Below are 144,179 nucleotides of genomic sequence, written 5' to 3'. Positions count from 1 at the left end.
TGAACTTTTCTGACATATTCTTCACATATTCACCTGAAAGTTCTTAGTAAGTTTGAAAAAGTATATATGAAATATATTACCCTCTCTTTTCCAATTTGTGCTTCATATTCTACCCTTGAAGGCCAACCAAACGACCCTGAAGTCTATAAAGAAAAAGATTAATAGATTTGACCGAATAAGTGAAAACCCAATTAAAAAAAAATACTTTAAAGTTGAAAGACAAATGACAAATTGGAAAAACAGCTTTTTAAAATACACAACAAACAAAACATTAGCTGGAATGTCTAGTGGTCAAGAGCAAGGACCTGAAACCAGGCTGCTCAGTTTGAACCCCAGTTCTACCTCTTCCCAACTACACAGCTACACATCCCACAAATTGCTTATTCTCTCTGTGCCTCAGGTTCTCATCTGTAAAATGGGGGTGATAACAGCATGTACCTTATAGAATTGTTGTAAGGATTAAATGAGTAAATATTGCAAGTTCTTAGAACAGTGCTTGGTAATAAAAGCACTTATATACGTGTTTGCTAATATGTTATCCTTAATATAATAAAGTGGATTTTTTTTTCAAATCAGTAGTTAAAAAGTGAATGGCCCCTTTAAAAAGAAAAAAAGTGAATGGCCCATTAAAATATAAATGAAAGATATAAACTGTCAATTCACAAAAGAAATAAAAATGGCCAATAGATGCGAAAAGGTGTTCACCCTCATTAGCAATCAAATAAATAAAAATCACAGCAATCTCCCAGGTCATCATAGGTCATCACTTAAACATGCCATGAAAAACTATGATGGTGATGTAGACCTAAATGTATCAATATAGGAAGATTATCAGGGTTATACTGTTAAGAGAGAAATAAAGTTACAAAATAACGTCTATGACATGATCCCATAAATCTTAAACAATGGTTAGCTCTGGAATTACTCATGACCTTTATTGTCTTTACACACTTCTTAGCAGTAACTGTGTATTGCTTTCATAATCAGGAAAAAAAATAAGTGTAAAAGTTATTCAGAGACGGTTAGCTGTTCCCTAGTAACCATTGTCTCCTTTTTCTGTAGTAAACAGAAACCAGGTTTTTAGGTGACAGCAGAAGTAGAGTGCCCTAGGATGTAACCAGGTGACTAAGTTCTGGCTGTTGAGATGCGAGCAGGAGCATGGGCGAGGTCTCTGGGTTCTGCCCTCCAAGGGAGGGGCTTGCTCTTGCTCTCCGCCTTTATGATTTCCAGCTACCTGCTTGAAATGGAGTGTAGTGGAAAACCACTTGGAGAGAATCCTGGTCCCCTGCTGGCAACATAGGGTGCTCTCCACTGAAGCCTGAGCTTGAAAGAGACGTGACTTATTTAAGCCCCTAAAATTTGGAGAAACTTCCATAGGAAGCTAGCTTGACCAAGTGGGCATGCTCATGCAGTGTGCTCTCATTCTACGTGTGGATTCTTAGGAGATGGAGGGCACATATTGTGGAAAGAACATACCGCTTTTGGAATAGGGCAAACATGGGTGAAAGTCCCAGCTCCTGTGTCCCAGGGGGACACCCTTGGACAGAGACAACGTGTTCAATTAAATCATAGTAGGGTGTGGTTTGGAACTGCTGAGTAATAAACAGAACCTGGTTGTCTTTACAATCATTATTTGAAAAGGTGGCAAGAGCTGCATTCGAATCCTCACTCGGGACCAAGAGGACCACCTTGCTGGCAATGCAGACCAGCCCACAGTAATCCTTAGGTTCAAATTCGAGCCTGTCCCCATACTTCACCCCAGGCCCAGCCTGGCCTCAACCTCCCTTTCCACTCCCCATGCTTGTGGGAGTTCAGTGCCCACTGCTGTTCAGGCCACCTGGAATGCTCATCCCCATCTTTGCTTGGCCAGTTCTGGTCATTCAGAGAGCACTTAAACCTCGCCTGCTCAGACAGACCACCCAGTCTAACTCCCCACCATCACTGTTTCACCACTCTATTTTTATAACACCTTCAGCATTTTAGCACTCTCTGAACCCACCTTGCTTGTTTTCTTGTTCTCCCTCCAACAGAGCAAGAACCTGTCTGAATAGTCACAGCTGTGTCCCCATCTTCTAGAACAGGGCCCTGTGCACATAGTAGGTGCCCTAATATCTCTTGAAGTGTAGAATTAAAAGCAAAGAGAATAGGGCAGTTCACAGTGGAAGCTGAGCTCAGAGGGTAAGAACTCCTGCAGCAGGAGTCCAGGTAGTGAGGGCCTCGACCAAGCCCCAAAGGACCAGAGGCCCAGCGTCCCTGAGGCCTTGCCGAGTCAGATCCTACTTCTTGTCCACACGTCTCTGCAGGCAGTCCCAGGACAGAACCCTCCCTCCACCTTTGTTTACCTGCAACAAAAACTACCCAAGTAAAGCAAACACACTCCTGCAACTCCCTCTGACCCCGCCCTCCATCACTTCCCCTCCCCAGGTGAGACTGGGGCTCTTTGTGCAGCCGCTCTCTCTGGCCCCTCACTCAGCATGCTGGGTCCAGATAATCCATTTGCCTTTTGGTCTCCCTGCTTTACACAGCAGACACCCTTATCTTTAATCTTGCCCTTAATCCTGGGGCCCTGCTTCAGTACACCCAGGTTTTAGCTCGGAGCATGAGGAGTGCGTTGATCTTGGAGGTTGATGTCTGGCCAGAGCCTCCCCAGATCTCACCCACGCTGACTGCCCGTGAGTCCAGGGGCCTCCTGCTTTCCTGTGTAAGTGCCAGGAAGTGCTGCTGCCTAAGCAGTCACAGCAGAAGGAGGGAGGCCCTAGGTTTGGCAAACATCCCAGCACCCCTGGGGTGAAGTGGGCTGTTATTACATTGTCCACCTTGGCCAGAGCTTGCAAACTGGTGATGGCCCGGGGGTCACATCTGGTTCACAGAAATGCTTTGTGATGCCCATGCAATGTTTTAAATCTATTTTTAATTAGCTGAGAGCATTCAAAAGAATCAAGATATTTAGCGTTAAAAAGTCTGGATTTCTTGTTTTTCTTAAAAAAACTGGAACACTCAGCTTACATTCCAACAGGACAATGTTTTCTTTATGCCCAGCATGGGCTCTGCTATTTGTCACAGCCCCCACCTTCCCCCCACCTCTCGCCTTCTTCAATTTTATTACAAGCCTGGCTCCCGTGGTCATCTGTGTTTGTGTCCTCACTGCCTCTGCTCTGGGGCACTGTTCCTGCCCCGCTTGGACCAAGGGATTTTGGTCTAGGCCAAGCAGAGTCCTTTCCTTGAGGATGTCTTAAACAGGCACCGGGAGAAGAGAACCCCTTAGCCCAGTCTCCAAGCTGTGATGACAGGGGAGAAGGGGGTCATTCTGCAGGAAAGAAACAAAGCAAGCATTGAGAAGCAGAGACAAAGGTGGGGGGGCGGGGACGGCAGGCTCCTGACAGCAGTTGAATCTAGGTCCTATCATCCCTGAGGCTACTCCACCCTTTCCCCAGTGCCCAGTCACGTCGAACAGTGAGTTAGAAGGAAGGAGAATGGGCTTGAGAATGATACATTTCTGCCCGCTGCTATTTTGGACAAATCGCTGATACCCCTCTCAGTTTCTTCATCTGCATAATGGGGACTCTACAGCTTACCTCCTAAGGTGGAGTGGGTTCCAACAATGTCATTTATGTGAAGCATTAAATGCAATGTTTGTGCATAACAGGTGCTACTAAGGATTCCATAAACAGTGAATTTTATGGTAGATGTTTACTAAAAACTGGTCGGCTAGAATTGAGTGAGCTCCTTCCTGAAGAATGGTAGCAGTGTTCTTTAAGGAGATATATCTAGATCAGTACCGCCTTCGGAGACTGGGGTAGGTTGGAAGAAGCTAGGCCTCCACCAGGAGGAGTTTGATTTGCATTACAATCCACCCTCTCCGTGACTGTGTCATCTTGGGCTTTTTACTTAAATTCTCTGACCCTGAGGTTCCTCCTGTAAAGTGGAGGTGAAAACTCTCATCTCTTTCAGTTATTCTGAGAATGGAATTGACTCATTAACATAACAATGCCTAGTAGTGTTTGTATCCTAAGCACTCAACAAACTGTAGTTATTGTGATGGGAAAGGAACAAAAGCCACAGTCCAGAGCTAGACGAAGGTTTCACTTCTTGGGAATCATTGCTATTGCTCTTTCTACCATCTGAGGCTCAACTGAGCTAAAAGTGCCGTAAGTCATCAGAGCACAAAGCTGTCTGTTCAGTTGTGCCAAGAGCTCACCTCCTGCACCACCCACCCTGACAGCCAAGCCAGTGGCCCCCTGGGTTCAAAGCCTCCTACATGAGCTTCAAGCAACTAGCTTTTAAAGCAGGTTTCCATTAAAAAAATAAAGAAAAGAAAAAGCTTTGGATGATCAATTAACAACACAAGACCCCAAATTAAAAGAAACCACCATGTAGAATCTTTTTTTTTTCAAGAAGCAAAATCTAGCAACCTTCGAGTTACAGCCAAAATGATAAAAGTTGCTGACATTTGGAGACCAAAATACTACGTTATACGGTTGATTCCCTAGACCCAACCTCACTTCCCTGTGCCAAGGACATGCTAGTGGAAGAAGGAGAGGAAGAATGAGATGGGTTCCCAGGAAGCTTTGCCTCTTCGTTTGGTTTTGGCACTGAGCCTGACGGTGCCTTGCACAAAATATCCTCAAGCATTTGTTAGGACAGACGGCCCTGCGTGGCACAGCCTGCCTGCCAGGCCTCTCGGAGCCCAGCTGCGCTGGCCAGCACTTGGTCAGTCTCAGGGGGGACAAAGGCAGTGATGTCTATTCCTCTAATGAGTTCTTGAAAATAGCGCCCAGATTCCCATCAAGTGTCCTTGATGGGGATCTGGGGGGACATGCTGCCCTCCATGAGTCTCACCATCTCCCTCTTGAGCCTTTTATGCTTGTGGAGAAATTGTACTGCATTAGCATGATGCTGCAGGAGCATCTTCATCTGCTGGTAAAGCTGTTGGGGGGCTTCAAGTTCCCAGGCAACCAGCTGTAACTCCTCCAACTTGGAGGAGTGCTCGCTCTCTAGCTGCCTTTTCAAGGTGGCAATCCGGCATTTGATGCCCCTAAGAAGGCTGTCTCCAATGGTGGTGATCATGGCCAGCATGTCCGCGGCACTGGTGGAGAGTTCCCGGATGAGCTTCTTTGTGTCTTGTGGAGGCAGCATGAACATTTCTTAGGAAAGACCCCCAGAGTCCAGGCCTGGGCACGTGGTTCATGGCGTTGCCTCCTCTCCTCCCTGAACCAGGAACTCCTTAGGGGTGGCGGACACTTCTGGCTGCCTGCCCAGTAGCAACTTTCCAACTCTTTTCTACCAAAGAACGCTGATTCTTCCAGCCAGCTATGTGTGGGCAGCTAAAAATACTTACTCATTTCCTGCTTCCCTGGCAGTTAGGGGTGACCAGGTGTGCAACAGAAGCAGAAGTCTGAGTTGTTGGGTGCGGCTTCTGGGAAAGCTGCCTGAAAGTGGGCAGATGCCTCTGAGACAAGGCTTGACCCTTCCCCTTTCTCCTGATGGAACTCGGGGTCAATGCCCACATGGAGCAGGCTCCTCGTGACCTTGCGCTGACAACAGCACACACTGCAGGGCTGAGAGAAGAGGGCGGAGCATCATGGGGTCACCAAGCTGGTGGCCTCGACTCCCTACCTGTGGGCATTTCATTAAGTAAAAATAAAACAGAACCCCTCATTTTTTTAAAGAGCCATTGCTCATAAGTTTCTATTACAATCAAATGTAGACCCTTACTAAAAGAATACCCAAATGGAAGGAGTTACCTGAATAATGTTTAGGGGAATGAAATCACAAACCCACCCATTGTGATATTGTTAGAAAAAGTCAAGATCTCTCACTCTGGACTCTCCATGACCTACAGTGCCCTTTCCCTGTCCGGCAGGCCTGTCCTCCAGCTCATCCTGTCAACCTCAGCTCTGCATCACCTTTGTGATCAGGTCTTCCCTCAGGCGAGGCACAAAGTGTAGGGGAAAGCACTCAGATGGTGAGGTCAGGCCAACCCTAGGTGTAATTTTGGTTCTTACAGCTGAATAGTTCTGTACCTTATCTTGTGAAAAGGGGTTAATGGGTGCTGAAAAGAACTAAATGAGATGATGGATATATAGTGCCTAGCACCGGACCAGCTCTCAATTTTGGGTGGTTGGGAAGACATCTTGGAGATGTCCGAACTCTGGATGATGGTCAAGCAATGGTCATATCTGAGGGAAAGGTTTTTCCAGGCAGAAGGGCCATGAGGACAAAGCTTGAGATGGAAACAAGGATGTCTGAGGAGCAGTCAGGAGCCTGGCTCAGAGTGGGATCAAGGAGGGTGGAGAGGCAGGTGGGGCCAGGCAATGGATTTATTCACAGTATAATGCACCCCTCACCAGCTGGGGATTTTGAACAAAAGAACGCATGATCTAAAATATTGAAGGATGATTCTGGCTACTAGTGGGGACAGAGTGGGCACGAGGAGCCCATGTGAGAACCACTAGAGAGTCCAGGCCAGTGGTGACGAGAGTGGGCAGGAGAAATGGGAGAGGAAGGCAAATTGGGGAGGTGGAATGGATTGTTAAGTGCGGGCCTGGATAGACGTCTGGGTTGGAGCAAAAACTCTGAGAGAGGTGGAAAAACATTGAGCAGGAGTTAGTGGCAGAACTTGGGACAGCCAGGAAAGGCTGGGGTCCCAGAAGTCAAGTGGCCATTTAAATTTACTCCAATCAAGAAAGTGTTACTGGCCATGGAAACAAATGTTTTCTGAGATGTTGGCTCAGGCAAGAGAGAAAGAAATGAATAAAGAGCAGGCCAATGATCTCATTTGTATCCTTCACCCACTTGGGTCTTTTAAAATTTTAAATATTTCTTTGTATTTCCTTTGAGTTTTGAACATTAGTTTGGTTGTTCTTTAGCTTCCAAGAAACTTTATACTTCCATAACATACAGGGAATATTAAAATGCTACAAACTGTGGATTGTTTTACACTTGTAAAATGATCTATTTTCTGATAGATAAATGGAAAATTATGTATTCTCTGATAAGTATTTTAGGCTTTAGTTAGAGAACAAAGCCACAAATACTGAACAAATAAATCAATAACAGATTTCAACACCTTATTCATTAGGTTGAATGAGTCATTTGAATTTTTGTCTTTATAAAAAGGAATAGGTGATGCAGTAAAATTATTTTTTGTAAAGGGACAGCAAGTCCCACAAAGTTCACAAAAGAACAAGTTTGCTTAACTCTGAATATCATTTAAAATACACTTGGATTCTCCAATCCATGGTGAGGTGGCTTTCTCAAGTGAACATAGGAGTGAGATCAGGAGGGTGTCCTGTAGCAGAGCCTTCCCACTCAGCATCTACCATGGGGGTATCTCACAAAACTATTTGTGTTCGTTCTTCAGACCATTGAACTTCAGCATAACTCAATCCTTTTCCTTTGACAGAACCTAGATACTAATGACTGACAAATCTATTCATCAAACCAAAGCATTTGTGAGCAGCAGGGGCATAAATTCATTGCACAGAGCCTCTGTTCTGCTCACCGTTTGACACCTGGTGTCTAACACCCAAATGGCACCCAAAAGAATGAATGAATGGGAAAAGTGTATGCTTTCTTTACTGATAATGCCATATGCTTACTAGCTTTCAATAAACCCAATTTTTCAAAATATCCTTTGAGTTCTTAAATCAGCTTTATTGAACATAATTAACATGGGAAAAGTATACAATTTGATAACTTTCAAGATAGTGAACTTATCCATTACCCCCAAAAGTTTCCTTGTGTCCCTTTGTAATTTCCTCCCTCATGACCATCCTTGACCTCCCCTATCCAAGCAATCGCTGACCTTCTTTCTGTAAATGTATATTAGTTTGCATTTTTCTAGAATCTTATATAAATAGAATCATACTCTTTTGGGGGGAGAGGGTTTGGCTTCTTTAACACAGCAGTTTTCAGATTCATTCATGGGTTATTGTATGTATCAATGTGTTCATCCTTTCATCTGGACATTTGGGTTGTTTCCAGTTGTTTTCTATTACAACTGTAGCTTTGTGTACAAGTTTTTGTATGCATATATATTTTCTTTTCTCTTGGGATTTGAAACCGAGGTGGAATGAATGGATCATTTATTTAACTTTTTAAAAATTACTAAACTGTTCTCCAAACTGTTTGTACCATTTACATTCTCAGCAGCAGTGTATGAGAGTTCCAGTTCCTCCACATCCTCACCAACACTTGATATGGTCTAACATTTCTAATAGGTGTGTAGTGGTATCTCATTGTGGTTTTCATTTGCATTTCCCTAATGACTAGTGGTGCTGAGAATCTTTTCATGTGCTGTTTGCCATCTGTATAGATCATCTGTAAAGAGTCTGTGAAAATACTTTGCTTATTTTTATTGTTTTTTTATTGTTGAGTTTTGAGAATTCTTTATTCTTTATCTTTTATCAGATATGTATTTACAAAGATTTTTTTTCTCCTATGTTTTCTTCTACATATTGTATAGTTTTAGGTGTTATATATAGGTCTACTATCTATGTAGGGTTAATTTTTGCACATGTTGTGAGGGATGGATGCAGTTTTCTTTCTTTTTCTTTTCCTTCCTTCCTTTCTGCCTTTTGTTGTTGTTGTTGCTGCATAAGGATTTTCAACTGTTCCAGCACCATTTGTTGAAGAGGCTATTCTTTCTCCACTGCATTGCCTTTGCAGCTTTGTCAAAGGTCAGGTATCTATGTGTATGGGTTTATTTCTGTTCCATTGTTTTATTTGTCTATCTTTATGCCAATGCCATGCTCCTTTGATTAACAAAGATTTAGAACAATTCTTGAATTCAGGTAGTGTTAACTTTGTTTTCAAACCCTAACCCTAACCCTTCCCTTTCCACATGAGCTTTAGGGTCACCTAGTCAATTAAAAAAAAAAAAGCCTGCTGGGATGTTAATTGCGATTGCAACAAATCTATAGAAATACCTGGGGAGAACTGACATCTCAACCATGATGAGACTTCCCATGCATTTATTTAGATACTTTAGATATTTCCCATTTATTTAGATACTCTTAATTTCTCTCAGCAATATTTAATAGTTGTCCATGTACAGATATCACACATCTCTGGTAAGATTTAGATATCCACAAAGCATTTTATATCTCTGATGCAATTGTAAGTGATATTTAAATTTTAAAAATTGTCAGTGGTTTGTTGCTAATATTTAGGAAAAACAATTGATTTTTGTATATTGATCTCATATCTTTCAACATTGCTAAACTCATTTATTAGTTCTGGTAGCTCGTAAAGCTCATCAGAATTTTTATAGAGACAGTGATGTCATCTATGAATAAACACAGTTTTGTTCTTCCTTTCCTATCTGGATGCTTTTACATTAGTTTCTCTTGCCTAATTGCACTGGTTAGAACCTCCATAATCTGCTCCGTTAAATACCAGTGATGAGAACGACATTTCTCGGTGTTCCTGATCTTGGAGGGAAAACATTCAGTGTTTCAGGATTAAGCATGATGTTGGTTGTAGGTTTTCATAGATGGCTTTTATTATGTTCTATTCTGTTGTATAATGGGAAATATAAGGTCTTTGTCCCTGGTTCCTGGTACAGAGCTCCTAAAACTCTTGGAATTTCCTGAGTGATAGGAGCAGCTCTTATAATTCACAATAAACCCCTTTCAAACATATCTGAGATTATGCTAGTTAGGTGACTCTTGGTGGGTCCCTAGGCAGTTTCATGATGGGGCCTAGTTGCCAGAAAGATTAAACCTTGATTAGAGGATTGGAAATTTCAGCCCCAACCTCAACCTCTGGGGAGAGGAGAGGGACTGGGGATTGAGTTCATTTGCCAATGGCCAATGAGTTGATCAATCATGCCCAAAATGATGGAACCTCAATTTTTAAAAAAACCAACCAACTAACCAAACAAACAAACAAAAAACCTTTTAAAGAGGTTCAGGGAACTTCCAGGTTGGTAAACACATTGATATGCTGGGAAGATGGGGCACCCAGAGATGTCATGGAAGCTACCCCTCTAACCAACCCCCAGCCCTTACCTTGTCCTGTGCATCTTTTCCATTTGGCTATTCCTGAGTTGTATCCTTATAATAAAGAGGTGGACATGGTAAAGTGTTTTCCTGAGGTCTTTGGGTCATTCTAGTGAATTATCAAACCTGAGGAGGGGGTTTTAGGAGCCCCCCAGTTTATAACCAGTGAGTCAGAAGTACACCTGGCAACTTCAGACTTTTGACTGGTGTCTGAAGTGGGACAGCCCTTAACCTGCAGGGTCTGCACTAACTAGAGATAGTGTCAGAATTGAATTAAGTTTATGGACACCCAGTGAGTGTCTGAGAACCAGAGAATCTGAGATATTACTAGATTGGTGAGTTTTATAAAATCGATGTTAAATTTTTTTCAAAATTTTTTTCTCTGTCTATTAAGATCATATGATTTTTCATTTTTCTTCTGTTATTATAGTGAATTATATTGCTTGTTTTTTGAATGTTAAACCAACTGTGTATTCTGGGAATAAACCCCTTTTGGTTATGATGTATTAGTCTTTTCATATATTTTTGGATTTGATTTGCAAAATTTTTAAAAGATTATTGTATCAATGTTCATAAGGTTTATTGTAATTTTCTTTGCCTGGTTCTGGTTTCAGGGTAATCCTGGTCCTATAGAATGAGTTGGGACAAATTCCCATTTCTTCAATTTTCTGGAAGTTTGTGTATACTTGGTATTGCTTCCTTAAATGTTTGGTAAAATTCATCAATGAAATTATTCAGGCTTAGAGTTTTTACTGTAGGAAAGTTTTTAACTAGAAATTTAACTTCTTTAATAGAAAATGACTATTCTTGTAACTTATTTCTTCTGGGAGAACTCTGATAGTTTGTGTCTTTCACAATTTAATCTAAGTTGTCAAATTTAATGGCATACACTTTTTCACAATAGTTCCTAATTATCTGTTGGAGCCACTCCTCAGAAACAGAAAGACTGATGATGACACCACACAAACCAAGAGTTGATGCGAAGGGGCTATTACTCACATAATGAGGCTTTCTGGAGGAGAGCAGGGCAGCTTCCAACCAGGTCTGAAAATAGCTTGAGAGAGCAAGGAATGCAGATGAGATTGGTTTGGAGTTTTTATGGTGGTTATTAGGTGTTGAAAGTTCCCACAGTCAGGCTGGGCTTACGTGGTTTAAACTCCTGCGGGTGCCAAAGAAGGGAGCACCTAGGCTTGCTTATCAGCTTTTCCGGATGTGGAACAGAAGGCAAGGAGGGAAAATGGAGACTTAAAAGCTGTGAGCAATCAAACATAGAGTCTGACTCTTTATTGTATTATCTTTCAAATATCTATAGCATTTGTAGTGATGTTACCTCTCTCATTCCTGGGTATTTTTTGCACTTTCTTAAGGTGGAAGGTAAGGTCAGTAATTTCAAATCTTTATTCTTTTCTAATTAAAATTTCCCACTGAGTGCTGCTTTAGTGGCACCCCATAATTCTGATATGTTTTGTTTTCATTTTCATCCAGTGCAAGATACCTTCTAATTTCCCTTTTTGTTTCTTCTTTGATCTATGAGTTACTTAGAATATGCTTTTTAGTTTCCAAATAATTGGAGAGTTTCCAAAAATCTTTATGTTATTGATTTCTAATTTAATTCCACTGTGGTCAGAACCCATACTTTGTATGATTTGAATCCTTTTTAAAAAAAACTTATTTATTTTTCTGGCCGTGCTGCATGGCTTGAGGGATCTTAGTTCCTCAATCAGGGTTTGAACCCATGCGTCCTGCAATGGAAGCACTGAGTCCTAACCACTGGACAGCCAGGGAAGTCCCTGAATCCTTTTAAATTTATTGAGACTTTTTTATGGTCTAGCTTGGTGAGCTGTGTGCACTTGAGAATGTGTTCTGCTGTCGTTGGATGGAATGTTCCATAAATGTCAGGTCTGATTAATAATGTTCAAGACTACTATTTTTTGGTGAATTCCTGCCTACTTGTTTTATCAGTTATTGAGGGCTTCCCTGGTGGCGCAGGGGTTGAGAGTCTGCCTGCCGATGCAGGGGACGCGGGTTCATGCCCCGGTCCGGGAAGATCCCACATGCCGCAGAGCGGCTGGGCCCGTGAGCCACGGCCGCTGAGCCTGCGCGTCCGGAGCCTGTGCTCCGCAACGGGAGAGGCCACAACAGTGAGAGGCCCGCGTACCGCAAAAAAAAAAAAAAAAAAAAAAAAAAAATTATTGAGAGAATGGTATTGAAAATTACAGATTTGTCTATTTCTCCTGGTAGTTCTATCAATTTTTGCTTTATATGTTTTGAAGCCTCCTTATTAGATGCATAAACATTTCAGACTGTTATTATTCTCTTGATTAACTGATCCCTTTATCAAAATGAAAGGAACTTCTTTCCCCTTGGTAATATTATTGGAGTGAAATCTTCTTTGCCTGATGTTAACAGAGCCATTCTAGCTTCTTTTGAACTTTTACATGTAGCTGTCCAGTTTTCCCAGCACCACTTATTGCAGAGGCTGTCTTTTCTCCACTGTATATCCTTCCCTCCTTTATCAAAGATAAGGTGACCATATGTGCATGGGTTTATCTCTGGGCTTTCTATCCTGTTCCATTGATCTATATTTCTGTTTTTGTGCCAGTACCATACTGTCTTGATTACTGTGGCCTTGTAGTAGAGTCTGAAGTCAGGGAGCCTGATTCCTCCAGCTCTATATTTCATTCTCAAGATTGCTTTGGCTATTTGGGGTCTTTTGTGTTTCCATACAAATTGTGAAATTTTTTGTTCTAGTTCTGTAAAAAATGCCAGTGGTAATTTGATAGGGATTGCATTGAATCTGTAGATTGCTTTGGGTAGTAGAGTCATTTTCACAATGTTGATTCTTCCAATCCAAGAACATGGTATATTTCTCCACCTATTTGTATCATCTTTAATTTCTTTCATCAGTGTCTTATAGTTTTCTGCATACAAGTCTTTTGTCTCCTTAGGTAGGTTTATTCCGAGATATTTTATTCTTTTTGTTGCAATGGTAAATGGGAGTGTTTTCTTAATTTCACTCTCAGATTTTTCATCATTAGTGTATAAGAATGCCAGAGATTTCTGTGCATTAATTTTGTATCCTGCTACTTTACCAAATTCGTTGATTAGCTCTAGTAGTTTTCTGGTAGCATCCTTAGGATTCTCTATGTATAGTATCATGTCATCTGCAAACAGTGACAGCTTTACTTCTTCTTTTCCGATTTGGATTCCTTTTATTTCTTTTTTTTCTCTGATTGCTGTGGCTAGAACTTCCAAAACTAGGTTGAATAAGAGTGGTGAGAGTGGGCAGCCTTGTCTTGTTCCTGATCTTAGTGGAAATGGTTTCAGTTTTTCACCATTGAGAACGATGCTGGCTGTGGGTTTGTCATATATGGCCTTTATTATGTTGAGGAAAGTTCCCTGTTTGCCTACTTTCTGCAGGGTTTTTATCATAAATGAGTGTTGAATTTTGTCAAAAGCTTTCTCTGCATCTATTGAGATGATCATATGGTTTTTCTCCTTCAGTTTGTTGATATAGTGTATCACGTTGATTGATTTGCGTATATTGAAGAATCCTTGTGTTCCTGGAATAAACCCCACTTGATCATGGTGTATGATCCTTTTAATGTGCTGTTGGATACTGTTTGCTAGTATTTTGTGATTGACTGCTTTTAAATTCATATATTTTTTAAATAAATAAATTTATTTATTTATTTATTTTTGGCTGTGTTGGGTCTTCGTTTCTTTGCGAGGACTTTCTCTAGTTGCGGCGAGCGGGGGCCACTCTTCATCGCTGTATGCGGGCCTTTCACTATCGCGGCCTCTCGTTGCAGAGCACAGGCTCCAGACACGCAGGCTCAGTAGTTGTGGCTCATGGGCCCAGTTGCTCTGCGGCATGTGGGATCTTCCCAGACCAGGGCTTGAACCCATGTCCCCTGCATTGGCAGGCAGATTCTCAACCACTGCACCACCAGGGAAGCCCCTAAATTCATATTTTAAAGATTTTTCTCCACTGTCTCCCTGCATGTATTGTTTCCAGCAAGAAAACAGATGTCATCTTTATTTTTGTTCTTCTGTATGTAACATGCCTTTTTTTCCCCTCTGTCTGCTTAATATATTGTCTTTATCACTGGTTTCAGCAACTTGACTATGATGTGCTTTGGTATAATTTTAGTCGTATTTATTGTGCTTGGTGTTTGTCAAATTTCTTGGATGTGGGTTTATAATATTCATCAAGTTTGGATAATTTTTAGCCATTATTTTTACAAATACTTTTCCTGTCCCTTACTCACTCTGTCATTTCCTTCAGGGACTCCAATTACCCATATGTTGGGACACTTGAAGTTGTTCCATAGCTAACTAATTCTTTTTTTTTTGGCCATGCTACATGGCTTGCATGATCTTAGTTCCTTGACCAGGGATTGAATCCGGCCTTGGCAGTGAAAACACTGAGTCTTAACCACTGGACTGTCAGGGAATTCCCTACAGCTAACGAATTCTGTTTTTAAAAATCTCTCATTCCTCTCTGTGTTTCATTCTGAGTAGTTTCTTTTCCTTTGTTTAAAATAACTTTATTTCTTTTAGGCTGCACTGGGTCTTCGTTGCTGCGCATGGGCTTTCTCTAGTTGCAGTGAACAGGGGCTACTCTTCATTGTGGTGCGCAGGCTTCTCATTGTGGTGGCTTCTCTTGTTGCGGAGCACAGGCTCTAGGCACGCAGGCTTCGGTAGTTGTGGTGCATGGGCTCAGTAGTTGTGCCTCCTAGGCTCTAGAGTGCAGGCTCAGTAATTGTGGTGCATGGGCTTAGTTGCTCTGAGGCATGTGGGATCTTCCCTGACCAGGGCTCGAAACTGTGTCCCCTGCATTGGTAGGCGGATTCTCAACCACTGCACCACCAGGGAAACCCTTGAGTAGTTTCTATTGCTATGCCTTCAAGTTCAAAGAGCTTTTCTTCTCAGTGTCTAAACTGCTGTTAATCCCTCCAGTATATTTTTTATGACATTGTAGTTTTCATCTCTAGAAATTCAATTTGAATCTTTTTTTATATCTTCCATGTCTCTAACTTTTGAAATATGGAATACAATTGTGCTAATTTTTAATATATATTTGTCTGCTAATTCTAACATCTGTCTCAGTTCTGGTTTGATTTTGATTGATTTATTATTGTTTTCATTATTGGTCATATTTTCCTGCGTCTTTGCCTGCCTGGTAATCTTTGGATGCCAGACATTGTGAATTTTACCTTGTTTGATGTTGGGTTTTTTTTTATTCCTATGAATCTTAATATTTGTTTTGAAGTACTGTTAAGTTATTTGGAAAGAATTATCTTTTAGTGCTTGCTTTCATTATTTGTTGGGTGAGTCTGGAGCAGTGCCCAGTCTGGGACTAAGACTTCTTGAGTTCTCATCCCAGTGTCTCATGATTTATGAGATTTTCCAGTCTCATTCGTGGGAACAGGCATTGTTCTGATCCTGGTTGAGCTCCAGGCACTGTTCCCTCAGTCCTTTCCTATGGCTCCTTCCCTGGCCTGAGGTAATGTCCTCACAGACAAGTGCTGACTTATTCAAGTCTGTTGAATACTCACAGGGGACTCTTAACCCAGATCTCTGGATTCTCTCTCTGTGCAGTCCTGTCTTCTGTAGACTCTGTCATGTGCACTTGAAATGCCTTGACCTCCTCAGAGTCTCAGCTTCATCTCTCCTGAACTCAAGAAATCTGTCAGGCTTTGCTTGTGTTCCCTCTTTCTGCCCCTCAGACTTGAAACTCTCTCAAGGCAATAAGCTGGGGTAATTGTAGAGCTAACCTTGTTTATATCTTGTCTCTCAGAGATTAGTATCTTTTATTGCCTGAGGTCCAGTGTCTTGAAAACCGTTTCATATATTTTTGTTTTATTTTTCCAGAAGGGAGGGTAAATTCAGACTTTGTTACTCTACCTTGGACAAATAAGGAAATAATAAATGAAATTTTAGCAAATATTTGGTATTTAGAGGAAGATCTATAAAAGTCAGTTGCGGTAGACACAGATATTCTGCCCAGATCCCCCTTTCCAGAGAGGACTTGCTGCCTGCCAAAGTATGACCAGCCGTCAGTTGTCAGATCCTTCAGGGTTGCTGTGCCCTTCTCCCAGCAGCCCACATTTGATGGCTGAGCAAGAGGACCTATAATAGCCTGGCCGTTTCAGCCCAATGTGGGGTACACTGATGGGCAAATCTGGCTCCAGATTCCTCACTGGATCAGGAGTTGCTTGTCAGACCTGTCGTGTAGTTTGCCTTCCCTTCTGTTTCATCTATTTTTTCCTCCTTCCTCTTACAGATGTCAATCTTGGATATCTTTTACTCCAAACTCTGTCTCAGCTTCTGCTTCCAGAGAACACAACCTGTGATACCAACTGTTAGGTGGCTAGTGTGGCCCAGAGATGAGTCCCTAAGGGCCTCTGCCCTGGCCATTCTGCAGATGTTCCTTCTCTACAAGAGCTGAAATCTTACCACTAGAACTAGAATTTGTTTCTGAAAGACTATCTAGTCTTGTGTGTGTGTGTGTGTGTGTGTGTGTGTGTGTGTGTGTTTGTGAATTAAAGAATTTTGTTCTCTTGAAAAATGTACCCAGAGGTTAATTCCTAAAACCTATATTTTGGGGGGGGAAAGTCATGAAATAAGGAAAATAAGCCATAGGAGCTAGGATACATCTTACTTAGTCATCTTAAAAGAGGGTAAAATAGCCATTAAATTATCATCTTGGAGGCCCTTGAAGCAATCAGAATTCAACCATTTCTCAAGGTGCACATTTCAAAACTTGACACATGTTTCAGGACACACTTAAGGAGAGTCAATCTCTAGAGAATTTCCCCTTCATATTTAAACACTCCCTTTGTCTGTTTAGTGCCCTCAAGAGAACAGCAACTGTTTGAACTGAAACCAAACATTGCCCTGCTGTTTACTTGGAGAAAGGACATGAGCCATATAAGCCATACCTGCACTGCCTGTGCTGTGCTCTCAGATTTCTGCAGTACCAGCTGAATATCCTTAGCAAAGCTCACTTTCCTTTCTGCATAGGCATCAGAAATCTTGGCTGCTGGGTGAGACTTGTGGTCTCCAAAGAGCTTGCATATTCCACATATTGATTCTTCATCACTTAGGCACATCTGATTGACAAAATAAAAGTCGATGATACTTATTTCCCTTCTTGTTCCAGCTCTACACACTCAGGACCTGCCATACCTCAGGCTGGTGACATTCTGAATGTATTCTTTTTTTTTTTTTTTTTTTTTTTTGCGGTACGCGGGCCTCTCACTGTTGTGGCCTCTCCCGTTGCGGAGCACCCCGGACGCGCAGGCTCAGCGGCCATGGCTCACGGGCCCAGCCGCTCCGCGGCATGTGGGATCCTCCCGGACCGGGGCACGAACCCGTGTCCCCTGCCTCGGCAGGCGGACTCTCAACCACTGCGCCACCAGGGAAGCCCCTGAATGTGTTCTTAAGCAGGTATCAAGAGTCAGTTACACAGGAGGCCCTGGCACCTGGAGGAGACAGATGAGGGTAGTACTAGGATGCTTGAATTGTAATTTAGTAAGCACATACCGCAGCTGGTATTACATGGACTCCTCACAATGATCTTTTGACTTGGATTGCATACATTTTATACCCGAGAAAGCTGAGAAGGCTCCAAGTTGTTAGGTGACTTGCCCAAGGACACACTACTAGGAAGCAAGAGCACTGGGATTAGAAGAAGAGGGCTTTCTGGGAATTCCCTGGCAGTCTAATGGTTAGGACTCAGCACTTTCACTGCTGGAGCCCAGACTTGATCCCTGGTCAGGGAACTAAGATCCTGCAAACCGCGTGGCACACCGCCCCCAAAAGATGAGGGCTTTCTGACTCCAGGAGCAAAGCCTTTTCCACCTGGCCAAGCCACTGCCTTGTGAGGATTAAATACCATGATGCATGTAACATGCTGCCCAGCACGCGGGATCTTAGTTCCATGACCAGGGATAAAACCTGTGCCCCTTGCAGTCAAAGCATGGAGTCCTAACCAATGGACCGCCAGTGAATTCCCCAAACTGGGCCTATTTTAGATGAAGGGGATTGAGGAGGACCCTCACTGCCCTGCTGGCCCCTCTGCCTCTTCACTCGGCTAAAGGGCTCCTTGGAATGAAAACTCTTTCTTGGAATTTTGGAAGGGGAGGTAACTGCTGAGGATGAGACAGAAACATTAAGAATTTGTGATAAGTGGAACAGATTTTTAAAGCCAGAGTCCAACAGGAATACCAAATCACTTCCTATTCTCTTGAGTCCTCTTAGTGGCTTGAGCTAGCCTGCCCCAAGCATGCCACTTATGTCCTTGCAGGAGGAGGGGCAGCTATAAGGAACAGAGCAGAGTCTGGTTGGAGCAGCCCAGTAGATTGGTTGAGGGTGAAGACTTGCAGAGAAACCCTACGCTGTGAGGACAGACCCTTGATATTCTGCACTGAAGTGCTGGGGGCCCCTGGAGCTACGAAGCCCTCTTTTGGAGCCATATCTATGCTTTAGGATTTGGCTGCAGAGCTTCAAGCTAAAGCCAGTTTACGAAGACTCGGGGATACTTTTGACCTTCTCCAAGGAAATCACCGATTTAGTTCATCCCTGACCATTACCAAAGCAACCTAAACCTGGTGGTTGGTGCTACACAGTCTGTGAAACATGGAAACTCTGCCTCATCCTGCCCCTCCAGGTTTGTTGGGAGAATCAAATGGGCTCAAGGTTGCAAAAGGACTTTGTTGACAGTGAAGAATGAAGGCTGAAATGGTGTTATATCTGATTCATATCTGAGTTATATCTGACATGGGGATCATCCTAAAGTCAGTACCAAAGGGGAAGATTACATGTGTCAAATTACCCATGAAAATCCCTTAGCTAGGGAATGTGGAATTAGAGTACAGTACACATGGTTTTGTATAAATCACACTGTAGACGTGTGTATAAATGTACAATGTGTACAGCATAATACAGAGTACAGTAAAGAGTTCATATGACGTATTGTATGAAAAACTCATGCTGAAGATTAAACATTGGAATCATACTCAGCTCTCCAAATAGACATGTGTAACCAACAGGAGGAATGCAGAATCGCTGGTCCCATCTTACCCCACCCTCTCTCTCTGGAGTAATCAAAGGTAGCTAAATTCTCATAAATCTGAATATAATGCAACTTCTTTGTAACTATTTGAGCCTATCTGTGGTCTCTTAAATCTTGCCATGGGTTGCATGGCTGAACACCACACAGCCCCCCAAACCTGGACTCCAGCACTAAGAATGAAGAATGAAGTCAGTGTTGCTATGTGCATTTATTTGGAAAGTCATCCTCTACTATACTCCTGAGCAAATATCCAATTTCAACCATAAGGTTGCCGAGTAATCTGGCAGATTGGGTAGCTAAGCAAGAATAAAATAAAACTAAAAGTGTAATTGAATACCAGATTCACGCTTTCTCCAAGCTTTTCACACGTCTGAGCAAGCTGATTTTGTTCTTTGGTGTGAAGTATCTCAAGTTCTTCCATAAACTTCTCCAGTATGTTTTCAGCCAGGATGTTCCTCTGCAATCCATTTGTTCCCCTTCCCCTCAGATAAATGACCTAAAACACAGAGCTGGCATGAGCTTGTGGCTAATTCCCATCATCAACTGTGACATCATCATGGGGAAGGATGAGACACCTCCCTTCCTGCACATAAACAGCAGCGAGTGGCAAGAGAGGACAGGCCACTGGCCTGAGTGAGCGCTGACTGGTCTTTCAGAAGGAAATGACTGTGAAGACTCCTCGCCCCTGCAGAATAACTCTTCCCGCTCCAAAGCCCTCTCACCTGGGCTAGTATGTGCACCATCTGCAGAGACAGTCTCCACAAACTCCATCAGATGAAACAGGAACCTGCCTTCTTTCACCCCGTGAGTCTTGGTTAGTACCCGCTCTGTCTCCTGGAGAAGCCCAGCCCAGTGAGAAGACAGACCCTCACAGAGGACTGTGTGGTTGGATGTGCAGGGGAGCACAAAGAAGGAAGGACTAAGTCTCCCTGGGGTGATGGAAGAGAGCAAGACTGGAGTCTCAAGAAGATGCCTAAGTTAGGCATTGAAGACCAAAGTGTATTAAACATGTATTTTATTTACTGTGTTCTGATGTTCTGGCACCTTGGGCCTGGGATGGCCCTTCCCATTGGCTAGCCAATTCTTAGAGACAGTAAAGGATTCACCTAGGAGCATGCCTTTCACATGCAAACCAATAAATCTGGGGTCCACACCCAACCACCTCCTTTATATTTGCTATTCCCCTACCCCCCTGTCCTAATCATCCAGGGCTGAGTACTAGACATCTAGGGGCAACCCTACCTGTCCCAGAGGCCACTGAAATTATTCAAACTGGCCAATCCTAAGCCTTCTCACCCTACTTCACCCGTTCCTTCCTGCGGAAACCATAACAAAGGTCTTTCTTGTCCACATTTCCCCCGTCTCCCTGGTTCCTGACCCACACTGATTTCCACATGTGGCCACCTGTGATGTGGCATGGCCCCTCTTGGGATCTATGAGTTACAAACTATTTTTCAATGGCAGTCATCCCCTGATCTGTTGGTCTCATCATACCTGAATAATTATAAAACCTACATTTAAAAACACAAGGAAAAAAGACAAGGCCATATGCCACCCTGAGTTAACATAGCAGTCCACCCATCTGGCAACAACTTTAAATTCCATTTGTTTAATAAACTTTTATTAAGCACCTACCATGATGGGAATGTGATAGTGAACAGGACAGACACACCTGGCCCTACCCTCAGGGGTTTATATGCTAGAGAGGGGAATAGATGCCAAACAACCAATAGGCTAGCTCCGTCCGCTGATCTCCAACCAGGCAATTTAAATCAAATCCTTCTTGGACCCAGTTGTCTTTTCTGCAAAATCCAAGCCCAACAAAAGCCACCAGCATACTTCCTGTGCTCTTTGCAATTCTCTCAGAGTGTGAGGGTCTCGTGTCTGCACCTGGAAGGGGGAAGCTGGAGAGCAGCCTCACCCACAGAGTGGGTGGTCAGAGGGTTCTGCTGTCTCTAGTCGCTGGGACAAGAAGCAGAGGTTTAAGTGTGTTACTTAAAAATCACACTCTAGACACTAAAGATAGTGATGAAGCCCCCCGGGGGGTGGGGGAGGAGCTGTGGTCTAAATACTCAGCCATCAGAGGAAATGAAGGCCAGTAGTGGCCACAACTGATGGTAAAGAAACAAGCTGAATTAGCACAGTATTTTGAGGTATGAAGGTAACCATGGGAAGAACTATCTAGAAAAAGTTAGAAGAGGCTGCTTCTGGGGAGTGGGACTGGGGTGGGCGAGAGTGTGGCTTTTCATTATAAACTCTTTTCTAGGGTTTGCCCTCTTAACCTTGTCCGTGTGTTGTTTTGATATGATTTTAAAATAAATGCACAAGTAAGTGAAAATTCCAGGTTGAAAAATGAAAAGCATAAATAAATCTAAGCATCTGCTGCTTTTGAACTGCTGTCCCCCAACCCTACACACACACACACACACACACACACACACACACACACACACACACAGCCTCCTTACTGGCACCCCCGCCTCCATATTCAGTTGGTTACCATTGGAGAGCCAGCATCTGTCTCTCCAATCTGTCCACCCTCTGTTCCTTCTGACAGAGATTCCTACATAAGTTCCCTCTTCCTGAAATCTATTTGTTTTATATTTTCTTCCTCCCTTCCTCCCTCCCTCCCTTCTTCCCCCCTTCCTCCCTTCCTTTCTTCCTTTCTTCCTTCCTTCCTTCCACAAATACCCAAAGGACCTGGAGAAACACTAATCACAGTTCTTATGTCCCAGGTGGGGAGAGAGACTCTACACAAGTCATTGTACAAAAAGTTTCCATGAGTGTATGTAATGTAGACAATGGTGCACTTTCAACGCCAATGCTGTATGACCCTTTCCAGGTTAGACATTTCTCCTGGCCCCTTGCTTACAGGACAGAATGCAAAGCCTTTTGCATGACTTGTAAGACCTACTTCAATATGTCCTAACCTGCCCTCCCGGTGGATGCCCTAAGTGCTCTGACATCTCCCACAATCCCACACTGAAGTCTTCTTATCTACTAACAAGCTCTAAGCATCTCGGCTGCAGGCCCCTTCCTTGGCCCTTGGCATCTGCTACCCTCTCTTTGTCTGCCCTGCTCTGTAGACTCTCCCCAGCTGTCACCTCCTCTGCAGTCTTTTGTGTCTCCACTGTGAGACCTCTCACTGTACACAGGGCCACTGGCTCCTGCAAGGATGCTCCTTACTCATCTCTGCATCCCTGGGGTCCTGGCACAGTGACAAGGCCCCTGGCAGGTGCTGATAAATGTCCCCCTACCCCAGCATATACTGAATAAATGAAAACTGGCATATTTTATCTCTTGGTGGTTCTGTTAGAACCTTCTCTCTGACATTAAACCACAATGCATGTCTTCATGGAGCTCCTGCCCTGGGTCCCACCATGTCTTCTAAGCCTGCTCCCCACCCACCCCCTTCATTTTGCAGGCCAAATATCCCTAGTTCTGTTATGGAATAGATACAAGGAGTGATGACCAGAAAGAAATCTGCTATTTCAGTAGCAGAAGGGCCCCAAACCTCTCTTACTTTCTTACACACTGGGCAGCAGAACTGTCCGTTGCCATGGGTGCAGTTCTGGTACATCAAGATCAGCTCCAGGCACGGTTTGCAGAAGTTGTGGGAGCAGCACCGGGGGTGTAAACAGCTCCACGCACACGGGACAGGACAGCACTGCGCCCAGTGCCTCCGTGACATCTGCAGCCACCTGCCTCTCCCAGGCCGCCTGCCCCCACCAGGCTTCTAGAACAGGTGCGGAATACAGCCATGTGAAACAAGTCACAATAAACACCGCCAGGCTTTCCTCAGAGGATGGAAGAAGCAAGGGAAGCTCCACAGACACCTGGGGCACCAGTATGTGGCACCACGCCTGCCAGCCAAATCCAGCCCACAGCTTTTTTTGGTACAACTTACAAGCCACAAATGTTTTTTCCCATTTTAAGGTGTTGTAAAAAACAAAGAACAAACAAACTTTAAAAAAGCAAGGATATATAATAGAGGCCACATTAGGCCTACAATGTCTAAAACATTTACTTTCTTTCCTTACTGAAAGGGTTGGCTGACCCTGTCTAATTTAGAGGATAAAAATAACTGGAATCCAGTCCACCTCAAATGCACACTGAACCTCAGGAGTCGGTGGGATTGAGTGAGGAGCAGGAGGCCTGCCTTCAGCCCACAGTCTACGAGCTGGGTGATCATAGGCCAGTGACTGCTATCCTCTCTCCTATTCCTTCTTCCACAATATGTTGAACTGGGTCATTTCTAATCCCTACCAGCTCTGTAACTCTGTGCATGTAGTCTCTGGCTTTCCTAACCTCCACGCCCTCTCACAAAGGGGACAATTGTACAGGCCTTACCTGGCCCATGGGTTCTTCAGAAGATGAACTAGTCTTAAAGAGAAGCATTGATTGGGCACCAGGCTGGGCCAGGCAGTTGTCACATTATCTGTCCTTTAATCTCCACAACTGGAAGAGGCTCAAGTCATTAGCTTTCACCTGCATCAGGGAATTTGAAGCCTGGAGAAGTAGAATAATCTGCCCAAGCCTTCAGTTCATGAGGGTGGCAGGGCTGGTAATGCACCCGTACTCTTCCTTTGCTTCTGATGGGCTGTTGACTCACAAATGAGGTCCTCCTGCAGATGTGAAGGTTCCCAGTGAAATGTACAGTTTCCTTACACTCCTAGATATGCTTATGAGACCTTGGAGAGCAGGGTGAAAGGAGTGAAAACCCACTTCATGTGCTCTCAGCCTCCATTAGACAAACACAGATTGAGCATTGAACATGTTTGAGACACATGATGGGTCATGTGGGGGTTTAAGATGCTCATTATTCATGACAGTGACAGCCACTCTGCAGGCTCATTAGGACTGGTGCTCAGCTCATACTACCCTGTTTACTTACCACATCACTCCTGTGTAATTAACTCTAGTTCATGAACACAGACAAGGCAAATCCCTGCTCTCAGAGAGCTGTCAGTCAAAAGGAGACGGAAGGTACAGAAGGAGAGGTGTGGATGCCCTGGCTGGCCCACCAGCCATTCCTTCTCTGCCTGTCTTCAGGACAGTGGCCAGAAATACCAACTCTGTCCCATCAAAAGGTCTGACATTGGGCGGTGGTCATGTCAGAGACTTTTGGCCAATGAGACTTGTATTGAAGTCTGCCAAGAGGATTTGGGGGAAATTTTCTTGCTTCCCTGATGAAAGAGATTGATGTGGATTTCAGCACACTTCCCTTCATCTTCCTGACTTGTATGAAGATGTAAAACTTGGAGTTGCAGCAGCTACTTTGCAACCATGAGGACCACAGATATGGAGCCCAACATCAGTGAACAGCTGCAATGATGCCAGTACTCACCTTCCTCCGGTTCACTGTATGTGAGTAAACAAAGCCACCATGAACTGGGTTTGCAATCCTAACTGATAAAACAAGGCAGGAAGTATTACGAGACATGGAGATAAGAAGCTGGAAGCATTTTAAGAATTATTTGCAGCAGAAACGATTGTAGACAATGTAGCAGCACTGTTGCTTACTCTACAGAACCATTGCCTTCTGTCTTCCTAACAGCTCCCAGCTACACTCAAGACTCCAAAGTGTTTCATCCTGAGATGTGCCCCTACTGAAACGAGACCCTAACAGCACTGTCATTCCCCTTAGCCAGTCACCCAGACATTTAGAGCTAGCTTGGCTACACTGCCCACTTCTCTCCAATGAGAAATTCGGGAGATTTTGCTAGAAGCTTACTGGGAAATTTTTCTACCATAATCAAAGGGGAAATCTCCCACTCCTTTTTTTCTGGCCTTGAGTACAGTTGTGTGAAGACGTGATGGCTACAGCAGCCATCTATGATCAAGAGGTAAATTCCTGAAGATCAGCAGAGACGCTGACCCAGACTATTGATACCGACATCAGTGAGCTGCTGAAAGAACCCTGGGACCACTTGGCTCCAGACTTATTGTAAAATATACGTAACATAAAATTTACTTTTTCTTTTTTTGGGGGGGTACGCGGGCCTCTCACTGTTGTGGCCTCTCACGTTGCGGAGCACAGGCTCCGGACACGCAGGCTCAGCGGCCATGGCTCACGGGCCCAGCCGCTCCGCGGCATGTGGGATCCTCCCGGACCGGAGCACAAACCCACGTCCCCTGCATCGGCAGGTGGACTCTCAACCACTGCGCCACCAGGGAAGCCCTAAAATTTACTTTTTAAACCATTTTTAAGTGCACAATTCAGTGGCATTAAGTACATTCAAATTGTTGAGCCACCATTTTAAAAAAAAAAACGAAGTTTTGAGCGACCATCACTACCATCCATCTCCAGAAGTTTTTCATCTTGCAAAATGAAAACTGTCCCTGTTAAGTGACTAGCCCCTGCTCTCTTCCCCAGGCCCTTGGCACCCTCCTTCGCCACTCAAATTGACAGAGAGGAGGTGTGGAGGTCACAGGAGGGTGGCTGGACCCAGGCAGGACAGCCTCCAGGGCCAAGTTCTCTCTGGTGGTGCCACAGGAGCTGGAGGGGGTGGGCATAGTGGAGTGAACCCTCCTCCCACCCAGGCAGGACTGGGGTGGGAAGAACCCAGAAAGGGTTTGGAGCAGCCAGAGGGGCCAGGGGAGACAGAGCACCAAGGAGGGAGGGTGTGTCCATGCTGCCTCTGAGCAGGTGGAGGAGGACCCAGAGCCTCAGACATCACCTGTGGCTTCAGGAGAGCAGGGAGTGGAACCAGCGTGGAGGCCAGATGGTTGGATTCAGGAACTGGGAACCCGGGAGAGAGGAGTGGGAGCAGCAAACCCACGCACACTCTGTGTGTCTGCCCGGCACCCTGAGCTCCTCCTGGCGAACACCAGACCGAATGAGGGCGGACACCTTTCTACCTCTTTGTTTTCCCTCCCTGTCCCCACCGTGTTCCTGCTAAGAGTGGGGTTTTCCCGCTTTTCTGTTTTTTCTACTTGCCCCCTTTCTGGGGCAGGGTCTTTCCCGCCTGTGTCCCCCGCAGACACCAACTCTGTGCCAGGTGTCTGATGGGTTGGGGGGGGGGCAGACTTTAATGAGAAGCCACCCCCACCTTCCAGGACCCAGCAGTTGGGCAGAAGAGAGCACTCTCACCTGGACTGGGCCCTGGGAAGCTGTGCAGAGAAAGGGTCCCCTCCAGTGGGCCAGGAGGACAGATGTCACTGGGGAAGGGGTAAAAACAGAGCAGGAGGGCTCAGGGATGTGGGGGTCCTGAGACCTGCATGGTGCAGATGCCAGTTTGGTGCCCATCAGGCAGACCCCAGAGAGACTGAGGGGGACAGATGTGATGAGATGCGTCTTTAGAAAGGCATGGGAAGTGTGGAGGGAGACCCAGAGACTGGAGGGGGGATGGAAACCAGGGAATGGAGCTGAAAGACAATTACCCATGAATCTGTGGACAAAGTGAAAGCTCGGGCAAGTAGGAGGGACCAGGCAGAGGCAGAGTCGAGGAGAGAGGGGAGCCGGGTTCTCTGGAGGAAACAATAAAAAAGAGCTGCTTCTTATAAAGTTGCTCACCACCTGGCCCAGTCATCCCTCTCCTAGGCTTTTCACCAAGAGAAATCAAAACCGAGTTTTGGGGGGAGAACTTACCCACACACGTGTATCGTTCCATCCTTTACTCACAGTTAGCAAAGCTAGAACAAGCCCAAGTGTCCTTGGGTGAATGAATAAACATGCCGGGGTCCATCCATACAATGGAAACTTCCTCAGCTCAGAAATGAGCAAACGACGGATAGAGCCAGCATCGGCAAATGGCAAATGCATTTTGTGAAGTGAGAAAAGCCAGACCCCAAAGGCTGCATATTGTATGACATTCTGGAAATGTAAAACCAGAGGGACAGAAAGCAGATGAGTGGGTGCAGGGCCGGGGATGAGGGCTGCCAAGGGATACCAGGGGGCTTTCTGCGTGGAAGGAGCAGTCCTATATCTTGACTGCAGTGGTGGTTATGTAACTGTGTGTTTGTCAAAACTTACAACATGAAAAACAGAAGATTTGACTGTATATTAATTATGTCTAATGTACCTGAATTTAAAATCAGCAGCCACTGGGGTGACAGCCTTCTTGAGGGAGCTGGCTGAGACGAGGTGGCTGTTGCTGCTGTGAAGGACTGAGGAGGGGCTGGAATGTGAGATCAGGCACTGGGGGAGGATTTGGGAAGGGGTTTCTCCAGACAAGCCTGGTCCTTGGAGCTGGGGGAAGGACAGATCCTTGCGGTCCCTGTTTCTTCCTGGTCATCCCATCAGTGTTCTGTGCCAGAGACAGCCTCAGCAAAGATGAATAACCCCCCCATCAGACAGCCCCCCATGGGTGCACTGGAGAGGATCATAGTTCTTTTTTCACTTTCTCCTAAGAGTTACGAGAGCTCCTACACAAGCCATCTCCTCAGCCAGACTCAGACAAAGGGACAGAGAAAAGTGATTTCCTTGGGTTAAGAGTGGATCCCAAATTAGAAGACAGGTCTCTGAACTCCTGGAGCCCTGTTTATCAGGATGTCTATGGGAGCAGACAACATACACAGCCCTCTACCCACTCACCTCGGAGGGGGTGCTCACCCTCTGGCTGCTTGAGAGGGGCCAGCCTCCAGGACACAGTTCTATATTTTAAGGAGAAAATATGTATGTGTTCCAGCCTTGCTGAAGGCACTTAGGCTGCAAGCCCAGTGTTGCAGCTGGGAGGGGGAGTAGAGGACCCAGGCCTGAGGGCAATATTCAACGTCTCAGCTCCAAATGACCCCTGAACCTCGGCACAATGTTGGGGACTAGAAAGACCTAGATCAGATATTTCACCAGCCCTGGGGGAAAATGGGGGTTTGTAGTCAACACTGAGTTGATGTAAGGAAAGTAAAGAAATGTGGATTTAAAAGAGTGGAAGAGGAGGGAGCTCTTTGAAATTTATCACCAAAACAATCCCCAGCTTTATTTCTCCCCCAACCCTCTCCTACAGTCCAGGGACAGAATGATTTGGTCTCTGAACAAAAGACAAGAAGCACTTCCATGTACTGTGTCTTTGTCCAGAATTCTCATCCCCCTATTTTCTGTAGGCCACATCCAAGTGTCCCCCGGGCCTGAGAGCCTCTCCTTCTTCCCAGAGGAACTGGGCTCCAGGGCCTGTCCTGCCTGGGCTCCCTGTGCTCCCAGGACCGCCTGCCTCCTTGGAGGGGAGCCAGCTGTGCACCCCGTATTCCTAAGGGGGGATGGGGCACCTGAAGGTGCTTGAGTGAGGACTGAATGAATGACGCCAGAGAGAAAGAACTTAGATGGTCCCATATTTAATTCAACTTTCTACTCCATGGCTCAGACGCAGTACTTTCTGAAGGACCATTTCTCATTTGCCTGAAGGTTTATTTTACACATGGGGTTTCTTCATGGCTCACAGCTCCTGGGCTGCAGCCAGGAGGCTGTGTCTATCAGAATTCCTGGGGTAATGATTTCTGGGCACACCATCAGCACCATCATGGAAGGCAACAGGCTGAACCTTTTCTGAAGCTCTTTAATTAAACTGAGCTTTCTATGCCTTAATTTAATTAGTCTGTGGACACTGTGGTCCACAATTTTTAATTGTTGAAAAAAATAATTATGTGGCTATAACGATGAAATCTCCTCTGAATCCTTTAAATACAAAAAGCAGGAAGACAAACATCTGGTAACAGAGGTTGTGTTCCGAGGGTGGTGGCCAAAAAAATTCATGCATTAGTCAGAGTCTAGAAAAATATTGAGGAAGGAACGTAAGACATCTGTTAAAAAGCAGATTTTTCCAAACTCAGTTCTACAGAAATTCTCAGGAAAAAACATTTAAAATAAAAAATAAATTTCAATTCATTTAAAGATATTTTAGATTGTAAAAACAAAGTTCCCACTGTAAAAATATTACAACTCATAGAGGTTCTCTGAAGATTCAGAGTCAACAAACATCAGAGCCCACTTGGTGCCAGCCATTTCTTTTTTTTTTGCGGTACGCGGGCCTCTCACTGTTGTGGCCTCTCCCGTTGCGGAGCACAGGCTCCGGACGTGCAGGCTCAGCCGCCATGGCTCACGGGCCCAGCCACTCCGCGGCATGTGGGATCCTCCCGGACCGTGGCACGAACCCGTGTCTCCTGCATCGGCAGGCGGATTCTCAACCACTGCGCCACCAGGGAAGCCCTGAGGTCCAGTTTCTTAAATTTTGTCATTGTTGTTGGTGGTGCTGGTGTGTGTGTGTGGGGGGGCGCGGTTCTTGTTTCAGGAGCGAAGTAAATACGGTCTCTTTTCTGTCTTGGCTAGCAGAGGAGGTCATATACAGAAATTTATGTAAGTTGAAAAATAATACATTGTACATATTGCTTTTCTTTTTTAAACTTTGCATCATGGAAAATTTCAAAGGTATACAAAAACAGAGAAAATGAATCCCTATATACCCAACAACCAGATTTAACCATGATTAATTTATGGCCAATCCTGTTTCATCTATAACTCTGCCCTGATCTTAGGAGACCCTTTCTCCCATTAGGTAATTTTGAAACAAATTACAGACATTGCATCATTTTATTTGTAAGTACTTCAGTTATATCTTTAAAATATGACTTTTTAAAAAAGTAAATGGCAATTCCATTATATCATCAACTATATAGATGTTGTTGTCATTGCTGTTTTATAATAGTTTGTTCATATCAGGATCCTGCCCAGGTCTATATGTTGCATTTGGCACATAGGTCTTTTTAAATCTATAGATTCCCTCCCTTGTGATTTATTTACTGAAGAAATCTGGTCATTTGTCCTACATAGTTTCCCAGAGAATGGAGATTCTGGTTGCATCCCCAAGTTGTCTTTAACAACTGATGAACTTAGATGTGATTCCATTTCTAGTTTTTGGCAAATATTTCACAAGTTGTTGTGTAGAGTAGCATCATGAATTCATAATCTGATTGTCCCTCTTTGTAGTGTTCTACTAGCCTCCTGAGCATACCCCTACCATAGTATAATCATACACCTCATATTAGTCTGCTGAGGCTGCCATGACAAAATTCCATAGACTGGGTGAGTTAAACAACAGAAATTTATTTTCTCACAGTTCTAGAGGCTGTAAATCTGAGATTAAGTTCTGGCAGGTTGATTCCTGGTGAGGACTCACTTCCTGGTTTGTAGACAGCCAACTTCTCCCTGTGTCCCAACATGGCAGAGAGAAAACTCTGGTGTTTCTTCCTTTTTTTATAAGGGCACCAGCCCTCTTATATTAGGGCCCCACCTTTATGGCCTCATTTAACCTTTATCATCTCCTCACAGGCCCTATGTCCAAATAAGACACATTGGGAATTAGGGTTTCAATATATGAGTTTTGGGGAGACACAAAGATTTAGTCCATAATACACCTTAAGATTGTCTTTTTAAAACAATAAACTTTTTTTTCAAAAATTTATTTATTTTTGGCTGCATTGGGTCTTTGTTGCTGTACACAGGTTTTCTCTAGTTGCAGAGAGCAGGGGCTACTCTTCATTGTGGTGCATGGGCTTCTCATTGTGGTGGCTTCTCTTGTTGCGGAGCATGGGCTCTAGGTGTGCAGGCTTCAGTAGTTGTGGCATCCAGCCTCAGTAGTTGTGGCTCACGGGCTCTAGAGCACAGGCTCAGTAGTTGTGATGCACGGGCTTAGTTGCTCCGCGGCATGTGGGATCTCCCCAGACCAGGGCTCGAACCTGTGTCTCTTGCATTGGCAGGTGGATTCTTAACCACTGAGCCACCAGGGAAGCCCCTAAAACAATAAACTTTTAAAGAATAATTTTAGCTTAACACAAAAATTACAAAGAAAGAGTAGAATTCGTGTATATTCTTGACTCAGTTTCCTTACTGTTAACATTCTATATCACCATGGTGTTTGTCACAAGTAAGAAACCAACATTGGTACATTGCTCTTAACTAAACTCAACACTTTACTTGGATTTCACCGATTTTCTCCCAATGTCCGTTTTCTTTCTTTCTTTCCGCTGCAGAGCACAGGTTCCAGACGTGCAGGCTCAGCGGCCATGGCTCACGGGCCCAGCCACTCCGCGGCATGTGGGATCCTCCCGGACCAGGGCACGAACCCGTGTCCCCTGCATCGGCAGGCGAACTCTCAACCACTGCGCCACCAGGGAAGCCCCCAATGTCCTCCTTCTGTTCCAGAATCCAATCTTGGATATCACAGTTAGTCATCATGTCTCCTTAGCCTCCCCTGGGCTGTGACAGTTTCTCAGATTTTCCTGGTCCTTGATTAACTTGATAGTTTTGAGGAGGACTTCACAGGTTTTTTGATGAATGTCCCACAGTTTGGGTTTGCCTGATGTTTTCCTCATGGTTAGACTGGACTTATGGATTTTGGAGAGGATGACCACAGAGGTAAAGTGCCTTTCTCCCCATGTCATGCCATGGAAAAATGCTATCAACATGACTTACCACTGATGATATTGACCCTGATTCCCTGGCCAGGACCTGTTTGCCAGTTTTCTCCACTGTAAACTGATACACCTTCCATATTATACTTTCTGGAAGCAACTTACTAAGTGCATCTCACATTTTAGTGGGGAAGAGTATCTACCTAAATTAATCTGGAATTCTTCATAGGAGATTTGTCTCATTTCCTACACTTATCTATTGCTCACTTATTTATATAATTATTGACTCACAGATATTTTATACTTTTTGTATGGCTCATGCATTGTACAAAAACAAATGGTGGGCTGGATTTGGCCTGATCCCAAGTCTAGGACACTCCTCAGGAAGGACTCATGTGAATAATATTCTGAGTTATTTTATGTTCATACAAATGTGTGGCCTTTATATATAATGGTTGCATTGCTTGGAAACAAAATCCATTTTTCCATTTCTTCAAAAAAAAGGGGGCTGTTGGAATTGCACTGAATCTGTAAATAGCTTAGATAATAGCTTGACATTTTAACAAGATACTCATGTGTCATTTATCTTCTGGCATGGTGTTGCTTTTGAAAAGTCTGATGTCAGTCTGATTTTACTTCCTTTTTAAATGACTTGGTCTTTTTGTCTGATTGTCCAAAGAGGCTTTTCTTTTTCCTTTAAAATCCAATAATTTTACTAGAATATGTGTCATTGTTGGCCAGTCTGGGTCGATTTTCCCATGTATTGATAAATGGAGTGAACTTTTAATATATACTTTTAAGTGCTCTTTTACTGAACAATTTTTTTGGTATTACAGTTTATAATTTGTTTTTTCCATTATTTTGGCTTTCTTTTTTGGATATTCCTATTATATTTATTTTGAATCTTGACTGTCTTCTGTATCTATCACTTTTCTCAAATTTTTTTAGTCTTACTTTGTAAATTTGTTTTCCTCCTTCCCACCTTTGTTTCTCTTGGATTTATTTGCTCTTGTGTTCCATCTAGTTTGTCAGTTTCTCAAAGTTTTCCTTTTTATTTCTAATTCTTTCTTGAGTTCATCTGCTTTTCTTTAGAACTTCTTTTTATCCAATCATCTCATTTCTGAGTTTTTCATATGCTAATTTTTTGCTATTCTATCATAGCTTCTATAATCTTAATTTTTAAAGCTCATTTAAATATTAGGTAAGTATTTGCAAGCGTATTTTTCTGGCATCCTTTCTTTATTCATAGGGATGTTATTCTGCACCTAATCCATTACTTTTTTTATTCTTTTAATAATTTTATATGGGATTATTGCTCATGCTATGTGAGATGTGGCAGAACTGCTTCCCTGCCTTCATGGTTTCAGGGCTTCTCTCTGGTTTTTGAAAAGTGATGAAAAAAAAAAAAAAAACACCTCATACTTTCTGTTCCTCTCTCAACTTTTAAAAAGATCTTCTCTTCCCTTTGCCCTCAATTTCTCCCTCCTTGTCAAATTGAATTCTACTTCCAGCAGCATCTCCTTAGTGGGAGGCTTTCCTGGAAAGGAGCTTTGGGTTGTTAATTTTGAGTTGATAGAGGTCATACACTGCCAGGGATACCTGTGGGGGACTTGAGACTCTTTCAGGGTGTCTTCAAGCTTCAAACTTCTTCATTATAGTGTTAAGATGTTACGTGCATTTCTCACTCTCATGAGTGTACAGTGGAGTTTTCCAGTGATTACAAGATGTGTGATAGTATAACAAAATGAATGCAGAGGCAGATATGAGAGTCCAGTTGTCTTCTCTTGTGAGACCTTAAAGAGCTTTGCAAAAATTAAAAACAATGCCACTCATTTAAAAAAATAGTTATTTTTCACAAAGATATTTATGTTAAGAAGAACATGTTTTTGTTCTTTTAAATGAATTTAGAAAATTTTCAATTACTAATATATATAAATATCAATAAATACAAATTAGCAAAACCTCTTTGAGGAACTTAATGATTCTTAGGAGAGCAAAGCGATCCTGAGATAAACCAGTCAGAACTGCTGCAGAGGAGCCAGTGTTTGTTGTGTGCATTTGTGTATGCAGAATCCACTATCATATGCATGCATGTGTGTATCAGTGACTCTACAGCTTTGCTTTCTGTCACATAGTGTCTCAGTTGCTGAGAGTGGGATGCTGAAGTTCCAACCCTAATTGTGGCTTTGTCTATTTCTCCTTTCAGCTCTATCAGGTTTTGCTTCATGTAACTGGACGCTCTGATGGTTGGTGTATACGTATTCAGGATTGTGTGTCCCTGGTGGGTTGATCCTTTTATCATTGTGTGATGTTTCTGTAATTTTCTTTGCTCTAAAGTCTACTTTATCAGATACTAATATAACCACTCTGCTTTTTAAAAAATAATATATGCTATAACCTATCTATAACATTGTATTTTAATGTTTCTGGCAGACAGGATTTATTAATCATTTTTTATCCACTTGGCCAATCTGTCTTTTAATTGGAACATTTAGACCATCTGAATTTAGGTAATTGTTAGAACTTAAATCAGTCATTTTATTATTTGTTTGCTTGCTTTGTGTTCCTCATTCTTGTTTTTCTTTCCTGTTGTAGTTATTTGAACATTAAAAAAAGTCCATCTTGATTATAGTTCGTGAGAGTATCACTTTGCATCGTTTTCCTAGTGCTTACTGTAGGTATTACATATGTAACTTGGCACAGTCTACTGGCATGGATATTTTACTACTTTGAATGAAGTGGAGAAATATTACTTCCATTATGCCCCTATACACTCCACTCTCGTTTTTAAATATAATTGCCCTAGGTATTTTTTCTATATACACTGACATCAGGGCTCTCCCCTCCTTTGCTCTACCCCTTTTCCTTTCTTTTACTCACATTTGTTGAATCCCTTCTATGCGCCCAGTGTTACACTAGGCGTAGCAGTTCCATGGATGAAGAGAAAGAATATCAACAAATCCAGCATCCTATGTTTAAGTCCTGCGAGAGACAGAGACGCATGTGAACACACACTTGAGAGAAGAGGAAACACAAATGCCCCCGAACATGTAATAACACATTGGAACACTATCTCCATCAACTAGATCTGGCAAAAATCAAGCACTCATCAGACAGTACTAAGTGTTGGCAAGGATGCAGAGCAATGGGAACTCTCATTCATGGCTGCTGGGAGTGTAAACAGGTACAAACATTTTTAGAAATCCTTTGTTATTGCATAGGAAACTGGACATGTGCATACCTTAAAGCCCATAAATTCCACTCTGAGCTACACAGGCTAGAGAAACTTGCATGTGTACACTCATGTGTTTATACTAATTACAAATATAAACCACCAAGTGTCTATCACAAGTCAAAGGGATAAATGGTGGTATATCCACACAATGAAATACCACTCAGCAGATAACACACAGATCACATATCAACATGCATAAATATGAGGAGCATGTTGAGCAAAAAAAAGCAAGTCACAGGAAAATGCATACTGCATTCTTCAGTTTGCATGAAGTTTTTAACCAAGCAATGTGTTATTTGAAGTAAAACTATAAACACACACAGGTATACTGTAAGCACTGAGGAGGAGCAGAGATTTTGCTTCCTCCTGTATCAGTCAGCTCAGGCTGCTGCAACAAAATACTACAGATGGGTGGATCAAACAACAGACATTTATTTTCCCACAATTCTGGAGGCTGGAAGTCCAAGATGAAAGTATCAGCAGCATGGGTTCCCCGGTGACCTCTCCTTGGCTTGTAGATGGCCATATACTCTGTGTCCTCATATCTTCCCTTTGTGCATGTCTGTGTTGTGATCTTTTCTTCTAAGGACAGCAGTCAGATTGGATTAGGGCCCACACATATGGGCCTCCTTTTAACTTAATCACCCCTTAAAAGGCCCTCTCTCCAAACACAGTCACATTCTGAGGTACTGGGGATTAGGGCTTCAACATATGAATTTCAGGACATAATTCAGCCTATAACACCTCCCCACCTCCTTGGTCATCAGGTAGTTGAACTTAATTACACTTAACAAAGAGTTAATTAGAACATATTCTGTTTGAAGGGATCAGAGCCGAGTTTTGAAGGACATTCAGAATTAACTGAATAACAAGTGTTGAGAATTAGTCTTCCAGCATTGTATAGAAAGAGTGCAAGTGTGGACTGAAGGGGGTAGCAAGGTGGCATACAATGAAGAACTCAGGGTGCTGATGGAAGGAGAAGATAGCATGGACAAGTGACGTGGCAGATATAGACATACACTAGACTTGGCTCCTGATGGCAGGATGAATGACGGAATGATTCCTGGGAGTCCCCAGCATCAGCACAGCACAGTACAAGCACAGAGTAGCACAAATCAACTGCTGAAAGAATAGGAGTTTCATATTAGTCTCTTCCAATTGTATTGGAACTCTAATGTGAGCATACAGGATATTCTTAGAAAATAATTGATCATCTAAACTTTGCTAAAATAATTCAGAAAATGTCACCTACCAGTCCTAGGTACATTAAATTTAGTATTAGGTTGAACCATATGAAATGGCCCATATTTGATAATTCTTGACTTGCAGAAATGGCCATTCAATATGGTTCAACCTGGTTCAACGTCTGAGTAGTCTTGTTTTATTTTTAAGAGGAGAAAGAAAATGATAAAGCAATTCACTAAATCAAAACCAAGGAGTATTTGAAGACTGTAATCAAATGGTCATGTAAGTAGGAAGTATTCTAAAAACGTAACTTCTCTCCCAAAGAGGCAATTTTAAAACATGTTTTCATTTGCCTCCCAGAGGCAATCTTAAAACTTCTTTTCATTCTTTAAACATCTTTTCATCAAAAAAGCCAGGAGGCAAGAGCATAACAGCCTTCTATTGTAATATAAATTGCAATGGATGTATGAAACTTATTTTGAGTGTAAAAGGTTTTATGATATTAAAGTCTTATTGGGACATTATTTTTAGTGACTGGATATTTTAATTGATGGCTTAGAATGAAGGTTTGCCACAGCTCCACTATTGAATGGCTCCATTGTGATTACTTATAAATAACTTTTATTGTCAGCGTTGGGCTAATCAGAGATCAGCTCATGCTGAAAAGCATAACTAAAAAATAATGCACCACTGTGTAACAGGATTTGTTGAATTTTTCTCCTGCCATTTTATCTGTAAATAATTTTCAACACCTAACAATGAAAAGGGCTCCTTTGGTACGGTGCTAATCTTGGGCCACATTCATAAAAATAAAAAGCACCAAAGGGAATGTGGTTCTTGGTTCACTTGCACTGAAAATATATCAATGCTTATTAATTTTGAACAACAACAAAGATACTATGAGTGAGCTACCACTTTTAAACAATCACCCAAATTATTTGGGGGCCTTGAGATATCAAGAACTTGGGGCATGCACTATCTACAACACAGCATCTCTGGAAATTTTTTTAGACCTCTAGAGAACAGCCAGAAATAGCACCCAAGCATATGAGTAAGTGTCCTCCACTTAAGAGAAAATAGAGAAACTTTCCCTCATTGAAGTATGATATATGGTTATTTTCATGGAATCCAGAGTGATGAAAGCACATACTCTTTCTCAGATAGAACTGGGAAGCTGGCTGAAGCTATGAGAAAGTAGATCAGCATAGCATTTCTGAGTTATGCAAATAGATGAAGCAATCGCTAAAACAGCAGCACTTCATCTCAAAGAGTATCAGCAAATTATCTGAAATAGGAAAAAACCAAAAAGTGATATGCTAGAGATCATATATATATATATATATATACATATATGCATGTGTGTGTGTGTGCATATATATATATTTACATATATATATAACACTAACAGAGTGAGCTCAGTCTTTTTCAGAGGACAAAAAATGTGGGATATTTTCGCTGAAGTTATGGATAATGTGATGTTCTATAATGCCATCGTGGAGTTGAGTGCTGAAAGGGCCTCAAGAGGGAGGTGAGCATGGTTCAAAGTCAGTCAGAGGGGAATTCTTTCATCAGCTAAGTATGAAAAATACTTCTCTCTTGGTCTTGTAAGAGAAGTAAGCAAGACAATGCATGTGCTCAGCCATGGTAGTTAAGTTCTGAATGTATGCGCTTTTGGCCCTTTCCACTCTGCTGACCTAAATTTTGCAGCCCTGTAACTTCTTCCAGTAGGTAGATTTCTATCCTCCGGGCTACAAAGAACTCCCCACCAGTTCAAACACAGGAAGGCAAGAATCTTGCCGACCTTGATATTTTCCTCACACATTCCTCTTAGAACCCTCCTATCTGCCGGGCTCCATCTCTTGGTCATTCTGAACCGACAGGATGGGGACTGACTAGAGCCTGGCTAGCTGACTATTCAGCCTGCAACTCAGGCTGCCCATCAGGATACTCGAATCACAAAGCCACATCTTTATCATCAGGACCTCAAGAGCACCAAGCTAAAGAACAAGACAAAGTTTATGGGCTTTTTTCCCCCACTTTTATTCAAATTAATACAAAAACTGTATACAGTCTGATTAATTTCTCCTACCATCTCTCTTTTTCAGGCTGGTGCACTTAGATTTTAGACATGTACTGCTGCGGTCACATCATGGCTGTGCAGGATCTATCCTCTAATTTGAAACAATCATTTCAGACACACAAGCCAAAAGCCACTTGTCAAATAAGCCATGGTGGTGCCTGCCCACGTGAGACTGAGATGAGGATAAACATTTTTTTAGGTAAAAAACATTTTTATAATGTACCTTTGGATAAATGTAATTGTTTTCTCCCCTTCTTTCCCAGATCAGGCACTTGAAAATAAGAAATTTCAGGAATGGGCAACCCAGTTCATTAAAATTCACTGGATTTGATTTCCTAAAAAATTGAAACAGTGTGGCATTTGGCATTTGCCACTAGAGTTAGTAAGACCAATAATGACTAAAATATTTTTGATGTGCTAGAGTTTGATTCGGAAATGCACAAGTTGGAGAAATTTCATTTGTTGTAAATTAGCCTTACTTCCCCTGAAATTCTGTCTTTAAGATTAAGTAGTAGCTTTAGTTAGAAATTGGTTTAATATCACTTTTATTGGGAAAAGCTACTATCTGTTCTGTGGCTTGGCCTCTCGTGCCCCACATATTCATTTAAATAATATTTAATGGCTTCAGTTGCTGATAGTTTGGTTTATAAGGAACTAAAATGTTTTGAGCAATTACTTCCTCTTATCCAAATGAATGCAACCTACGTTGAATCAAATTCAGTTTAAAAGCCTTAATTCTCATAGAAGTAAAGCAGCCAAAGATAGGGTCCTGAGGCATCTGGGTTTATGGAACGATAGATTTAGGATGTGTGGGCTGCTGCTCGTGCTATCACAACATCGGCATGAACAGAACTGCCTCTGGGAAGAGGCTATGGCTAGGGTGCCCGCCCCTGTAAGACAGTTCTTTCTGCTGGAGTCCTGCAGCTTCCCATACTGCCTGTCACTGATCTCACTTTCTCTGTAAAGATGCTGCTCAGCTCAGCAACAGCCCAGGGGAGTGGGAATAAGGTCTGATGTGTTGAGAACTGCTCCTTCCGCCTGTGACAGCAGAGGTCAGTGAGGTTGTCTGGAAGCCAGACAAAGAGCAAGTCTATTTCCTACAGTTATAAGTCCCAAACACTGCACTGTCAATCCTTTAACGTAAAACTAAATCACTCTGAAAAATAATACATTTGAGACCCTTTGCCACATTTATAAAAAGAAAAAAAAATTCAAACAAATATTAAAAAATCCTTTAAAAATGTTGTGTCAATTGCCTTATTAACAAATATAAAACAGTTTAAGACACTTGGTGACTTCCTTAGGTCGTGTATTGGGGAATAGACACACAGTGAAGTTTTACTACTAAAATTATCTATTTGGTAAAAACTCTAGGAATAGTTCCATCAATAAGATAATTGTTTTGGAAAGAAGAGTTAAAACTTTTTCCAAAATGTCAAAAAGAATAAGGATGTAAACACCACATTCTTAAAATATTAATACAACAATATTAATCCAGTTAAATAAATAAAAGAAGTGGCACCAACTTTATGGCAATTTTTCAACACAAAAATGTAACTCAAGGATATTTTAAAATAAATAATTGCTCCAAACAGGAACAAGCATTCTTAGCACAAACCAAGAGCATCTGAAATAAAGTGCTATGAGATGAAGCAGTTCCACATTTCAGCTTGTTCAGCTATGAGCAGAAATGCTATTTAGATCTTCAGGTCTGAAATATTCACGAGGGGAAAGTCAGCTTCACTAAATGCCAGGCTTAGGGCCGTCTTTTGTCATTTTTCTTTTTTCTTCCAGTGTGTGCTTAAATATTTTCTTCAGGGTGTTGTAAACTATTGGTCCATTTTCAGAATCAAAATTAACCTGGTAACAAAGAAAATTTATATTCAGGATACTATAACAAGAATTTTAACCAGTCTATTTTGGGAGAAAAGAAAGGGGGTGGAGAAAAAAACAAAGACTTATAAACAAAATTGTATACAATTAAAAAGCACACACAATGCATTTCACACACTAGTTTTAATTAAAATACTATATTAGAACTGCCAATCATGTCAATACCAAATTTATGAATGAAAACTAAAAAAATTAAATCTAGTGCCTGGATATGTACTGTACTCATGAAGCAAGTCAATAGTGAGTATGATGGGGGTTTTGAATGCAGAGACTAATCATGGATGGTATAAGGGAAAGGTCTCCTTATTAAAACAATGCACACCAGCTTAGCTGTTGGACTGAGGTGATCTGAATGGAGAGCCTAGCTTTCCATCTGTCAGCAATTGTAGCCTCAGGTCATACCTAACCTTTCTGTAACATGAAGACCACAGCATTCATTTCCTTAGGATTTCTCTGAGTACTAAATATGAGGCTCTAACACATGCTTGGCACATGTAAATACCTCCATAAAGTTAATTTCCTTTCCCATTGGTGGGAAGGCACCACATATACATATTTGGATTGTTTACCCAAGCTCACCGTATTGCAGGGTTAGGAGTGATGTTAGGACAGAGAACCAGAGCAATCACCACACCTCCACCCCACTCCCATCGCCAAAGAAATGTGTGACTCCTTAGGAAAGGATCAGGATCACTTGGCCAGTGATCCCTTCCCTCCTGGAGAGAGAGAGCGTGAAGGCTGTTCCCTTATGAAGGGCTGGGAAGGGTCTGAGATTTCACCCTGATAACACACCTTATAGACGCTAGCAGAAGACATGAGATTGCTGGGTCAGAGACAAACAACTTTATGACTGAAGGCAGCACACGCTCCGCAATCACATGGGTTCCCTTGCCCTCCAAGCCCCTGGGGTTGATGCAGAGGGGCACAGGTGGAGTCTGCATCATAGCTGAGGAACTCCATGCTTAGGCAATCCCCCATCTTTGATGAGGGAGCTGTGGCAAGACTACTAAGCTTTGGCCTGAAGGAAACATGATCTTTGTTACACAGGAAGTAGATGCTACACAGATTTCCTTGAAGAGCTAGCCTGGAATAGAAGCTATCAGGGCCTTTGCTCCTAAGAGTGTGCACAAGGGGAGAGACCCAAGAAGTATTCTAACATTTTTACAGACAGATTTGGAACAACTGGTATATTTAACTTTTCATTTGTATCCCCCTAAAAGGTCAACAGAAGTTGTAAAGAATTCCTACCACTTTCAGAGAGACTAGTATTCAGGATTTTTTCCAGTTAAATTCAGAAATTTAACTTTATCTTTATCATTATTTTGTCTGTCCTACCTGCAAAAACTTATTAACATTAACAACAGTTTGAACTGTATACTTTGTTAAACACCAAATCACAACCATCCCCACACAGCAGTGGCCTCTGGGTCTATGAAAACATAAACAGAGATGTAAAGGATCACATGACTTTGGTTTTGAGGCGCTGACTCTGGAAACAGTCATGAGAGACTGAGAGGATGCAAAGTGGTTAGTGTTGTAAAGCATCAGATGAGGAACAAAGAAACCTGCCAGAAAGACATCACTTTGGAAAGAGTGGATGGGGAAAGCGATTGGTGAATGAGTACAAATAATAAGTGCTATTATCATTAATGTTTGCCACAGATGCTGTCATCGAAAAACTGGATTCTTTGTTTAATGACATTTTTGTATCACATATGAGAGATACCAAACAAATTGGTTTAAGAGGTGAGGGGAACATTTTCTTTCTTTCAGTATTTATTTATTTATTTGGCTGCACCAGGTCTTAGCTGTGGCATGTGGGGTCTTTTGTTGTGGCACGCAGGCTTCTCTCTAGTTGTGGTGTGTGGGCTCCAGAGTGTGCAGGGTCAGTAGTTGTGGTGCGTGGGCTTTGTTGCCCCAGGGCATGTGGGATCTTAGTTCCCGGACCAGGGATTGAACCCCCGTCCCTTGCATTGGAAGGCAGATTCTTAACCACTGGACCACCAGGGAAGTCCCAAGGGAACCTTTTCTTTTAGTATGAAATCTGGTGTGTTTTTTCAGCCAGGAAAGACTGCTGCAGGCCAAAAGGATGTGCATGGAAAGGAAACATTATTTTACTTTTTGCTTAGTATTTGCCAACCAGACACAGTACCAAACTGCTAACCTTGGATGTTAAATTCTCAGTAGATGGGTTTCTTGTTCAGACCCAAGGTAGAACTGGCTCAACACTCAATTGTTTCTTTCTATACAAAACTTCTTTGTTCCAAAGTTTTCCTTCAAAAAACCCACAGTTCAGCCTTTTATATCATTGTTAGGAAACTGATATTTTTTAGCCAAAACTTTGCAACTATTTTCCAGAAATGTCAAACACAGTTCCATTAAACGGAAATATGGCCAAAAGGTTTATTTTAGAGAAGGTTGGTGACCCTCGGATTCTGATTTACAAAGATTATACCGACTGTGGTCTGTAGGGCGAAAGAGGAGTGCCACCCACCTTAGTGAAGGCTTTAATGGCACGTGCAAGAACGGCTTCCTCCACGTTGGCAGGAATTATCTGCAGGCTCACTATGCAATGCAACACGCAAAGAATAGTCTGTTGCTGGCCCTGTTTTTGCAGAAATCAAAATCAAACAAGTTAGGGGTGGGATAGGGAGGGTGGGACGGAGACACAAGAGGGAGGGGATATATGTATACATTTGGCTGATGCACTCTGCTGTAAAGCAGAAACTAACACAACATTGTAAAGCAATTATACTCCAATAAAGATGTTAGAAAAAAAATGCCTCAAGAAATAAACTCAAAACAACTGCTAAGCCAAGAACTGGTTTGTGACCAAGTAATCATTACCTCAAATACTAAACTATCTACCAAGGGCTCTACCAGTGTTTATGGTTATGTGTTAACTTGAAAAGCTTTCAGTAGATAATATCAAAGCTGGTTAGTTATTACACAAATAGACTTGGATCTGAAGATAAGTGCAATTTAAAATCAAATGCCTTCCATGCAGTGAAATGAGGATGATCCATTCTTGTTGTTTCTAGACATAATTGTTTCAGTATGGCTAGTAGATGCTGACATGTCACAGCAATACGTGGACTAGATGGCTGGGTACTCAGCGCTCAGTACCTTCATCATGTCTTGCCAGTTGCAGACAATACTGAGTGCGGAGGGGCAGAAGAAGAAAGACAGCCACAGCCCTCCAGGAGCATGCCATAACGTAAGGGGGAAGGTCCCTGAAGAATGTGTCCCCAACTTGACTCCTGAGGGTTGCTTACTTTGGAGAAACAAAGGAGAAACTCCATCACTGGAGCAATTTGCATTCAATACACGTTGCCCCCTGAGAGCCACTAATTTCACTTCTGGAAATCTACTCTAAGGACATGATCTGAAATGCAGAAAAACCTGCAAGCACAAATTATCATTACAGTGATGCCTATAAAAGTAAAAAACTCTAAATAATGTAAATGCCCTGCATGTGAGGGCTGGAGTGAATGATGAGGAAACAGCACGTGACAGAAAGTACATGACCTTTGTGCCGGAGTTTGTATCCTGTTCTGACACATGCTGCACACTGTGGGCAGACTGCTTCACATCCCCTTTTCTGAAAAGTGGGGCCTCTACCTCTCTGAGTTATGGAGATGAACAAAGGTGAAAATAGAAATTATGACCTAGCAAGGGCCTGGCCCATTGCCACCCAATGAAAGTTAATTGCCTTCCTTATCCACCCTCCTGTTTCATCTCTAAAATTTAAATGCTCAGAAAATAGCCTAGAAAAGGACTACGGATACAGGAAAAACCTTATCTTTAAAGACATGCATCACACAACTGTGAGCAAGTGCCTGTGTGTATCTCTGTGTGTCTATATGAAGTAGTAATAGTAGTAGTAGAAGATTTCAAAGCAATGAGGTGTTTACACCACAGCCTAGTACTTTACTCAAGGCTGATTATAACATTGTTCCCTAAAACAAAACAAAGCCTATTTATAAATGAAAATTTAATATCTCTTCAGGGTTAAAAATATTAAATTGTATAAAAGAATCTACAATGAAAAGTCTCTCTTGCTTCCTAGATCCACTGTCTCCTACTATTATTCTCTAAAGCAGGGGTCCCCAACCCCTGGGCTATGGACTGGTACCGGTCCATGGCCTGTTAGGAACCAGGCCGCACAGCAGGAGGTGAGCAGCGGATGAGTGTGCAGAAGCTTCATCTGTATTTACAGCTGCTTTCCATGGCTCACATTACTGCCTGAGCTCTGCCTCCTGTCACATCACCTGCGGCATTAGATTCTTATAGGAGTGCGAACCCTACTGTGAACTGCACATGTGAGGGATGTAGGTTGTGCGCTGATCTGAGGTGGAGCTGAGGCAGTGATGCTAGCACTGGGGAACAGCTGCAAATACAGATAGATTATCATTAGCAGAGAGGTTTGACTGCACAGAGACCATAATAAATCAGTTGCTTGCAGACTCATATCAAAACTCTATCAGTGAGTAGCAAGTGAAAGGAAGACCAGGGCTCCATTGATTCTGCATTATGGTGAGTTGTATAATTATTTCATTATATATTACAATATAAAAATAATAGAAATCAAGTGCACAATAAATGTAATGTGTTTGAATTATCCTGAAACCATCCTCCCCCCAACCCACTCCATGGAAAAACTGTCTTCCATGAAACCACTCCCTGGTGCCAAAAAGGTTGGGGACTGCTGTTCTAAAGGCAACCACCATTATCAGTTTCTTATTTTTCCTTCTATATTTTATACACACACAAATTATATACATAAATGTACATATGTGACACACACCCTTTTTAAAGAAATACAAATGAATGCATATTCCAACCTACCTCAGTTATTCACATTATATGCTCACAGTAAATAAGTAGAAACAAATATTTGAAAATGAAAAAGTGGTTAGTTATAACATATCCCCATGTTAGAGCATTACCTACCCATTAAAGATAACATTAATGAAAAACTTAAACATGGAAAAATACCTATGTTATAATTTTGAGCAAAAATGAAGTATAAAGTTGTACATGAAATAATTTTTACCAAGTTAACATATGCATCAGTAAGATTGAAAGAAAAGACTTGAAAATGTTTAAAGTAGTTTTCCTGGGGTTATGGGTATCTTCCCTTTTTATTTTTGTATCTTCTAAATTTTTATACTGGGGATGCATTTCTTCTCTTACCTTGGAAAAATTTAAATTAGACCCCAACAAGGGATGCTGTGTGAATTCTCTTTTTTATAATGGGTTTTTTCAGTCTGTAAAACTGGTATTGAGGGCCTTAGTTAACTTCATCAACTGTTCAACAGCTACTTTACCTTCTCTAATAAAAACAGTGCTTCTGCGGCATCTGCAGATCTGTCAACCAACATGTCCAGGTCCTCTTTGGTTATCACAGGCTCCTTCAGCTGCTCCACCCAAGACCACATCAAACTGCACAGGATGAAAGGATCCCTTTCGCCACATATTCTTTCCCAAGCTCCATCTCGGGAATTTAGTTCTTTCTAAAAAGGAAGGAAGAAAGAAAGAGAAAAAGAAAGGGGAGAGGAGAGGAGAGGACAGACAGGAAAGGAGGGAGAGGAAGAGAAAGAGAGAGACAAAGTGAGGGAGAGAGGAGGAGAGGGAGGCAGGCACGGTTTGACATCTGATGATCCTTAGGCTGTCCAGGAGAGTAAACCCTTAGGTTCTGGGGTACGGATTGGGACCCCTCCCAGTGACTCCGCTTCCAGGCAGTACCTTGGGCTAAGACATGCAATTTCTCTAAGCCTGTTTCCCTTTGTAAAGTTCATCTCCACCCCACAGGTAGACTGACTAACAGAGGGCTGTTAAAGCTCTTGGTACAAAGAAAGGCTTAGTTAACTTGAGTTCTCCACTTTGTTTAGAGACCACAGAAACAGTTCAAGAAGAGGGAACCTTCCTTTTCAGGCTCCTTGGAACAAAACAAATATTTACTGCAAGGAAGTAGAATGGTAGATAAAAAAGTGTAAATGAAAAAGTGTAAAGTGTAAAAGTACCAAAAAGTTAGTAAATATGGTACACGTATTTCTTTCAAATTCCTTTTTAGAATCCTATGTAGAATTTAACAAACAAGCCCTGTATTCTGAAATTTGATAGGGTAAAATAACTAGGAAGTCTTGCCAATACTCCAAATGTCTGGAGATAATTTAAGATTTTAAAACTTTACCTCACAGAGATCAGGGGAAAAGTGAGGTAAGAATTTCAATTTCTGACAGGGTTCAGATTTATTTGTAATAAATAAAATACGTGTTTGCAATAGTAATACGCAGAATAACTGCCACCATTCATTCATTCACCCATCCAATATTCACAGAATACTTATAGTATGATAGGAACAATGATACAAGACTTATCTCTGATTCTTACAGCAACCCAGCAAGGAGGTCCCCTTTACAGATAAATGTACTGGGGGGCTCAGGAAAGATGAAGTAACTTGCCCAGGAGCCCAAAGTGTGAGAGCACATTCCCAACCCAGATCTGCTCTATCCCAGTCTGTGATGTTTTCCTCATGCTACCAGGGTCCTCCAGCACTGGGTTTCTTTTTATTATGTCATAAATAAGCCAAAACATTTAGTTGTGGGTAGTCCTTCATATCCCATAGATCATGTATATAGCAGAGTAGCTTTTACTCAATTTTTATGTTGGGCAGAAACAACATGACTCAAAGACCCTCTTAGTAGAACAACCATTACATCATTGTTGTTTTCTGAAATCTTCCAGCAGGGTTAGGAAAAACATCAGGGATGATGGAAAGTATTAAACACATGAACTGTATCCTGGCCCTGCTGCCTTTGGACCACATCTCTTCAAGCACATCACTTGACCTCTGTGACCCTTAGTTTCCTAAGCTGTGATACTTAATTCATAAGGACTGAAAGATTAACAAAGAATCTGTAAAAAATATCATCTGTCTCACAGGATTTCTGTGAAAATCACATGAAATAATACATGTGAAAGGGCCTAATAAGGGCACAGGCAGCATTATGCTATTCAAATCATGTTCATTTTACTTTTTGCAGAATTCAACTGATTTGTTCTATTACTGAAAGACCCACAATAAAATCTAGAAAGGAAAAAAAAGGCATACCTATCCAAATGATAGGGTAGTATCTATCTCTAGGAAATGCTTTTGTTTATATTATGTGTTCAAACAGTCTGGCCCATGTGGGGCTGACCTGCGAGGGGGTGGTGAGCTCCCAAGCCTGAACCCGGAGGTCCTGCCACTAGCTACTGTGGCTCACAGTGACGCAAAGGAGACCTGCCCGCTGAGTGGAAGTCTTGTTCAGTTTGGAGTAGGAAATAAAGAAAATACTTCATGTTGGAAGAAAGCAATACATTTAACTATTCATTAAGCAAAACACTACAATTCTGATGAAGAAATCGTGTGTGGAAGCGCTCTCCTCCTGTCACACAGTTCCAAGTGAGAGCGAGGCTCCACTCCTACTCTTCCCACCTCTGCATCTGGAAGGTCTGGCGTCCTGGAAAGTGTACACACCTTGTTTGATTAATGGTAGGATATAGAAAAGTAGCTACACGAATAACTGATGGTAGGTTATGGGCTAACAAGCCAAACATTCACTGAGCCAGGCCTCCCCAGGTCAGCCCCACATTTGGGCAGTTTACCTGTTTCTGATAACTAGGTTTATAAGGCCTGCCTTTTCTCTAGACCAGCTGCTTATTTTGGGCAGAGAGCAAGGCTAATTTAAGACTGTCTTCCTAGTGAAAGTACAACACAAAAAGGTGTTAAAATTTCACATTCTAATTTAAGTAAAGGCTAAGAAATAGACCCCAAGAACCCAATCTCAGATAAAACCAGTGGCACAAAGGTATGCTGTGGCCACTCCCATTTGCCTTCCAGAATCCAATACCTGCCTTATTGGGGTGGATTGGGAAGTCTGCAGGAGGGAATGCTGAGCAGACAGCATCCATCACTCCTCCTTCTGGCTTTACTTGATACTTGGGTTAATGAGCTTTGGAAAAGAATTGTCTCTATTTCATTTACATCTCTATCACTGGTTCTCAAAGTGTGGTTCCCTGCTAGGTCTCAGGTTAGAGATACTTCCGGTCAGTTCCTACAGCTGTCTGCTGTGGTCTGTTCATCTGTCCATCAGTCCTGCAAGCCCAGTGAGAAAGAAGGAAACTATCAACATCAATCAATATCATTGCCTTGCTCAGTCAAGCACCCTGCTGAGTGCTAAGCACTAAGTGCTTTCTTTCACAGAGATTGAAATTAACCTACAAAACAGCCCTGTGTCTGTTGTTTCCATGACAGTAAGCTGGTATTATAGCTGAGTAACTTGAAGTTCAAAAGTTTCATATTATACAAACAAGTCTTCAAATTCCTGTAACAAATGAATTTGGGAAAACGTATTGTTTTTGCTCTGACACAAATATTTCCCACTCATATATAATTAAATGAAATACAAGTACCTGCCACATTTCTACCTTCTTTTTCACTTCCTCCTTTTCTGCAATCTCATTTAAATTTGCCAGGGCTTTGGCTGCCAGTATTCTCCTTGCTTCAACACTCAAGTCAGACTGTAAAGCCATGTATGGAGCAACTTCAGACAGATATTTGCTATCCCGGGTTTCAGGTCCAAGCAAGAACTGTGCTTTGGGACTGGACACAGAGTCCACGGGGCAGCGGTAAGTCTCACTGTCCTCTGCAATGGAGCTTGGGCCACAACCACCACGAGTTTCACACTCACAGTGGGACACTTGCTGGTGAGAACAGTTTAGTTCCTTAGGGATATTTGCAAAATTTGGTGTAACTGGTTCTCCAGGGTTGTATGAACCTGAAATATCGGAAGAGAAGGTTCTACTTTGCTTTACTTCCTTTGGAATGTTCGTCCTATGGAAAACTGATGACCTGTCATCTTTGAGTTCTTCCAGGCCTCCAAATTTAGCATGATTCCAGAAAGAAAATGTATTGCAGACCAGCGTTTCCTTATTTAAATCTAGCTGTGGAGACTGTGAGGAGTAAAAATGGCTTATGTGCTTCTGCTGCCTGGGGTTATGGCAAAGCAAGGCCTGGGCAGGCAGTGCCCACAGAGTCCTCCCTTGCTCCAGAAGTGACTCGGCTCTCTTTAAGTCCGAGTCACTGTAGCTGAGCTGCCTTTTCAGACGAGTCAGGGGCTGAAGGCACTCAACATTCCGCCTCTTCCAAAGAGGGTCAAACTCTTGCTCACTGGAAAGAATCACATCCTGATTCTCAAAATCTGCCACCACTGCACTGGGGGTGAAAGAGTCTGATGCATCACTGTCATGTCTCAGTAACTCTTTATCCAGCTGCATTGTGAACATCTCAGAAACAGTCTTTTCAATTTCAGCAGAGAGGACAGGTACTTCTGCCACTTCTTCCATCACTACTGGCCTGTTCTCAGCTAAGTCCAGCAACAGTTTGCACACGAGATGGATAATTTTGGGTACATGTTTCAGAAGTCGTGCCTCATAGCCATGAAGCAGATGCTGCTGATGAATGAGATACTGTGCTAAGGTGACAGCATGTGCCTTGGGGTCACAGCAAGAGAATATATTGCGAAGAGGAATCAGAAACTGAGTAAATTCCCTTACACATAGTAGCTGTCCTCGGGTTTGTATGGAATTAGGTCGCTTTGCCCGAACAAATATAATTGCTTGGTCAGCAGTTATTCTTGTTGCAAAAACTAAGTAACATGCTATTAAAACACCTAAACAGTGAAGAAGAGAATATTGATATGAGAAAAGCTTATATTTTTATTTATACTCTTTGGTGATTTAAAATTTGAATATGTGTTAGGAAACCATATAAATACAGAAACATTTTAAGGACAATGATAACTTTTTGTACAGGTGTTCATCTATTTACTAAGTCTGTATGGCAAACCTCCCCTTGACTGAGAACCCTTGCTCACCTCTGTACTCCAGGGCAAGCACCAAGAACTGTCACAGTGAAGTTGAGTAGGTGTGGAGTGAGGGGGGATGACTGAGTGTGGAGGGTGATGACTGAATAAACTGATGACCTGGCCAATTTACCATCATTAACGCCCAACTCCAACATGGAAGAAAGCCAACCCTGCTTTCCACTCTGAACAGCTCTTAAAAATTTTTATCCAATCAGTCTGTACACTCTAGTTGGAACTTCCCACCACTGCCATCTTTGACATCAACTGGTGGCACATTCCAGACTGGCATTTTTCCTACTTGGGTATTTTTATCTTTGGCAATTATTCACATTCACAATCTATATTTTTCTCCTGATGATTCTTATTTAAGACTAAACTAATGCCTAAACTAATATGTATTTCCCTCTAGACCACAACTATTTTTCTATAAGCACTTAATATTAAGGAAAATAGCTTTAACAGTATAAACATTCTGTATTCTTGTTAATTAATACTAAATTAAAATGAATAAAAAGGCAATAATTAGTTAACTCAAATATAATAGTTAATTCACATCAAGTAAAAGGCATCAAAAGACATCTGTGTGAATCACCAAGTTTGTGAATCTCGTTACACATGAAAATCAGAACCTCTGAAAAATGCATGTTTTCCTAGTACACGGCAAGGTCCAACCTATCTTTCTCACTAGGACATGGCAGTTCTTTAGGGTAAGTATGAAATATCTGCAGAGCTATCATGTGAAATCCCTAGAACAGTGAGATTTTGGCTCAACCATGAGAGCTGACAGTCTGGGACAGAACTGAGTCTCTACCCTAAAGATGCGCCCCAGAAGGTGGAAGACCCAGTGGTAGGTATATGGTTATACTGTGGACAGAGTCGAGCTCAGGTGTCTGGCTAGATTACATGACAATGAAGATTCCAACCCTTTTTGTGCCCCCATATCAGTATTGCACTGATATTCTGTAGCTTTTTTTTTTTTTTTTTTGCGGTATGCGGGCCTCTCACTGTTGTGGCCTCTCCCGTGGCGGAGCACAGGCTCCGGACGCACAGGCTCAGCGGCCATGGCTCACGGGCCCAGCCGCTCTGCGGCATGTGGGATCTTCCCGGACCGGGGCACAAACCCACGTCCCCTGCATCGGCAGGCGGACTCTCAACCACTGCGCCACCAGGGAAGCCCATCTGCAGCATTTTTAAGTAAAATCATTGATTTTTATATAGAATTCTAGGTACAGTAAGACTTTCATTTACAAACAAAATCCTTACAGCCATGGATTTTAAATCATGGCCCTGCCACTTACTTGATGTAGCAAATTAACCTCCTTCAAAACTTACATTTTTGTAGAGACTTAAAAAGAGAGTAGGTGAAACAATGCTTGTTATTTTCATTATTATTTTGGTTAAGGAAAATTACATTTTAAAAAGACACTGCATATTAAAAACAAAGTGTTGATTTTTTTCCTTTAAAGAAGAAAATCAGAAAGATCATTTAGCTAGCTATGGAAATCCACCTATTGATTACTCAATATGATGAGGTTTTAGCACTAAATCATTCAAAAATACCCTCATGAATATATGGTCACTGAAGCTATCTAAGATATTTCAAGTATCTTATACTGACTTGTTCCATTTGACTCTAAAACTTTGATAGGAATCTGAAAACGATCCTCTAGAATTAGGAAATATTCCTTATATGTTTAAACATGTAGAAGGACAATAAAACCACCTCCTAGAGTTTACCTGTTCGACCAAGCCCTGCATGACAATGGATAGCTACTTTTCCTTCTCGTAAGGCAAATGTCATCACCTTCACCATATCTAAGATGGTGGTAAGGGATGCTACACCATAATCCTTCCATCCAAAATTGTAGAAGTAAACTGGACAATGAGAAAGAGAACAAGAAGAAAATCAACATACAGGAAAAATACTTGTAAAGACATTTGAAAAAAGTGAGTGAATTCATGAAAAGTATAAAGCTGTAAGGCACGCAGATCTCACTGGATGAGTAGACCTAAAATAATAGGCTTTTTACATTTCCAGTAAATTTACTGTTAACATTTCTTAAAAAGCACATTCTATATTACTTAACACATTTCTTGCTGAAACTCAGTTAGAAAGAACTAAGGAAAAGCAGGATTGCAAATTAAAGTCAATGATCTATGCCAAAATTACTCAACCATGGAGGGAAAGCCTGCAACCTTGTTTAGCATGGAAACATGTCTAACTGACTGATAAATGGCATAAGGTAGTACATATAGATTTCCTAACTAGTGGGATATAAAAGCTAACATAAACTTCTTAAAAACAAGTTGTAGATTGTCACATACAGAATCCCTGCATCCTACCCAGGGGCAGAGCTATGCAGTAGGTAAAGGCATGAATGAGTCCTGTGTTCCAATCCTGCTGCCATGTTTAAGCTGTGTGATCTTGGGCAAGTCAGAACTTCCTCAGCCTGTGTGACCTCATGTGTGAAGCAGAACAACTATATTATGTGACTGCTTTAAGGATTAAATGAGATGACAGGTCTGGATACTGTTTATATTAATATACAGACATTATTTCTACAAGGTCTCCTCTCAAGTTCCCTCTCACAAGAAAAAAGAAATCTTATACTTTCAACAGCAATACCACAGAAGAATGATAGCATTATTTAAAGTCAAAGTTAGCTCATCTTCACTTTTTAGAAGCCCTACTACACTACTATGCAGTAACTGTTTATTTCCATCACCTTTTTAACCTAAGAGCTGAATAGACAAAAAGTCTCTGAGTTCTGTCCTTGGTAACTCATGGAGAGGAGGATGGAAGGACTTACTGCCAGACTCCATGAAAGCTTCAGGAAGGTATGTGAAGCCACTTTCTTGTTCCAGAGGGTTCCCACAGCTGGCATGCTCACCAGGACGCTGCAGGTTGATGATACTTTTTATGCCATGGCTTAAAGGAAAAAGAAAATAAATTAGTCATATTGGGAGGTAGTGTTAAAAAAAATTAACCATTTTTGGCATTAATAAACATTATTAACTACTTTCAAAACCTTAATTGTCTTATTTGAAATAAGTTCTTCACACTCCTGTTGGTAAAATGAAAGCACCTTTCCATTTGAAGTCAAAAGCAATAGAAGAGAAAACACAAGCTGGCTTATTAAAGTGTGTAAACATGCAATGTTTACCTTCGGAACTGCTCAATGATGCAGTACTTCTCGAGGAGCTCAGTGGACGGGCGTGCCATGGCCAGGATATTATCAGTGACCCTATAGATGGGAGAAGGGACTGGTGATATGCACAAAACTGAGAAAGCAAGATTTCAAGCCCTTACTTTTTCTATGATTTCAACAATGCTATAAGGTATGAATCTCCTTATACAAATCCGGCTTCAATTCTGTATTATGATTAGGGCTCTAAGAAACCCTAGCTTCTTAAATCCCTGGAAAAAATTCCAGGATATAAAGTATTTATGGACTCCAGCAAAGTACTTTCAAGGACTTCATGAGATTCTAGTGGACATGACGGAATGATGGAGAAACCTCAGCTGGCAGCAAAGGACATCCTGGATAAGTTATCCAAAGGTTACTGACTAAATGAGGAGGGCCAGCTGGGAGGCATTTTTAGTTACATAGCTATCTGTACCCCAGTTACCTAATGTATTGAGCAGGGATAATGCCTGCTTCACAAGGTTGGTGTGAGAATTCAATTTGATGTGAATGTAAAGACTTTAGCACAAATCCTAGCATGTGGTTATGAATAAATGCTGAGTTATTGTAATTTTGCAAAAAATATGGCTTTGGAGTCAGTCGGACCTGGTTTCAAATGCTGGCTTTTCTACTTTCTAGCTGTGTAGCAAATTACTTAGTCTCTCTGGACTTCAATTCCTTCACCAATAAAATGACATTAATGATGCCTACTTAAAGAGTTTTATGAAGATAATAATTTGAGACTGTTCAGCACCATGCCTGGGCTTGTAACCAAATGGATGTTTACTGAGTGTACAAATGGATAGAGACCCAGTAAATGGCTATCACTCTCACTAGGGCTCTGGCTTCACTCTGTTCTGATTGCATTTCTCACCAGTGGCCTGGTGAAAGATACATAAGGTAGACTATTGCAAGTTGCGGGTCACAAGAATCTGAGAGGAGTAACAGAGACATTAGATGAGCAGGTCAGGATTCATAAAGATACTATCCCTCATGCCCGGGGCAATGTCTAAAACTTAACAGGGACCCCCAAAGGTTTGGGATCCCCCAAGTTTAATAGCACTTAGTGTAGGATTGACAGAGATGTAACATGAAAGCAGCAGAGGCGAAAAAAGTTCAGATAGTTTAGTCAACAATAAACCAAAAATATGAATGTGGCCATAAGCTGCATTATTAGAAATTTACTTGTCTGATCACACCTCTGGAATAGTGTTTGCTTTTTCACAACATTCTTCAAGAAAGATAGTGATAAACTAGAACATGATCTGTGGAGAACAACAGTGACAGTGGACCCCAGACTATAGTACTACACATGTACCCAGCAAATCCAATATGAAAAAGTACAGGGTTGCAAGTTAGTAAGCTGCTTGACAAATATCTAATTTGTAAATGAATTCTTGCTCTATAAAATGATTCACAAGCAGAGTTCTTTGTTTTTTTTTTTTTTTTTGTGGTACGCAGGCCTCTCACTGTTGTGGCCTCTCCCGTTGCAGAGCACAGGCTCCGGACGCGCAGGCTCAGCAGCCATGGCTCACGGGCCCAGCCGCTCGGCGGCATGTGGGATCTTCCCGGACCGGGGCACGAACCCGCGTCCCCTGCATCGGCAGGCGGATTCTCAACCACTGCGCCACCAGGGAAGCCCAGGCAGAGTTCTTTGAATAGTGAATTCCTCTTAGTGCATTCCAAATGTGATTTGGTTTTGAATATCAGAATTTTTTAGAGATATCACTACATCAAAAACGGTATACTTGACAGTTTACTATTAATAATAAAAGCAGTATGATTCAATAATGAATGAATTACACTTATATACCATAAACAAAGTAAGCATCTTATATCGTCTACTGAACTGACAACTTGTACCACCTTCTACTGAGGCAGACTGGAAGTGTACGTATTTGTATGAAAATGTATCCTTTTATACAGAATACAGGAACAAAATAAAAACGAGGCTAAAGCTTACCTGTATGAAACTGAAAAACTACCTATGTACCTCATAATTTCTCAAATTTATAGTTGAACATTTTAATTATTTTTTAGCAATTTCTGAAATTTAAGAGCTATCTACTTACCATTTCTTTAAGATACTTTACATAGAGCATTCCATTCAATTAAAAAAAACCCTATAGGGTTGGTTTCATTATTTCCATTTTACAGATGAGGAAACTGTGGTTCCGACTGCCTGTGTGAGTAGACCAAGATCACACAGCTTGTCAAGTGGCAAAGCCAGGGATGGAGGTGAGGTCCTCTGACTTCAAAACCCCACATTCCTTCTTCTACAGTCCACTGCCTCCTGGCCATCTCCTACATGTCCATTCCCTTTTCCCACTTAGCAGTAGGTGGGAGCTACCGAAGACAGACAGAATCACTTACCAGGATGAGTAGACCCCCTTAATAGCTTGTTCCTGTTCACTCCAGCGGGCTGCATTTTCATACTTGCAAGCTTTGCCACCACATGCCATGGAACAGGCCATATGTCCAGGAATGACATGCCGTAAACACTCTCCAACTTTTGTATACTTTGGTGTTGGACGTCCTGAATTTCCTAGAACATTCAAAGGGACGATTCAAAATCTTACTCTCGGAACAGAATAGTAACATGGGAAACAGCTTCCATTTTCTCTCAGGATTGTAGATGACAAGCTGGTGCTAAATACCCTTCATTTTGTCAGGAATAAAACTGTTTCCCTTTCGTGTAAGCACACTATCCTTTACTACAGAAAAGGCTTTTGCACACAATAATCTCCACATGTCATATTGGTAATGAAAAGGAAGAAACTGTAAAAGCAGATCTTCTACAAGGGAATGAGTTTTGTGCAAAAACTACATTTTTAATGAAAAAACATAAAACAATCATTTTTATCTCCTATTACATGGCTACTGAATCTCTTAGCATAACAGACAATAAAAAGTATAATGCAGAATTAATTGTCAAAATTTTAAAAAGTATCAACACAGCATAACCTCTTCACAGTTCTTATATTTAAACTCAAAGCTGTGGCAATCTTTAAGAAGAAAAGGAGCTTTACTTTTTCTCTCGGGGCAAGTTGGGTTTCTCTCAGCACAGCTGATGGAGGACATGGCCACCATCACCTGGAGAGAGGATGAGGAGAGCATCTTGGCAGTGGAGCTGCGCCGCCCCTGCTGCAGTCGCAGGATGGGGTCGGAGGCAGAGTGTCGTCGTCCCTGGAAAAAGGAGCTGAGGAATGGCACAGAAGAAAGCCTCCGGGGTGGATCCTGCATGGCGCTGGGCTTCCAGGAGTGAAGAGCTGGAGGCGAGATGTCAGCGCCAGTCTGCTCCATGACGAAGTTACACTGAGACATGAGCATCACTCTGTGTGATCTAACCACCATTCAGGATAGGCTGACTTGTTTCCATAGTGACAAACAAAGAAACTACTGATTCCCACTCAGATCTGTACAAGCAAAATCCCATATGAATGGATTGTTTTGAACAGATTGTTCAAATATAAAGAAGAATAACATGTATTTTAAATAGATTATACCTAAAATGTGACTTTTCTATTGTTTCTCAAACACATTTAAAAGATCTGACTGCTCAAAGAATTATATCTAAAATACTGTAATGAATTTAGAAAAATGTCTTTCTGATGTAAACACACACATATTAAAATATTTAAATTTTGTTATTCTTTTCATATCTATTCTTTGAACATTTTGAAAAATATTCTCTTTCTACTGCTCTCTGGAACAGGGCAGATAAAAAGTTAATTGTAACAAAGTGAGAGTGGCATGGACATATATACACTACCAGATGTAAAACAGATAGCTAGTGGGACGCAGCACGGGGAGATCAGCTCGGTGCTTTGCGACCACCTAGAGGGGTGGGATAAGGAGGGTGGGAGGGAGAGATGCAAGAGGGAGGGGATATGGGGTATATGTATAGGTATAGCTGATTCACTTTGTTAAACAGCAGAAACTAACACAACGTTGTAAAGCAATTATACTCCAATAAAGATGTTTAAAAAAGTTAATTGTAATAAAGTGGGATATACTAGATACCTCTAACACTATTAAAACACCATTTAATTTTTCAAAGTAAAAAGAAAACCCTATTTTTAGAAATAGAACTATTAAAGAAATGCTTGGATAGAACAAATAAAGACATTTGTAGGGCTGATACATTAACCAAAAGACATTTATATTCATATTCTTATTTTCAGAATGTGAAAACCCAATTCTTGGTTATTGGATAGTAACAATAGTCATAACTATAGCCCTCAAAAACTCAAAGACATGATTCTGTGCCTTTTGTTGCTGACTGTGGGGAAAAGAAAAGCTTCAGTAATGTCTTGGCAGAGGAATAGGAAGAAAATTCACTAAGTATCACATTTTTTAAAGGAACTAGATGAAGGGGAGGTTGCAACTTGAGGATCAAGGATATAAAGAACACAGAAACTATAACAACCACCAACTGTCTGCCTCCTCTCTTGTTAATGTCAAGCTGCACACCCTAACCCCACCCCTGTGTCTCTCTTCCTCTGTCTCTCCAAATGGTATTTCAGCCATGTGCAGGTGGAAACAGTCTACTGTCATAGATAGGGTTCTTCTTTGTTTTGTTCTGTTTTATTTTAACAATTAATAATGCTTTGAAGCATGCTCCTTTAAACCCCCCCCATCTCCCCAACTGGATGTGCTTTGTCAAATAAGACAGAGTAGCTCAATTTGGTGCCCAAATTCCTACGAGTATAGCATCCTGCCCCTGTTATTTTGCATACAGCAATGGAAAAGAATTCCTTTTAACATACCTAATCCCGAAGGCGAAGGCGCAGCTTCCACATAGTTTTACAGGAAAGGAAAGAGGAGAGGCTGTGGTGTGGAAGGCAAGTTGGAACCTGATGGCAAGAGACCCTAAATGCTCAAACTAAGGGGTCTGAGTCTGCTATCTGGGGAACAGGGAGTCTGACTCAAGTTTTTTAGTGTTAACATTCCCTGTAGATAGGGCCAGGAGCCAAGGACTGGGGGCCTGCTGGGACTGTGACCGTGTGAACGGAGCTAAACACGGAAACAAGACAGTACAGAGGCAGACACTGCACTGGGTGCTGAGACTTCAAGCCTAAGTGAGCAGCAGCAAGATACTGAAGCAGGTAAATGTGGAAGTCCATGAGAAGACGGTGCAAGAGAAAATCTGGCAGGCAAGTTCCATCCGAGATGAAAGGTATGTGAGGCAGCAAGTAGGAGGTCTCAACCAGTAAGTAGGAAATGCATGATCTGTGCAGCTCTAAGGACATCCACAGAGGAGAGTCCAAGTGACTCTGTTCTCAACAGTTCTGAAAATGAGAATGAATTTGATGAGGATAGGACTTGTCTGGATCAAGCTAAGGAACGAAAGGTTTATGTATTAAAATACAATGTCTTACAGATGTGTGAAACAAGAAGTATGAGTATATGTAAATAAACTGACCCACAAAATGAATAAAATAACTATTTTCAAAAAGAATACAAAAAGAGACCAATTTGGTACAAGTTCTAATATCTTTTATTCCATGAATTAGAAGATAATCCCTATAAAGTCATGGCATGATTGTTTTTCGTCAACATTCTGTAAACAAAAATGTGGTTATGTGGAGACGTGGATTTCTGAGGTCAAGGAGCTTGGCACAATAGCCTAAAAATCAATTAAAATATTTAAATTGGGGTGAATTATAGATTTCTAATGATGAATTGTTCAGATTTTTAGAAATAACATTTTAATATTTATTTAAATTATCAATAGGGAAAAAAGCGAAGCGTTATCTTTAGATAGAAGGAGGAACAAGACTATTTTAATTTCTATTTCATGTATTATATAAGATGGAAGTATTTTAGAGTAAGAGTAATTATATGAAGGGCCATACTTTCAACAGAAACTAAAAGGTAAATAACTGAGTTATCTGTAGTGAGGTGGATGGACCTAGAGTCTGTCATACAGAGTGAAGTAAGTCAGAAGGAGAAAAAATACTGCATGCTAACATATATATGGGATCTAAAAAAAAAAGGCCTGACAGGAACAAAGACACAGACATAGAATGGACTTGAGGACACAGGGAGGGGGAAGGGTAAGCTGGGACAAAGTGAAAGAGTGCATGGACTTATAAATACTACCAAATGTAAAATAGATAGCTAGTGGGAAGCAGCCACATAGCACGGAGAGATCAGCTCGGTGCTTTGTGACCACCTAGAGGGCTGTGGGACAGGGAGGGTGGGAGGGAGGGAGACGCAAGAGGGAGGAGATATGGGAACATATGTATATGCATAACTGATTCACTTTGTTGTAAAGCAGAAACTAACACAACATTGTAAAGCAATTATACTCCAATAAAGACGTTAAAAAAAAAAAGGTAAAGAAAGTTTTTTCTGGCAACCACAGAGAAAGTCTGTACAACCTCATTATTATAAGCTACATTCACCTCTCTGCTCTCCTTCCCTCCTTCCTCCATAGTTATAACTTGAGGCCACAAGAAACAACACTACTGTTGTTTCTCCACTTACCTGTTAACAGGATCTATATTTTCCTTCTCTGACAAAGTGTTTTTCTAAATACATAAGAAAAAAAAATCAGTTTTCTATATTACATATTCGAATATAAAATCATAGGGGACCCTGCCTCATTACTATTTTTACTCTTTTTCTTCCAAATATGCTGTCTCTAAAAAAAAAAAAAAATCAGGCTCCAAGAAAAAGTAGGAAAACAATACAAAAGATAATCCCCATGACCAATCCTATACTCCCCCCCAAGATGCTGTAATCATCAATGTATAAAAGACCCCTCTTCAAAGCATAAAGAATATGGGTGCTGGACTCTAAACACAACAATACCTTTGTGGCCAATGGCCTGTTTGTAGGTAGGCAATCAGACCTTCACAAATTCAGAATAATATTTAAGGAACCAAGTGAGATACTGGTCACTGCAAATGTGAAATTAAGCACAGTAAACAACAAAGAAACCTACCTAAAGTTACTTATGAGCCCTTGGTCTTTTCCTCTTTAATTTCTACATGTGGGTGGTTAAAGCACTAGAGTCTAAAGAGATGTAGAGCTTCAAGAACTGGTAATTCCCTTTTATACTCAAGAAAGGATGAATAACTTCCTATTTAAACAAACTCATGCAACAATAGGCCCAAGAATGCAGTGGGAGATGGAGGTCCATCTAGGCTCAGTCCTAAGTCAGTATAGGAGTCATTTCCAGGAACTGGAAATGGACTAGATTGCTGACTTTACAGCTTCTTCTTTTCCACTTTTTGTGACAGGAGGCTCACTTCTCACAAGGCAACTAACTATTCAACTGTTTGACAGCTCAAGATGTTTTCTAATGTTCAGTCAAAATCCATTTCTCTGTTAACATTGCTCCTGGTTCTTCCCTCTAAAAATTAGAAACAAAGCATCTCTTTGGCTTGCAAGGTTTTCAAATATCTGAAGACAGAACTTCTCTAAGTCTTCCCCTATTCGGGTCAAATCTTCTTAATTTTTCAAACATTCCTAGTATATGTCATTGTTTCCAGATCCTTCACTATAATTCCCCTTCTTCAGAAAGCCCTCCCTCTCCCTTTTACAGCTAAACTTCTAAAAAAAAGTTGACTTCATTTGCTATTTCCATTTGTCACCTTCTCGTCCTCAATCTATTCAACTCTGGTCTCTGTCTCAAGCATCCACTGAAAATTGATCTTGCTAAGGTCTCTGATGCCTTTTATAGTTTTTGTCTTATTTTGACTGCTTAGCACATTTAACACAGTTCAACAATTTAATTTTTTTTCTTTTTTATTAACAACTTTATTGGAGTATAATTGCTTTACGATGGTGTGTTAGCTTCTGCTTTATAACAAAGTGAATCAGTTATACATATACATATATCCCCAAATCTCTTCCCTCTTGCATCTCCCTCTCTCACACCCTCCCTATCCCACACCCCTCTAGGTGGTCACAAAGCACCAAGCTGATCTCCCTGTGCTATGAGGCTGCTTTCCACTAGCTATCTATTTTATGTTTGGTAGTGTATATATGTCCATGCCACTTTCTCACTTTGTCCCAGCTTACCCTTCCCCCTCCCCATTTCCTCAAAGCCATTCTCTAGTAGGTCTGTGTCCTTATTCCAGTCTTGCCCCTAGGCTCTTCATGACCATTTTCTTTTTCTTTTTTAGATTCCATATATATGTGTTAGCATAAGGGATTTGTTTTTCTCTTTCTGACTTACTTCACTCTGTATGACACACTCTAGGTCCATCCACCTCACTATAAATAACTCAATTTCGTTTCTTATTATGGCCGAGTAATATTCCATTGTATATATGTGCCACATCTTCTTTATCCATTCATCTGTTGATGGACACTTAGATTGCTTCCATGTCCAGGAAGCAATACATAGAGCTGCAAGTACATAGAGCTGCAATGAACATTGTCGTACATGTATCTTTTTGAATTATGGTTTTCTCAGGGTATATGCCCAGTAGAGGGATTGCTGGGTCGTATGGTAGTTCTATTTTTAGTTTTTTAAGGAACCTCCATACTGTTCTCCATAGTAGTTGTAACAATTTACATTCCCACCAACAGTGCAAGAGGGTTCCCTTTTCTCCACACCCTCTTCAGCATATATTGTTTGTAGATTTGATGATGGCCATTCTGACTGGTGTGAGATGATATCTCACTGTAGTTTTGATTTGAATTTCTCTAATGATTAATGATGTTGAGCATTCTTTCATGTGTTTGTTGGCAATCTGTATATCTTCTTTGGAGAAATGTCTATTTAGGTCTTCTGCCGAATTTTGGATTGGGTTGTTTTTTTTTTTAATATTGAGCTGCATGAGCTGCTTGAAAATTTTGGAGATTAATCCTTTGTCAGTTGCTTCATTTGCAAATATTTTCTCCCATTCTGAGGGTTGTCTTTTCGTCTTGTTTATGGTTTTCTTTGCTGTGCAACAGCTTTTAAGTTTCATTAGGTCCAATTTGTTTATTTTTGTTTTAATTTCCATTTCTCTAGGAGGTGGATCAAAAGTGATCTTGCTGTGATTTACATCACGGAGTGTTCTGCCGATGTTTTCCTCTAAGAGTTTAATAGTTTCTGGCCTTACATTTAGGTCTTTAATCCATTTTGAGTTTATTTTTGTGTATGGTTTTAGGGAGTGTTCTAATGTCATTCTTTTAAATGTAGCTGTGCAGTTCTCCCAGCACCACTTATTAAAGAGGCTGTCTTTTCTCTACTGTATATTCTTGCCTCCTTTATCAAAGAAAAGGTGACCATATGTGCATGGGTTTATCTCTGGGCTTTCTATTCTGTTCCATTGATCTATATTTCTGTTTCTGTGCCAGTACCATACTGTCTCGATGACTATAGCTTTGTAGTAAAGTGTGAAGTCGGGGAGGCTGATTCCTCCAGCTCCATTTTTCTTTCTCAAAATTGTTTTGGCTATTCAGCATCTTTTATGTTTCCATGCAAATTGTGAAAATTTTTTTTCTAGTTCTCTGAAAAATGCCACTGGTAGTTCGATAGGGATTGCATTGAATCTGTTGATTTCTTTGGGTAGTAGAGTCATTTTCACAATGTTGTTCTTCCAATCGAAGAATATGGTATATCTCTCCATCTATTTGTATCATCTTTAATTTCTTTCATCAGTGTCTTATAGTTTTCTGCATATAAGTCTTTTGTTTCCTTAGGTAGGTTTATTCCTAGATATTTTATGCTTTTTGTTGCAATGGTAAATGGGAGTATTTTCTTAATTTCACTCTCAGATTTTTCATCATTAGTGTATAGGAATGCAAGAGATATCTGTGCATTAATTTTGTATCCTGCTACCTTACCAAATTCATTGATTAGCTCTAGTAGCTTTCTGGTAGAAACGTTAGGATTCTCTATGTATAGTATCATGTCATCTGCAAACAGTGACAGCGTTACTTCTTCTTTTCCGATTTAGATTCCTTTTATTTCTTTTTCTTCTCTGATTGCTGCGGCTAAAACTTCCAAAACTATGTTGAATAAGAGTGGTGAGAGTGGGCAACCTTGTCTTGTTCCTGATCTTAGTGGAAATGGTTTCAGTTTTTCACCATTGAGGATGATGTTGGCTGTGGGATTGTCATATATGGCCTTTATTATGCTGAGGTAAGTTCCCTCTATGCCTACTTTATGGAGGGTTTTTGTCATAAATGGGTGTTGAATTTTGTCGAAAGCTTTCTCTCCATCTCTTGAGATGATCATATGGTTTTTCTGCTTCAATTTGTTAATATGGTGTATCACATTGATTGATTTATGTATATTGAAGAATCCTTGCATTCCTGGGATTAAACCACAGTTGATCGTGGTGGATGATCCTTTTAATGTGCTGTTGGATTCTGTTTGCTAGTATTTTGTTGAGGATTTTTGCATCTATGTTCATCGGTGATATTGGCCTGTAGTTTTCATTCTTTGTGACATCTTTGTCTGGTTTTGGTATCAAGGTGATGGTGGCTCATAGAATGAGTTTGGCAGTGTTCCTCCCTCTGCTATATTTTGGAAGCATTTGAGAAGGAGAGGTGTTCGCTCTTCTCTAAATGTTTGACGGAATTCACCTGTGAAGCCATCTGGTCCTGGGCTTTTGTTTGTTGGAAGATTTTTAATCAGTTTCAATTTCAGTGCTTGTGACTGGTCTGTTCATATTTTCTATTTCTTCCTGGTTCAGTCTTGGAAGGTTGTGTATTTCTAAGAATTTGTCCATTTCTTCCAGGTTGTCCATTTTATTGGCATATACTTGCTTGTAGCAATCTCTCATGATCCTTTGTATTTTTGCAATGTCAGTTGTTACTTCTCCTTTTTCATTTCTAATTCTATTGATTTGAGTCTTCTCCATATTTTTCTTAATGAGTCTGGCTAATGGTTTATCAATTTTGTTTATCTTCTCAGAGAACCAGCTTTTACTTTTATTGATCTTCGCTATTGTTTCCTTCATTTCTTTTTCATTTATTTCTGATCTGATCATTATGATTTCTTACCTTCTGCAAACTTTGGGGTTTTCTTATTCTTCTTTCTCTAATTGCTTTAGGTGTAAGGTTAGGTTGTTTGAGATGTTTTTTGCTTCTTAAGGTAGGATTGTATTGCTATAAACTTCCCTCTTAGAACTGCTTTTGCTGCATCCTATAGGTTTTGGGTCGTCGTGTTTTCATTGTCTTCTGTTTCTGGGTACTTTTTGATTTCCTCTTTGATTTCTTCAGTGATCTTCATGGTTATTAAGCAGTGTGTTGTTTAGCCTCCATGTGTTTGTATTTTTTACAGATTTTTTCCTGTAATTGATATCTAGTCTCATAGCGTTTTGGTCAGAAAAGATACTTGATATGATATCAATTTTCTAAAATTTACTAAGGCTTGATTTCTGACCCAAGATATGATCTATCCTGGAGAATGTTCCATGAGCACTTGAGAAGTGTATTCTGTTGTTTTTGGATGGAATGTGCTATAAATATCAATTAGGTCCATCTTGTTTAATGTATCATTTAAAGCTTGTGTTTCCTTATTTATATTTTCATTTCAGATGATCTGTCCACTGGTGAAAGTGGGGTGTTAAAGTCCCCTACTATGACTTTGTTTCTGTCAATTTCCCCTTTTATGGCTGTTAGTGTTTGCCTTATGTATTGAGGTGCTCCTATGTTGAGTGCTTAAACGTTTACAATTTTTATATCTTCCTTCTTGGATTGATTGATCATTATGTAGTTTCCTTCTTTGACTCTTGTAATAGTCTTTGTTATAAAGTGTATTTAGTCTGATATGAGAATTGCTACTCCAGCTCTCTTTTGATTTCCATTTGCATGGAATAACTTTTTCCATCCCCTCACTTTCAGTCTGTATGTGTCCCTAGGTCTGAAGTGGGTCTCTTGTAGACAGCATATATACGGGTTTTGTTGTTGCATCCATTCAGCCAGTGTATGTCTTTTAGTTAGAGCATTTAATCCATTTACGTTTAAGGTAATTACCAATATGTATGTTCCTATTACCATTTTCTTAATTGTTTTGGGTTTGTTATTGTAGGTGTTTCCCTTCTCTTGTGTTTCCTGCCTAGAGAAGTTCCTTTAGCATTTGTTTTAAAGCAGGTTTGGTGGTTCTGAATTCTCTTAGCTTTTGCTTGTCTGTAAAGGTTTTAATTTCTCTGTCAAATCTGAATGAGATCCTTGCTGGGTAGAGGAATCTTGGTTGTAGGCTTTTCCCCTTCATCGCTTTAAATATGTCCTGCCACTCCCTTCTGGCTTGCACAGTTTCTGCTGAAAGATCAGCTGTTAACCTCATGGGAATGCCCTTGTATGTTATTTGTTGTTTTTCCCTTGCTGCTTTTAATATTTTTTCTTTGTATTTAATTTTCGATAGTTTGATTAATATGTCTTGGAGTGTTTGTCCTTGGATTTATCCTGTATGGGACTCTCTGTGCTTCCTGGACTTGATTATTTCATTTTCCATATTAGGGAAGTTTTCAACTATAATCTCTTCAAATATTTTCTCAGTCCCTTTCTTTTTCTCTTCTTCTTCTGGGACCCCTATAATTCACATGTTGGTGCGTTTAATGTTGTCCCAGAGGTCTCTGAGACAGTCGTCAATTCTTTTCATTTTTTTTTTCTTTATTCTGCTCTGCTGTAGTTATTTCCACTGTTTTATCTTCCAGGTCAGCTGTCCGTTTTTCTGCCTCAGTTATTCTGCTATTGATTCTTTCTAGAGAATTTAAAATTTCATTTATTGTGTTGTTCATCATTGTTTGCTTGCTCTTTAGTTCTTCTAGGTCCTTGTTAAATCTTTCTTGTATATTCTCCATTCTATTTCCAAGATTTTGGATATCTTTACTATCATTATTCTGAATTCTTTTTCAGGTAGACTGCCTATTTCCTCTTCATTTGCTCGGTCTGGTGGGTTTTTACCTTGCTCATTCATCTGCTGTGTGTTTCTCTGTCTTCTCGTTTTGCTTAACTTACTGTGTTTGGGGTTTCATTTTTGCAGGCTGCAAGTTTGTAATTCTCATTGTTTTTGGTGTCTGTCCCCATTGGCTAAGGTTGGTTCAGTGGGTTGTGTAGGCTTCCTGGTGGAGGGGACTAGTGCCTATGTTCTGGTGGATGAGGATGGATATTTTCTTTCTGGTGTGAAGTTCCATGCCTGGTGGTGTGTTCTGGGGTGTCTGTGGCCTTATTATGATTTTAGGCAGCCTCTCTGCTAATGGGTGGGGTTGTGTTCCTGTTTTGCTAGTTGTTTGGCATAGGGTGTCCAGCACTGGAGCTTCTTGGTTATTGAGTGGAGCTGGGTCTTGGCGTTGAGATGGAGATCTCTGGGAGATTTTCACCATTTAATATTACGTGGAGCTGGGAGGTCTCTTGTGGAGCAATGTCCTGAACTGGGCTCTCCCACCTCTGAGGCACAGCCCTGACACCTGGCTGGAGCACCAAGAGCCTGTCATCCACACGGCTCAGAATAAGAGGGATAAAAAGATGAAAGAAAGAAAGAAGATAAAATAAAATAAAATAAAATAAAATAAGAGTTATTAAAAGAAAAAAGAGTTATTAAAAAATAATTTTAAGTAATAAAAAACAACAAAGAGAGCAACCAAACCAAAAAACAAATCCACCAATGATAACAAGCACTAAAACCTATAAAGAAAAAAAAAAAAAGGACTGACAGAACCCTACAACAAATGGTAAAAGTAAAGCTATACAGACAAAATCACACACAGAAGCATACACATAAACACTCACAAAAAGAGATAAAGGGAAAAAAAAAATATATATATATATATATATTGTTGCTCCCAAAGTCCACCTCCTCAGTTTGGGATGATTCATTGTCTATTCAGGTATTCTACAGATGCAGGGTACAACAAGTTGATCGTGGAGATTTAATCCGCTGCTCTTGAGGCTGCTGGGAGTGATTTCCCTTTCTCTTCTTGTTTCGCACAGCTCCTGGGGTTCAGCTTTGGATTTGGTCCCGCCTCTGGGTGTAGGTTGCCTGAGGGCATCTGTTCTTCACTCAGACAGGATGGGGTTAAAGGAGCAGCTGATTCGGGGGCTGTGGCTCACTCAGGCTGCGGGGAGGGAGGTGTACGGAGTTTGGGGCGAGCCTACGGCAGCAGAGGTCAGTGTGACATTGCACCAGGGTGAGGTGCGCTGTGTGTTCTCCTGGGGAAGTTGTTCCTGGATCACAGGACCCTGGCAGTGGTGGGCTGCACAGGCTCTGGGAGGGCAGGTGTGGATAGGAACCTGTGCTTGCACACAGGCTTCTTGGTGGCTGCAGCAGCAGCCTTAGTGTCTCATGCCCATCTCTGGGGTCTGTGCTGATAGTCGTGGCTTGCGCCCGTCTCTGGAGCTCCTTTAAGTGGTGCTCTTAATCCCCTCTCCTCACACACCAGGAAACAAAGAGGGAAGAGAAAGTCTCTTGTCTCTTCGGTAGCTCCAGACTTTTTCCCGGACTCCCTCCCTGCTAGCTGTTGTGCACTACCCCCTTCAGGTTGTTTTCATGCAGCCAACCCCAGTCCTCTCCATGGGATCTGACCTCCGAAGAACGAGCCTCAGCTCCCGGCCCCCACCTGTCCCGGCGGGTGAGCAGACAAGCCTCTCAGGCTGGTGAGTACTGGCTGGCACAGATCCTCTGCGTGGGAATCTCTCCACTTTGCCCTCTGCAGCCTTGTTGCTGCGCTCTCCTCCGTGGCTGCGATGCTTCCTCCCTCTGCCACCTGCAGTCTCCGCCCACAGAGGGGCTTCCTAGTATGTGGAAATCTTTCCTCCTTCAACAGCTCCCTCCCACTGGTGTAGGTCCCGTCCCTATTCTTTTGTCTCTGTTTTTTCTTTTGCCCATCCCAGGTATGTGGGGAGTTTCTTGCCTTTTGGGAGGTCTGAGGTCTTCTGCCAGTGTTCAGTAAGTGTTCTGTAGGGGTTGTTCCACGTGTAGATGTATTTGTGATGTATTTGTGGGGGGGAAGGTGATCTCCATGTCTTACTCTTCTGCCATCTTGAAGCTCCCTCCACCAACAATTTAGTTTTAATTTTTTAAAAATTTTGGAGAGGATTTTATTTTTTTGAAGCAATATCAAACTTACAGAAAAGTTTTAAGTATAAGACCAAGACTATTGTTTCTTGAACCATTTGAGAATAAGCTGCAGACATACTGCCCCATTACTCTAAATAACTTAGTATATATTTCCCATAAACAAAGACATTTTCTAAAATTCCCCCAAATCAGAAAATTGATACATTATTAGTTGCCCACTATTCCTCAGACCTCACTCAAGCTTCACTGATTATCTCAATGTTCCTTATGGTAAAATCACACTACACAATGTTCAGAATCACACACTATATTTTAGTTGTCCCCTCATTTATTTCACTTTAGAACAAGTTCCTCAGTCTTTCCTTGATATTGATGCCTTTGACTTTTGAAGAGTATAGGCCAGTTATTTTGTACAACATCTCTCAATTTGGGTGTGTCCGCTTCCTCATAATTAGATCCAATAAGTCCTGGTGTTTATTGGTAAAGAATAATATTTAGAAACCAAGTCCAGAGGCTAGGTGTGCTCATTACTGTTAACAGTGTTGTTGCTAGCAGGCCCTCTCAGTGGACAGAACTAAATAATATGTGCACTATATACATGAATACACACACATATCACACATTTAAATTAATATTTACACATGCAAGCATATATGTTGAAAACTTATTGTTCACCCTGACATTACCAGTTCCAATCCAACAGCACAGGTTTCCTCCTAATATCCCCCTTTCCATAATAATAACTCCCTTCTCTGATGGTGAGAACCCTGCTATTATCCTTTACTTCTCTGACTAGTCCCCCTCTATGTGACCAAGCTCCCCTCACTGCTGCTGGCCCCCCTTACCTAAGTGGATGCCTCCCTTCCTCCAACTGAACTCTAAGATCCTGAGCTAGGCTGCTGTTGCCACCCACATGTGTGGATGTCTCCTCACTCTGCTTGTGTTCTGATACACTATGAGGTGTCACCTTGCCACGGGGAGCCCTCCTAACCTCATTTGAGCTCTGACACCTAGAGTATTCTAACACCCAGGAATCAGGTCAGCCTCCCACATGATATCATCCTGCTCAGGAATCATGACTGCCAGGCTGCCCCCTTATACGGATCCACCTCACCCTGCTTGGCTTCCAGTGCTGCAGCCTTACTCACCCTCTGGTGTGGATGCCTACTTTTTATGGTCCCGCCCAGTGGCTTTTGGACTGTTCAATTCAGGAAGGGAAGGAAAAAGATGAGGAAGAGAAAGCCCCTTCCTTTTTTCCCTTGTTAATGGTGGCAAAATACACATAACATAAAATTTACCATTTTAACCCTTTTTAAGTGTACAGTGAAGTAGCATTATGTACATTCAGATTGTTGTGCAACCATCACCACCAACCACCTCCAGAATTTTTTCATTTTCCCAAACTGAAACTGTATACCCTTAAACACTAAGTCCCCATTTCTCTCTTGCCCTGGTTCCTGGCAACCACCATGGTGCTTTCTGTCTCTAAGAACTTGACATTCTAGGTACCTCATGTAAGTGGAACCAGATAATTATTTTTGTCTTTTTGTGACTGGCTTATTTCACATAGCTTAATGTCTTCAGAGTTCATCCATGTTGTAGCATGTGCAGAATTTCCTTCCTTTCTAAGGCTGGATAATATCCCTTTGTAGGTACCTGCCATATTTTATCCATTAATCTATTCATGGATGTTCAGGTTGTTTCCAACTTTTGGTTAGCGTGAATGCTGCTATAAATATGGGTGTACAAATATCTGCTCAAGTCCTTGATTTCAATTCTTTTGTTATATACCCAGAAGTGAAATTGCTGGATCATATGGTAATTCTATTTTTAATTTTTTGAGGAACTACCATACTGTTTTCAATAGTGGCTGTACCATTTACACTACCAGTAATACAGTAATATACTAGAGTTCCAATTTCTCAACATCCTTGACAACAATCATTTCTGTGTTTTTGATAATAATCATCTTAATGGATATGCAGTTGTATCTCACTGTGGTTTTGATTTGCATTTTCTAATAGTTAATAATGTTGAGCATCTTTTAATGGGTATTGGACATCTGTATATTTTTTCATGAGAACAGTCTATATTCAAGTCCTTTGTTTTTGAATAGGGTTGTTTGTTTGTGGTTGTTGAGTTTTAGGAGTTCTGTATAATTCTGGTTATTAGTCCCTTATTAGGTACATGATTTGCAAACAGTTTCACCCATTCTGTAGGATGACTCTTCATTCTGTTGATAGTGTCTTTTGATGAACAAAAGTTTTAAGTTTTGATGAAGTCCAATTTATCTATGTTTTTCTTCTGTCACCTGTGCTTTGGTGTCATAATCAAGAAATCATTAAGAAATCCAATGTTATGAAGATTTTCCCCTTATTTTTTTCTAAGAGTTTTATACCTTGGGCTCTTACGTTTAGGTCTTTGATTTTTTAAAAACTGAAGTACAGCTGAGTTACAATTCTGTGTTAATTTCAGATGTACAGCAAATTGATTCAATTTTATATATACTTATATATGTTAATATAACTATATATTCAAATTTGTATGTTAACATATATTTTTCTTTTACAGATTAGGTTATTACAATATTATAAGATATTACAGTTCCCTGTGCTATACAGTAGGTCCTTGTTGTTTATCTATTTTATATATAGTAGTATGTATTTGTTAAGCTCAAACTCTTAATTTATAACTTCCCACTTTCCCCTTTGGTACACAAACAAGTTGATTTCCTATGTGAGTCTGTTTCTGTTTTGTAAATTGTAATTGTTTATTTGTATCATTGTTTTAGATTCCACATAAAAGTGGTATCATGTGATATTTGTCTTTCACTGTCTGACTTCACTTAGCATGATAATCTCTAGGTCCATTCATTGCTGCAAATGGCAATATTTCATTCGTTTGTATGGCTGAGTAATATTCCACTATGTGTGTGTGTGTGTATGTATACACATACACTGCATCTTCTTTACCTATTCATCTGTGAACGGATACTTAGGTTGCTTCCATGTTTTGGCTATTGTAAAGAGTGCTGTAATGAACATTGGGGTGCATGTATCTTTTTGAATTAGAGTTTCATCTTTTCCTGATATATGCCCAGGAGCGGGATTGCTGGATCATGTGAGAACTCTATGTTTAGTTTTTTAAGGAATCTCCATACTGTTTTCCACAGGGGCTGCATCAATTTACAATCCCACCAACAGTGTAGGAGGGTTCCCTTTTCTCCATACCCTCTTCAGCAATTTATTATTTGTGGACTTTTTGATGGCGGCCATTCTGACAGGTATGAGGTGGTACCTCATTGTAGTTTTGATTTGCATCTCTCTAATAATTAGTGATGTTGAGCATCTTTTCATGTGCCTGTTGGCCATCTGTATATCTTCTTTGCAGAAATGTCTATTTAGGTCTTCTGCTCATTTTTTTGGATTGGGTTGTTTTTTACATATTGAGCTGTATTTAAGGCCTTAAACCATTTCGAATTTATTTCTGTGCATGGTGTGAAGGGGTGTTCTAATTTCATTGATTTACATGTGGCTGCCCAGCTTTCCTGACACCACTTGCTGAACAGACTGTCTTCTCCGTTGTATATTTTTGCCTCCTTTGTCAAAGATTAATTGACTGTAGGTGTGTGGGTTTATTTCTGGGCTGTCTCTTCTGTTCCATTGATCCATGTCTGATTTCATGCCAATACCCTGCTGTTTTGATTACTGTAGCTTTGTAATATTGTCTGAAGTCTGGGAGGGTTATGCCTCCAGCTTTGTTCCTTTTCCTCAGGATTGCTTTGGCAATTCTAAGCCTTTTATGATTCCATATAAATTTTAGGTTTATCTGTTTTAGTTCTGAAAAAATGTCATGGGTAATCTGATAGGGATTGCAGTAAATCAGTAGATGCTTTGGGTAGTATGGACATTTTAACAATATTAATTCTTCCAATCCAAGAGCATGGGATATCTTTCCATTTTGTTGAATCATCTTCAATCTCCTTTATCGATGTTTTATAGTTCTCAGCATATAAGTCTTTCACCTATTTAGTCAGGTTTATTCCTAGGTTACATGGTGATCTTTCCTGCAGTTTTGGTTGTATGAGATCTTCTGCCAGCATTCAGTAGGTATTCGGTAAGAATTATTCCAAATATGGATGTATTTTTGATATATTTGTGGGAAGAGGTAAGCTCTACGTCCTTCTACTCTGCCATCTTGATCTCTCTCAGGTTCTTGATTTTGAGTTAAGTTTGGTATATGGCATAAGGTAAGGATTCAACACCATTCTTTTCCATGTGCATACAGTTTTCCCAACAACAACTGATGAAAAGATTATCTTTTCCCCACTGAATAGTCCTGGCACCCTTGTCAAAAATCATTGACCACATTTGCAAGGTTTTTTTCCTCCTGGGATCTCTTTTTTGTTCCATTCATTTATATGTCTTTGTTTATGCCAGTACCACACTGTTTTGATTACTCTATCTTTGTAGTAAGTTTTGAAATCAGGAAGCAAGTCCTCAAACTTTGTTCTTCTTTTTCAAGATTATTTTGGCTATTTGGGGGTCCTTTGAGATTCCATGTGAATTTTAGGGTGAGTTTTTCTATTTCTGCAAAATCATCACTGGGATTTTGACAGGGATCACATTGAATTTGTAGATCCTGTTGGGTTGTACTGACATCTTAACAATTCTTCCAATCCATGAACACAATATGTCTTTCCATTTATTCAGAGCTTTAATTTCTTTCAGTAATGCTTTGTAGTTTTCAAAGATGTAACTATTGGTAGAAACTGAGTAAAAGGTAAATGAGATCTTTTTGTACTATTTCTTACAGTTGAACACTACTATACAATTATCTCAATATTTTAATTAAAAAATGTATATATAATCAGGGGCTTCCCTGGTGGCACAGTGGTTGAGAGTCCACCTGCCGATGTAGGGAACACAGGTTCGTGCCTGGGTCCAGGAAGATCCCACATGCCACAGAGCGGCTGGGCCTGTGAGCCATGGCCGCTGACCCTGCGTGTCTGGAGCCTGTGCTCCACAATAGGTGAGGCCACAACAGTGAGAGGCCCGTGTACCGCCAAAAAAAAAAAAAAAGTATATAATCAAAGAAAAAACAGCCATAAGGCAGGCCTAAGTGAGGGTCATTTAGCAGAGGTCAGGGCCAACACAGGGAAGACAACTAACAGTATGTGACCTGGCAGGGCATGGGCTCCGTGTGGAAAAAAGAGCTAAGATGGATGATGGTTGGGCAGGGCTGGGAGGGCAGGGCTGAAAAGGAGGGCTGAATAAATAAGGAAAGATATTGGGGATAATAAGAGCCAGGTTTCTCATTCTTAGAGAAGGGAATTATAAACAAAAAATGGGAAAAGCTAGAATGATGGTAAAGTGTTGGATTAGAACAGAAGGTACCAATATGAAGTCATGGTTTTCAATATGTATAGACAGAAACAAAAATAAATATATATGTAAAAGTGGACGTGTGTGTGTATTAACATACATTTTCTAGCTTTGTCCCCTAGGGAGCTTGGGAACTGTAACATTTCAGTGGTAGTTAGCACATCCAGTAGTGAGTACATCTTGGTTTTTAAATACCATTTCCCACTAAAAGGGCTCCTTGGAGAAAAGGCTGATTTCAGGGCTAGTATAGGGAAAGTGAAACATGAGACTGGAAGATCTTGCTGTGCTAGAAAGCAAGGAATGCTGGAGTGGTGGGGACTTGTCAAAATGATACAGCTAGGGGCCAAAGATTAAAGTATCATATTTGAGCATCAAACAAATGATGGTAAAAGATGATATTCCACTGAACAAAAGAGGAATCTACACTGAAATAAATAACTGAGCAAATAAATGGAAAGGGAAAGTTCTTCCTCACAGTAGAATGCCAACTAAGAAATGCCTACAGAATGATGGAATTAGAAAACCTCCATTTAGTTATCATAGTAATAATTAAAAGCTGAAACTACTGGGTAAAAGCTGGACGAGGACCAGGATATATATATATAAGGTCTCAAAGCATCTCTCCATAAAATATTAATTATGAAGGTAGAAAGAATAATGTATAATTAGGTAAATCTTGGCAGATACCACTTTACTGATGTGATCAAACTTAACATTTCCAGTTTTATGGCAAAATGATATCTTGCGTCACTTGACAGGATGTATAAGAAGTGTAGAGTCACTTCTGTGATGTTTCTGCCAAAAATGCATAACCTCAATCTTATGGTGAAACAGTGGATAAACCCATATTGAGAAACATACTGCAAAATAACTGAGCTGTAATGTTCACAAAGGTCAAGAAAGGACTAACTGTGATCATTGAAAGAAACTGAAAAAACATGACAAGTATCCTTTTGTTATTAAAATATATTATTGATACAGTTGATAAAATTTGAATGGGGGTCTCTGGTTGAAAATACATAGAAATTTTTTTGTGCTTTTCTGTAAGTTAGGAAATTATTTCAAAAATAAAAGAACTAATATTACAAAAAGAGGGACAGTCAGACGACATGGGAATCCTGATGGAAGAATATAGCACAGTCAATGAAATATTGTGCCAATAAAAAAACCTGACTAGACTCTATGAATTCAATTTATAGGAAATACTATGAGGGTATAATCAGCAAATACGGATTGTGACAAAATCTATAAGGTAAAATTTCTGGTTTCTTCAACAAATAAAGTGTAAGGAAAAAGAGACAGGGGGAAACCCAAATTTAAAAGAGATGTAAGATACATATCAACCATGTATGATATATGAAACCATATATATTGTCAGATCTCAATTCAAACAAAGATTCAATCATCTATGAGACAAGTAGAAATCTGAGCAATGTTTAGATACCTAAGCAATTATTGTTAATTTTTTTAAGTTATTGCAATGATGATATATGATTAACGAATGAAATGAAGTAATATGGAAGTAGAGAAAATGAGTGGAGGAAGTGAGTGAGCTGAAATTGTTGAAGTTGGGTGATGGTACCTATATAGGGGATGGTGCTTCCATGGCAGGGGGGTGGTACCCACATGGGAACCTTTATTGTATTTTGTATACTTCTGTGAATGTTTGAAATTTCCCGTAATAAGCTTTGCCCCCTCAAAAGCAGTAGAACCAAGATTTAAATTGAGGTCTAATTCCAAAGCTAATTCTTCCTGAGTTTTCTATTTTCCTTACTATTTTATTTATATGTCCCCTAATTTAAATTTCCCATGACCCATTAGTCAACGTTTAAAAAATATACTAACCCCATCCTAATGTTAACCTAATAAAGTATAACTGACTAAATGAAGATGCACTTTAAGAAAGTTAAATATAAAGTAAGTTTTTTTATTTTTCCAGATTTTTTCCTAATTAAAAATTAGCTACACTTATACAATGAGGAAAATTTTATTAAAAAAATGTTTTTGGAAACGTGAAAATCAGCTTACCTAGTGGATTACAATAGGGGTTACAACCTTCTTGGGGGCATTTGGAAACGTATATTTTTTTTGATTGTCATTGTAATCTAGGGACATTACTAGATGAGGGGGGCAGGGATACTAAATGTCTTCAATGCTCAGGGCTCTCCTGTACAGTGAACAGTTGCTCCGCCTCAAAAGCCCCAAGAATCCCAGGTGAGAAACACCAACTAAGAGGTAACATTCCAACAGAAGAAAGGATACAGAAAAAGGCTCATCTGATTCTTACATTCGTTAGGCTGGAGAGTACTTAGGGGAAAAAAAACTCCATTATTCTACAAGAGAAGCAGCAAATAGACACCATTATTGCATTTGTTTTAGACAGCACTGCTTTCTAAAACCAGGTAAATGAAAATGTAGTGCAAGTCTGGCACATAGAAGCTGTCCACAGATGGTAATTATCAGAAGTATTAGTCCCTCTAGAGTCCCTCTGGAGTCAGACACAGCACAGACATATGAAGGAGAATCCACAAGGATCTGGAATTTAGACAAGGTCATAAGTACAAAACACTGGTTTTCCTGATGAAAGAGAGCACCCCCTGGTGGAGTGGTTAGTTTCCAATAAGAGGCATAAACAACTTTGTGAACCAATTATTCCCAGCAAGCATTTAACTCCAGTACCTTTAGACCTTTACTCCTTTGCTTTTCCTTATATTATCTAATTCATACTTAGAGGGGAAAAAACCCTATAAAGGAGCACTAAAGTGAACTTGGGCAAAATCCAGAGTAGGCAATAAGAAAATCATGCAAAGGGTACTGTCAAGAAAAATTATTCAACATGTCTCTTGGCTAACTGCTGGTGGTAGCAGCAAGACTAGTGGTGCCAATGTGGCAGGAAATCAGGGTGTACTTCCAGCTTAGAACTTTCAACAGTAAGAAACAGTGAGGGTGAGTGTGGCAGTAAGAGTCCAAGTCATAGCACCCTTCCTTTCCTGGGACACCCTGTAAAAATCAGAACTGTAGGACCATGACAGAGGAGAGAAAAAAAAGAGGAGGAAGGCTAGCATGCTTCTGAATGTGCTTTATAAGTGACACTTGCGAATAACAAAAGAAGAAAAAAATGAAAGGTCGAATTGCAAGTAGGCATTTGATGAGAGGAACAACTGGGTAATTTAAGTCTAAGAGGATAATGAAGGAGACAAACATTGTTTTCTTTTTTTTTTGCGGTATGCGGGCCTCTCACTGTTGTGGCCTCTCCCGTTGCGGAGCGCAGGCTCAGTGGCCATGGCTCATGGGCCCAGCCGCTGCACGGCATGTGGGATCTTCCCAGACCGGGGCACGAACCCATGTCCCCTGCATTGGCAGGTGGATTCTCAACCACTGCACCACCAGGGAAGCCCATTATTTTCAATATTCCTTCTTAAAAGGCTAAGGAGAGAGTGGCCAAGATGGTGGAGTAGAAAGACTCTGAGGCCACCTCCTTTCATGAACACACCAAAATCACAACTATATGCAGAAAAACCATGGATGAAAAAGACTGGAACCTACCAGAAAAGATCTACAACTAAGGACCAAGAAGGAAACAAGAGATGGGTAGGACGGGTGTACTCAACGATATAATCAAATCCCATACTCTCCACAAACTGGAGAATAATTATATTGCAGAGTGAGTGAGAATTCTGAGTCCCACATCGGGCTCCCTAGCCCTGGAAGACGAGCCTCCAGAGCATTTGGTTTTGAACTCCAGTGGGGCTTAATTTCAGGAGCCCCATAGAACTGGGGAAACAGAGACTTTACTCCTAAAGGACACACACAAAACCACACACACCAGGACCGAGGGAAAAAGCAGTAATTTGACAGAAGTCTGAGCCAGACCTACCTGCTTGTCATGGCGAGTCTCCCGGAGAGGTGGGGGCAGCTGTGGCTCACTCTGGGGACAAAAACACTGGTGGCAGCCACATTTGGGAACATTCTGCTGGATGAATACTGCTGCTGGCAGCTGCCATCTTGGCTGACTAGCACTAAGACCTGGCCTCACCCAACAGCCTGTATGCACTAGAGCTGGGCTGCCTCCAGCCAAACAAATAACTAGGCAGGGACACAACCCCACCCATCAGTACACAGGTTGCCCAAAGGCTTCCTGAGACCACAGCCACCTCTAAGACACGCCCCTAGATATGGCCCTACCCCCCAGAGGGCCAGGACCCAGCTCCACCCACCAGTGGGCAGGAACCAGGCCTTCTCCCCCAGGAAGCCTGCACTAGCTTCTAGAACAGCCTCACCCACCAGAGGGGGCAGACACCAGAAGGAAGAAAATGACAATCCTGCAGCCTGCAGATCCAGGCCACCCACAGCAGGCCAAACCCTACCCTGGGACCAGCTGGGTCCTGGCCCTGACCACTAGCAGGCCAATGCAACCTTCGGGACACCCCAGACCCCATACTCAACTGTGTCAGGAACCACTCCCCACCCCTGCCACCAACTATATGAAATGAGCTCTGGGATCCCTGAACCATGCAGCCAGACTCCAACAACTGGCTCTGCCTACCAGTAGGCCAGCACTAACCCCAGGACCTGGCTTCACCAACCAGTGGGCGGGCAACAGCCCTGGAGTCTTCAGGACCCTGACCCTGCCCACCAGTGAGCCAGCACTAGCCCTGGGGTTCCCTAGGATTCTGTAGCCAGCCGCCTTGTGACCAGGCCCCACTAAACAACAGCCAGCAGCATCTGCACAATGCAGGGCCTGGCAACCAAATGGGCTAGGGGTCAACCAAGCCTAAATGACCATCCACATAGTCAGCCCCCATAACAGAAGAACCCACACATTCCCTTTAGGGGGAACCTCTAGACTGTATAGCTTGGATGATGAGAGAGGAGTGCACTGCTGTAACACATAGGACATCTCCTACAGAAGGCCACTTCTCCAAGCTCAAGAAATGTAACTAACCTACCACATACATAAAAAAAAAGTAACATCTTAGACAAAGTGAAGTGGCAAAGGAACATATTCCAGAAGAAGGAATAAGATAAAACCCCAGAAAAAAACTACGTAAAGTGGAGATAGGCAATCTACCCAAGAAAGAGTTCAGAGTAACAATCCTAAAGATGATGAAAGAACTCGGGAGAAGAATGGATGCACACAGTGAGAAGTCAGAAGTTTTTAAACAAAGTCTTAAAAAATATAAAGAACGATGAATCAGAGATGAAGAATACAATAATTGAAATGAAAAGTACACCAGAAGGACTCAATAGCAGACTAAAAGATAAAGAGAAATGGATCAGTGAGCTAGAAGACAGAGTGGTGGAAATCACTGATTCTGAACAGAAAAAAAGCAAAGCAATGAGGACAGTTTAAGAGACCTCTGGGATAATATCAAGTGCACTCATTTTGGCATTACAGAAGTCCCTGAAGTAGAAGAGAGAGAGAGAAAAGGCCTGAGAAGATATCTGTAGACACAACAGCTGAAAACTTCCCTAACCTGGGAAAGGAAACAGTCACCCAAGTCCAGGAAGCATAAAGTCCCATGTAGGATGAACCCAAAGCGAAACACACCAAGACACATGGTAATCAAAATGACAAAAGTTAAAGAGAGAGTATTAAAAGAAGCAAGGAAAAAGCAACAAATTACATACAAGAGAACTCTCATAAGGTTATCAGCTGGTTTTTTAGCAGAAATTCTGCAGGCCAAAAGGGAGGGACAACTTTGATGTGGTGTATCACACTAATTGATTTGTGGATATTGAAAACTCCTTGCATCCCTGGGATAAGTCCCACTTGATCATGGTGTATTATCCTTTTAATGTACTGTTGGATTCGGATTGCTAGTATTTTGTTGAGGACTTTTGTGTCTATGTTGATCAGTGATATTAGCCTGTAATTTTTTTTGTGGTATCTTTGTCTGGTTTTGGTATCAGGGTGATGGTGGCCTCACAGAAAGAGTTTGGGAGTCTTCTTTCCTCTGCAATTTTTTGGAACAGTTTCAGAAGGCCAGGTGTTAGCTCTTCTCTAAATGTTTGATAGAATTCACCTGTGAAGCCATCGGTCCTGGACTTTTACTTGTAGGGAGTTTTTTTTTAAATTTCAGTGCTTGTGATTGGTCTGCTCATATTTTCTATTTCTTCCTGGTTCAGTCTTGGGAGATTGTACCTTTCTAAGAATTTGTCCATTTCTTCCAGACTGTCCATTTTATTGGCATATAGTTGCTTATACCAGTCTCTTATGATCCTTTGTATTTCTGTGGTGTCAGTTATAACTTCTCCTTTTTCACTTCAACTTTTATTGATTTGAGTCCTCTCCCTGTATTTCTTGATGATTCTGACTAAAGGTTTATAAATTTTGTTTATCTTTTCAAAGAACAAGCTTTTAGTTTCACTGTTCTTTGTTACTGTTTTCTTCATCTCTATTTCATTTATTTCTGCTCTGATCTTTCTGATTTCTTTCCTTCTACTAACTTTGGGATTTGTTTGTTCTTCTTTCGCTAGTTGCTTTAGGTGTAAGGTTAGGTTGTTTATTTGAGATTTTTCTTGTTTCCTGAGGTAAGACTCTATTGCTTTAAACTTCCCTCTTAAAACTTCTTTTGCTGCATCCCATAGGTTTTGGATTGTTGTGCTTTTGTGTTCATTTGTTGGTACGTATTTTTTGATTTCCTCTTTGATTTCTTCAGTGATCCATTGGTTGTTTAGTAGCATGTTGTTTAGCTTCCACGTTTGTGTTTCTTTTTCTTTTTTTTTTTTTGCGGTATGCAGGCCTCTCACTGTTGTGGCCTCTCCCATTGCGGAGCACAGGCTCTGGACACACAGGCTCAGCGGCCATGGCTCACAGGCCCAGCCGCTCCATGGCATGTGGGATCTTCCTGGACTGGGACACGAACCCGTGTCCCCTGCATCGGCAGGCGGATTCTCAACCACTGCGCCACCAGGGAAGCCCTATTCATGTCTTATTTATGTCTGTATCCCCAAGACCCAGAGCTCATTGAAAACGTGGCTTTTCATGTTGTGGTTAAGACTCCATGCTTCCAATGCAGGGGGCACAGATTCGATCCCTGTTCGGGGAATTAAGATCCCACGTGCTGTGCCGTGCAGCCAAAATAACAAACAAAAACAAAAAAACAGAAAAACCAATTATTAGAAAGGTACAAACTCCCAAGTCTGAACCAGGAAGAAATAAAAACTATGAACAGCCCAATTACCAGTAATGAAACAATCAGTAATTTAAAAAAAACTCCCCAACAAGTAAAAGTCCAGGACCAGATGGCTTCACAGGTGAATTCTATCAAACATTTAGAGAAGAGTTAACACCTATCCTCCTCAAACTATTCCAAAAATTTGCAAAGGAATACTTCCAACTCATTCTATGAGGCCAGCATCCCCGGATACCAAAATCAAACAAAGGAAATTATAGGCCAATATCACTGATGAACATAGATGCAAAAATCCTCAACAAAATACCAAAATCCAAACCAAATCCCACAGTATATTAAAAGGATTATATACCATGATCAAATGGGATTTATTCCAGGAATGCAAGGATTTTTCAATATCTGCAAATCAATCAATATGATATACCACATTAACAAACTGAAGAATAAAAACCATGTGATCATCTCAATAGATGCAGAAAAAGCTTTTAATAAAATCAAACATCCAGTTATGATAAAAACTCTCCAGAAAGTGGGAGTAGATGGAACACACCTCATCTTAATAAAGGCCATATATGACAAACCCACAGCTATCATCATACTCAATGGTGAAAAGCTGAAAGCATTTCCTCTAAGATTAGGAATAAGACAAGGATATCCACTCTCGCCACTTTAATTCAACATAGTTTTGGAAGTCCTAGCCACAGCAATCAGACAAGAAAAAGAAATAAAAAGAATCTAAATTGGAAAGGAAGAAGTAAAACTGTTAATGTTTGCAGATGACATGATACTACACATAGAAAATCCTAAGGATGTCACCAGAAAACTACTAGAGCTGATTAATGAATTCAGTAAAGTTGAAGGATACAAACTTGATACACAGAAATCTGTTCACTTCCATACACTAACAATGAACTATCAGAAGGAGAAATAAGGAAACAATCCCATTTACCACTGCATCAAAAAGAATAACATACCTAAGAATAGACCTACCTAAGGAAACAAAAGACCTGTACTCAGAAAACTGTAAGACACTGATGAAAGAAACTGAAGATGACATAAACAGATGGAAAGATATACCATGTTCTTGGATTGGAAGAATCAATATTGTTAAAATGACCATACTGACCAAGGCTATCTACAGATTCAATGGAATCCCTATCAAAATACCAATGTCATTTTTCACAGAACTAGAATAAATAATTTAAAAATTTGTATGGAAACACAAAAGACCCCAAATAGCCAAAACAATCTTGAGGAAGAAGAACAGAGCTGGAGGAATCATGCTCCCTGACTTCAGACTATACTACAAAGCTACAGTGATCAAAACAGTATGATAGTGGCACAAAAACACAGATCAATAGGGATAGAGAGCCTAGTATAAACTCAAGCACTTATGGTCCCTTAATCTATGACAAAGGAGGCAAGAATATACAATGGAGAAAAGACAGTCTCCTCAATAACTGGTGCTGGGAAAACTGGACAGCTGCATGTAAAGAATGAAATTAGAGCATTCTGTAACATCATATACAAAAATAAACTCAAAATGAATTAAAGACCTAAATTTAAGACTGGTACTATACAACTTCTAGAGGAAAACACAGGCAGAACACTCTTTGACATAAACTGTAGCAACAGTTTTTTAGATCTATCTCCTAAAGCAAAGGAAATAAAAGCAAAAATCAACAAATGAGACCTAATTAAATCTAAAAGCTTTTGCACAGCAAAGGAAACCATCGACAAAATGAAAAGACAGCCTACTGAATGAGAGAAGATAGTTGCAAATGATATGACCAATAAGCAATTAATATCCAACATATATTGATATAAACAGGTCACACACCTGATTAAAAAATGGGCAGAACTGAACAGACATTTTTCCAAAGAGGAAATACAGATGGCCACCAGGCACATGAAAAGACGCTCAACATAGCTAATCAACAGGGAAATGCAAATTAGAACCACAATGAGATATCACCTCACACCTGTCAGAATGGCTATCATTAAAAATAACACAAATGACAAATGTTGGTGAGGATGTGGAGAAAAGGGAACCTTTTGTTTGTTTGTTTGTTGTTGTTGTTTTTTGTGGTATGCAGGCCTCTCACTGTTGTGGCCTCTCCTGTTGCAGAGCACAGGCTCTGGACACGCAGGCTCAGCGGCCATGGCTCACCGGCCCAGCCGCTCCATGGCATGTGGGATCTTCCCGGACCAGGGCACAAACCCGTGTCCCCTGCATCGGCAGGCAGACTCTCAACCACTGTGCCACCAGGAAAGCCCAAAAGGGAACCTTTGTACACTGTTCGTGGGAATGTAAATTGGTATAGCCACTGTGGAAAACAGTATAGAGTTTTCTCAAAAAACTAAAATTAGAACTACCATATAGAACTTCCACTCTTGGGTATATATCCAAAAGAAAGAAAAACATTAACTTGAAAAGATACATGCACCCCAATGTTCACAGCAGCGTTATTTACAATTGCCAAGATATGGAAGCAACCTAAGTGTCCATCAACAAATGAACGGATAAAGAAGATGTGGCGTATATATACAGAATGGAATTTATTCAGCCATAAAAAAGAACAAAATCTTGCCATTTGCAGTAACATGGATGGATTTGGAGGGCACTATGCTAAGTGAATAAGTCAGAGAAAGACAAGTACTGTATGATATCATTTATATGTGGAATATAAAAAAATACAACAAACTAGTGAATATAACATAAAAGACTCACAGATATTGAGAAGAAACTATTGGTTACCAGTGGTGGGGGCAGCAATACAGGAGTAGTGGACTGGGAGGTACAAACTACTGGGTGTAAGATGAGCTCAACACAGGGAATATCGTCAACATTTTGTAAGAACTGTAAATGCAAAGTAACCTTCAAAAATTGTATAAAAAATTAAGGAATAAAAAAGGCTAAAGTCATTACTCAGGATTTTGAAAAGGAATTTTAACAGGTGAAAATAGTAAGGCAGAAATAAACAAAAGGCTTTAAGTAGTACCTGCAACTTCAGATTCCAATATGAAGAATCAGACGTTTCTTTCATATATATATATTTAATATAACTTTATTAAACTCTAGTTTACACAAAGACAAAAAGCATATTAAAGAACTATTACCTTTCATGTTTGCAGGATACCCACTGTTATTCACCAAAGTAGAATATGGTTGTTCATTTTGAGGCAAAACTCCTGCAGCCATGGTAGTCTGTTGGGGGGGAAAAAGATTACTTTTTGAAGGTTTGCCTATAGAATATTCATATGCTAATCACCTATAATGTGCTAGACTTCTACTGTCTAATATAGCAGTCATTAGCTAAGGGGTTATTGAGCACTTGAAATGTGGCTAGTACATATTTGAGATATGCTGTAGATATAAAATACAAGATTTTGGAGACTTGTACAAAAAAAGAATGTAAAATATCTAATTTTTTACATTTATTTGGCATTGAAATTTTTTTTTTTTTTTTTTTTTTCGGTACGCGGGCCTCTCACTGTTGTGGCCTCTCCCATTGCGGAGCACAGGCTTTGGACACACAGGCCCAGCGGCCATGGCTCATGGCCCAGCCGCTCCGTGGCATGTGGGATCCCCCGGACTGGGGCACGAACCCGTGTCCCCTGAATCGGCAGGAGGACTCACAACCACTGTGCCACCAGGGAAGCCCTGAAATATTTTTGATATATTGGGTTAAATACATTATTAAAATTATTTTTCTGATTCTTTTTATTGTTACTGAAGAATTTAAATTTGAATATGTGGCTCACATGATATTCCACTGGACAGTGCTGTGCTAGACAGTAAGGACATCACAGAGAAAAACAAGACATACTCTTCCTATACATTTATAGACTGTTGGGAAGATAAGATGTAGACACAAATAATGCTAATATGTGCTAAGTGTCACAAGGCAGTCTTGGACAAGCAAGAGGGCTGTCCAATTTGAGGGCAGGTGCAAGGCCTGAAGAAGGAATTTGTACTTGAACTGGGCTCAAGGAGTAACATTTATTGTGGACATGACAGTATATTAGGCAATTAAACAGAAGCCCTCATTCTTTACTAATTAAATGAGAGTTTACTGAGTTTATGACTTTACAGTTAACAGTCTTCATCTAGCTCATGCTAAGCTATATGGCTAAGTGATCACTGTGTTGCTATGGTTTCTCCACTGAGGAAAGTTAAGTAAGTCTTTTTATGTGTCAAAAAGCAAAAACTGCCACCTTTCTGAAGCCCCTATTATGTGCTGGATTGTGAAATAAGGAAAACACATATTGATCTTTGTTCCCTGGTTCCTGACACAGGGCAACTAGACCACCGTAAATTCCTAAGTGATAGGAGCCCTAGGAGCCTCTTTTATTCCAGTTCTAATGAGGCAACTTTAACTCTAGGTGTGCTACTGGATGACTCCTGGATGGCGCTGGTCACCAGAAAGACCAAGCCATGATTAGAAGCTTGGAATGTTCTAGAAGGGGAGAGTTGACTGTGACACAACAGAAAGTCACACACAATATTAAAGTTTTTTTCTAAATAATGATTTTAATATTTTTTTTTTAAAAAGCACATTTATTGTTTGGGCATCAATGACTGGGGGGGTCAAACTATAATTTTTATATGGTTATGTATTTTTTTTAAATGCTCTAAAAATCTGTTGAAATTTTTTGCACCAATAAATTAACAGTGGTAATTAATACAGCCTTAATATTTTTCCTTAGAGCATTTATTTTTGTGAAAAAAATCATTTCACAAATTTCAGGGGTCCTCCAAGAATTTCAAATTCACTAAAATTTTATTTCTAAAATCAAGTTTTATATGCTCAATAGGTATAAAAATTTTAATCTAAAGTCCTACTCAATGAAACTGTCTCCCTTCAAAAGAAATACAAGAATTAAAATCATAGAGGTGTTCTAACATGAAAGAAAAAAGAAATTCCTGCAATATTTATATACAAATCTGGTATCATACTAATTAATACAAACTTTTATAATGGGTATAATATTTCAAATGAATGTTACATAAAGACAAGAAGTCAGTGGACTAATGGAACAAGTTGTTCCAGGAAACTCATTAGCAAAAACTTAATTTGAAAGAATATCCATTATGATTAGATTTACAGTAAACATTTTTACCATATTACTTTTCAAAAATTTGGACTTTTCAAAAATTTGGACTTTTAAAACATGTTTTGACCAAAAAAAAATTTACCACCATTTTAGAAACATGGAATTTTAGAGCAGTCAGAGTTCTAGCCCAGGTTGTTTTGTAGATGAGGAGTTATAAAGCATGTCCCAGGTGATCCAGCATGTGGTAACAAGGTAGAACCAGTCGTCACTTTTTCTGTGAAGGCTTCCCTGATGCCACCCTAAGCTCTTCAGCTGTAATGTAATGAAATGCGACTATTGGACTGGTTCCCCTGCATACCACGGGGTCTCGAGAGGTGAAGCCATGATTTGCTCATCTCTGTCTCTAGAGAAGGGGAGAGTCTGGTGTAAAGAACACATTCACTGCACATCTGTTGAGCTGAAATGGGCATACTAGACTGAGTTTCATGGATCTATTCATGTCTTATTTATGTCTGTATCCCCAAGACCCAGAGCTCATTGAAAACGTGGCTTTTCATGTTGTGGTTAAGACTCCACGCTTCCAATGCAGGGGGCGCGGATTCGATCCCTGTTCGGGGAATTAAGATCCCACGTGCTGTTCCGTGCAGCCAAAATAACAAACAAAAACAAAAAAACAGAAAAACCCCATGGCTTTAAAGAGTGTTGAATTAATTTTACTCTTTTGGGTAGTAAAGAGTACAAATACGATTGTGGATTGTCTTAAAAAACTTTCTTTTTAACTAGCCCCTCAGAAACTCAAAGTTGTAAGGAACCTCAGAAGTCCTCTATTAGAATCCTAACCCACAAAAGCATTCTCTCCACAATGTCTTTGAACAGTAACACTGACATTATCACACAGCTCTGGTAGTTAGAAAGCTCTTTATAACGTGTCCACTCTGTAATTTCTGCCCATTGGTCAGAAATATTTCTGCCCTTTGAGACTACAAGGAACAATAAATAAACCCTTTCTTCCTCATATCAAAAGTTGGCTGGCGATCATGTTCCCCTTACTCCCAAATTACATCTTCCCAGATTAACCACCAGCAGTTCCTCCCCTCACCGTATTTCATATGTAATGGTTCTAGACCTCACAGACCTGGATGCCCTTTTCTATTTACACTCTATAGTTATTCATATCCTAGTACTCAGAGCTGAGATGTATCCCTCAGGTGGGGTGTGATCACCAAAAATCAGAACAAAAACAATCAGCTCCTCTGTCTGCAGTGTATGTGGCTTACCATCATATTTCACCAGTCTCAAGTAGTTTTCAGCAGTCTCAAGACACATCAGGATACAACGGTTAAAAAAAAAAAAAGGTCTGGGCTTCCCTGGTGGCGCAGTGGTTGAGAGTCCGCCTGCACATGCAGGGGACATGGGTTCGTGCCCCAGGCTGGGAAGATCCCACGTGCCGCGGAGCGGCTGAGCCCGTGAGCCGTGGCCGCTGAGCCTGCGAGTCCGGAGCCTGTGCTCCGCAACAGAAGAGGCAACAACAGTGAGAGGGCCGCGTACAGCAAAAAAAAAAAAGGCTAAAAAATGATCTGTAATACATTTCGAGGTTAAAAAATGGACATTCAGTACAGATAATTAAACATATATAAAAGTTTAAAGTGAAATAAATGGTATAGAAGGAGAAGTAAAGTCTCCATTCCTATCTCCCAGCCCAAGCTTTACTCCCCAGAGGTAAATAATGTAAACATAGGCTTTAGTTCTTCTGCGGGGTAGTGACTATACGTACATCTCTGGTTATTATTTTATCATTTTTTAAATGATTCACCAGATTATTGAATTCCTGGTATAAAAGATGAGGAAATTGGCTCATTTACTCTACCAACCTCCCACCATGCCAAACCTTTCCCCATTTAATACATCATTATATTTTTAATTCTTCTGATTATCTTTGTAATTTTAAATAACATCCTTTAACCATCTCTTCTTCTATCAACTTTAAACAGTATCTTGACTCCTTACCTTGTAAAATAAGTAGTTTATCTGTGTTATTCCATTTCACCTTTCCCCTCCACTTCCAAGTTCTGCTAACTATATCATTTCTTTTTTTAAAAGATTTTTAAAAGCTTTAGCTATATCTGTAATTAAGTTTCCCATGCTTTGTCTATAGGCTTATTCCAATAAATAAGATGAAATACAATATAATTATTGTGAGTGTATTAGATATTATATATATATATCTGTATACACACTTACCTTAAAATTTTTTTTTACCAAGTTTTATGCTTGGACTCATATAAAAAGAAGTGCAATCTTGTATCACAAAACCTGTGCTGCTCAAAGTAAAACATTCCAAGCATCAGTGTCAAGTGGATTATCTTTTATTTCATTAGCTCCTTAAAAAAAGGGCAGATTTTGTTCTGCTGTAAATTTAGACAATGTATTTCTTACATAGACTTCCCCTGATTTTTTTTTTTTTTTTTTTTTGCGGTATGCGGGCCTCTCACTGTCGTGGCCTCTCCCATTGCGGAGCACAGGCTCCGAACGCGCAGGCCCAGCGGCCATGGCTCACGGGCCCAGCCGCTCCGCGGCATGTGGGATCTTCCCGGACCAGGGCACGAACCCGTGTCTCCTGCATCGGCAGGCGGACTCTCAACCGCTGCGCCACCAGGGAAGCCCTCCCCTGATTTTTAATCGCCTTTTTCTTGCTGACAAAAGAAACAAATATTTACCATATCCCTAAGATCTTTCAAATTCTTAATCATACTATTGTGATCCTACTATCTACTTGCTTTTTAAAAATATTTTTTCCAAGCCCTTTGGGTTCCTAATTCTAATGTGGATGAAAAGCTTCCTAGGCCCACTAAACAGTTATCAACCTAGGATTTCTTTTAATTGCACCCCTGAGTTGAGGCCACTGTTCCTCAGATTCTGCTTTGGCTTTGCTCTATCCTCAAGTAATTTTTTCATGAAAGGTGAATGGATGACGAACTTTCTAAGTCCTCTCATTCTGAAAATATTTTATCCTCATACTCAGCTGATAATTTGGCTACTTACAGAATTCTAGGTTGAAAGCCATGCTATGTCACGTCTACTGTGTTTTAACAAACAACATTGCTGATGAGAAGTCTGGATATCAATCAGTGTATTAGAAACAGGCCCTTTTCATTAACCTTGATTATTAGTTCCTTTCAATATGCAGATTGAGTCTCCTTCAGAAGCTAAAATTGTCTGTGTACCAAGTACCATGATCTATATTAAGGGCTTTACTTTACAAAATCCATGTCATTCTTACAGAATCACTCTATGCAGTATATACTATTATTAGCTCCATTTTCTCAGGTGGGAAACGTTGCTTGAGATTACACATTTTCACTGGTAGAGCTGGGACATGAATACAGCCTGCACGCTTCTAATACCAATCCACTGTGCCCTACAGAAAGATCTGACCAATTTACACAATTTATTAAAAGACAAGTCTTTTCTCTCATCCTCATCAATGCCAGTTATTTTAAACCTTTTTAACAGAATCATCTCATTATTGTTTTACTTTGCATTTCTTAAGTGAGGCAAAATAGTTTTTCAGAAGCTTTTTTAAAAAAGTTAATTTCTTGTAAATAAACTGCCTGCTTCAGAATTTAGCCCTTTTCCTACTGGGACATTTGCCCCTTTCTTACAGACTTGCAAGATGTCTTTCTATATTAATATCAAATCTTCATCATATATGCTGCACATCTTTTTATTTTTTATTTATTTTTGATGTGGACTATTTTAAAAGTCTTTATTGAATTTGTTACAATATAGCTTCTGCTTTATGTTTTGGTTTATTGGCCCCAAGGCATATGGGATCTTAGCTCCCTGACTAGGAAATGAACCTGCACTCCCTGCACTGGAAGGCCAAGTCTTAACCACTGGACCGCCAGGGAAGTCCCTGCACATCTTTTTAAAAATAGCTTACCATGTCTTAAGTATGTTGTGTGTTTTGCCTAGCAGTCTCACTCTGTCTTGTAGTCCAACCTGTAAGATTTTTCCTTTGACTTTTCTGGCTCCAGTGACACAATACAAAAAACTTTCTCCAATATAAGATGTAAATCCCAATTTAATGTCTCCCATTTGGGGGTGATAAATGCTGTCCCTTTTTTGCAGGTTAACAGTACTACTGCTAAAATGTAAGTTAATCTACAAAATTAAAGATAGTCCATCTTTAAAAAATATCATATGTATCCTAATATGACTTTATAAAAGTCATCTTTAAAAGTAGTAAAATAAAAAATTCTCCTTATTTGTAAATTATCTACAGTTGTAAAGCTTAAATACTATATTTTACCAAACAACACGACATACTTTACATGAAAAAGTAATTCTTCTAACCTAGGAAAAACAGTGGAAGAATGGAAAATTTTCTTTAAAGGTGTTAGTAACCCAAGAGTTACTATATATGCATAGTTAAATTACCAATTTTCAAAGATCTGAAATATATAATAAACATTAGTTTGAGAAACAGAATATTTCAAGACCATTCAAAATCTAAGAGTTAAAACAGAAAATTAGCTCTATTTGTATCTGTAGGGCCATCAAAAGCATCCAGCACAGATTCCTTTTCATTTTTCTTGCAGCTGCTGATCACTTGCCTTCATCTAAACTCTAGTAGCCTCAGTTCCACTGCTTTATAAATTAAACGGCTTTCCTGTTTTCCTGAACAGCCAAACTTTCATCCTGTTTTACTTAATCCTTCTTTCTCCTCAAGGAAATCCTCATTACTTATTCAATAGGTCTCAATTGCTGACTTTTTTTTCTTTTCTCATTAGACTAGTTATTTGAAATCAGTATGGCAGCTCCAGAGCTGCCTTTATTTTAGGCTAATTTAGCCCATTGCTTAAGGCCACATCTTTCTAAGGATTCCACCTGCTTCTCTGGGTATTATGAGGCCTTTCTTCTCTGGCTGGTGGGAACACGAACTATTTCCAGCCCCCTGAGTGCCCTGAAAACTGTTCTGTCTACTCCTTCCCATATCTTTCCCTAGTCTTGGGTAATTTGCACAGATCAGTACTCAGCCAAATACTTTAGGCCAGCAAAGACTTGAGGGCCCTCTGCACGTTTCTGAAGGCTCTCTTCATGCTGCTCCCTTCTCTCCAGTACGCTACGCTGCAAATTCTAGCCACCCTGGCTCTCTACACATCTCTGAGAAGGCTCTGTTTAGGTACCCCTGCACTGCAGCATACATATTGCTTCCAGGGAGGCAGCTGGTGCAACCGTAGGCTCATCATATTTCTCTTCTCTCAGATATCACAATTCCAAGCTGCCTGCTTTCCAATGTCCCAAACCCATTTTTTATATATTTTGCCTGGTTTTATAGTTATTTCAGGCAGGAGGATGGTTCTGGTCTCTGTTATTTCATCTTGGTTGGAAGCAGAAATCTCCGTTGGCCCTCTTCAAATACCTCAAATTCAGGGGAACTCTGCAAGAGTGCTCATTGTGCATCGACTCTGCATAAAAACATTAATTTACTGTCCAATTATATACAGCTCAACTAGGTTAGTTAAACTATATGGTACAGTCAAAAGTTCTCTGTTTAAATCTTGACTCAGTTCATTGCCTTCTGTATGAACCATTTTGAGCTTCAATTTTATCTTCCGTAAAATGAGGATTATTATATCTACTTTCTTAGGATGCTGTGAAGATGAGAGGTCGTGTGAGTGTGTGTGTGAGTTTCTAGCACAATGTCTGGTATATAGGTATTCAATAAATGCTTGTTTATTTTTACTTGCAAACCAATATCTGTAATCTTTTTGTTTCTTTCCCTTCTGTCTATACTCACTTCATTTTCCTGTGATTTTTTAATAAGAATCTGTAAAGGATTCCCTTCATTATCTGTAAAACAGTCCTGCTAGTAGTTAGTAATGGTTGAGCTTTTCAATAAGATTTATAAAAACATTATCTCCATTCACAACTGAATTTATTTCATGTGCTTGGTTGTAGATTCAGGAGAAAAAGGGTTTGAATAGTAATCCTATCATTTCACTGCACCATCATATATTACTTAACTTCATTTTCTGCTCCTTTTGACAGATATTTTGCTCACTCTATCCTATAATTTGCTTTTATCCCAAAAGTCCCTCAAAATGACTCAACTGTTAGGATTAACCACACCCTCACTAATTAGTACCTAATACTTAAAAGTTAGAACAGCATGGACTATGACTCATACTGTTAAGAATCATCACAAAGTAAGAGTTCGATACAAAGTATGTTCTACTTCATAAAAAAAGTCATTTCACACCAGAGATTGGGTTCTGAGGTGGACTGAGGAGTTCTTAGGTCACTACTTTCCCTTCCATCTTCCAGATACACACTGATCTGCCAAAATCTACACGTGTATTTTTGGGAGAGAATTTGTGGGGATTACATTAAGAAGTGCCTGGGAAGTTAGAAGTGTGGTATAATCCTTCCTAGATTCTCAAAGCACTACCACTCCAACTTGCATCAGAATCACCTTGGGTGCTTGTGGAAAATGCAAATTCCTTGGCCCACCCTCAAAATGTCTGAGTTGGTAAGTTTGGTGTAACAATTTGTATTATCAACTTACACGCCAGCTCATTCTGGTAAGAGGCCTTCTGCCCACACTTAAAGAAGTACAGTCAATATGATTAGATTCTACACAGCAACCATGACAGAAGAATTTGAGGCTGAAAAACTTAAGTTTGTATGGGGAAAAACAGAGATGGAAGCCCAAGTCTATAAGTGAACCCATGAAACCTATATATATATTTTTATGTTCATGAATAATAACTAAAACACATAAGCTTACTCGATGCCAGGCACTGTTCCAAATGCTTTATATATTCTAATTCATATAATATCCATGACAACACTATTAGGTGAATATTACCATTATTCCCATTTAAAAAATAGCTTTACTTTTTTAAACATCTTTATTGGAGTATAATTGCTTTACAATGGTGTGTTAGTTTCAGCTTTATAACAAAAAAAATAGCTTTATTTTTTTAGGGCAGTTTTAGGTTCAGAGCAAAACTGAGTAGAAGGTATGGAGATTTCCCATAAACCCCCACCCTACCTTGCACATGCACAGCCTTTTCCCCACTATCGACAGCCCCCACCAAAGTGGTACATCTGTTACAATAGATGAACCTACATTGACACATCATAATCACCCAGAGTCCATAGTTTGGTTAACTCTTGGTATTGGACACTGTGGAACTGGACAAATGCATGGCATGTATCCACCATTATAGTATCATACAGAATATTTTCACCACCATAAAAATCCTCTATGCTCCACTTAGTTATGCTCCCTACCTCACCCCAGCAACCATTGATCTTTTTATTATCTCCGTATTTTGGCTTTTCCAGAATGTATTGATAATACAGTTGGAATCATACATTATGTAGCCTTTTTCGATTGGGTACTTTCACTTAGTAATATGCAAGTAAGGTTCTCCATGTTTTTTATGGCTTGATAGCTCATTTCGTTTTAGTGCTGAGTAATATTCCATTCTCTAGATGTAACAGCTTATTCACTAACCTACTGAAGAACTTGGTTGCTTCCAAGTTTTGGTAATTATGAATACAGTGGCTATAAACATCTGTGCGCAGGTTTTTGTGTGAACATAGGTTTTACAGCTCCTTTGGGTAAACACCAAGGAGCATGACTGCTGGATCATATGGTAAGACCATGTTTAGTTTGTACATTATTTCTATTTTAAAGATTAGGAAACTAAGGCAAAGAGAAATCAAATAATTTGCCTGAAGTCACATCTATTATTTGAATTGGGATTTGAGCTGGGATTTGAATTTAAACAGTTTAGCTCCAGAGTTAGTGCTCTTAACCACTACACATACAGCTTCTCAACAAGAAAGACCTCACACTAAATAAAAGGAACGTCACGGTTAGTCAGCTACACTATGCATTGTAACTAGGCTATGCTGGATTCTGCACCATTTATAGTTTCTCCACTTTCAAGAAACTCTTCAGATCTCCTTTCCACAGCAAAATTTTCAAATTTATTTTGCTCTGTGCAGGCAATCTGCTTGATTCTTCATTCCAAATCTTCATTCACTGCTGTACCAAAGACAAGTATCAAGAACACAGCCCCTTTCAGGTTTAACACATTTTAGGTTCCTCCCTCCCAACAGAAAAAGAAATGCAGCTGGTCTGAACATAACGTTATAAAATCTAAACATATTTTCAATAGAGTCGTTGGCACTTACTAGCTCTGTGATCTTAAGCACACTTACTAATGTCTCTGAGACTCACTATCTGCTCTGCAGTGGTTATAAAGATTACCTGAGAGCCAGTACACAGATCTAATTGCATGCATGATCCATAATTCAGTCTGTTCTCAAGACAGCACAGCAGCCAGAGTGATCTTGTTAACTTCATGTCACCCTTCTCTTCAAAACCCTTCTAGTCACCCTATTTACAATTTAAACCAGCTCCCCTTCCCTGTCCTATTTTTCTCTTCAGGACTTATGAATAGCATATTACATAATTTACTTATTTAGTAAATTATGACATAGATATTATGACATAGATATTATGACACAGATATATGTCATATATTATGACATAGATATTATGACATAGATTTTTGTCTGCTCTGTCAACTGTTATGTCTCAAAAGCCCAGAAAAGGGCCTGTCACGTAGTAGGTGCTCAAAGATTTGTTGAACAAATACATGAATATACGTTCAATAAAAAGTAGCTGCCACCACACCACCATCATTTAATCTCTTTGAACCTCAGCTTTTTAATCTGTAAAGGAGGCATAGTAATAGTGCTTTACTTATCTCGATTATCTCTAAGAGCCTATCAATTACATGACAGTACCACTTCACAAAGGCAAGGAATGCCATTCTCCCTATCTTAGCTTTCCTGATCACAGTTATATCTCCAACTTCTCACCTATTTTCAACCTGACAAATTTGTATTTCTTCTAATTCCCTGAGGGGTGTAGCTGTTTTTCTTCAGCCAAATACACATGATAACAATAAATTCAACCCTCAGCCCAAATATTCTCTCCTTTAGGATGCCTTCCCTAATACCAGTTACACATTTTATTCACATCCCCTCATCATGAAGGGCTGACTAAAGATTTATCTAGTGGCTCAGATGCTATAAAACATAGCTTCCTAATACCACAGTAGTATTTTGTTCTTAAAAGAATTAAAGCACTCCTTATGACTCTTTATGTAGTAAAACAAAACAAAACCAGGTTACTTTTACACTGTAAGTCATCACCTCTGAATCTGCAACCTCAAAAAAACAAAACAAAAACCCCCCAAAACAACAAAAAACCCCCCAAACCTCCAGAACTATATAAAATCCCCTTTCTCCTCAAATCACTTCTGGAGGGCAGGCAGGCAACATTTAAAAAACACCTTTTCTTTTTTTTCCAAATCCCTCCAGTCTTTCTAACTATGTAAGTCCTCAGGGAAAGAACTTAGGACTGCTTTGAATATACGATATGTCTGGCAGTTTGCTATGAACTTCACTGGCTTCTGTGATCTCACACCTTAAATACACCTTAGGCAGGGTCCCTGTCTCTCAGGAGACTCATCACAGATCAGGAAAAAACAATACAGTAGGATTCTCACCATTTCATCATTTAAAGAAATATGCTGTTTGTTTCAGATTCTTCAGAAAACACATTATGATAAAGCAGATAGGTAATATATTAACAATAGATGAAGCTGGTTTTCACAAGCAAGGTTTCCATACTCCCTAGCCTTTTCCCACAAACAACCACATCTGGCTGGTTATTCCTACAGGGTTGAACCAACCTCACGTGAACATCACCACCACAGATACTTCTAAACTCATAAGGTCAACAATTCCTAATTCAACACTCATCAGAATCACTTGGAGGGCTTTCTTAAAACCCAGACTGCTAGGCCCCACCCCCAGAATTTCCACTCAGTAGGTCTGAGTGGGGCTGAGAATCTGCATTTTTAACTAGTTTCCAGTGATACTGATGCTTTGAGAACTACTGCATTAGGTAAGCAGTCTGCATTTACCTAGCAGCACATATTCTATAGGTTATTGTCAAAGAGGGTCTCCTGGATTCTGTTAAAACCTGTCACACAAGCAAACCTTGTTTTTTTCTGAGCCAATCTTCACAATGTCTTGAAACACATTAAGATGTCCTACATCATCAACCAGACCAAGAAAAAGCCTCATGTTCCTGGGTGAGACCTGGGCACTAATGTTCCTACCAAAATTCTATTTTAAACCAAACACATCACCTGGAATCAGGGCATTGCTATGCAAGTGGTATCAGCAAGAAGAAAGACTCTCCACATAAGCCACTTTTTAGTCAAGCACCACACACTGCATCATTTTGGAGACCATAATTAGGATTCCTAACCAACAGATGTTTATTATCTGAATATTCCTTTTAGTAAGTATATAAGTATTGTGGACATATAATTACATTCACCTTTAAATACACATATTGTGATACTGTTTAGAATTTTTAAAATAAATTGCAGCTAGTTCAATATGAAAAGCTTAAAATACTGGATGAAGCAGAGGTTACTATTCACTTTACTATCCCCATTTATTTACAGACTGGGAAGGATAACAAGATTTTACACCTCTTAAATTCCTGAACTACTTCTCAAAGAAAAAGCCATCCTGTGAAACATATTTCAAATATTTGGGAGACAAGCTTGGATGACTTAAAACATAGGTAGGTGTGGAGCTCCTGGGATACCACAGGCTTAGATTAGACCCTCTATAGCAAGATACAGAGAATATCTGGTTTAAGTAGTAGATTGAACTCATACACTAGCTTCCCCTTCCTCCCAAGACCCTGGTAAGAAGAAATTAAAAAAAAAAAAAAAGCTCACAGAGCAAGGAGCAAGAGTCTTCAATGGATTTTGGAAGAAAGAAAGCAGATGAAAGTAAAGAGGCAACTAAAACTGAGTGGAGGAAGTTGTAGCCTAAAATACGACCATGAAGAGGGTAACAACAGATGGTTATGTCTCATCAGAAAAGATGGAAGACAGTGAGATGACCACCTTCAAAGTGCTGAAAGAAATACATGGTCAACCAAGAATTCTATAACCAGCTAAATTCTCCTTGAAAAATGAAGGATAAATTAAGACACCTCCAGATTTAAAAACAAACAATCCAAAACCATAAAACAGATATGAGAGAATTTGTTGCTAGCAGACCTGCCCTATGAGAAATACTAAAGGAAATCCTTCAGGCTGAAATGAATGACATTATAGGCTAACTTGAATCCACACAAAGAAATAAAAAGCACCAGAAAAAGTTAACTAAATGGGTATTATGAGAATAAATATAACTCTTTAAAATATAGCTCTTTTCTTGGCCAGTTTTAAGACACTTGCATAAAGCAACAATTATAAAAATAGGTTGATAAGCATATAGTGTATGTAAAAGTATAATTTGATGACAGTAATAGTACAAAAGAGGGAGAAGGAAATGCAGATATACTGGAGGAAAGGTTTTGTATACTTCAATTAAACTAGTATTAATCTGAACGAGGCTCTTTTAAGAGCTAATTGTAATCCTAAGGTGAGTGCTAAGAAAATAACTGAAAATAAACAGAAAAGGAAAAAAAAAAAGGAAATTGGAAAGGCATAATCAAAAATATCTAACACAACAGAAGGCAAGGATCAAGGAATAAAGGAATGCAAAAGCTGAAAGACAAAAACAAGAAAAGGGCAGGTGTAAATTCTAATTTATCAGTAATTACACTAAGTATAAATGGATTACATACCCAATCAAAAATCAGAGATTGGCAGAATGGATTTAGAAAATGAGCCACCTAAAAATATATATAAGACCTACATGAGAAAACTATAAAACACTAATGAACAAAATCAAAGAAGAACTAAGTAAATGGAAAAATAGTCCATGTTCATGGACAGGAAGATTCAATATTGTCAAGATGTCAGTTCTTCCCAACTTGATCTATAGATTCAATGCAATCTCAGGCAACAAAATCCCAACAAGTTATTTTACGGACATCAACAAACTGATTCTAAAGTTTATATGGAAAGGCAAAAGACGTAGGATAGCCAACACACTACTGAATGAGAAGAACAAAGCTGGAGTACTGACACTACTTGACTCCAAGACTTACTATAAAGCTACAGTAATCAAGACAACGTGGTACTGGCCAAAAGAACAGATCAATGGACCAAATAGAGAACCCAGAAATAGACCCACATAAATACAGTCAACTGATCTTTGACAAAGGAGCAAAGCTATACAGTCCCTTCAACAAATGGTGCTGGAACAACAGAACGTCCATAAGAAAAATAACATTAATCTAGACATAGACCTTAGACTCATAGCAAAAATTAACTCAAAATCAACGATAGGCCAAAATGTAAAAAACAAAGCTATAAAACTGCTATAAGATAATATAGGAGAAAACCTTGGGAACAGTGATGCCTTTTGAGATACAACACCAAAGACAAAATCCATAAAATAAATGACTAATAAGCTGGACTTAATTAAAATTTAAAACTTCTGCTCTGTAAAAGACAAAGTCAAGAGAAAGAGAAGACACACCACGGACTGGGAAAAAACATTTGCACAAGAGACATCTGGTAATGGACTGTTATGCAAAACATACAAACAACTCTTAAAATTCAACAATAAGAGAACAAACAACCTGAGTAAAAACTGAGCCAAAGACCTTATCAGAGACCTCATCAAAGAGAATACATGGCAAATAATCATATGAAAAGGAGCTCCACATCATATGTCATCAGAGAAATGCAAATTAATACAACAATGAGATACCATTACACACCTATTAGAATGGCTAAAACCTGGAACACTGATAACACCAAATGCTGGTGAGAATGTGGAGCAATAGGAACTCTGTACATTACTAGTGGAAATGTGAAATGGTACAGCCACTTTGAAAGAGTTTGGTGGTTTCTTACAAAACTAAACATACTCTTACTATATAATCCAGCAATTACGCTCCTTGGTATTTTCTCAAAGGAGTTGAAAACTATGTCCACACAAAAACCTGCACACAAATGTTTATAACAGATTTATAATACTTGGAAGCATCAAGATGCCCTTCAATAAGTGAATGAATAAACAAGTTGCAGTACATCCAGACAATGGAATATTATTCAGCACTAAAAAGAAATGAGCTGTCAAACTATGAAAAGACATGAAGGAATCTTAAATGTATTATCACTAAGTGAAAGAAGTCAATCTGAAAATGCTACATACTATATGATTCCAACTATATGACATTCTGGAAAAAGCAAAACTATGAAGACAAAAAGATCAGTTGTTGCTGGGGATGGGGGAGGCAAAGAGATAAGGAGGGATGAACCGGCAGAGCAAGAGGATTTTTAGGGCAGTGAAAATACTCTGTATGATGTTCTAATGATGACTATGTCATAATACATTTGTCCAAATCCATAAAATGTACATCAAGAATGAACCCTAAGGGAAACTATGGCTGACTATGATGTATCAATGTAGGTTCATTGATTATAACAAATGTACCATTCTGGTGAGTGATGTTGGTAATGAGAGATGCATTTGTTGGGGCAGAGGACATATGGGAAATCTCTGTACCTTCCTCTCTCTGTACCTTCACAATTTTGTTGTGAACTTAAAACTTAAAAAAATTAAAAATTAAAATTAAAAATTAAAATTTAAAAAAATTAGTCTTAAAAACATGGACCCCAAAAACATAAAACAAAAAGGCATAAATTGGATTCCATCCAAAAAAATAAATAAAATTATATGCTATCTACAAAAGACAAGTTAGATTCAATGACACAAACATGCTGAAAAATAAAAGATGGAAAGATATAGACCATGAAAGCAATAACCAAAATAGAACCAAGAAGGCTATACTAATATCACACAAAATTCTATAAGGCAAAAATTGTTCCTAGAGACAAAAGAAAGATATTTTACAATGATAAGAGGATTGATTCATCAGGAAGATACAGTGACTATAAGTATACCTGTACTTAAAAAGAGAGCCCCAGGGCTTCCCTGGTGGCGCAGTGGTTGAGAGTCCACCTGCCGATGCAAGGGACGTGGGCTCGTGCCCCGGTCCAGGAGGATCCCACACGCCGCGGAGTGGCTGGGCCCGTGAGCCATGGCCACTCAGCCTGCGCATCCGGAGCCTGTGCTCCACAACAGGAGAGGCCACAACAGTGAAAGGCCCGCGTACCACAAAAAAACCAAACAAACAAAAAAAGAGAGCCCCAAAATACATGAAGTAAAACTGAAAACCTGAAGGGAGAAATAGACAATTCAACAAAAATAGTTGGAGACCTCAATACCTCTCTTACAAGAATGGGTTGAAAGCAAGGCAGAAGATCAACAAAAAAGAGCTAATTTATTGAAGAATACCATAAACTACCTTGTCATAGCAGATATGTACAGAATACTCTAGATCCCAAAAGAACAGAATACACATTCTTCTCAAATGCACATAAAACATTCTCCACGACAGACCATGTGCTAGGTGACAAAACAAACCTCAATAAACTAAAAAAGAATTAAATCATGCAAAGTATGTTCTTCGACCACAATGAAATTAAATTTGAAATCAATAACAAAAGAAAATGCAGAAAAATGACAAATATATAAATGTTAAGCAACATATGTTTAAATAACCAATGGGTCAAAGAGGAAAACACAATGGAAAACATAAAGTACTTTGGGATGAATGAAAAAAACAAACAAAAAAATCAAACCTTATAATACACAGCTATGCTGATACATAGCAGTGCTAAAGGGAAATTTATAGCTGCAAACACTATATTAGAAAGAGACAGAATTCAACTCATCCTTCCACCTTAAGTAACTGGAAAAAAGAAGAGCAAGATGAACCCAAAGCAAGCAGAAGGTAGGAAATGCAAAAGATTAGAATGGAAAAAAAAGAGATAGAGAAAAGTCATGCAGAAAAATCAACAAACCCAAAAGTTGGTTCTTTAAAAAATCAACAAAATTGACAGACTTTTAGCTAGACTTCCCTCCCCACCGCAAAAAAGAGAAGACTCAAATTATAATAATAAAGAGGGAACATTATAACCAGAAATAAAAAGGATTATAAGAGAATATTATGAAGAAAAGTATGCCAACAAATAGGTAAGAAAGATTTTTAAAGTTCCTAGAAAGACACAAACTACCAAGAATACCTTTGAGAAGAAACAGAAAATCTGGGAGAGTGAAGTCAGCATCACGGTGAAATGAGACACTCCCTTTCAATCCACAACCAGTAAAACATCCATAACTCAACTACGGCCCCTCTACTCAACACAACAGGATGCTGAAGAATACCACACACCTATACACCAAAAGGTGGGTGGACTGTAACACACAGAGGAAGAACTGAGGGAACAATATAGACAATGCCTGCAATCCTAGCGCTCTAGCCACAACAGCTAAGCCCACAGCCCCAGAAAACCAGGTAGCAGCAGAGGAGGTGGTATACAGGACTCTGACCTCTCAGCAGGAGTGGTGCCCATGGCCACTGGTAACTGGGCAACAGCAGTACTAGGGCCCAGGACCCCATCCCCCAAGTCACTGAGGTGCCCACGACTCTGGCCTACTGCCACAGTGCCCACAGTGGTGGAGCCTGTGAACCTTACAATACCAGACACAAGCAGAGGTGCCTGCATGACCCCAACTCCCCATCCCCACCCTTGGTGGTGAAGCCTGTGATTCAGGGAATTCTGGACGTGGCAGAAGAGCCCATCTTCCCTGTGCCCCAGGAGGTGATGCCACTGACGCTGAAGGCACAAGAAGCGATAATGAGGGTATGGGGCAATACCTCTGACACAAGCAGAGAGTGGAAAGTGCCAACTCTTAAATATAACCAGTGGCAGCTCAGCTAAGAGAAAGAAAAACTTGTGCTATAGTGGCACCTACTGGAAAACAAAAGAAAATCCTCTAATTTGTTGTTGAGTTATTAGAATCCAGTGGAAAAGTATTTGTTACTTCAAATGCACCAGCAGAGGAACAACTCATCAGGCATCCTAAAGAACCGCAGTAACACTGTATCACAAAACGAAAATGACAATTCCCCAAAAACCAACCTAAAATTGTGGAGTATTATGATCTAATAGAGAATTCAAAATAGCTGTCATGAAGAAATTCCACAAGCTACAAGAAAACTCAGAAAGGCTCAAGTTCAATTAGCTCAGGAATAAAATTAATGAACAGAAAGAACACTTTACCAAAGAGACTGAAACTCTAAAAAAGAACCAAACAAACTCTGGAGCTGAAGAACTCAATACATGAAATAAAGAATGTACTAGAAAGCACTGGAAATAGAGCAAACCAGATACCATAAAAATACAAAGAATTATAAGAGAATCTTATGAACAGTTATGCAGCAACAAATTGGACAACCTAGAAGAAACAGACAAATTCTTAGAATAACATAACCCTCCAAAACTGAATCATAAAGACAGAGATTGAAACAGTGATATAAAAACTTCCCGCAAAACAAAAGTCCAGGACCAGAGAGCTTCACAGGTGAATTCTATCAAATATTCAAAGATTTAATATCTATCTTTATCAAAGTCTTCAGAAAAATAAAGAAGGAATGCTTTCTAACTCATTTCATAAAGCCACTGTCACTCTGATACCAAAACCAAATGAAGACAACACACAAAAAATAAAATTACAGCCAATATCTCTGATAAACACAGATGCAGAAATCCTCAGCAAAATATTGGCAAACTAAATACAACAATATATTCAAAGGATCACACACCATGGTCAAGTGGGATTTATTCCAGGGAGGCAAGGATGGTTCAACATCCTGAAACCAATCACAATGATACATCACATTAATAAAATGAAGCATAAAAACATAAGATATCTGAATACATGCAGAAAAAGGATTTGACAAGATTCTAACACCCATTTGTGATAAAAACTCAATAAAGTGAGTATAGAACATACCTCAACATAATAAAGGCCATATATGACAAAAGCACAGCTAACATTACTCTCACTGGTGAAAAACTGAAAACTATCCCATTAAAATTAGGAATAAGGACTTCTCCAGTGGTGCAGTGGTTAAGAATCTGCCTGCCAATGCAGGGGACATGGGTTCGATCCCTGGTCCGGGAAGATCCCACATGCCACAGAGCAACTACCCCCTTGTGCCACAACTACTGAGCCAGTGCTCTAGAGCCTGTGAGCCACAACTACTGAGCCCATGTGCCACAACTACTGAAACTGCGCACCCTAGAGCCCGCACACTGCAACTACTGAGCCCACGTGCCACAACTACTGAGCCTCCACGCCGCCAACTACTGAAGCCCACGCGCTCTAGGGACAGTGTGCCACAACTACTGAGCCCATGCACTGCAACTACTGAGCCCACGTGCCACAACTACTGAGCCTCCGCGCCGCCAAATACTGAAGTCTGCGTGCCTAGAGCCTGTGCTCCGCAATGAGAGAAGCCACTGCAATGAGAAGTCTACACACTTGCAATGAAGAGTAGCCTCTGCTCGCCACAAATAGAGAAAGCCCGTGCGCAGCAACGAAGACCTAATGCAGCCAAAAAACAAATAAAAATTTTTTTAAATTAAAAAATTTAAATAAAAAAATAAAATTAGGAATAAGACAAAGATGTCCACTCTTGACACTCTTATTCAACATAGCATTGGAAGTCCTAGGTAGAGCAATTAGATAAGAAAAAGAAATAAAAAACTGTTACTATTTGTGGATGGTATGATTATATATGTTAAAAACCCTAAAGATACCACCACAAAACTATTAGAAGTAATAAACAAACACAGCAAAGTTGCAGAATATAAAATCAACATATACAAATTTGTGTTTTTAACACACTAACATTGAGCTAACTGAAAGAGAAATTAAGAAAATAACCCCACTTACAATCACAACAAAAATAATAAAATATCTAGGAATAAATTTAACCAAGGAGGTGAAAGATCTGTGCCTTGAAAACTGTAACACACTGTTGAAAAATACTGAAGAGATAAATAAATGGAAATATACTCTGTGCTCACAGATTGGAAGAATTAACATTGCTCAAATGTCCTAAACCAATCTCAGGTCTGAAGTAATTCTTATCAAAAATTCCAAGGACATTTTTCACAGAAACAGAACAAAAACTTCTAAGACTCATATGGAACCACAAAAGACCCCTGAATAGCCAAAATAATCCTGATGAAAAAAAAAAACAAACAAAGCTGGAGGTATCACACACCCCGATTTCAAATATTACAAAGCCATAGTAACAAAACAGCATGGTACTGGCAGAAAAAGTTACATAGATCTATGGAACAGAACTGAGAGCAAGAAATAAACCCACACATATATGGACAACTAATTTATGACAAAGGAGCAAAGAAAATACAATGGAGAAAGCCTAGTCTTTTCAATAAATGGTGATGGGAAAACTGGACAATCACATGCAAAAAAAGAAAAATGAAACTAGACCACTATCTCACATCATATACAAAAATCAACTCAAAGTAGATTAAAGACTTGAATGTAAGATTTGAAACCATAAAACTCCTGGAAGAAAACATAGGCTGTATGCTCTTTGACACTGATCTTATTATCCTTCTAGATAATGTCTCCTCAGGCAAGAGAAACTAAAGCAAAAATAAACAGGACTCCATCAAACTAAAAAGCTTCTGCACAGCAAAGGAAAATGTCAACAGAATGAAAAGACAATCTACTGAATGGGAGAAGATATCTGTAAATCATATATCCAGTAAGGGATTGATATCCAAAATACATAAAGAATTCATACAACTTGACAACAAAAAACCCAAATGACCTTATTTAAAAGTGGGCAAAGGAGCTTCCAAAAGAAGACATACAGAATGCCAACAGGCACATGAAAAGATGTTAACAGCACTACTTATTAGAGAAATGCAAATCAAAACCACAATGAGATACTAACTCATGCTTGCTAAAATTAACAACCTATTATCAAAAAGGCAAGAAATAACAAGTTTTAGCAAGGATGTGAAGAAAGGGAATGCTCATACACTATTGGTGGGAATGTAAATTGGTGTAGCCACTAGGGAAAACAGTACGGAGATTCCTCAAAAAATTAATAGAACTACGATAAGATCCAGCTATCCCTCTTTTGGGTATTTATCCAAAGAATACAAAAACACTCGCTCCAAAAGATACACGGACCCCTGTGATCATTGTGGCATTATGTACAATAGCCATGATATGAACATAACCTAATTGCCCATCTTGTGATGAATGGAGAAAGAAGGTATAGATAAACAAATAGATAGATGTGTATATACTAGAATACACACTACTCAGCCATAAAAAAAAAAAGAAATCTTGCCATTTCTTTCAACATGGATGGACCTTGAGAGTATTATCGTAAGTGAAATATGTCAGATGAATAAAGACAAACATCATGTAATTTCACTCATGTGGAATATAAAAAACAAACTTAAAAAAGTTGAATAAACTAAACCAAACATAGATACAGTGAGTGTAGTGGTTACCAGAGAGGAAGGTGTGTTGTGGCGGGGGTGTGAAATGGGTAAAGGGGATCAATTATGTGGTGACAGATGGAAACTAAATTTTTGGTGAGCTGTAATGCATAGAGAAGCAGAAGTATATTATTGCACACATGAAGCTTATATAATGCTATAAGCCAATGGTACCTCAATAAAAAAGTAATTAAAACAAAGAAAAAATAGAAAATCTGAATAGACCTATGTCAAGTAAAGAAACTAATTATTCCAAAAACTTGCCACAAAAAAAGCACCAAGCCTAGATGGTTTTACTGGTGAGTTCTACCAAACATTAAAGAATTAACACCAATCCTTTTCAAGCTCCTCAAAAAATAGAAGAGGAGGAACATGTCACAATTCATTCTATGAGTACAGAATTACACTGGTACTAAAATGAGAAAAACATCACAAGAAAATTATAGACCAGTATCTCTTATGAATATGGAGGAAAAATATCCTCAAAATATATTAGCAACAAACCAAATGCAACAACATACAGAAAAGTATATACACCATGATAAAATGGAATTTATCTCAGGAACATGAGGTTGGTGTAACATTCAAAATCAACGAAATACCTCATATCAGTGGAATAAATGACAAAAACCACATGATCATCTCAAAAGACACAAAAAGCATTTGATAAAAACCAACATCCTCTCAAGATAAAAACACTCAATAAACTAGCATTACAAGGGAATTTCCTCATACTGACAAAGGGCACCTATGAAAAACCCACAACTAACATCATAAATAACAGTGGAATACAAATGGCTTTCCCCTAAGATCCAGAACCAGACAGACATACACTCTTATCACTTCTGTTCAACACTGTAATGGGGGTTCCAGTCAGAGCAATAATGCAAGAAAAAGAAATAAAAGTCTTCCATATTGCAAAGGAAGAAATAGAAGAATTTCAATTTGCAGATGATGTGATGTTTAGAAGAGTTTAAGGAATCCACTAAAAAAAAAACTATTAGAACTAATAAACAAGTTCAGGAAGTTGTCAGGATACAAGACTGATATACAAAAACAACTGTATTTCTGTAAGTTTAAACTAAATATAAATTCTACTTCTATAAGGTCTGTAAGAAAAGATGCTCTTTTTCAAGTTGAGGCAGTTCCCCTCTATTCCTAACTTTCTGAGAGTTTTTAATGAGTCAGTGTTGAATTGTGTCAAATGCTTTTTCTGAGTCAACTGATATAATTGTGTGACTTTTGTCTCTTTAACCTGTTAATATGGTCAGTTACACTGATTTTCAAATACTGAAGCAGCCTTGCATCCTCTTTCAGCAGTGCTTTAGACAGCTCACAAGTTTTTGATATGTTGAAATTTCATTCAGTTTAACTTATTTCCCCCACTGAGAAAAGCATGTCCACTCTTACCACTTTTACACAATACAGTATGGAGGCAAAATTATGTTTATTCAGAGATGACACTTTACGTAATCTGATGCAATCCACAAAAAACCTACTAGAAATAAGCCAATATAACAAGGTTACATGATCAACATATAAAAATTAATCATATTTTTATATAAATCATAAATAATAAAATTAAAATTAGAAAGCACATTTACAATAGCATGAAAAATAATGAAATATTTAGGGCTACATCTAACAAAAGATGTGAAAAGGTTGTATACTGAAAACTGTAAAACACTACTGAGAAAAAATAAAGAGGATCTTAAAAGGGGACAAGATCTACTGTGCTAGTACTTCAGAAGACTAAGATATCAATTCTCCCCATAATGACCTATAGATCCATCAAAATCTCAACCAAAATTTCATGAGGTTTTTTGCAGAAATTGACAAGCCAATTACACAACTTATACGGAAATACAGCAGCCAAAACAACTTGAACAAGAAAAGTTTTCAGTCTAACACTTCCAACAGCAATAAAAACAGTGAGGTAGTAACATAAAGCCAGATAAATGGAGCAATGAAACAAGAAAAAAGAATGTCCAGAAATATACCCACACCTACTGGACAACTCTTTTTTTTTTTTTTTTTTTTTTTTTTTTTGCAGTACGCGGGCCTCTCACTGTTGTGGCCTCTCCTGTTGTGGAGCACAGGCTCCGGACGTGCAGGCTCAGTGGCCATGGCTCACGGGCCTAGCCGCTCCACAGCATGTGGGATCTTCCCGGACCGGGGCACAAACCCATGTCCCCTGCATTGGCAGGTGAACTTCTCAACCACTGCGCCACCAGGTAAGCCCTAGACAACTGATTTTTGACAAAGATATAAAGGCAGTGAAGTAGAAAAAAGTATGCTCTTTTCAACAAAGTGTACTGAAACAACTGAATATCCCTATGCAAAAAACAGGAACCTCTAATGATGACCTCTCATACCACAAACAAAAATTGACTTAAAATTGATAATATGCCCAAATTTGAGAACTGATAGCATAGACTTTATAAACATGAAGCAAAAACTGATAAAACTGATAGGAGAAATAGACAAATTGCCTACAGTTATCCCTCTATACCCACAAGTTCCCTATTCATGGATTCAACCAACCATGGATGGAAAATATTTGGAAAAAAAATTCCAGAAAGCTCCAAAAAGCAAAACTTGAATTTGCTACATACCTGTAACTACTTACATAGATTTCAGCTTGTATTTACAACCATTTACATAGCATTTACACTGTATTAGGTATTATAAGTAACCTAAAGATGTTTTAAAGTATATGGGAGGATATGCATAGGTTATACACAGACACAACACCACTTTATATAAGGGACTTGAGCATCCATGGATTTTGGAATCTGGAGGTGGGGTCGGGGTGGATACTGGAACCAATCCACTGTGGATAAGTGGGATGACTGTATTTACAATTGGAGGCTTCAACACCCTTTTCCAAGTAATTGATAGAACACATAGGTAGAAAATCAGTAAGAATATAGATGACCTGAACAGCACTATCAATCAACTTGATACAACTGATATTTATAGAACATTCCATCTAACAACAGGAGCACACATAGAACATTCATCAACATTCTGGTACAAAAAACACAATTTAACAAATAGAACAGAAACCTAACAAAGTATGTTCTCAAAGCATACCAAAATAAAACTGGAAATCAGTAATAGAAGATAGCTAGACAATTCAAAATATTTGGAAATCAATTTTTTATATACTTTTGGCTGCGTTGGGTCTTCGTTGCTGCACACGGGCTTTCTCTAGGAACAGGCGAGCAGGGGCTACTCTTCATTGCGGTGCCTGGGCTTCTCATTGAGGTGTCTTCTCTTGTTGCAGAGCACTGGCTCAGAGCACTGGGCTCTAGAGCGCAGGCTCAGCAGTTGTGGCACAAGGGCTTAGCTGTTCTGTAGCATGTGGGATCTTCCTGAACCAGGGCTCGAACCCATGTCCCCTGCATTGGCAGGTGGATTCTTAACCACTGTGCCACCATGGAAGCCCCAAATATTTGGAAATTAAACAACATACTTCTAAATTATATATGGGTTAAGAAGTCTCAAGATAAATTTGAAAATATTTTGAACAAAATAAAAATGAAAATACAATTTAACTTGCACAGCATGAATATATTTAATATAATTTAACCACTTAAAATGGTTAAGATGGTAAATTTTATGTTATGTATATTTTGCTACAATTAAAAATAACTTTTAAAAATACATCAAAATTTATGGGATGCAGCTAACAGTAGTGCTTAGAAAGAAATGTTTAGTATTATATATTTTAGAAAAGAAGAAAGTTCTAAAATCAATAACTTAAGCTTTCAATTTAGGAAACTAGATAAAGAAAAATGAATTAAACCTAAAGTAAAAGGAATGAGATGATAAACCTCTAATCAAAGTAACCAAGAAAAAAAAGAGGAGACTACAAATTAACAATATCAGGAATAAAACAGGTATCATCACTACTAAAATCAAAGACATGAAAAGATAATAATAGAATACTACAAACAAGTCTGTGCCCATACATTTGATAATCTGGATAAAATGAACTAGTCCTTGAAGGGCACAAACTACTGAAACTTACTTAAGGAAATATAGATAATATAAATTGTCCTATATCTAAAAAAGAAATTAAATTAGTAGAAAACCTTCACCCCCCCCCCCCACAAAAAAGGAACATAAGGCTTAGATGGTTTCACTGGTGAATTTTACTACGTATTTAAGGAAGAAATAATACCACATTTACAGTCTCTTCCAGAAAACATGGGAGATCACTTCCCTACTCATTTTATAAGGCCAGCATTAACCTATTCCAAAACTAAAATATACAGTTGACCCATGAACAGTGTTGGGGTTAGGGATGTTGACCCTCCACGCAGTTGAAAATCCGCTTGTATAGCTTTACAATCAGCCCTTGGTATCCACAGTTCCACATCTGCAGAGTCAGCCAACCAGGGTTCGTTCAGTACTGTAGTATGTATTTACTGAAAAAAAATCTGTGTTTAAGTGGATCCACACAGTTCAAACCCATGTTGTTCAAGGGTCAACAGTATTACAAAAAAGAAAACTATGAAAGAGTATCTTTCATGAATTTAGATGTAAATATATTAGTCAACTGAATCCAGCAATATATAAAAAGGGTAATACATCATGATCACATGGGCGTTCATACCAAAACTGCAAGGTTGGTTTAACATATGTAAATTAACCAATGTAATTCATCATTTTAATACACTGAACAAGAAAAATCATGTGATCATAGTAACACATGAGCAGAAAGAAACAGTTCAACATCCATTCATGATAAAAACTCTCAAAAAACTAAGAATAGAAGGGAACTTCACTAACCTAATAAAGATTATTTTTAAAAAATCACAGCTAACATCATCCTCAATAGCAAGATGTTAAGTTTTCCCCCTAAGATCAGGAACAAGGCAAGGATGTCCTTTCTCACCACTACTAATTCAACCTCATACTAAAAGTCCTAGCTAGTGTATTCAAATAAAGAAATGAAAGGTATACAGACTAGAAAGAAAGAAATATGCAAAACTGCTTTAATCACAGACAACATAACTGTCTATGCAGAAAATCCCAAAGTATCTACCAAATAACTCCTGTACATAATAAATGAGTTTAGCAAGGTCAAAAGGTACATAGTCAATACACAAAAGTCAACTGCTTTTCTATATACCAGCAATGAATACTCAGAATTTGAATTTTTAAAAATAATACATTTATAATAACATCCCCCAAAATGAAGTCCTTAGGTGTAAATCTAACAAACTATGTACAGGATTTGAGTATAGAAAACTAGAAATCACTGATGAAAGAAAGAAAATCTAAATAAATAGATGAGATATTTTGTGTTCTTGCCCTGGAAGACTCAACAGAGTAAAGATATCAATTCTCTGTGGCCTAATGAAATCCCTACTGAAATTCCAGCCAGGTTTTTTATAGACATACATAAGCATATTCTAAAATTTTATGAAAAGGTAAAGGTACTAGAATAACTAATTCAATTCTGAGAAAGAAGAACAAAAGTTGAAGGATTTATATTACCCAATTTCAAGACTCACTATTACAATAATGAACACAGGGTAACAATAGACACATCAATCAATGGGATAGAACAGAGAGTATGGAAACAGACCTACAAAAATACTGTCAATTTTTTGACAAAGGTGCAAAAGCAATTCAATGGAGAAAGAATAGTCTTTTCAACAAATGATGCTACACATTGGAAGTCCATATGCAACAAATTGAACCTCACATCTTACACAAAAATAACTTGAAACGGATCACAGACCTAAATGTAAAATGCAGAAACTATAAAATTCCTAGAAGAAAATGTAGGGGAACATCTGCATGACTTTGGGTTTGGCGATGAGTTTTTAAGTACAATACCAAAAGCAAAATTCATAAAAGAAAAAATTTGGACTTAATTAAAAGTTGGACTTAATTAAAATCAAAACCCTTTGCTTTGTGAAAGACACTGTTAGGAGAATGAAAAGACATACTGGGGGCTTCCCTGGTGGCACAGTGGTTAAGAATCCACCTGCCAATGCAGGGGACACGGGTTCAAGCCCTTGTCCGGGAAGATCCCACGTGCCATAGAGCAACTAGGCCCGTGTGCCACAACTACTGAAGCCCACACGCCTACAGCCTGTGCTCTGCAACAAGAGAAGCCACCACAATAAGAAGCCCGTGCACCACAACGAAGAGTAGCCCCTGCTTGCCACAGCTAGAGAAAGCCTGCGCACAGCAACAAAGACCCAACGTAGCCAAAAATAAATAAATAAGGAAAGAAAGGAAAGGAAAGGAAGGAAGGAAGAAAGAAAGAAAAAGAAAAGACATACTGGGAGAAAATATCTGCAAATCACATACTGACAAAGGACATGTTTCCAGCATATAGAAAGAAACTTTTAAGGTTGAATAAGAAACCACCCATTTTTTTTTTAATGGGCAAAATGAGAGAGGGAAATGGTGAGGAGAGAGGGCAGGAGTGAAAGTGAGAGCAAGACTGACAGGAAGGATAGGTTTCAGGATAGAATATGATTACCATTCCCAAGAAGCCTACTAGTTTTTTTCTGTTTATATATTGGTAAATTATAAAATTATAGATATCCATATAGTGTATTATTATTTAAGAAAAAAACTAAAAGGCCATCAGTGTGTATAAAAGTGTGATTACTGTAGTATTTTTCTTGTAGACAAGAAACTGATATTAATTAGAATACTTTTGAGTAAGAAATGGTTGAGCTAATTATAGCACGTATTTCTCAAGGAATAAAAACCAGCTGGGAACAAGTTAGATTTAAATGTACTGACCTGGAACACTGACTATAATACAGTGATAAGTTAAAAATAAAAGTAAGTTGCAGAGTAATAATTTTAGTCTAGTTAGGTTTATATGTAAAACATTTAGAACTTATAGAAAAAATGCATTTCCGTTACTAGAAGCATAGGGGAAAAACCTGCAGCATATGTGTCAATTTGTTAACACCAGTTATTTTAAAAGACTTAGGTTTAGAGCAAAAAGGGAGCATTTATCTTATTTTATTTCCTTTATACACTTCTCTATTGTCTGAACTTTGCTTTGAAATTAAAAATTAAACCTTGATATTCGATTTTTTAGTTCCTACTGAAATAAAAAAAAATGGGCAAAAGATCTATTCGTAGTTACCAATTGCCAATACCTGGAAACAACCAAGATGTTACAATCATGCTACAAACACCATTCTGTGTTCAAACAGAAAGAGCCATTAATCTATGCAACAACATGGATAAATCACGGATAAATCCTAAATGCATTATGCCAAGTGAAAGAATCCAGTCTGAGAAGCCTACATCCTGTATGATTTCATTTATATGACTTTCTAGAAAAGACAGAAAACAGATCAGTTTTTGTAAGTGGTCTGGAAAGGGCAGAGGAGTGGCTAGGTAAAGCACAATTTTTTAGAGCCATTCAACTATTTTGTCTAGCACTACAGTGATGGATATATGATGTTACCCACTTGTCAAAACCCATGGAACTTTATCGCACAAGGAATCAACTTTAATATAATATTTTAAAATGAAAATTTTAAAAAACTCAACTAAGAGGGTGGAGGGGGGGAATTGCAGCATGGAATGCAGACTATGACAAAAGAATTTAATTGTATTACAAATGTATGACATAACCCCACTGGAGGGGATGGGGAGAAACGGATCTAAGTATCTTTGGAAATGACTGGAGACTGTAGGACAAAACAAAAGGAACTGTATATAAACACTACACTGTAGTTGGTAATAATGTTGTTTCTCAAGGAGGTACTGTTTAACAATTCTGATACTGCTGTACTTGTACACTGCGACTGATAAAATAAGTAAAAAGATGGGGAATGGTAGAAGCTCGATTTCTCACTGTTGGAATGGGAGTTTACAGATAAGTAAGGGGAAGAGGCTAAAATGAACCATGTAGTTCTGAACTAGAGTCTGAGACATGAGTGGGAACTCCTGTTTAGCTTAACTTAGGAACTGATGAGTAATAGTAGAAATAATACAGATGTGTATACATACACAGGTTAATATACATACATTTACTTTCTAACACTGACAGGGTCTAAAGGCAGTGACACCCCAGTTTCAATGATGAGCAGATTAGACCAATTCCTGATTTCTAATACCATTCTACAATAAAAGGATCTGGGGATCCTTGTTGAAATGGCTGATTTTATATAAAAAAGAATGAAATAATGCCATTTGCAGCAACATGGATGGACCTAGAGATTATCATATTAAGTGAAGTTAAGTCAGAAAGAGAAAGACAAATACCACATGATATCACTTACATGTGCAATCCAAAATATGACACAAATGAACTTATTTACAAAACAGAAACAGACTCACAGACATAGCGAACAGACTTGTGGTTGCCAAGGGGAAGGGGAGTGCGGGAGGGATGGATTGGGAGTTTGGGATTAGCAAATACAAACTATTATATATAGAATGGATAAACAGCAAGGTCCTACTGTACAGCACAGGGAACTATATTCAGTATCTTGTAATAATCATAACGGAAAAGAAAAAAATAAACAACAACAAAAACAAACAAAAAGAAATGGCTGATTTTAGGGGTGGAGCAAGGAATATACAGGATGATTCTGGAGCATCCTACAGTGCCAGAAAGTAGGAAAGTGCTCAAAACACAAACTGCTGGGACTAATGCCAAAGTTCTTTCAGCCAACTGAAAGAACTCCCAATGGCAAATGCTGGAACAATTTGAACAACAAAATAAATAATACAGATTTCAGTTATAACTGTCTGGTAAGAGAAAACTTTGACATCCTCAATAATAATAAAATTAGGTCATCTTTGATATTTTACCAACTTTCAATCATGTAAAATTGTCTTTGTGCAAATATATTTTTTTCAAAGTCAGAAGACAGAACATACAAGGAACATAACTGAAAAAAGACAGATAAACTGGAATGTGTTTAGAGGGGAAGAGGCCAGGATAGTTAGGGACTCACATGAACAACAGTCCAATTCAATATAATAAATATTTGAGCTGCTACTAGATGCCAAGAACTATGAGAGTAATGGGGAATATAAGGATAAATAAGTAGGCCCTGACCTTTAAAAACATAATTGTCTAGTAGAAAGGATGAAAACATATACTCAGGGAGTAATGAAGTGTGGAAAAGGAGTCAGAGTTGTTCACTATGACCTGAGTGATAGGCTTAAGAATGAAGGGTGGATACTGTACCAGGCTCCCTTGGTCTCAATGTCTGGCACAAAGTGAATGATTGCTATATGTTAAAATCTCTTCCCCAAATGCCCATACAACAAGATTCACTCTGCTGAAACCAATAAATTTCACCGCTTATGTGACAAAAGGATATTATTTCTAGTCTATATTGTTATAGTCACCTAGAAAAGTTAGTTTAAAAAAAAGTATAAATTTCAAGTCCAAAATTTAATATAAAGAAAAACAGTTCAATTTTATTTCCATCTTCACCAATGTGAAGAATTTTGAAGTTTGATTTGTCTATCTAGGAGGTCTACCACTGATCCAAGTAATAATCAATTAGACAATAAGACTTTGAAAGGTACAAGCTAAAAGCATAATTATTCTACAATCTTTTTATAGCAATTTAGACCATTAATGGCATTCACACTTTAAAAATCCACAAATAATTAGAACTGTGTTTTCCCTGTTTTGAAATATCTAATCATTTGCATAAGATAGAAGAGAAGAAAATTATCTAAATGAGAATACTTTTCCCATGTGCACCAGGAACCACACACAAATAGTCACAGAGAGAAGAAAACCTCCCCTGTGGTCCTGCTTATCATCTTTGTTTTCAATGAGTTTCTGCTCAAAGGAAAGAAAACACTGAACTAGAGTCAGTTGATTCTTTACAGCCTTTTACTGACAAAATTAGGCAGGTTAAATTAGATGCATGGTAGGACCTGTGCAAAACCGACTTATAGAATGGAGGAAATGTGGAGATTACAGGAACTGAGAAAATGAACTCAGCTATGGGGAAGAAAGGAAGACACAGCAGTCCAATAATAGCATTCACCAGGACATGATAAAGGAAGCTTATTCAGATAAGCCACTAATATAAAGTACAGAAACATAATAAGTGTTTAAGAAATGACAGCAATGATGACAGTGAATATTATAAAGCATCCATGTCAGGATGATCAACATCTGGGAAGAACCTAGCCTGCAGGAGAATTTAGATGGAGGAGCTGGGAAAGACAGGGGCTAGCATTAGCTGCAGTACATTATATCAGGGACACATTAAAATATTAAAAATTGATTTAAAGTGGTAAAACACTTCTATTAAGGAAGTCAAATACAAAAACTGTACACATACTTTGTAAAAATAAATAGGCAGAGAAAAAGGACTTGAAAGAAACTGACCAAAAATGTGAGTGTGATTGTTTTTTTTCCTTTACACATTTCTATATTTTCCATTATTACTTATATTATTTCTTATTTTGTTATCACTCAGATTATTAAAATAAACTTAAAAAGTTAGTATGCTCACGCTTTTCCCTAAAGACACATGATGGCCCAGATATCTATAGATGCGCAAGGGAAGTTGAAAACTGTTATGGTTTATAAAAAGGGTGGATAAAAGATTTCAACCTTGGAATATGAATAAGCCCATCCATTCACAAAACAGGTTCAAAAAAGATAATGTATACATATTCAATTCAAATAGAGTTAAAGCACTCATGGGAGAGCTATCATTTGATATGACCATTATGAATAGAATTCACTATAGATTAGGAAAGAGAAAGGCAAATTAGATTAGTAAACTAATGGAATATTAACAGTGGTGGGATGCTAAATGTTTTTTTCTGTTTGGCCTACTGGTATTTTCTAAACTTTTAAATGTTCTACTTTTATAGAAATAAATTTGTCTTCAAAAGATTCTATAGTTGCACTGGTTACAATTACGTATACTTTTGGGTATTTACTTTCATGCTACAATTTAAAACCCATTCCTACCATTGTTTTTAATATCCAATATACACTTAATCTGTGGCGTGAGTCATTTATATATAATTTCTCATAGAGTATAAAGACATTGAGAATGAAAACAAAAATATTGTATATTTCAAAACAGGGATATTTAATGGTCATATATATTTGCACATTAGTAACAGATATAACAAAATTGCTAGAAAGCTTGAAGTAATACACAAAAGGCAAAATGGGAATTTAAAAACTGGGCCATTTTCTTTGGAACACAAAAATTTTAAATTTGAATGTCTATTACTCAACCCTAAACATATTTTTATTCAGTTATCTCCCCTTCTCCTACAATTCTGAGCAAGAATTCCAGCATATGATTTTTATTTTCCCACATTACTCCAAACCCTCCCAACTTCACTCTTGATGGGAAGTTGAAATCTGTTATGGTTTATAAAAAGGGTGGATAAAAGATTTCGACCTTAGAATAGGAATAAGCCCATCCATTCCCAAACAGGTTCTCTAGCAAATAAAGTAAAAAATAAAAATTCTGAAGGATTGGCTGGAAAGGTTTGAAAAGATGAGATCTTAAGCATTAGTATTTAACTAACTAGATAAACCTTCCTTCAGAGACTCCCCCAACAGAACCCTCCTGGGGGTGGGAGAATGGGCAGTGGGGAGTAAGGGGGACAGAATTAAGGATGGAAATGAGCAGAGAAGTGGATATTGTTGGTAGATTGAGTTTCTGAATTTATCCTGCAGAATAATTTAATAAATAGATTCTTGTAGTCCTTATTCTAGCAATAAAACATCTGCTTACAAAGAACAGGAATCATGTGAATAAAAAAGCATATTTATTTGCCATGTAATACTAGATTAAAAAATACAAGCTGTAAAATAGAATGCAGAGTATGATCTCATTTTTATCAAAGAAATATATAAATAAAATAGGTACATAGAGAAAGACCAGAAGAATATATATCAAAATATTAACGGTGTATTTTATTTTATTTTCTGATTATTAATATTTTCTAAGTTTGATACCGAATATATATTACCTTTATTTTCTTCCTAGAAAACATTATTTTTAAAAGTCAATATATATTATATGAAAACTTCTTGGGAAACAGTATTGTGAATAGAATAAAATAAAAACACAGTCACAGAGAGTAGCATTGACATATATATACTACCAAATGTAAAACAGATAGCTAGTGGGAAGCTGCTGCATAGCACAGGGAGATGAACTTGATGCTTTGTGACCACCTGAGGGGTGAGATAGGGAGGGTGGGAGGGAGGCTCAAGAGGGAGGGGATATGGGGATATATGTATACATATAGCTGATTTACTCTGTTGTACAGCAGAAACTAACACAACTTTGTAAAGCAATTATACTCAAAAAGATGTAAAAAAAAAAATCCAGTCACAACACTAAATTAAACTACTGGGCTATTTAATTCCTAGAACAGAAGATTTTTTAAAATGGAAAAAATATAAATTCTCTAGAACAATTTCCACTTAGAGCTGAATTAGTCTTTATAAAGCTATAAAAGTAACAATCAAGATTGACTTTGCAAAGGCATGTTTCTAAATGAGAAAATGTTTCCATGAGTAGCTAAGATCACATGGCCCTTCTTAAACATACAGAAATTTGCCACTGAATCCATAACAACAGATCCATTTAAACTACTATAATGTCTAGCACATAGCAAGTATTCAAAAATTTTTGATGAAATAAAGTCCTGAGTTCATTTATACAGCCAGACAACCTTCCTTTTGAAGGGGAGAGTGCCACAAATTATTAGATCAAGTGTGCAGAAGAAACGGTGTTGCTTGAACTGTAGTGAATAGAAATGACTCAGAGATCAAAAAGGCATGCCTTTGTTTCCTTCAAGTACTATTTGTGGGCTTTCTCCAAACCATTCTCCACCTGCAATGGTCAACTCCTTGTGCTATAAACACAGCAGCATCCAGACAGGAAAAGTATGATCCAAAGACATACTTATTCACACCCAAGAGAAAGAACAAAGAGAGGAAGTATTCTTTCATAGCAGCTAGAATGAGGCTGGGTGATGGTCTTGAGGTAGAACCTACTACTCAAAAAGTTATGGATTAAAATCATAAAGGTTTATTATCCAAGAGAACAAATGTTAGGTTTTAAACCAAGACAAAAATAGCATGTCCAAATACTTAACTACATAGCCCAGAAAACATGATCAATAACAAACTGAGAAAATGCTAAAGCAGAATCCCTATTAATATTTTTAAGTTATTTTTTTCATGCAAGTGTATGTAGATAGGGAGTTTCAAATTTTCATCATTGTAACTAGCCACTTGCAAAATTCAGTTTTTTAAAAAATCCAATTTGCTCAATTTACTGTGATCAGATTGATCATTGATCAACTAGAAAAATAGATATGTAACTTCTAAATTATATCTAAAATTACTGGACTTATATCTAAAGTTTCTTAGACACCTGTTTTATAATGACCAGTCCATATTCACTGTGTGTGTTAAAATTCCCATGGGCTTAAGAATCAATAAATTTTACAGAAACCATAGAGGAAGATGTTTTTTGGACACAATTTTCTACCAAACTAGGTACCCATGTTAATTTCTATTAAAGGGAATAATTTCCAAGAAAAATACTATAACTTCTTTAAAGTCAAGGTAAAGAACTATCAACATTGACAGTACTATGGAACCAATGTAAATCACATCTCTTGCATCAACTGTAAAAAGTACAGTATTTCAGATCTTGGTAATCTTTAACTGTGGTCATTTATTTCCCTTAAGTTCTTCATTTCCTGACACACAATCTACGTTCACAATCTTAACTGAGACTTTTTAGAGAATTTTCTAACCAATATTTGTTACAAATTAAACTCAGTGAGGAACACAGCTCCTTATCATGTTAACACTGAGACACTTTATAGTCTTATTGTCCTGGCATTTATCACAATCTGTAATCACCTTGTTTTATTCATTTACTTTCCTTTTCTTATATAATTTTTGTAAGATAAGGGACCTTGTTTGTCTTCTTCACTGGTATATCCCCTACATTTAGATGCCTGGCACTAATAAATGTTCATAAATGTTTACCAAATTAACAAATGGATGATTTTGGTCATAGCAAACTGTGATAAAGAGCTAGATAGTCTATGCCCTTAGAGTTCCCAAAGAAAAATTTAAAAGGTGGTTCAGTATTATTTTTATGGATTTTGTTTATGCCTCACACATAGAAGACCCTCAAAAAAAACCTCTGCATCTCTTTTGGAAATGAAAATGACCTCAAATATTATACAGCAGGATTGGAACTCACAAATTTGCTCTAAAAAGAGTGAAAGAGAAAGAGAACTAATAGGAGAAAAAGAGTTGTGCTTAGTACTCTGGTAGCTTTATAAATGCTGTCACAGATAAAACCCTGGTGGCACTGTCCCCATCTTAAAGATGAGCAAAGTGAGAAAAAGAGAGAATGTCAATGGCCCAAGGTTAAAGTGTTGGAATTGGGATTGGAACATGAAGTTTTCCTTAAACCAAAACCCACTTTATTTTCTCTATCCCATATTGCCTCCACAAGAGCCAGAAAACTAAAACCTTTTCAGCAACAAAGTGCATTAAATGATAGTTAATAATTGCAAAGAAATGTTTTGATTATTCAACTTACATTTTTTAGAACAGGAACTATATAAGCAAATTAAGTAATTAAACATATATTTTGGTGAGGTTGAAGTGATATGGGAAAGGATAAAGTTACTAGAGAAGAAATATTTCAGTGTATACATTTTCATTCCCACTATACCATTTATTTTAGAACTAAAGAAAAACCTTCAGATTTTGAGGAATTTGGAAGAAGAATGAGACATGCTTTCAAGAGAACTGTGATTTAAAGTTTATCTTCAGCATAATTTTCCGATTTCCAATTGGAATTGTGAAGTTCAAGGCTATCTCTTGGAAGAATTTTCCAAATTTTGTGAACTTGAACAATCTATGATTGTTCAATGATTAACAAGAGGGAGATCATTAATTAACAGTAGAACAATACAACGGAACATGAACATTGTTAGACTGGTGGCATTATGAGTGAATTGTGGCTTTTAAACTTTTTTTCATGGTGTTTTAAAGTTTAATATTAACTTTAAAAGAAATGCCTTGAGCCTGGTTTTTCAGGAGGGTCAGAATAGCAGTGAAGGAAGCTCTACAAAAAAAGGAAGGAAGCAAGGGAGGGAGGAAGGAAGGAAGGGAGAGAGGGAGGGAGGGAGGGAAGGAAGGAAGGAAGGAAGGGAGGAGGAAAGAAAGAAGGAAGAAAGGAAGGAAGGGAAAGAAGGAAGGAAGGAAGGAAGGAAGGGAGAGAAAGAAAGAAAAGCAAAATTGGCAGCACTTTCTCAAACAGCTGTGAAAGGTGCTATCTCATAAACTTTGGCTTCTCCCAACAAAGGACTTCCTCCCAAAGCTTGGCTGGTCACCTACCTGGAAGAGGAGATGGAATCTATGCTCTGGAAGGGGAATTTTGAATCCCTAGGGTACAATCCCATGAGGACATGGGGACTGGGTGGGAAATTAGACTAGAGTAGTTGTTCTCCAAATGGTCCCTGGATCACCAAAATGGAATCACCTAGTAAAGTTATTAAAATGCAGATTCCTGGTCCCGGTCCCAGATACTGAACTCACATTTCTGGAGTGGGGGGTGTTGGGAATCTTCATTTTTAAAAAGTCACAAAGTAGAATTCTTGGTTGGGACATAATTGGACCACAGGCTGAGAGGCAACATGATGAGTAGGCAGGTTTGGAGCCACAGAGACTTGGGTTTAAATCCCAGTTCTTCCACTTAATAGCTCTTACTGCAGCACATCACCCAGACCCTTTGCCCCTCAATTTTCTCATTTCAGCAAGCGGAATGACAGTTTGTTTTGGAGACCAAGTAAAATTATGTGTGTGTACGTGTATGGTGTCACAAAACTTTTCTAATAGTTAGATGGCCTCTCAGGTTCTTCCAACTCTCAGTCTATAAATGCTAGTTTGTTTTAATCCTTTAATATATACAACTATCACAGGAACGTCTGTTTACCTCTTCCCTTAAAGCTGTGTTTCTCACCTTTTTCTCATTTCCCCACTCTCTCCCCCAGCAGCCTTTCTAGGCATTTTCTCTTCTAATCCCCCAGTCCCTATTAACATTTTAACGCCACATGTACATCTGCTTATATTCTGTGGCCCTTTGCCAAGCCACAAGCCATTGTATTTTCTAAGACCTTTCTGACCCCCAGGTATATGAGCACTATTACCCATGTTGAGAATGCCCATCCCAGAGAGACGTGACTTGGTCAAGGTCACACCACAAATTAGGAAGAGAATCTGGTCTACATAGGTCACAAACTGATGGTCTGGAATCGGTCCGTCAACAACTTGTTTGGTTTCCCCCCGTGTTTACTTATTTACTTTCAATTAGTTACTAACATTTAAAAATCAGGAGCTTCTACAGGAGAATGGCGACATTCAGCTTTTCGAGATCCAGGTCGGGTCCTGGGTGGGGGCTGAGGGCGGCTCCTCGCGCCCCGGCCCTGCAGCTCCAAGACCTAGGCCAGTCCCCCTCACTGAGGTGCCCTCCAGCACTCACCGTGTGCTGATCCAGATGTTTAGGACGGTGTTGGAGTCGCAGGCACAGCTACGTTAGCTGCAAGTCGCGCACCTCTTCCCCAAGTCCTCATCCAGAGTCCTAGCAGCGGCGGGCGGGTCAGCTTCACAGCTTTCCCCGCCGGCCCCGCCCCACTCGCTCCCCTCCAGCCGCCCCAGCCTCAACCGAACCCCACAGGCCGCGCTTCGCCGGGGTGTCCCAGAGGCCCCGCCGCCCCCCGCAGCAGGATAGGCAACACTACCGCCCCTCACGGCCTTGCTCTACCAGGCCGCCCGCCTAGCACACCGCTCGCCGCCGCTGGGCATTCGGGGCCGAGGCAACTCTGCCTCAGCGGTCCCCGGTCTGCCTCTACGGTCCCCGGTCCGCCCCCGCCTCCTCGCACCGCACCAATCGCCGCCGCGCGCTGGTGCACGTGACGCGCGCTGGCGAATGGTAGCTCGACACAGCCCATGACGCGGCTGGAAGCTCCGGGCGCTTTCGAAGCGGGCGGCGGGCTGAGGGGGCGGCGTGGCTCTAGCTGGCTGCAGGACTGAGAGAGGGGGCCTGATAACGTGGGTGGTCTCGGGCTCGGTTCTGCACGGCTGCGGGTAGCCGAAGTCCGGCTCTGACTCCCGCTGCTCTCCCCGGAGGACACCGGAGTTCGGTGGGAGAAGGAAGGGAAAGGAGTACGTACGGGCGAGGGCTGACAGAGCATGGGGCTTGGCCAGCGCCTCCGCCCTGGACCTGGAGTCTATTACCCGCCTTTTCTCCTTCTATTGTCATCCTGGTCCAGCCCCACTCTTACTGGCCACCTGGCCTCCAGCTAGTCCCAGGATGTTCCCAAGGACACTGCAAGGGATGGGAATACTGGGATTAGAGCAAAGCCCAGCAGTCAGTCTCACACTAGCTGTTAACAGATGGACTGATGGGTTCGCCTGCATCCCCAAATTCCAACATCTTAAACACATATGGATTTTTTCCCCCTCTCTCAGAAAGTGTTAAGTAGGTACCCCAGGGATCAAAACTCTGCTCTATACTTACTGCTTGGCTTCTATCCCCAAATTTGAGCCAAAATTGTTGTTGGAGCTCCAGACATCACGTCTTTTATTTTATTTTACTTTATTTTGTATTAAACTGTAGTCATTGTATTCTTCACCACTACTCTTTGCAGAAAAAGAAAAAAAAAGCCAGTTTCATTTAAGAAAGTCATAGATGAAACAGTAACAATTATTAACTATTAAAACTTGACCCTTGAAATATACATATCTTTAACATTCTATGATGATTGTCTGGAAAGGCATTTGGTCTATTAGGTTGAATGATATGATATGACATTGCCATTTGTTCTAATCAAATACTGTTTAAGTTGCGAGCTTGTAATAGAGCAGGGCAACGTGCAGCCATTAGCACTTGGCCAGTTGCTGGGCGCCGTTATTGCACAACCCATTACCAGACAACGGTTACTGCATGACCACTAACTCGGGAAGGTTAGAGCAGCAGCTAGAGGTCCTGCTCAGCCAATGGTCGGCCAAGTGGTGGTAGTCAGGCGGAGGCTTGGGTAAGAGGCAGATACCGGCCTTCTCCCCAGGGCCTTCCAGCTCACTTGGCCTGGGGTGAGCTGGGGGGCCCAGGGAACAGGCTGGGGGCTGTGTCCTGCAGGACTCTAGAGCCCTCAACAAGGCTGCCCACTGGCTGCACCCAGGCCTTAAGGCAGTGGTGAACCTCTGCCCCATCCCGGCCTCTATGGCCCCTTCTGCAACCTCTGCCATCTTCAGTCTGTCTGGATCGCAGTCTGAAGGACCTGGCCCTCGCCATTTGAGCGGCCTAAGGGCCAGTTGGGTCCTGGGTGCCAGGCTCCCTCAGCAAAGACAGCTAGGTAGGGTCTGGGGACCTGGCCCTGAGGGAGCTGTCTCTTCAGCCAGGCCTGGGCACTGGCGGGAGGACCCAGATTGGGTGCTGGACAAACGCTCTGGGGCAGGGTAACCGGCCCCTGCAGGTACCCCCTCCTCTTAGCCAGGACCTGGACCTCGAAGGGTGAAAGTTTTGCCTAGGGACCTTACCCTTTTCTTGTCAGAACAGAGACTAACATTTGTTCGGTGGAGATTTACAGAAACGTAGTTACCTGACCATGACCTGACCTCAAGAACAAAGGATCTGACACCAAGAAGTTTGCAACAACTAATCATGTCCTTCCCCCACCTTTCCTGTAAAAGGGCTTTGCTAAAAACTTTCGGGGAGTTTGGGGCTTTTAAGGTGTGAGCCACCGATTTCCTTGCATGGCCTTCCAATAAACCTTTCTGTGTTCCAAACTGTGACGTTTTGGTATTGTTTGGCCTCACTGTGCATCAGACAAATGGGAAAAAGACAAGAGAACAGACAGTTTGAACACATCATGATGCTGTGGGTGGTATGGGAACATGTGAGAAGGGCATGCAACCTGGAGGGGAGGCGAGGGAGAAAAAGGGAGTTGTCAGAGAAGAATTTCTAAAGAGCTGATAACTAAAAAAAAAAAAAACAAAAAAAACAAAATAAAGAGCTAATGACTGAACAGGGTCTTGAAAATTGAATTGGAGACCACCAGCTAAGAGTAGGGAATGGTAGTACAAAAGTAAGTAGACGGGGCTTCCCTGGTGGCGCAGTGGTTGAGAGTCCGCCAGCCGACGCAGGGGACGCAGGTTCGCGCCCCGGTCTGGGAAGATCCCACATGCCGCGGAGCGGCTGGGCCCGTGAGCCGTGGCCGCTGCGCCTGCGCGTCCGGAGCCTGTGCTCCGCAACCCGAGAGGCCACAATAGTGAGAGGCCCGCGTACCGCAAAAAAAAAAAAAAAAAAGAAAAAAAAAAAGTAAGTAGACGGCAAAGAGTGTGAGTTATATGTGACTACTGAGTATGAAGAAAGAGGGGATAGGAGAGCATACTGAAGAGTTAGGCAGTGCCTTATTATGATGGAACATGTATGCATGCCAAGGAGTTCGTATCCTATGGCCACTAGAATCCATTCCCTCCTTGCTTTCGGGGGAGTTACATTCTTAATTTAGACACCCTCTGCTTCCCCAGCCAATGGATGGGCAGTTGACTCAAGCAAAGCCAATCAGATCATCTACCAGGAGTGAGAGGGAAAGTTGTGGGATAGAGAGTTGAGTGTTTACACATCCCCGCTAGAGAGGGGATGAGGGCGTTGCTCTTGGATCCATGAAAAGATTCCAAGATTGGATGGAGAGCACAACTGATCATAGAGGTTATATGTATGATATTTTCTTTAGCAACCCCAATAACCTAGAGTCTCATTACTTCATTTTCACATCTCACAACTGGATACAAATACTGTATTTTATATTTGCAAATGAATCAACAGACAAAAGATTAATCTCCAAATATACAAACAGCTCATGGAGCTCAATATCAAAAAAACAAATAACGCAATTAAAAAATGGGCAGAAGACCTAAATAGACATTTCACCAAAGAAGACATACAGATGGGCAAGAGGCATATGAAAAGATGCTCAACATCACTAATTATTAGAGAAATGCAAATCAAAGCTACAATGAGGTATAACCACACACTGATCAGAATGGCCATCATCAAAAAATCTACAAACAATAAATGCTGGAGAGGGTGTGGAGAAAAAGGAAACCCCTTGCATTGTTTGTAGGAATGTAAATTGATACAGCCACTATGGAGAACAGTATGGAGGTTCCTTAAACAACTAGATATATACACTAGCTAGTGGCGTGTTCCTTCCTCCGCAATTTTTGTGAAGAGTTTGGAAGGAATGGTGTTAGCTATTCTCTAAATGTTTGTTAGAATTCACCTGTGAAGCCATGTGGTCCAGGACCTTTGTTTCTGGGAATATTTTTAGTCACAGTTTCAATTTCATTACTTGTGATTGGTCTGTTCATATTTTCTATTTCTTCCTGGTTCAGTCTTGGAAGGTTATACCTTTCTAAGAATTTGTGCATTTCTTCCACATTGTCCATTTTATTGGCATAGAGTTGCTTGTAGTCGTCTCTTAGGATGCTTTGTATTTCTGTGGTTTCTGTTGTAACTTCTCCTTTTTCATTTGTAATATTATTGATTTGAGTCCTGTCCCTCTTTTTCTTGATGAGTCTGGCTAATGGTTTAGCAATTTTGTTTATCTTCTCAAAAACCAGATTTTAGTTTTATTGATCTTTGCTATCGTTTTCTTTGTTTCTATTTCATTCATTTCCACTCTGATCTTTATGATTTCTTTCCTTCTGCTAACTTTGGGTTTTGTTTGTTCTTCTTTCTCTAGTTCCTTTAGGTGTAAGGTTAGATTATTTATTTGAGATTTTTCATGTTTCTGGAGGTAGGCTTGTATAGCTATAAACTTCCCTCTTAGAACTGCTTTTCCTGCTTCCCATAGGTTTTGGATTGTCATGTTTTCATTGTCATTTGTCTCAAGGTATTTTTGATTTCCTCTTTGATTTCTTCAGTGATCCTTTGGTTATTTAGTAATGTAGTGTTTAGCCTCCATATGTTTGTGTTTTTCACTTTTTTCCCCAGTCATTCATTTGTAATCTCATAGCATTGTGGTCAGAAAAGATGCTTGATATGATTTCAATTTTCTTAAATTTACTGAGGCTTGATTTGTGACACAAGATGTGGTCTATCCTGGAGAATGTTCTGTGCGGACTTGAAAAGAAAGTGTAATCTGCTGTTTTAGGATGGAATGTCTTATAAATATCAACTAAATCTATCTGGTCTCTTGTGTCATTTAAAGCTTCTGTTTCCTTATTTATTTTTATTTTGGATGATCTGACCATTGGTGTAAGTGAGGTGTTAAAGTCCTCCAGTATTATTTTGTTACTGTTGATTTCCTCTTTTACAGCTGTTAGCAGTTGCCTTATGTATTGAGGCGCTCCTATGTTGGGTGCATATATATTTATAATTGTTATATCTTCTTCTTGGATTGATTCCTTGATCATTATGAAGTGTCCTTCCTTGTCTCTTGTAACATTCTTTATTTTAAAGTTTATTTTATCTGATATGAGTATTGCTACTCCTGCTTTCTTTTGATTTCCATTTGTATGGAATATCTTTTTCCATCCCCTCACTTTCACTCTGTATGTGTCCCCAGGTCTGAAGTGGGTCTCTTGTAGACAGCATATATATAGGTCTTGTTTTTTTAATTCATGCAGTGAGCCTGTGTCTTTTGGTTGGAGAATTTAATCCATTAACGTTTAAGGTAATTATCAATATGTATGTTCTTATGACCATTTTCTTAATTGTTTTGGGTTTCTTTTTTGTAGATCCTTTCCTTCTCTTGTGTTTCCCACTTAGAGAAGTTCCTTTAGCATTTGTTGTAGAGCTGGTTTGGTGGTGCTCAATTCTCTTAGCTTGTCTTAAAACTTTTGATTTCTCCATTGAATCTGAATGAGATCCTTGTTGAGTAGAGTAATCTTGGTTGTAGGTTCCTCCCTTTCATCACTTTAAGTATATCATGGCACTCCCTTCTGGCTTTCCGAGTTTCTGCTGAGATGTCAGCTGTTAACCTTATGGGAGTTCCCTTGTATGTTATTGGTCATTTTTCCCTTGCTGCTTTCAATAATTTGTCTTTAATGTTTGCCAGTTTGATTACCATGTGTCTTCGTGTATTTCTCCTTGGATTCATCCTGTATGGGACTCTCTGCACTTCCTAGACTTGGGTGGCTATTTCCTTTCCCATATTAGGGAAGTTTTCGACTATAATCTCTTCATATATTTTCTCAGGTCCTTTCTCTCTCTCTTCTCCTTCTTGGACCCCTATAATGTGAATGTTGTTGTGTTTAATGTTGTCCCAGAGGTCTCTTAAGCTGTCTTCATTTCTTTTCATTCCTTTTTCTTTATTCTGTTCTGCAGCAGTGAATTCCACCATTCTGTCTTCCAGGTCACTTATCCGTTCTTCTGCCCCAGTTTTTCTGTTATTGCTTCCTTCTAGTGTAGTTTTCATTTCAGTTATTTTATTGTTCATCTCTGTTTGTTTGTTGTTTAATTCTTCTAGGTCTTTGTTAAACATTTCTTGCATCTTCTCGATCTTTGCCTCCATTCTTTTTCCGAGGTCCTGGATCATCTTCACTATCGTTATTCTGAATTCTTTTTCTGCAAGGTTGTGTATCTCCACTTCATTTAGTTGTTTTTCTGGGGTTTTATCTTGTTCCTTCATCTGGTACATTGCCCTCTGCCTTTTCATCTTGTCTATCTCTCTGTGAATGTGGTTTTTGTTCCACAGGCTGCAGGATTGTAGTTCTTCTTGCTTTGTCTGTCTGTCCTCTCTAGAGTATTTTTAATTTTAGCAGTTGTGTTGTTCATCACTGTTTGTTTGCACTTTAGTTCTTTTAGATCCTTGTTCAATGTTTCTTGTTTTTTCTCCATTCTGTTTTGGAGATTTGGGATCCTCTTTACTATCATTACTCTGAATTCTTTTTCAGGTAGGTTGCCTACTTCATCTTCATTTATTTCATCTTGTAGGTTTTTACCTTGATTCTTCATCTGTAACATATTTTTTTGTCTTTTCATTTTTAAATTTTTGATGGGTGGTGCTATATTCCTGTCTTACTGGGTGTTTGACCTGAGACATCCAGCACTGGAGTTTGCAGGCAGTTGGATAGAGCCAGGTCTTGGTGCTGAGATGAGGATCTCTGGGACTTCTCACTCCGATTGATATTCCCCTGGGTCTGAGTTTCTCTGTTAGTCCAGCAGTTTGGACTCAGAGCTTCCACCACAGGAGCTAGGGCCCAACCTCTGACCTGGGAACCAGGATCCCACAAGCTTCATGGCATGCCATGAATAATAATAATAAATAATAATAATAAAAAAATGAAAGAAAGTAAGAAAGAAAAAATGGAGCAGTACAATATCAAAGAATAAAAAACAAAATAATATTTGAAAGATAAAAAATATATTCGGAAAAATAAAAGTATAATTGAAACAAGTGCAACAATGTAAAATAAAACCTCAAGAGAAAAAAAGAAAGAAACGGAAAAGGTGGAGGGTGGGTGGGGAGGGGCAGGAGCAAGCCAAAAGGGGAGAACAATAACAAAGGATAAAGAATAAAGTAAAATTAGAAAAATAAATGGTTTATTAGGAAAAATAAAAATATAAAAGTATCAACAACAATGAACCAACAAGGTAAAACAGAATCTCAATCTAAAAGGAGAAAAAAGAAGAAGAAGAAAAAAAAAAGCCTTGGCCACAGGGGTGGAGTTTAACTGGGGGTGGAACTTAGGCAGGGGCAGGGTTTAGGGTCAGATGGGATCTAGGCAGATGGGGGGGGTGACGTTTGATCGTGGGGCAGGGCCTAGGCGGGGCAATGTTCAAGTATGTGGCAAGGCCTCTGCTTTGGACCTGAGGAGAAGGGGAGAGGCAGCATATAGAAAGGAGGGCCTCTGGAGTGTGGAGTTCCAGAGTTTGGAGGTAGGGCCCTGGGTGGGGGTGTAACGGTGGGTCTCGGGTTCTGCACAGCAGGAGGGTGGCTCCGAAGGCAGAGGATTAGGCCCGGGAGCCCAACAGGCTTTCCAGTGCCTAAGTGGACAGGGAAAGCACTGGCCTCATTCCCTTCCATTCCTTCACACCCCTCCCCCACTGTCTTCTCCAGGGTGTCCCATGGCTGCTGGACTCCTAACCATGGGTGGGTCCCGCTGGGTGTAGGAACTCCTCCCCTTCCCCAGCCACCCCACAGTGGTGCTGGTCCCAGAGGTCCCCCTTTACTTTTGCTTCCCCTTCCCTCCCTTCCATTCCCTCAGGACCCCTGCTGCTGGAAGGGACCTAGGTGGGCAGGGGATCAGGCCTGGGATCTCAACAGGTTCCTGGGAGACCAAGTGCACAGGGAAAACCTGGCCACACTCCCTTTTGATCCTCTGCCCTCCCAGTGGTTCCCCAATTTCCCTCTTTGGCATGGGATCCCTTCCCCTCCCCAGCTGCCCCTCAGGGACACCAGTCCCATTGCACCTCCACTTCTCCACCCCCATCACTCCCCCCATGCCCCGTTGTCCTACCAGGTTTCTGGGGGTTCCTCCCATCCCCTTAGGTGTCTGTGGTTCCCCACTGGTGCCTGGTAGTTGCCCTAGTTGTGAGGAGATGTGAATTCCATGTCCTTCTAGTGTGCCATCTTGACTCCACCCCACATTATCTTTAAATCAATGGATTTCAGTATGTTCCAAGGTTCCCCCCAAAATGTTGTATCATTATGACACCATCACAGATAAACTCTCCTCCCAAGGTTTTGAATATATTTTTTTATTTGAAAATGGGAATACAACTATCTTTAATTATAAAATAAATGTTCATTGAAAAAATAAATTTCAAGAAAGGCAGAAAAATATGAGAAATACTTTTAAAATATATATTTTATATATATATAAAATATGTAAAATTTAAAATATATTACAGTGGTTTATATTGTCCAAGACATTTTTCTACAAATATTTTTTCAAACATAAGCTTAATTTTAAATAAGATCATATAACATATTGTTTCATAACCTATTTTTTATGCAACATAACATAGACAGGTTTGAATAGCAAAACCACAAACTTAGTGACCTAGAACAGCACTTATTTATTATCTCACAGTTTTTTGTTGCCAGGCTACAATCAGGTGTTGGCTAGGACTGCAGTCTCATCAGAGGCTTGACCAGGGAAAGATTTGCTTCCAAGCTCCCTCTGGTTATTGGCAGGATTCATCTCTTTACAGCTCTAGACTGTGGCTCTATTTTCTTGCTGACTGTCAGCAGTGGGCTGCTCTCAGGTCCTAGAGTTATATCAAATATCCACCCTCAGTTCCTTGCCATGTGGTTCTCTCCATTGACCCTCTCACAACCTGGAAGCTTCTTCAAAGCCAGCAAAAGAGAGAGAATCATTATCATTTTAATGGTAGCATAATATTCTACTGTACAAATGTCACGTAATTTAACTACCCTCTATAGATACAAGGTTGTTTCAAATTTTTCTTTATTATAAACAATGCTACAATACATCTTTGTGACTTCTCTGGTTATTTCCTTAGGATAATGCCCAGAAGTGGAATTGCTGAGCCAAATGGTATGCGCTTTTAAAACTATTTAAATATTTCAAAATAGCCATCCAGAAAACTAATCCCATCATACTTCCAGTAAGAATGTATGAGAGTGCTGGTTTGTGCACATACTTGCCAACACTGGCCTTATCCATAAATTTAAGCTTTGTCAATCTAATGGTAAAAAGTTATATTTCATTGTTTTAATTTGTATTTATTTGATTGGTAAGATCAAACATGCTTATATGTTTACTGGACATTGTGTTTTATGAATTGTCCTTTCATGACATTTGTGCATTTTGCAATTGTGAAACACTGTATGTTAAGTGCTCTTTGTGGACTGCAAATATTTCTCCTAATTCATGTTTGTTAATACTTGAGGGAATTGTTGGCCATATGAAAGTTTTAAACTTTTTTCAGAAATCAGTTCTATTGGTCATTTTCTTAATGCTTTTGTCTTTGATGTCATACTTAGAAATAACCTTCCCATCTGAGAAGTGTAAAAATTTTCACACATCTGTGGTTCTAAAATTCTTATAGTTTTATACCTCATTTAACTTTTAATTGTTCTGGAATTATTGTGTTGTAAGATTGATTAATTGTGACAACCATGACAAGTGTGTGGGTTTTTTTTCTTGAGTTATTCTAGATGGGCAACTCTAGAGTTATTTTTAAAATGAGTCACTTGTTACTATAGATTTGCGGGAAATAGAGAACAAATCAGCACTGTGGAATGTTTTCTTCATCATGTGCTTCTCTGAGTACTTTTTTGTTTTGTTGTGTATTTTTGTTGTTGTGGTACGCGGGCCTCTCACTGTTGTGGCCTCTCCCATTGCAGAGCACAGGCTCCGGACGCACAGGCTTAGCGGCCATGGCTCACGGGCCCAGCCGCTCCGCGGCATGTGGGATCTTCCCGGACCAGGGCACGAACCTGTGTCCCCTGCATCGGCAGGAGGATTCTCAACAACTGCACCACCAGGGAAGCCCTCTGAGTACTTTTATTTCCAGTAATATCCACTTTTTCCTGAAATTTTGTGGAACTATGTCACTTGCGCTGTAATAACATTGTATAAGAGGATGTACTTAGTGATGAAATTGACAACAGGGAATAAATTAAGAGGACCTAGGACAAGGATCAAACCACAAAAGCCCTTAATTAAGAGGTCAGGATGATTTGCCACAACACAATTACTTTCAAAAGTAATAATGTTGAGACCAAAGGCACTGAGGCTTCTGTTGAGAAAGTGGAGTTATTCATCACTACAAGTGGGAAACCAAAGATAGTCGGGGAGCAGTGGGAGGCCAAGTTTGAGCTTAGGCCTGGCTGGAGTGTAAAGCAAGTCTCTTAGGTACATTCTCCTGCCCCAGTGAAATTCAAAGAAGACTGACTCAAAAAGAATTTTGGTAACCAGAAAGTCAAAGTAGCTTATATGAGCTCTGATGTCTCTTAAACGAATTAATGTGTGAAATGAAGAAGCAAAAGCAGATATGAGATTCAAATGCTGTGTCTTATTTGCCTGAGATTCCCAGCACTTAGCACAGAGCCTGGCTCAATGTGGGTTCTCCATCAATGTTAATTTCCTCTGAGCCATCCTCTTGCTTGTCTCAACATCTATCACTTAGCACAGTGACTGGCATATTATTAAGCACTTAGTGAATGTTTATGGAATAAATGATTGCACGGTTTGAAGAAATAAATGTGTAGGTATCCAAGAGGAAGTTTAGTCACATACCAACAATTATAGTAGCCAATTTATGAAGTGCCAATTTCTAAACTAAGTGCTTTGCACACTTAGTTCATTTAATCTTCATGATAGCCCCATGATATAAATATTATTATAATTCCAATTTTACATGTGAAGAAACAGAAGATCAGAGAGGAACCAAAGTTATCCAACTAAGTGGAGGAATCAAGGTCTAAAACCCTGAGCTGTCTACATTACAAAGCCCAAGTATTTTCGTAGTATTCCCTTATAGCCTCTAAAATGTTCACAAATCACTATGGTGAGAAAACTCTAATCATTGTATAGGCATGTACACTCCCAAGGCATTTCATGGGGGTGTTTATCTTCCAAAATGGACAAGACCCACACCCAAAGATTGTGCAAGACCAGACTAGCCAGAGAGAGCTCATTAACCTTCCAAATTCCTTCAACTCAGCTCCCCAGGGAAGAAAGAAAACAGATGGTCAACGTGCTGTTCACTTCCTCAGCTGCACAACTATTTCTAGAGACATTTAACTTGACAGGCTGGTTGGACTTTCTAGTGGCTGTGGGAGCTGGAGCATTCAAGTTTAGCTTGAGCCTTTACACCTGCTTATTAAATCTGTTCAAAAGGCAGCCACCAAGCCAATATAGTGGGAAACAATTTACTAGAAAGAGTGGTGAGAAGGAAATAGGAGATCTGGGTCCAGCTCACTGTTTATTATCATTATTATTACTTTTATTATAAATTTGTTCATTCAGCAAATGCTTTTTGAAATGTCTGTTATATGCCAGACTCTGTGCTCTAGTCTATGAATTTAGCAAGAAAGGGTTGAGGGAGACCATTACATAATGATTTCTTCTGCTGAAGGGGAAAACATATATGTAACCATCATTCTTAAGCAAGTTACATCCTGGTCTATGTGCTCCTTTCTCAGAAAGTAAGCCACACTGAAGGAAGAGAAAATGGGGCTCCTACAGATGAGTGTTCTGACTTACTTTCAGTGTTTCTTTCAGATAATAGACAACCTTGCCCCTTGTTGTTCTATGAGAGAGTTATAATTAGATGTTATCATAACTCATAATTTCTGCCCTAAGGAACATTGGAGAGTGGGGAGGTATAGACAAGCTGTCTTCCCTGCTGAGACATTTGCCTGGTCATCTCTGCTGTGCCTACCTCCTTCTGAGTTAGGCCCCAACTTTACCAGATGAACCATGTCAGCTTGGCGGTCCAGTTTGGTTACTTGAAGAAATCCCAGCTTCAGCCAAGGGCTAGAGCCATCCAGATACATCCAAATACAGTTTAGCATTGTCCTGGGTAGGAAGAAATGGCCATTTAAACCCTGTAGCTTCTCTCCAGTTCTTGGTGCCATCAACTAACATGTCATTGTGACTAAGAGTAAGGCTCACACTACAGAGGAGGAAGCCCCTATTTCTGACAGGTCTGAAGAGACAAACTTTCCTCTAACTTTTAGGAGCTTTGAGTCTAGGGATGCCACACGCTTGTATGTATTAACTTCATCTAGACCCTGCCAGGTTGTGCCTTATACCTTAAAGCCACTCTCATATTCATCTTCTCATTAACCCTTACAAAACCCTTGTGGGGTATTTATTATTTTCATCCTACCAGTGAAGAAACATGGGCTCAGTTAAATGTAATGATATGTCCAACTGCAGAGATGGTGAGTGGTGAAGCTGTCAAAACCATGTCTGTGATTCCCATGTCCTTGTGTGTAGGCAGGATTATCACTTGTTTTCCAAGAGTTCTTGCCCACCTTCCATATACACATCCTGAATAATCCTTGGGATTGAATCTGATGGGTTTTCCTGCCATAATTAAGTTATGTTACCCAGCACAGTTGATGTTAAGAAAAAGAGAGAGGATCTTGGTGTGCCTAACCTAATTGCATGAGACCACTGAAAGGAGAGGATTTTCTGTAGCTGGTAACCACAGCAGAAGTCAGAGATTTGAAGTATGAGAAGGATTTGATGCACTGTTTTTGGCTTAATGATGGAGGTGCCAGGTGGAAAAGACTGGAGAGAGGCCTCTAGGAGTGAGAGCCAATGGCCAGCAAGGAAACTGGGCCTTCAGTCCTGCAACTGAGAGGAATTGAGTCCTGCCAATAAAGATGAGCTTGGGAGTGGGTCCTTCGCCAGAGCCTCCAGATGGGAACTCAGCCCAATGGTGCCTTAATTTCAACTTCATGAGACCCTGAGCAGGGAACCAGTCATGCTGGGCTGGGCAGGGTCTCTGACCCACAGAACTGTGAGTTAATAAATTGATGTTGTCTTAAGCCACTAAATTTGTGATAATTTGTTTGGCAGCTTGCTTTTCTTGGTAAATCTTAGGACTTGGAGCAAGTTTTTAAAATTTTCTGGTCTTCATTTTCATTTAAAAGAGAATTTATGTGATCTTTAAGGTCTTTCCAGCTCGGATGATTCTAAGATTCTTAAAACTGTGTTTTTATAAATACAGAAAGAAAATAGTGCACATTAAAGCACTTTAATCTTGAGAAAATATACAAATTGAGAGTAGTAATCAATCTAATAATGTTACGAGTCATCTGATGCCCTCTTGGGATCTTCTAGGACAGTTTCCCATGAAAAGTAATCTGTATTTTAGGCTACAGCTGTGAACATATATGGAAGAGAGAATTCCTGACTCCTGAAGGCTTTCTTTCCACTGTGGCAGACGTCAGGGAGCACATAAAGGGAAAGACACCCTCCAGCATCTTGAAGCACCCAAGCTATGGGGTCGGAGGTGCTGTAGGAATGAGGTGCAGCTCCTGCCTTGCAGTGTGGGAGAGTGGTGTCCACATGAATAAGCCAAGACAACAAAGTGATCGGAAGCTACAGAGAAGGAAGAGGCATTGTCAGGGGCATCTATGAGCTTGGGCTGTGTTTTGAAAGGAAGGGATTTCCCAGCCACACTGTGTTGGAGCAGCCCAAACAGAGGTGGCAGCACATGGGAAAGTGTGGATAACAGTTGCTGATCCTGAAGCCCAGGTGGGTATTCAGTTGATGGGAACTGTTAGTTGATTATTGCTGGAGAATTTGGAGTGGGTATGCTGGAGGGAGATTAGGGTAACTCTGTGCTAATATCAGAGTCTGATATCACCTCCCTAATTTTAAATTCACATAATTGATACTTATTCATCCTTCAACCTTGTGCACATCCCTTCTGAAGGACAGTTTTATTGTGTTTTACTTTCTGTAGTTAGAATTATCAAATCAGTAAGCACATATTTTTTTTTTTTTTTTTTTTTGCGGGCCTCTCACTGTTGTGGCCTCTCCCATTGCGGAGCACAGGCTCCGGACGCGCAGGCCTAGCGGCCATGGCTCACGGGCTTAGTTGCTCCGCGGCATGTGGGATCTTCCCGGACCAGGGCACGAACCCGTGTCTCCTGCATCGGCAGGCGGATTCTCAACCACTGCGCCACCAGGGAAGCCCAGTAAGCACATATTGAATCTACCCTTTCCAATGACCTCACCATCACCCCTTTCTGCCACCCAGCTCAAGATCCCATTAGGGTCTCCTGAAGATTAAGAATCATTTGTCCAAAATATGAACTTAATGTGAATTATGACTAATAGTGCTGACATAAGAATTGCTGGACTGTAAACTCCTTGAGGACAGGAGTCTTGCTTTGCACATCTTCATAGCACTCAGCACAGTTTCTTGCATACAGCAAATTCTGTGTTGAATTAAATTTAGTTTGAGATAAGCTGTATTAGCATGCAGATAAAAAAGGAGCAGAGATCATAACAAAACCTCCCTGATAGATAGTGCTCAGGCTTTTTTGCACACACCAAACCAGAGCGCTTCAAAGCACAGAGCCAATTGGTTAGAGCATGCTTCTCTGTGAGAATGCCACATTTCAGGCCCTTGTTCCTGGGAGAAAGTCATTCAGCTGCCAGAGGTGAGCTTGGAGAAAATCCCATCCCCACACTAGATCCAAGTTGTTCTCATCAGTCACAGGAGACTCATTTATTACTACTCTATATGACAGCTTTATGAGTTGATAGTTAAATTACACAACAATTATGGATGACAGTGTGGCATTAACTGAGGAATTATCAAAGTAGTTCTAATCAAAGCATTGCTAATCTCCTCCTACCATTATACAGAATTAAAAACCAGACATGATGGAAACTTGGTTGGTCAATCTTTTGTTTCTTTTTGGTGGGAAAACAATTTCCCCTGAAATCTTTTAATTTTCAATCTGGAGGAAACCTTAGAGGTTATCTATTTCTCTATCATTTAGTCTAGCATTAATTTATTCATTGAAAAATGCTAATTATTGAGTGCTTACTGTGACTCAGACACTAGGCTGGCCTCTAGGTTGGAGCTGCAAATGAGATCAATGTGTTTCCTTGTCCTTATATGAAGCTTCAAATCTAGAAGTAAGACATTTCAAGAGTGTAAAGTATTATGACGGCCAAGGGCAAGACGCTCCAGGAGTGTGTTCTCAGGGAACTAACCTAGTTCAGGGAGATGAGATTATCTAAGGAAATAATATTTCAAGTGTTAAGTAAAGATGAATGTGAGTTAGTGAGGGAAGGGAGATAAGAGAGGGGTGGGAGGGATTCCAGATTAAAGGAATAACCACATTCTTGTAAACTAGTCCTTATGAAATAGAAAACTCAAGACTCAATTTCTTAAAGAGAAAGGATGCTGCTATAAGTGGAGAAGGCAAATGTGAGATCTTAGACCAACCTCATTGCATTTACTGAGAATTGTGCCACCTTGTGGCAGCTAATTATGAATGCACATACTGTGTGTCAACAAGTTTTCTTGGAATCCCAGGATTTTTTTGAGCTGGAAGGTCTTTGCTTTAGAAAACAACTATTACATAGGTTCCTAACTTTATCAAGAAGGTTACACATGATTATCTGCCTCTCCTCATGGGTTGTGTTTTGAACGATATCTGTCAAACAAGGATACACTTCTTTTTCTTTTTTTCCCCCTCTGTTAACTGGAGAATCCTAGCTACATTATTAAGTTGATATAATTCCATTGAAAAGCAAAGAAACTTAGTTTTTCATTTTATTTAGCCTTGTAAAACCCCAGTTCTGCCTTAGGAAAGTTATCTCCACTCTGTGGACTATTTCATCATCTGAAAATGGAAATGGTAAAATAGATATAACAATACCTACTTCATTAGGTAACTTCAAGGAAACATGAGCCTAGGACATGGGTACTTAGTAAATGTTTATTCCTTTTGTAGCCTCTTCATGGGCAAAAGTTCCATTTATTTGCTTACTGATTCCAGTTCACATCACTGAAGGCCTCCTGGGAATCCAGGGGTCCAATTATTGGCGTCTAACTCCAATCAAGTTCAACCTTCTTATTTTACAGATGAAGAAACTATGATGGACTTCCCTGGTGGCGCGGTGGTTAAGAATCTGCCTGTCAATGCAAGGGACATGGGTTCGATCCCTGGTCCGGGAAGATCCCACGCGCCACGGAGCAACGAAGCCTGTGTGCCACAACTACTGAGCCTGTGCTCTATAGCCTGTGAGCCAGAACTACTGAGCCCACACACCACAACTACTGAAGCCCACGCCCCTAGAGCCCATGCTCTGCAACAAGAGAAGCCACCACAATGAGAAGCCTGTGCACCACAACAAAGAGTAGCCCCCGCTTGCCGCTACTGGAGAAAGCCCATGCGCAGCAACGGAGACCCGGTGCAGCCAAAAAAAAAAAAAACTATGACACAAGAGAAAGGAATTTGGAAGCCTATGCCTATGGGGGAATGAAGACCAGGGAGAATTCGCATCTCCGCCCCACGGTATCTATGACCACCTTGATTCTGGTACACTAGGACAGATAGTTCAGCCGAGGACTCAAATGGAAGGGCTGATGGATTTCTGCCTCCCTGTATTTTGCTGTTACATTTATGGGAGAAGAAAGGAGAATTTAAAGTCTTCTTTGCTAGTGGGTGTCCCATTGACTTTTGCTTTGTCTTCTTACATTTATTGTATTTAGTTAACAAACAAGTACATATTGCTCAATAAGGTATCAGGTGCTGTTCTAAGGATCTTACAAGCATAAATTATTCCATTTAGCTTGTAACATTGTCAAGGACAGGGAATTCCTCTCCCTTATGCACCTTGGCACATGGTAGACTCTAGGTAACATTGATTTGCTTGCCCATGAACATGATTTAGAGTACTCAAGAAAAGGAGGAAAGTCTATTGGGTTTACCCATACTTTTACTCCTATTGTTTTTCTTTCTTCCTTCCTGGAATTCCCAAATTCCTTCTTTTATCATTTTGGTCTCAACAACACCTTTTAGTGTATGTCTGCTGGTGACAAATTTTAGTTTTTCTTCCTTTAAGAGTATTTTGATTTCCCATTTATTCCTGAGGGATATTTTCACTGGATGTAGAATTCTGGGTTCATAGTTCTTTTCTTTCTGTATTTGAAGCATGCTGTGCCACTTCTGGCCGCCATGGTTTCTAATGAGAAATATGGTCATTTGAATGGTTTTCTCCACAGATAAAGTGTCATTTCTCTGGCTGCTTTCAAGATTTCTTGGTCTTTCATGTTCAGGAGTTTGACTGTGTTATTTGGCATGGGTTTCATTATGTTTATCCTATTTGGAGTTAGTTCAGTTTCTTGAATCTGTAGGGTTATGTCGTCTGCTAAATTTGGGAAATGTTCAGCCATTATTTCTTTGAAAACTTTTCAGTTCTATCTTCTTTCTCCTCTTCTGAGACTCCAATGACACATGTAAGATATGTTATAGCTCCACAGAAACTGAGGGCTCATTTATTTAAAAAAAAAATCTGTTTTCTTTCTGTTGTTCAGTTTGGGTAATTTCCTTTTTTCTACCTTCAACTTTATTGATTCTTCACTCTGTCCTTTCCTCTCCATTTTCCATGGTATCCATTCATGGAGTTTTTCATTTGTATTTTTCAGTTCTAAAATTTTCATCTGACTTTTCTTTACATCTCCTGTTTCTTTGCTGAGACTTTCTATTTTTTTCATTTGTTTCAAGCATATTTATATCTACTCATTGAAGCATTTTTATTACCGCTGCTTTAAAATTCTTGCCATATAATTCCAACATGCGTCCTCTTGGTGTTGGCTTCAGCTGTCTTTTCTCAGTCAAGTTGAGATTTTCCTGGTTCTTGGTTTAACTGGTGATTTTCTATTATATTCTGGACATATTGAGTATTACGCTATAAGACCCTGGTTCACATTTAAATCCTTTATTTCAACAGGCTTCTCTGTCACTGCACTGGTGGAGAAAGGAGGGTACCACCTTGGTACTGCCAAGTTGGGGTGGAAATTCAGATGACCCACTTGGCCTCCACTGATATGGTGGAGGAGGGTTTCATTACCATCAGATAGGGATGAAAGTCCCAGCTTCCCATTCAGCCTTCTCTGACACCATGCTTGTGGTTGGGAGGGGCTGTCTTGTTCCAGCCAGGTAGGTGAGGGTTCCCCACTAGTTCTTTGAGGATGGGGATGGCAATAGAGCTGCAGTGTTTTCTGTGGTGTTTGACTGGAAGTTTTAATTTGCATTTTCTAGTTCTAAGATTTCTATTTGGTTCTTCTTTATGGCCTTAAAGTTATGGTCTAAAAGTTTTCTGTCTTGCTAGGCTGTTGTGTTCCAATTCCTTTGGCTAGAGAGAATTGGCTTTTTGGAGGACTTTTGTTGTCTGTACTCATTGGCATTTGCAAGTTGTCAGCTTCTGTAGCTCCAAGTCTTGAATGTAGGAGGGAACCTAGGGAAAAGAAGAAGACCCAGGGAATACTCCACAGTGCCATTTCTTAGGTCTCAAGATCCCTAGTTGATCTCCCTTCCTTTCTACATCTTTCAGATTATTCTCATGTTCATTTTATATGTAATGTCCAGGATTTTTAGGTGTACTTAGTGGGAGAAACAGGGATAAGTGAGTCTACTCCACCTTGTGTGGAACCAAAAGCCCTTTTTATTTAAACTTTTGAAGTGGATCTTAGAGGATATGTTCCTGTTACCTTAAATAGGTATTGATGGGGAGGAGAGTTGCATCATGTTGGAAAAGCATGAAATTTTTGTCACCTTTGCTGAACACAATCTTAAATATGGATAGTGAAGTGGGTCATAATGCTGAGTGCTATGGGGCAGGCTGCATGGATTATTTCTATCGTAGCTGAGGTCTCCACCTGCTTTTTGTCCTTCACTTTTGACTACTGGACCTGAAAGAAATCTGCATTTCCTAGATTCACTTGACAACTGGCTTCTGGTTCTGACAGTGGAGACACTAGCAGGAGATTGAAATTGGGGGAGAGAGAAGCTTCCTGTTCCTGCTGTGACAGCACACAGTTGCTCTGCTGGTGGGAAAGGAATGACTGTGCTCTTGCAGTCCAGGCAATGCCAAGGCCACTTCCTAGGGCGGTGGGAGGGGCATCACTGTGCTCTCACATCCCAGCACAGGCAGCATAGGAGTGAGTGGTGGTTTCAGAGCAGGAGTGATGGTGGCCCCTTGGTTCCTCGTTGTCACTCTTTCTTTTACTCTTCTAGCCCTTCTAACTCATTCATAACCAATTCCCTAAATAAATTCTTTTCTGTTTAAATACCTAGTTTGGTTTCTGTTTTCTTTCTTTCTTTTTTCTTAACATCTTTATTGGAATATAATTGTTTTACAATGGTGTGTTAGTTTCTGCTTTATAACAAAGTGAATCAGCTATACATATACATATTCATATATCCCCATATCTCTTCTCTCTTGTGTCTCCCTCTCTCCCACCCTCCCTATCCCACCCCTCTAGGTGGTCACAAAGCTCCGAGCTAGGCTATGACTAATATAGTAATCTAGAGTACCAGAAATACTGGTCTGACATAACACAATAAACATAACAGTCCAGCCCAGGGCCAGGTGGGGAGAGGGTAATAATTTGACAATGTTTAAATAGGTGGTTTTAAAACATTTGTTCAACGTTTACTTAGAGGAAAGGCTCAGTGCTCTTAACAGATAAAGGAAGGGCCCATGGGAGGAATGTCCCCGAGAGGTTGGCCCCAGCCTTTCTGCCACCTCCAGGAAATTCATTTCTGGCCCCAAATTTATAGTCCCCTCTCATCAAAACAAAAGCCCCACAATTAAGGGCACCTATTATCTTAGGAGTCAATGTCCTGGTGCAGGCCCCTCAGAACCTTCTTTCCAGGCCCTAATCACATATTCCTTTCCTTGCCCTGCTATTTCTCTTGATGGCAAATCTGGAAAAGACTATTATGTCTCTATCTTGGTACTGTTTTCAGTGATATTCAGCTGGTCCACCCCAGCTAAAAGGAAACATTGTTTTTTCTCCAAGTGAACTGGGAGGGCTGAGTACTCTGGTGTTTCTATAAGGGGTGGCTTGTGCCTTCATACCCCGTGCCCACCACTCCTAGTTCCACCGTGCCCCCCAATGTATCTGTCAGTAGGGCCATGACATAGAATGAGCACAGAAGTTAGAAAGGATTGCTCTTTGGGTCTTTATAAGTTTAATTCTGGCTTCTAGCTTGGCACCCCCTTCACATGACCCCCTTGATCACCTCTCCCAGCCTTGGAGTGCAGCTTATGATGCTGTTGCTATTGCAAATGGCTTCCTCCTGCAAAGGGCATGGCTCACTGAACTTTACCCTCTGCTTCCTCCACCATTTCCATGAAGGCAACTTGAGCTGCCTGGAAGTTGGCTTTTTGACATTGTGTAATAGTCTTCCTTTTTCTCTTTGAGGTGAGTCCAGAATGATCACTTGAATACCTTTTACCCACAACTATGGGTCAAAATTATTCCCTAGAACATAAGTGTCAGAAAGAAAGGACAAAGCAGAGTAAACAGTGTGTTTCGCAGAACACACTCAACTTTGAATAGCATGGAAAGTACTCATTAGCCAAGAGGATTTATAGTGCAGTGTGCAATGCTCAAGGCACCAAAATGGATGGGGCGCCTCCTTCCTCAGCTTGCATTAGTTGAGAATACGGAGTGTGTGTGTGTGTGTGTGTGTGTGTGTAGTATATACAACTTTTAAGAAAAGTATTTCTGAGACCAATAGTATCATAAAGAATTAGCACACTTAAACATGAACTGTATGTGACCTATTTGTAAAAGTAAAAAAAAAAAAAAAACTGGTCTGGTCAAGATGGTGGATTGAAAAGATATATGTTTAATTTCCTTATTTCCCAGAACCCAAACAAAATAGAAGTGGAGACATTTACAAAAACTTATTAACCCAAACAGCAAAGAGAACACTGGGAAGAAATATCAACATGTGAGAGAGTTTAATATGTTGACTGCAAATTAAATGTGGGTAGAAATCTGTCCTTGAAGGAAATAAGAGAGAAAACCACTGTCCAGATGCAGTGGCTATCAGTGGGTAGACCACACAAAAGGCACCCCATAATTCCTACCTCCTAACACTCTCAGATCCCGTCTTTTGCATTATACCTGGGGAGTTTGAGCATCTTACAGTTATTGAATGTAGTTTGTTGTTGGACCAGGTGTTAGTCAATCAAACAAACAAACTGTTAGAGCCACTCCACATTTAATCTAGGATCTCAGGTACTGGCATACCACATTGATACCTTGTCTCAATTCAACTATCCCACCCAGACATTTTGCATGCTCTCATTCCTTCCCCCAAAAGGGGACACACAAAGTCCCATTACTCCCCATGACAATGTCTGGATGGTCATTTCTTTTCTGACTTAATTAAAATCCCACCTGGAAATTCTGTTACCCAAAAAGTAATAGAAATTAATCACTATCAAAACTGCTGAGTAAACAATAGGGAAAAAGGGAAGGCAAAACTTGGTTTACACAAACACACACCAGGAAAAAACCAAGAAAATATGTGTAGCTTTTACAATTTTCATTTGTATAACTTGTCTTGAAGCTGTAGTCAATATTTGAGCTTTCTTCCTTCACTACCCCGTCCATGTTCTCTTTGCTCTCAGCCAACCAACCCTTCAGCTGGTTGGGATCTAACCCCATTGGTAATCCAAACCTTCAGTATTTGAAACTTTGAATTCTTAATGGTCCTGCTTTCATTGAAAGGACATATTTTTACATTCACTTATATATATAGTTGTGGCACGCGGGATCTTCATTGAGGCATGCGGGATCTTTCATTGCGGTGTGAGAGCTTGTCTCCAGTTGCAGTGTGCAGGCTTAGTTGCCCCGTGGCATGTGGGATCTTACCATGGATCAAACCCACGTCCCCTGCATTGGAAGGCCAATTCTCAACCACTGGGCCACCAAGGAAATCCCTCCATTCACTTTAAAAAATTAGCCTTATTGTGGCATAATTCACATGAATAAATAGCACTCATTTTAGTGTGGAGCTCTATGAATTTTGGAAAATGTACACATCCATGTAATCACCATGACAATCAAAATAGAGAACATTCTCATCAGCTCAGAAAGTTCCACATGCTCATTTGCAGTGAATCTTCCTTGCTGGAGCCCTAGACAGTGCCAGTTTGCCTGTTAGGATATTTCCTATAAATAGAGTCACATAGTAGGTGCCCTTTTGTGTCTGGCTGCTTTTTCTCAGCAAAATGTCTTTGTGATGCATCTGAGTTGTGTGTGTGTCAGCTGTTCATTAATTTTTATTGCTGAGTGGTGTTTTCCATTGTATAGATTCACCACTGTTTGTTCATCCGTTAACCTATTGATAAACACTGGTGTCATGTCTATATTGGGGCATGTGCCAGATCAATTTATTGCCTCTGAACTCCAGATTCACCCCAACAGCACTTTTTCTTGTGATAATGGCCTGGGTTCTATCAGCATTTCTCCTTTGCAGGGAGCATAATGCCAACATTGTCAGCAGATGGCACTAGAGGGCCAATGTAGGAGGGTGGGGCCCCTCCTCTTGTCACCCATGCACTGCATCCTGCTTTTTCTTGCTTCTGCTGCACCCTCGGGGAACATCCAGAGGCGCTCTGCCCTGTCATATGCCCAGAGTGTGTGTCCCTTGAAACTTCGCTGCCTAG

General features: G+C 40.0%; 1 protein-coding gene across 4 annotated transcripts; it reads right to left on the bottom strand.

The window, feature by feature from the left end:
• Positions 1-30,144: 30,144 nt before the first annotated feature.
• PTPDC1 (protein tyrosine phosphatase domain containing 1) lies at positions 30,145-121,893 on the bottom strand. 4 transcript variants are annotated; one of them, XR_010841917.1, is made up of 11 exons: positions 55,950-56,274; positions 55,294-55,465; positions 52,900-52,980; positions 52,546-52,664; positions 51,473-51,610; positions 48,282-49,540; positions 45,152-45,337; positions 42,316-42,426; positions 39,547-39,788; positions 34,309-34,410; positions 30,145-30,822 (listed from the first exon to the last, which is right to left on the bottom strand). XR_010841917.1 is itself a non-coding variant. In XM_059071756.2 (10 exons), the coding sequence occupies exons 2-10, from the start codon at positions 83,617-83,619 to the stop codon at positions 39,672-39,674; spliced, it is 2,265 nt and encodes a 754-aa protein (XP_058927739.1). In that variant the 5' UTR covers positions 83,620-83,625; positions 121,501-121,893; the 3' UTR covers positions 37,864-39,671. The 4 variants fall into 4 exon arrangements, 3 of the variants coding, with proteins under 3 accessions (XP_058927739.1, XP_058927740.1, XP_058927737.1); XM_059071756.2 differs by lacking the exons at positions 30,145-30,822; positions 34,309-34,410; positions 55,950-56,274 and adding exons at positions 83,538-83,625; positions 121,501-121,893 and having other exon boundaries at positions 37,864-39,788; XM_059071757.2 differs by lacking the exons at positions 30,145-30,822; positions 34,309-34,410; positions 55,950-56,274 and adding an exon at positions 121,501-121,856 and having other exon boundaries at positions 37,864-39,788.
• Positions 121,894-144,179: the final 22,286 nt, after the last annotated feature.

This window comes from Kogia breviceps, chromosome 8 (genome assembly GCF_026419965.1).
Source record: "Kogia breviceps isolate mKogBre1 chromosome 8, mKogBre1 haplotype 1, whole genome shotgun sequence".
NCBI classification, from domain to species: Eukaryota; Metazoa; Chordata; class Mammalia; order Artiodactyla; family Physeteridae; genus Kogia; species Kogia breviceps.
The sequence above is the reverse complement of the archived record's forward strand: the minus strand, read 5'-3'. Positions and strand labels throughout refer to the sequence as shown.

Coding starts and splice junctions, on each gene's coding strand:
- PTPDC1 (XM_059071754.2), bottom strand. CDS start 56,274: ATGGTGGTTAGATCACACAGAGTGATGCTCATGTCTCAGTGTAACTTC. Junction 52,665..52,899: donor ATCATTGAGCAGTTCCGAAG/GTAAACATTGCA, acceptor TTTTCCTTTAAG/CCATGGCATAAAAAGTATCA. Junction 39,789..42,315: donor CCATTAAAGCCTTCACTAAG/GTGGGTGGCACT, acceptor CTTTGTTACCAG/GTTAATTTTGATTCTGAAAA.